This window comes from Bubalus bubalis, chromosome 3 (assembly GCF_019923935.1).
Source record: "Bubalus bubalis isolate 160015118507 breed Murrah chromosome 3, NDDB_SH_1, whole genome shotgun sequence".
NCBI lineage: Eukaryota > Metazoa > Chordata > Mammalia > Artiodactyla > Bovidae > Bubalus > Bubalus bubalis.
Genome location: NC_059159.1, coordinates 40438663 through 40558392, shown reverse-complemented (window position 1 = coordinate 40558392; position 119730 = coordinate 40438663). Strand labels below are relative to the sequence as shown.

The 119730-nt window shown below is 50.5% G+C and overlaps 4 protein-coding genes, 1 non-coding gene and 2 pseudogenes across 12 annotated transcripts; 1 reads left to right on the top strand and 6 right to left on the bottom strand.

The window, feature by feature from the left end:
• Window positions 1-7255: 7255 nt before the first annotated feature.
• CRK (CRK proto-oncogene, adaptor protein) lies at window positions 7256-27282 on the bottom strand. Of its 2 annotated transcripts, none has more exons than XM_006079777.4 (3): window positions 26873-27282; window positions 19153-19688; window positions 7256-9871 (listed from the first exon to the last, which is right to left on the bottom strand). In XM_006079777.4, exons 1-3 carry the CDS (start codon window positions 27111-27113, stop codon window positions 9734-9736), a joined length of 915 nt encoding a protein of 304 aa, XP_006079839.3. In that variant the 5' UTR covers window positions 27114-27282; the 3' UTR covers window positions 7256-9733. The 2 variants fall into 2 exon arrangements, with proteins under 2 accessions (XP_006079839.3, XP_045020864.1); XM_045164929.1 differs by having other exon boundaries at window positions 19323-19688; window positions 26873-27280.
• On the top strand, window positions 17396-17468 carry TRNAE-UUC. The gene has a single exon. It is a non-coding gene; the product is annotated as a tRNA-Glu (tRNA).
• Window positions 27283-33086: 5804 nt separating the features above from the next.
• LOC102408193 lies at window positions 33087-34471 on the bottom strand (annotated as a pseudogene).
• Window positions 34472-36558: 2087 nt separating this feature from the next.
• Window positions 36559-60759, bottom strand: MYO1C (myosin IC). 4 transcript variants are annotated; one of them, XM_045164921.1, is made up of 32 exons: window positions 60497-60759; window positions 52832-52987; window positions 52594-52709; window positions 51762-51960; window positions 51601-51681; window positions 49580-49759; window positions 49391-49489; window positions 49060-49173; window positions 48908-48979; window positions 48429-48548; window positions 48235-48317; window positions 47896-48001; window positions 47700-47780; window positions 47335-47426; window positions 45402-45496; window positions 45274-45320; window positions 45089-45169; window positions 43143-43248; window positions 42932-43049; window positions 41947-42060; window positions 41795-41871; window positions 41224-41292; window positions 41043-41127; window positions 40784-40943; window positions 40427-40510; window positions 39117-39210; window positions 38963-39018; window positions 38709-38844; window positions 38558-38628; window positions 38372-38469; window positions 38199-38298; window positions 36559-37819 (listed from the first exon to the last, which is right to left on the bottom strand). In XM_045164921.1, the coding sequence occupies exons 1-32, from the start codon at window positions 60569-60571 to the stop codon at window positions 37793-37795; spliced, it is 3192 nt and encodes a 1063-aa protein (XP_045020856.1). In that variant the 5' UTR covers window positions 60572-60759; the 3' UTR covers window positions 36559-37792. The 4 variants fall into 4 exon arrangements, with proteins under 4 accessions (XP_045020856.1, XP_045020859.1, XP_045020858.1 ...); XM_045164924.1 differs by lacking the exon at window positions 60497-60759 and adding an exon at window positions 59564-59717; XM_045164923.1 differs by lacking the exon at window positions 60497-60759 and adding an exon at window positions 59479-59503.
• Window positions 60760-63008: 2249 nt separating this feature from the next.
• INPP5K (inositol polyphosphate-5-phosphatase K) lies at window positions 63009-82135 on the bottom strand. 4 transcript variants are annotated; one of them, XM_045164925.1, is made up of 12 exons: window positions 81735-82130; window positions 79935-80042; window positions 79503-79611; window positions 76090-76206; window positions 75574-75749; window positions 74853-74964; window positions 74096-74205; window positions 66335-66518; window positions 65327-65464; window positions 65007-65090; window positions 64736-64840; window positions 63009-64309 (listed from the first exon to the last, which is right to left on the bottom strand). In XM_045164925.1, the coding sequence occupies exons 1-12, from the start codon at window positions 81779-81781 to the stop codon at window positions 64250-64252; spliced, it is 1350 nt and encodes a 449-aa protein (XP_045020860.1). In that variant the 5' UTR covers window positions 81782-82130; the 3' UTR covers window positions 63009-64249. The 4 variants fall into 4 exon arrangements, with proteins under 4 accessions (XP_045020860.1, XP_045020861.1, XP_045020862.1 ...); XM_045164926.1 differs by lacking the exon at window positions 65007-65090 and having other exon boundaries at window positions 81735-82133; XM_045164927.1 differs by lacking the exon at window positions 81735-82130 and having other exon boundaries at window positions 79503-79604.
• A 900-nt stretch (window positions 82136-83035) lies between these two features.
• PITPNA (phosphatidylinositol transfer protein alpha) lies at window positions 83036-118704 on the bottom strand. Its single transcript, XM_025280896.3, has 12 exons — window positions 118435-118704; window positions 114550-114580; window positions 110064-110209; window positions 106719-106810; window positions 101994-102001; window positions 100831-100905; window positions 99079-99162; window positions 97797-97874; window positions 97527-97637; window positions 96395-96517; window positions 86567-86635; window positions 83036-85609 (listed from the first exon to the last, which is right to left on the bottom strand). Exons 1-11 carry the CDS (start codon window positions 118452-118454, stop codon window positions 86591-86593), a joined length of 813 nt encoding a protein of 270 aa, XP_025136681.1. The 5' UTR covers window positions 118455-118704; the 3' UTR covers window positions 83036-85609; window positions 86567-86590.
• Window positions 104049-104149, bottom strand: LOC112584090 (annotated as a pseudogene).
• Window positions 118705-119730: the final 1026 nt, after the last annotated feature.

Here is a 119730-nt window from a genome sequence, read left to right as displayed (position 1 = left end):
ATGTCCTTTTCATTATAGGGGACTGGAATACAAAAGTAGGAAGTCAAGAGATAAGTGAAGTAACAGGCAAATTTAGCCTTGGAGTACAGAATGAAGGAGGGAAAAGGCTAACAGAGTTTTGCCAAGAGAACACATTGGTCATAGCAAACACCCCCTTCCAACAACACAAGAGAAGACTCTACACATGGACATCACCAGATGGTCAATACTGAAATCAGATTGATTATAATCTTTGCAGCTGAAGATGGAAAAGCTCTATACAGTCAGCAAAAACAAGACCGAGAGCTGACTGCAGCTCAGTGGAAGTGCAGAGTCTTATCCACTAGACCACCAGGGAAGTCCCTGGACCATTTGTTTTATAGAGTATCTCACATCCTGGATTTGTTTCTTCAGCTCTTTGTGGTGTTATTTAACTTGTTCCTCTATTCTTCCTATTTCCTGTAAACTAATAGCTGGATGAGAGTCAGGTTCAATTTTGGGGGGTTTGAATACCTCAGAGGTGGTGCTTGTTGGGAGCTTCCTGTTCTATCACATCAGAGACAATGTCCTGTTTGCTTTTAGTGATGCTCACACTGAAGAGACAATGTTTTTAAAATGGCTTTACTGAGATATAATTTACATACCACAGAATCCACCCACTTCACATATACTATTCAATGACTTTTATCTATTTACAGTTGTACAATCACTGCCACAATCTAATTTTAGAACATTTCCATCACATCAAAATGAAACTTTGAACCCATTTTGAGTCCGTCTCTCAGCCCCAGGCAATCATTAATCTATTTTCTGTCTCTGTAGATTTGCCTTTTATAGAAACAAATCATATTTTGTGTGCTTCAGTGTTCTGGTCTCTCTCTTAACTCTCAGTTGGTTTCTGAACTCAATTCAGACATGTGAACCTAAGTCTGTTTTTTTCTTGCTCCTGGTTCTCTCAATCCCTCATTGATTTTGACCCACTTGTAAGAACAAGTGCTTTCTTCATTTTCTTGCATATTTCTATGCAAGAAATTTCATTTCTTCGTATTTCTGTGCAATATGTCTTGTGCTTTCTTCATTTTCTTGCTTTGTGCATTTCGTGCCATCTCATGTTCCCAGTAACCATTTCTCCACTACCCTTAGGTTGAGTATCCAGGGCCCTATTAGCCCAGAGGGAACTTTTGTAAGACATAAAAAATAAGTGTCCTTTCCACATAGATGCAGCCCTAGGGGCTCACTGCTTAGCAAGCAAAATGTGCCTTTGAATTTCAAATGGTGCCTCCTGCAGGCAGACAAAGCCAAGTCAGGGACTGGGATTATTTCTTAGCTACCACAGTACAGGCTCGATTTCAACTTCACTCCTTGCCTGGCGTGTCCTTGAGAAGGGAATCACCTGCACATCTACACGCAGCTGCACTGTTGGTTAAGATGAGACATTCAGCTCTCCTTTACAACAGTAAATAAGAGGTTTACTCTTATCCATTCAACATATTTGCTGAGTGCTTTCCATGTCCTAATCAGGTGAGGTGCTACAGATAAAAGTTAATAAAGTGGACACAGTCCCTTTCCTTATGAAGCTTCCTGTCACTCTTCATTCTCAGTGACATTTTTCCAAGTGCCTTTCTTCCCAAAGTTTCCATAGCCCAGTTCCAAACACCTACTTTAGCAGTACTAAAAATCATGATTACACATGCAGTGTTCAAATTACAAAATAAAATGAGGAAAAACTATGGACATTTGGGTATTGACTCACCCAGTGATGATGCTTCCTAGTAATGTGTGCTTCTTCACGTATTTTAGTCAAATAGTTTCTTTGGGGTAGCTGTGCATATTCCAAAAATGGCTGGATTTGGTCATTCTTCCTATATCCACACCCCTTTGCAGTATGAACTTTACAGTTTCTCCCATCAAGAGAAAGAGTCTATTTTTTCACTCCTTGAATTTGAGCTGGCCCTGGGACTTGCTCTGATCAAGAGAAGGCAGTGTTATAGACATTGTGTCAGTTCTAAGGCTAAGCCTTAAGAGGCCTTGTGTGATTCCATCTGTTCTCTTGGAACCCTGTCAATAGCCATGAGAACCAGTCCAGGCTACCCTGCTGGAGGATACAAGATCACAGGAAGCAGAGATTAAACTCTGCTGGCTGAGGGCCATTCAAGACCAGCCAGCCCCCAGCCAATTAGATGCTAGCTATGTCAGTTAGGTTAGCCCAGACCAGAACTGTCCAGCAGAACCAAACGGAAACTGCTAAGCTGCAGAATTGTAAGATAAAGGATTGTTTTAATTCACTACATACCCATGCGGTTTATCCTGCAGCAAAAGCTGACACTGTAACCTTAAATCCCTAAGAATATTACTACCCGCCGTTCCCTCTTGACTTTTGATGATATCTAGCCCACCCATCCTGAGGTTCATTCTTTTATTCAAAATACACACTCTGGGTATCTTGCTGTTTGTCAAGCAGGGCTAGGTGTTGGAAATATAATGAGATATCTTGGTCTTGTGACAGATAAATGCACAGGCAATTTCACTTCAGTGTGACAACTGTAGGCATATATTGCCAAGAGAAGACATGGAACAGATAGATAAGCCAAATTAGAGTGTGATTAGTGTAACTGAAGGTGAGACCGATAAAGACTGTACAAAAGCCTTGAGGGTTGAGCAAGTGGATCAGTCAGGTAAAGAAAGGACACAAATGCAGCATGGCTAGAGCTCAGAGTAGAGAAGGGAAGTGAAGAGAGGGGAGGCTGGAGACAGGAGCAGGAACTAACATACAGAGCTCTGCATCTTCTGTAGAGGGAATTTAGGTATCTGCTGAGGGAGAATATAATCTATTATAAATTACAGAACGCTCACTAAGGCTGCAACAAACATAACAAAGGGGTTGGAGGGGCCAAAATTCAAGGCATTCTGGTGACTTCTGAGGTCATCCAGATGAGAAACATTGGCAGTCTGAACTAAGGCAGCAGCAGTTGGGAAGGAGGTAAGTGGACTGATTTTAGATGGTCGGGAGTTAGGACTTAGTAAAAGACTACAGATGGGATGAACTCTCCAGAGGAAGAATAAAAGATGGTCCTGGGTTTTTGGCTTAGCCAATTGGTGCCATTGAAACAGGGGATATGGATGAAGGGCTGATGGGGGAAGGGACAATGAATTCAGTTTGAAATATATTAAAAGAGTTTGAGGTTCCTTCAAGATATCCAAAAGGTGTTCACTAGGCAGTTGGATATATCTAAGACTGGACAATATTCTACTCATTTGTTCATCTTTGGAAAAAAAAAAAATAGCAAGTGGCTAATAGTTGAGGAGCTTAGGAACTAGAAAGTGCCTTGAAATGGAAGAACCAGGGCTTTGGGAAGACAGTGAGAGAACAGAAAGGCTAGAAGGTAGTGATCAGAGAGTAAGATGTTTTAAGATTCCAGGCATATCACAGTACAAGATTTGAGGTGGTCCAAAAAGTGAGAAGCCAAGGTGATGAAAATGGTAACCCCATATGACAGCACATCTTGGCAAAATGAAACACTGAGAACCAGATGACCAAAAATAAATGAGAAGAAATTTGACTGGGAGAGCAGACAGTAGGGAGCCTAACGGGTTGGTAAATCTTCAAAGAGGAGAGTCCAAAAATGGGGGATGCGTGATCAGAGAAGACTCAGTACAGCTTGAGGATGACAGTAATAAAATGAGGTGTCATCAAGAAGCCTTACATTTGGAACAGTTAGAAAGATGACAAGAACGGGAGCTCTGGAAGGAGCTGCTTGGCCCCAGCTGTCCTGGTATGGATTGTTTTTGCTTCAGAATTCAATTTCCCTGGAGGAAAGAGCAGCCACCCTGCAGCAATGTTTCTCTAAAGGGGAGACCAGGGATAGAGTTGCCAGGTTTAGCAAATAAAAACACAGGATGCCCAGTTAAATTTCAGTTTCAGGTATTACATAGGTCATACTTACACTAAATTACTTATCAGGTATCTGAAGCATCTTATTTCTACAAAGCTTTGGCATCATGTGGCCCTAACACTCTACCAGATGGTCAACCTCTCACCTATTCATCTCCCTTGTATTAGTTGGAGTAGGCTAGCTAATTCAACCTTAGAACACATGGTTGAATAAAAGTTTATTTTTTGCTAGCTAAGTGTGTCACCAGGCTCCCCAGGTGGCTCAGATGATAAAAAAAAATCCACCTGCAACGTGGGAGACCCAGGTTCAATTTCTAGGTCAGAAGGTCCCCTGGAGAAGGAAATAGCAACCCACTCCAGTATTCTTGCCTGGAGAATTTCACGGACAAAGGAGCCTGACAGGTTGCAGTTCATGGGGTCACAGAGTCACACACAAGTGACTAGCACTTTCACATTTTCAAGCTGGTCATCAAGCCAAGGTGCCCATCAAGCCAAGGTGCCCCTCTCATGTGGATGAAGGCTCTACCCTGGGCGTCATCTCCATTCCTGCCTGATAGAAAGGAAGAGCATGGAGGGGCTCCTAGAGGAGGGGTCTAGAGGCCAGGCCTGAAAGTGGTGCCGGCGCTTCTGTGCATAGTCCATTGGCTACACTCCATCACATGGTCATGTGCAACGCAAGGGGAGCCTGGGAAACACAGTGTGCACAGGAAGAAAAGACTATGGCTTTGAGGGAGCATCTACCACACCCCTTATATCAATTTGTCCGTGGATTCCCTAGGGATCAAGATTCTGGATCAATAATCTCTGCTTGAGAAGAACAGGTACCCACACATAAACCATATCCTAACTGCTACTGAAAATGCTGATCAGGGAGAGTTAAAGATCATTACATGTGTTCCTTTTTCCCTAGACATTAAGTTTTTTTGATAGCTAAAAGCGGTACCTGTATCTCACTAGAAAGATGAAAAAGTCAACCCTGTTGGTCCAAATTCCAGCTGCTAGCCCACCAAGTTGAGTGTTTTATCTTTGCATTACGATGAAATTTACCACAAACCATCCCAAACAACTCATGTTATCCCCTGGTTCTTCCTTATGCAAATGTTCATTGCTGTGAAAACAAAAAGACCTGCCACTGATCAAAGTGCAGAGCTTGCTAAGGAACAAGAAACGAGATGGTTCAGGCATAAACCTAACCCTTCACGCAGGTTTATTTAACAAGGGAAATAAGAAATTGGGGCAACTTCTTATTGAAAAGAAAAAGTGAAAGTAGAAGAACTTGATTCTAGTAAGAGAAAAGATGTGGCCAAAGAATTTACATGAACTGTTTCCTCTGCTTGCATTCTTTTTGGGGGATGGTACCTGGCTTTCTCTGTTGTTGTTGAATCACAAGGCTTATAAAACGATTTGGGCCTCAGACTCGGGACACTTTTGTCTACTTTCTACCTACTCTGACAATAGAGCAGGGCCGTTTACCACAATGCACAGAATTCAAGAGGGCCCTGCCTCCCTTAGGTGCTTTCTGGAGTTGCTGCCTCTAAGGTCTGTTATTGAAAAACCTAAATGACATCAGGATAAGGTACGGCTACTCTCAGTATTGTTTAGGCTGTTAAGCTGCTTCTATTACTGGTATTTTAGAACAAGATAATTCTGACATTTTTGTTAATTCACTCTTTTTGAAAATATTGCCAAAACTAGAAATTACAATACAATCAGTGAATGGTCTTCATTGTATGAATATAGCTTCCCTTTAAGTGATCCATTCACCTCTCCTATGCGGGGAAAAAGCAAAACAAAACATGGAAGCACCAGAGCTCTCAAGACTGGGCTTTGTCAAGCATTTCACATTTCAGAAGCAGAATGACCTACGGAATTGGGTTTTACTTTAACCAAAATTAAAAATGAACCTTCCGCCTTGGACCATACCCAAGACCAGGGGTGCTGGAGAGAGCAGCTGAGAGGTAACCAGTCAGGTCCCTATTCCCCAGACTCAAATCCTGCCAAGAAAAACATTATTTGCTCAACAAATATATATTTTCTGCTGTGAGTCAGGCTCTGTGCTGGGCTCTGGAGATGATGAACAAATTAGACGTGGCTCCTGTCCTGATGGAACTGATTTATAGTCTAAGGGAAGAGGTGGAATAAAATCAGAGAAAGAATAATAATCTGAGAGGAGTGCTGAGAAGGGACTTGAGATTAGGGAAGACATCTCTTGACAAAGCAGCATTTAAGCCCGAATTGAGTGGAGGCAAGTTAAGCTCGCTTTCGACCTGTATCCCAACAGAATCCTTAAGTCTTGCTCTTTGAACCTCGATTCTTAATAGCAGTTCTTCTTGGCCCCCTACCTTATCTCCCCATTTCTTTTTCTTCATATATGTAGCAGCCGAGTTCCAAATTCTTAGCTTCCTCCTGCAAAACTTTGGAAGACTATTTTCATATTTTCATCTGTGGACAGGGCCACCTCTCTCTTCACATCTGTAAGAGGAATAGACTTTAATCTGAAGATCAGGGTCACAAAATACAAGACTGTTAGGAGCACTCCAGGCTATGTAAAGAAATCCAACTCTACCTATCACAAAGATTTTATTTCTAATTGATAAGAAAGTGTAAACACATTTAAATCACCTTGCTGTTAAGTGTGTGTACAGCAAACATGGCTCCCTTGCAGTGGCTGCCTTTATTTACCTCTGGGTGGGTATTCTGCCATGTATACAGCAGTAGCTAGACTGTGCCTTTGGGTTCAAGGCAGCATACTCTATGACTGACTGACCACGCTTGTCCTTATCATCTTAAAACTTCACTGTCCACAGGAACATAAGACTATGGCGTATACAGTCAGCTTTTTAGGTATATATATCTATACATTGTGCATATGCATCTAATACACATGTGCTTCGAGAAAGGATGGGAAGAACAAAATGTTTAACTTTTTAAATTTCCTAAATTATCTACACTGAAGTAGTGTCACTTACATAAAAAAGGAGGAATTATACTGAATATCTCCCCTAACGATTCTAAAAACCTATTGTGTAACAGCCACACTTCTCACTTGCTTTATGAAGACCCCTACCACAATCATATTTTCCTTAAACCCACGTGTGATTTGGTATTCTCTGCTCACATCATTCCAGCTTTCCTATCATTATATAATCATTCTTCTTATATTCCCCTCAAATCATTATTTCTGGACTTCCGGAGACCCTTCAAAGTAACACCAATGATTGGTCCCATTTTTATGAGTACCTACAGTGTGTGTGATTGTTTATCTGATTGTTTGTAGGCTGTTGAGTACTACACACAACTCTGACTCCCTAAGCATAAAAGATTTAGCTCTTTTGTGAAAAATATTCAAAGATTGCTTTCTTCAAAAGATCACCAAGCCAAACATTTGGCCATATTTTTATTTACTACATATACTATAAACATATACAATACATGCTACAAAAAAAACATTTTTAAAATTTAACTGTCAAGAAAGTGTATAGTGTTATAATACAATGGCACATGTTTCATATTTTATTTCAAATTGGTTTGCTTATCATCCATTTCAAACCTTTAATAGTGAAATGTTACTTATGGATAATTAAAATTATCTATTTGCATTATTAACAATAAACAATTCCAACAATTAATAAGAACTAACCATGTCAAATATTAGTATCCAAAAAAATGGGTTTTTGCAGAAATTATTATATAAAATATAGCAGCCAATTGCGGTTTATTTTGCTCAGTGACAATGTACATATGCACTTGAATAGGATTCTTGCATTTGCTTTTGGAAGATACTTATAAGAAGTCCTTTGAGTTCTTAAGGTCCAACAACTGCCAAACCCAGGCAAATCCAACCCAACAACTCATGTAATGGCTTTGGACAACCGATCACTGAGAAAGTCTTCTGATTTGGGTAGAGCTGCATGTTCCACCAAAATTACATATGATGAAAAGAGACATTACAAGCCAATATCAAGGTCAGAGGCAAAAAAAAAAAAACACAAACATTCAAATCAGTTGTGACAAAGCTTTTCTACAAATATTTTAGATGTCATACTTTCAGGAAAACAAGATTCAACGTGTATTGGGTTTTACAGTATCTACGCTCTAACTGAAAATGTAAGAGTCGTCAGATGGAATTAAATCTAGTATTGCAAACCTGTCCATTCAACATTACTGAGCACCCACTATGTGCATAGCACTGTGCCAAAATTTTATGAGTATTAATGTCTTTATCAAGCACTATCTTAGTGTGAGGTAAAAATATATTAAATTAGCGTCAACTCATTAGTTTGCTTGTGGTAATGTATGTAATCCTGTGCCAGCTGGCTTCCCTGTGCCATATAATGAGCTTCTGCACACCTCGCATTCACTCTTACAAATCTGTATGCCGGCTGTGCCAGGCACGGTGCTAGTCACTGGGATATCATGATTTAGCATACGTCCAATGAATGCAAATTAATCTTCACCTAGGCTAAACAACTGGAAAAATACTTTTCTAAAATGAGGCCCAAAGCAAAGAACACGGACAGTGTTTCTATTGGTCATATCACACCACAGACCAGTAAGTGCCTCTAGACTGGGAACTAAATTTGAAAAAGTTTCATATGGTAGTCTAAATAGCCTACATCATTTTTGGTCTCAGAAGTCAATTCTTTGGAGCACCTTACCCTATATAAACCATTCCATACTTAAAAGGGTTTGTAAACTAAACTTGAACACAAAGAAAAAGAGCCCCAAGTGAAGGCAGTTTATAACATAGTGTATTTCAAGCACTATTCTGGCCATATGAAACACATACATAAGTAATTCATGATTGGTTCAAACATTTTTCAAAGCACTAAAACCCTATCCCCAAACTCATGTAATTTTAACTTGATTTTTATACAAGTTGTACATAAAGCAAAGGGCAGAATTTGGCCCCCCAACCATCCATGGAATATTCTAAGTGATTGGTCCTTCCACTCCAAGTAGAAGCTAAGAATTCCAAAAAGTCCGCTGACAGAACAATGGCACTCAGGAGAACGGCATGCTGGATCCCATTAGCCAGGAGTCCACTGAACTGTGGTAGCAATGTGAACCTACTATGACCCTTTGAGGGATGGCAGAGAGCTGGGAGTTCGGCTGTTCACGCAGTGAATCCAATACTGGCTTAAAGCTATGCACTGAATAAAGTGCTCTGCACATCCTGCTTATCATCTGGAATGAAAATAAACACTTATCTTGAGAATTAACCTATCTGCAGGTCTAGGGAAAAGGAATTACAAGGCTTGAAAGAATCCCAAGAAAAAGTATGAAGCACTGACTGGGAAGGAAGACAAATGCCTCTAGTAGTGTCCTCAGAATTCTCAGGATTTGAACTGTCAGAATGAGTCATACAATGGTCATGTTCCATAAATGAAAAAGCAATCCCACTGGGTACTATTCACACGTGCATGATTACTTCATGGGGTGGAAGGGAACAGTCTATTGCCATTTGACAGCACAGTTTCAGAATGAAAACCAAACCGTTGAATAAATCAGGGTAAGTGGTGTGCAACACTTCTCTCCCGTCCATCAGTTTTCCACAGGTTGATTTGTATTGCCTGAGAAAAGGGAGGCAAGATGCTGCTCCTTTGAGATACACTCAGGCAATGGTGCTACCACCTAAAATCACCAATTCAAAAGTTAACACACAAGCCCTCCAGTTTCGTACCCTGAATATGGTAAATAAGACCAGGGATGGAGTAGTTCAGTCTAAAAAAGATCACAGGCAACAGAATGCTTATATAAACTAGACTGCTTTGACATCTGTAAGAAAACTGTATAGATGGCAATTGGAAAAAAAAAAAAGATTGTTCCCATCTGTCAGCAAAACTGTTTGTTGAGCTATACTCAGCTGAAGTCCTCATCGGGATTCTGTTGATCCAGCAGACGGACATGTGTGAATGGGAAGTGACCTCGTTTGCCATTACACTCCCCTTCCCACTGACCACTCACATTAATCTTCGTAACCTTTACCAGCTCACCGACCTGCAGGAGGAGAATAAGGACAGCACTTTATTTCCAGTTATGAATGCAAGCTGAAAAACTCCATTCTCTGGTTAGCCATACCCTGCCCATGTGATTGCTCTAGGGCTGATATTACAGAAACGGCTATTTGCTGCCTCCCAAGCCCCAGCCACCAGACCGATTGCTTATGGTTAATGCAGGCAAGAGGAAGAAGTGATTTTAGCAGTGCAGAGAAAAACAGAGTACAGAAAATAGGAGGAATGCTAGAAAATGACACCTTTTGGAAAGGTCAAGTGTCTCTGGAGCAGCAGCCCTACCTAGGATGATCTATATGCCCTGTCTGTGTAGCCACCACTCTTAGCTTCCTGCCTGGTCCACACGGGCCCTCCCCTCTCTGGCATACAGCAGTGCAATCCCCCAGCCCTCTTAGACACACGTCCTGGCCTGGTGCTGCTTGTAGAGCAGAAGACAATCAGAGGAAGCATACTTCATTTGGTCCCAGAAAATGGAAGTGTTCCCATCACCGTCCTACCAAGGCAAGGCTTCCCCACTTGGTACAGGCCAAGACTCCAAATTCCATCAGCTCCCTGAAAGCCTCAACCTTCTTCAGCTAGTTTTACTTGGCAGGCCACTGCCTGCCAGTCCCCCCCACTACCCACCCCTAAGCAGGTACTGACAGACTTTGCTGCTCTCTCAATGCCACCTGGTACCTGTTCCTTAACAGTAGGAGGACATCCTGTTTCTGCTGTTACAGAAAGTTTTCCTGTTGCAACATCAAATATTTTTGACAATCTAGGATATACCTGTGTCTTAATATGAAACTTAAAAGATAAGGTGTTTGATGAATGGATTCACCCTGTAGCCAAGTATTTAACAATGGTGAGGTATGTTCCCAAATGCCACTAAAGAGCTTTATGACTATCCTTGAATTATCAACATCTGAGTTCTGCACACGCAAGTGGTTTCTAAACATTACTGTTCATTTGGTTTAATTAACAATGATATTTAACTCCCATAAAGTACTATAGTGCTTTATATAAAATCATTTTCTAATAATCATATAATCCTTTAAACAGGAATTCTTTTCATTTTACGTATGACATTCAGAACAACTACATGTTACACCTGAAGTCACAAAGCCAGTGACAGGGCTGAGATTTGAGCCCAGAAGTATCCAGCTCCCAAGCCCATTTATGTTCTTCCACTATATTAAGAACTTTCAAACTATGCTCCCCTAGCCCTGCAGGTTCCTTCCCTACGAAGGCCTACAGGCTGACTACCAGCCAAAGCCAACTCGTTTAGGCCAGGGCCTTCTCTTAAACCAGCCTGATCTCACTCACAGAGGAATTAGGTTACCTACTGACCTACCTACAGTTTCCTAAAGAATTATATGAAAAGCTTAGAGGTCTAAAGTGGCTGCAGGAATCATAAGATGCTGAGAAAAGGAAGAGAGAAACCATGGAATATTAGAGAGACAGGGATAAGATACAAGGGTGAGAAAAGGCAGCAGCTTGATTGGTTAATAATGAAGATGAAGGCTGATGGGGAAAGGTGAGGAGAGAGGAAAATGACACTGCGTATCTGTCTTTGCAAACAGATCCAGCTCCTACAGGCTCTAGCACCCAGGGTTCTGTTTATTCCCAGCAATCTTCCAATTCAATTCCTGATATCTGAGCAGGCCAACTATGACAAGCAAAAATTTTTAGTCTTTGTAGAGGAAGATCTGAACATCAAATGAGAATTTCCTTGGTGGTAAAAACAGTCTGGAAGATTTCTTATATCCCCAATTCTAGTTCTCAAGACTACCTCGCTTGTTCCCATTTTTTAACAATTCTTACAGCATTACAAGAAGTTAGGCTCTATATAAACTCCGTAATGTGTGACTATTAGTGAATTTTCCTCCTTCCTGACCTGTCAGCTACCTTTGACTCCCCATCCTTCTCACACACACACGCACACACACCCCACGTTACTGGAATTAATGCCCCTCTACCGCTAGCCCCTTGCTATGTTACAGTAAACTTTACCAAGTGCAACGCTCTTCCCTCTCATTTTTATTATATACTCATGTTATACTCAAGTGCTATTCAGACAGCTGGACCCAGAATAAGTTCCTGACCTTAAGAAAGAAAAAAAAAACACTTAAAGAAATAGGTATGCTCGTGTCAAAAATTTAAACTGCCACTCATGGGACTTCCCTGGTGGTGGTCCAGTAGTCAAGACTCTGCTTCTACTGCAGGGGCACGGGTTCGATCCCTGGTTGGGAAACTGAGATTCCACATATAGGAAAATAAATAAATAAATAAATAACCTTGCCACACATGTTAGATTCTCCTCCAGATGGGCAGTAAGTGGCCAGTTCCTTTAAGAAGCTGGTCTGATGCCATCCCAGCTATCTGAATCCATTATTTTACTGATATTAAAAACACAACTAAGGGACATGAGGGAACATTCTGGAATGGTGAAAACATTCTATACTTTCATCTGGGTGGTTGTCACATAGGTATATATGCATATAAATTCACTGATCTACATACTTATATACTTAGGACTGGTACATTCTACCAAATGATTTCATATCTAAATAAAAAGGTGAAAAGAATGTTATGTTTCTCCAGCTTTTCTTTGTTGCTCAGTTGTGTCTGATTCTTTGTGACCCCATAGACAGCAGCATACCAGGTTTCCCTGTCCTTCACTATCTCCCACAGCTTTTCTAGGTGTTTTGTAAAAGATGGGTCTTCAGAATAGAAATTTAAGTCCACCATTCTACTTAACACCAAAACCCAGGTTTAAACACCTCTCTTTAAGACTGTCATTCTAAGAATAAGATTGTTGTTATTCTTAAGCATTCAAAGTGCTGTCTCAAATCATGTCCCAAAGAGCTCTAAGCAACGGGTAGTTAAAATGTGGACCATCCACCCGCTCCATGGCATCAGTACCACAAAACCACACTAGCTTCTCTACAAGAGAGCAAAGCCTTCTGCTCTGCCCTCAGACCATTTTTCCTGCAGAGTTCTAAGTGAGAAATGAGTCAGGGCTCCCATACAGCAAGATGCTAGCAGGGAGAAGAATGAAGTGCAAGATAGGCCTTTGGACAGCATCAGGGTCACCTCTGATATACACTCTCTTGGTTCTAACTACACAGAAAGACTCAGGAAAAGCAACCATCTTCTGGAACCCAGAATCGTTTTTTTTACCGTTGATTAGGTTCTTGGCAGAAAAGTCCAAACATCAAGGGGTGAAAGAAAGGTTGGGTCATGACTCTGAAATGGTTCTGATTTTTAAACGTGTAAAAGAGGAAAGCCGTAAGCATTTAATAGGCTAATTAACCTGCCCAAAGTGGCCTTGAAGCACAAATACTTCGAGGTAGACCCTATTAAAATTAAATACCTATGCATAATACCCTATGGGTTCTTTCTCCTGAAATAGTCAAAGCACATAGGGAGTCCTGGGGTCAAGAAGAGACAAGTCCCAAAGGCAAAAACATGACTATCTTTGAGAAAACATAAGGGCCTCAAGTTCCAACTGTCTGGAAGACAGGGTGGCTATGGAGCCTGAGGCAGAGTGCAGGAGGGGATGGGGCAGTCTAGGAATATGGCACTCCACTAAGCGCAGTTCTTTCTCCAAGTCAGAAATGACACAGTAATTTGTGCTCCTCTCCCTGTTAGGCAACAACACTCTAAAGGAGAGTTCCCTCAGGCAAGACCAGGGAAGGTCAGGGGGTGCACACAGGTTTGAAGCTTGGTGTACTAATTCAAAGACAAAGAAAGCGAGACTGAGTGCCTGCCCTAGAAATGCTCCAATTTTAAGACACAAAGGAATGTACTTGCAGTAATAACTGTAGTTCTCACATTACTGATTTCAAAATTCACATTACAGATGGAAGAAAAAACTCATCTGCACACTAATGAAAACGAAAGAACTTCTAAAGGACCTGAAGCACAAGGCAGTTAACCTTTCTTTTCATGAGGCAGACTTCACTAACACCTTGTAAAGGAGAGACTGATGATGCTTTCACCACCAAGGTACTATTTTAGTGTCGAGTTAGTTCCTAGTCTCTCAACCCTATACCACACCCTCAGGAGTAAGTCTGCAAGTAAATCATGGCGTCATCTGTAAAGAGGACCGAATGTAGTTACTCTCTTTTCCTCACTCCCAGGGAACTTAATGAACACTCACCTTTACCGGTGAGTTCCAGGCATAATTAGAAAAAATATGAAGTCCAAATGGCATTAATTTTTGGTGTTACCTAAATAGGAGACGGATAGGGTCAGATACCACTGAGCGACTTCACTCTTACTTTTCACTTTCATGCATTGGAGAAGGAAATGGCAACCCACTCCAGTGTTCTTGCCTGGAGAATCCCAGGGACAGGGGAGCCTAGTGGGCTGCCATCTATGAGGTCGCACAGAGTCGGACACGACTGAAGCGACTTAGCAGCAAATAGGAGACACCAGAAACTGTGTGACCTCCCCTGCTGGCGCAACCCCAGGTGACTGCTTTTCTAGTTTCTATCCCTGCTATCTAGGAGGAAAGGCATCAATAGTTGCCAATGCTTCTTTGATCCAGATTTGCTGCATGATTCCTGTGAGCTCAGGGCAGGAAACACATATAACTAACTTTATGTAAATAAAGCCCGGGAAACCAAGTGCAGAGACAGATTACAAGGACCTTGTTTTCAAAGACTTTCAAACACACCAAGAACACATTTCAAGATCTGACTGAAGGAGAGAAAAAGGTAAGAAAACTACAGCAATCTAAGACAGGGCTCGGCAAACTGTGTGGCCCATGAGCCACATCCAGCTTGCTGCCTGTTTCTGTAAATAGCTTCGCTCTAACACAGCGCGCTCATCTGCTCTTTCGTCTATGGCTGCTTTCCAGCTACAGCGGCAAACTGACAGGCCGCATGGCCTGTGAGGTCCTCCACAGGGAAAGTCTGCAGGTCTACGGGATAGGTATTATTTAGGGCCCATCTAAAATCTTTACAATCAGTGGAGACAAGTGAGGCCAATTCAGTCTTAACGATTCACTTGCCTCAGAGACGGACTGAAGTGCACATGGCTCATATTCGTGGATCATTGCAGGTCTTTGCGATTTAACTCGTAGGTACATTTCCTGATGTCAAGCAAAAGCACCACACTGAAGACAGGTGTTACCCTGACTGTAGTCCAAGTCCAAAAAGATCTTTCTGTAGCTCAACAACTGATAATAACTGAAACTAAGTTCCCCACCCTCTTGATGAGAGGTACATGGAACAGGTACATTTTAGCTCAACACAAGGAATTTTCTAAGAACTAGTACAGTCAACGAGACCCGAGGTTCCCAGACTGAAGAGTCAGAGGCACTGCAGCCAATTCTGAGGGGTCCCACCAAGTATTCTGTATTTTTGACGGAAACAGCAATACCTGATGTCTATTATGCCATGTGAACTACCAACTCAGAACTGTTAACAATTTTGACATCAGATTACACTACACCCCTTTCAAAGATGTCATGTCTTTGCAAAGCTGGGCTTTGGCAGTTGCTATGATAAAAATCAAGTACCTTATGAAAATAAGTGTGGAACAGGAAATGAAGGTGGCAATGTTCCATATGATCCCAAGGTTTGAGAAACTTTGCTATTTAATGGGGGGTTAAGTAACTGAAACTATTTATTAAAATGAAAATATTATTTTCTTTCAATTATGTTTATTATTTTTTCAAGTGGGTATGAAGTTATTATACATATAGCCAAGACTTGTCACGCAGTTCTTACACTTCCTAATCTCATTTTTTCTCTCTGGAACAAAGGGGAAATTAAGATCTTCATTTCACTTTTCCATATATAGGTCAAAAGGCCTAAATAACTTAAGGTTTCAGAGCGCTACATGGGGAGATGTAGAGTTAATATAGTCACTGCTGTATAATAACCAGGGACCCATGGAACTTTACATCTTCCCTATCTGTGACCAGAAGAACAGGTTCACACCTAAGTCCACCTGAAAGGCTCCTTGATTACTCAGAAGTCTTATCTATCATAGGCAAGAGGCCAGGCTGAATCAGAAAATGAAAGTTACACGAATAGTACATTCCAAGATAATATGATTGTTCTGGACAGTCTACAGAGGCATGAAATAAACTTTAACAACTGCAATTTACAAGATAAGATTCACCACTATTCCAGCTCCCAAGGAGCCATGACTCATGAAACCAAAACCAATCAAATTGAAATCTCAGATCAAATCTAAGACCAAAAAAGTAAATGAGTAAATGGTGCCTCTGCACTGTTCTAGTGTTACTTCCAGTGTTTCTCCTTCAAAATACATTTGTTTAAAATCTGTCTTTATTAGAAGCTCCAGGATGGAACAGATGGTGTCTTCCTGGTTCGGTTACATTCCCCAGTGTTACAGTGAACTGAGGAATACCCCTACTTTGGTTGTTTGCTAGAATTAATCCCTTCTTTCCAACAACCTTCATTCCTACTAGAGAAATCTGATGGGTGGGAAAAGAGGAAGGAGTCGTTGACTTATATTCTACTGGAGGACTCTGGTCACAGCAAATATACCATGCAGGAAACATCCATCTGTAAGGAGAGGACAGGTGGATCCTGAACATAAGTACAGAAACCCTTCCTTAAAAAAAAAAACCTTAGAGAGACACCGATATATAACATAGTAAAAACAAAGTGGCTTTGATTGAAGTAAGAGAGGTGACCCAGAGCATTGCATCCTCAGCTACCTTCTGGGAAATACTAGGAGTTTGAACCCTTATTATACCTGGGGTTCTGCCCACTTCTAAAATGCAATGATTTCAACATCAATTTCAAGTTAACTGTAAAACTTCACTAAAATGTGCCTAGCTTGTCTACAGATCTAAATCTATAATGGGTCAACCACAGCAATGAATTTTTTTCTCATCAGAATGCGAAGGTCAGAAAGTCAGAGCTTCCTAATCTTATCTCCTGGCTTCATCTCCACAGGGACTAGGCATCAGCTCCTATGGAAACCAGAGATGGGAAAGGAAACTGCCTCCCTGCACGGAGAGTACACATGAGGACATGCTGCCAGTTACACCACACAAAACTGACAGGAGGGCAGCATCACCACCACAAAACAAAAAGTACCACAGATGCAATCTGGGCATGGTTGAAAAGGCCCCACTGTAGATCTGGACTCCTCATCTCTCCAACTAGTTTAAACAACCCATTCAATCCATCTCTTACTTTTTTTCAATAAATGAATAGGGGTATCTAAGGTCTTTTCTAGCTTTAGATTTCTGTGATGCTAAACTAACATGATGTTTTCTTAAGTACATGAGATGTTTTTAAAGTTATTATTTGGGGTATTTGTTCTAACGTGAAAGAGGCTATTGTCATCAGTCAACACATGTGGCTCAAAACTAATACCCAACCAAAAAAGGAAACTTACTGGCATCATAAACCACTCTTCTACTTTAGTCTTTATTTTACAAGATTTAGGTTTCACAGTAGGAGAGCAGCTCAACCATTTTGGAGCACTAAAGCCTCTAATTAAGGCAAGCATCGTTGGGGCAAACAATTCTGGGAATTCCCTGATGGTCCAGTGGTTAGGACTCGGCATTTTCACTGCCATGGGCCCAGGTTCAATCCCTGGTTAGGGAACTGCTGCTGCTGCTAAGTCACTTCAGTAGTGTCTGACCCTGTGTGACCCCATAGACGGCAGCCCACCAGGCTCTCCTGTCCTTGGGATTCTCAAGGCAAGAACACTGGAGTGGGTTGGCATTTCCTTCTCCAATGCATGAAAGTGAAGTCGCTCAGTGGTGTCCAACTCTTAGATCCTGCAAATTGTTCAGTGAGGTCAAAAACAAACCAAACCAAACCAATTCTCTTTGAGAAAGGAATTGCAAATGGAAGCAAAATTAATGTGGTAACTATTCTCTCCTGGGTGTTGGCCAGCTATTTCCACACTCCAGCCCAGCGCTAACGCGCCTGCAATAAGCGTCGAGTCACAGCTGCCATGGCACAGCACCATCTTGGCTGTTGCCATTATATGAACTTAAATGAAAACATGAAGCTAGAAACTTGTTTTCCTTATCCTCCAAATTCTAAGTGGGAAAAGTAGTATAACCTAGACAACATATAATTCCTTTCTCATCAAAAGCAGGACACAATACTTTTCAGTCATAATATGATCTCAAAATATATACATTTTAAAAGCACACATTTTTTTTCAGTCAGACCTGTAGACCTAACCCTCCTTTGCACCCCCTCTTCAGAATGCAAAAGAAAAATTTTAAATCCAGTAGTATCAGACTATTTCAAATAAATTTCAGCTCACTGTACAGCCTTTTACTTAGGCAACTCCCACTCCTCAGTGTATAAGCATGATCCAAAGGATTTTAGAGATTTCTATTTACAAAAATATATTAATACTTTAGCCCCTTCTCTGCTAACCTGCACCCCCACCTGAGTAACTTCAGCCTATGTTCATGAAATCTAGCTACTTGCTTAAAGTTATCATATCTGAAAGGCTCTGAAAGACAGGAAAGCATGCCACTTCTACACTAGCTTTTATGCTGAACCACTACCTTTGCATAACTCAGAAAGGGAGGGAGGGAGGAAGGGAAGAAGAAAGAGAAGAGGTAAGAGACAAAGCTGTGAGTGCTAAGGATAAGAATAAATACAATGCAATGGTTGGCCAGAGGAGATGGGCTACCAAGGATAACTATTCACCAGTAAAAGGTAAAAATTTATTCCTCAGGAGGAACTGGTTTCTTGAGTATAAAATGCATCAAACAACAAAGACCAAGTAAACCTGCTGCTTCTTGGAATTAATACTTTTGGGTATCTATCTCATTATATCTTTACAATTAATCAACGGTAAGAAACCCCAAGCCCCCTAAAGTAAAAACACATTTCTATAAGAAAATTCATTTAAGTATTTTGATAGAGACCACTTATACTCAAATTTGTGGAGCCCACTTATTTCAGATAATGATAAACAGAAAGAAACAGATTAGAATGTAGATTGAAAAAAATATTTTAGGTTAATTCCTGTGAATTCAGGTGGTGTTATTAAAGAAGTCAAAGTATGGTTTAGTAAATCAATCAGAACATTCAGTTATACAGTTTTAAGCTTACTCATTCCAAAATAGGTTTTCTATAAAAAAGAGAAAACCCAACATTAAGTGCCAAGATCAGTACTTAATAGTAAAAGTACCAGTCAACATCTATAACAATGTTACAACGATGCTGCTTGTATTCAGCATTCCTACAAAGCTCTAAGAGGTCTGAAAGGGAGACCCTGTAGCAGATCTCTTCTTTCTACATTTTGCACATTATGTACCTCCAAAGCCAAGGCTGTCTTGTCGTAGGCATTAGGGACTCGCTTCTGGATTACCCTGGCATAAATGGGCCCATTCTGGAGGTTAGGGAGCGGAGTGTTGACGCTGGGTTGGGCATAGGGCCCAGGCTCCGGCCCACCCAGTGGCTGTGGGTGGGAACCCTCCTGGTTACCTCCAATCAGAGCCGATACTGAGGCGGAGGCAGGTCTATACTTCTCCACGTAAGGGACTGGAATCATCCCTCTCTTGCCTTCGCTGTCCTCCGCATTCCACCACTGCTCTTCAGGCTTATCCCGGATTCTCAGGATGTCTCCTTTCTTAAAGGGAAGATCTTCTTCATCATTCCCATTAAAGTCAAAGAGGGCTCGTACATACTCTGCCTCTTCCTGCCTGAGAATCACTCCACTACCCTGCCTGGATCTGGAAACTGGTTCTATCAACGTTGTAGTGTCCAAATAGTGTATTTTGTAGAATTCCAGTAAAGCAGGCAATGAATCAAATTCTTGATCTCCTATTCGGAGTCTGGAGGGACTCACCCCTAAAAAAAAAAACAGAGCAGGGTATTATTGAAAGATATACTGGAGATGAAATGCAGATTTTTAAGCATCTCCCCGCATATATTTACTCAATATTTAACCAGAAAGAAAGAGAAGGAAAAAAATAATCTAAATAACCCCTTCTCCTAACAGTAAACTAAAATCATACTTTGTAGCTCAAATGTTCCCTGGGAATAAAGTGAGCGATCACCACCTGCAGCAGAGAAGAGACAGAGGCTGTGATAGAGCAACCACGCCTGTCAGGACAAGCTCACATATTGGACCAAAGACAGAGCACTATGGAGACTTCTTGTTCATTCTCCCGAAACGTTCCGTGGCTATTTAATTTACAGAGTACAAGGGTTCAAGGCTGTGTTAGTCTTCTTTTTCTTTTCAACCTCAGGAAATGTAGCAAGCTCTCCGTTTTCACAGGTCCCAGCAGCTAACCCAACAAAAGGTGGGATATTTTATTCTCAATTTTTCACTTCTGCAAACAATGCTCTTACGAGTGCTTTTATTAATGAACATTTTTTTTATTACCTCCTTAGGATAAACTTCTTCAAACGCAACTGCTGGATCAAAGGGTAAGAACACTAAGGTTTATGTTGCCTGTCGTCCAAAAAGTTTTGATTTTACACTCGCACCAGTGGATTATGAGTTCCCATTTCCCCCATGTCCTTGCCAGAACAGCAAGGATGTCTCTTCTTAAATATCATCTTTGATTGTTTGATATTTTTCACATTTATTGAATATCTGTACTTCTTTTGTGAAAATTACTTGTTCGAGTTCTTTGTTAAAGAGAGGGCCTAAACTACCCTCACCACTCCTATAAAAACCAGTCAGTCAAAACAAAAACCTAGCCAATCCATCTAAAAACCCTTTGCTGTTAATGCTGTGAAACAGGAAAACTGCGGTAGCCCAGCTGTCTAAATTGCTTCGCCACTCTAAAAAAATGAGACCAAATTATTTTGTTCCGTGTTAGAAAAAGCTCTGTCCGGATAGACCAGAAAAAGTACATTTAAAATTCTCTCCTGGGGACAGGTGAAGTGATAAACTTTGGAGGTTAACCAGAAGTCCTCAATACAGAACGTATATTGATGATTGACTTCTCTTTCCACCCATATGAAACAAAGGCCGAGACTCAATTTAGAGGACAGATGCACATTTCTTACATTGCAAAAGTCCATCTGTGGAATTCATGGCTATAAACTAAAACAAGTTAATAGCCCACAGTCAGTAATGTTGGCTGTCTCTCTGACTCAAGATGTTGAAATACATGCTCATACCCAGGATTGTCCATCTATGGCAAACACTCCTCAGACACCAGCAGAATGCAACCCCAATAGTTCCAAGTACAGAACTGGTGACTGGAGAGATGATTTTGGTTATGACCACACCAGAGCACAGTGGTGCTATATTCTGGAGTTTCTCGTCTCTAAAGTTGATCACTGATAGGTAATCATTCCTATTCCAGCCTGGTAAACAAGGACGACGCATGGCTACCTCATCTATCACCTCTAGGCTACAGTGATCCTTCAGGCCTGTGGAACTATGTGAAAGACAGAGTCAGTGTGAGCTCCAAGAAGACCTACTTGGTACTGCCTGGTCAAGAAAGCCTAAAGGGCAGAGTGGTAGGGAGAACCTTCACACCAGCAGAGAACCTAGCTTAGAAAATTGTCCTGGTGACACCTAGGAAGAAAAGTTCCCTTCTTAGAATTCACCCAACAATACACCAAGGTACAACTGCCAATATGGCTGTCACTAGTCACCCTTTAGGGACCGTGTCATTAACTGTTAGATAATGAACATAACCCTCAAGTGAGGAAAATCTGTCCCCAGGTTTGACAAACTCACAGCATAGCTGGGCATACAAAGGCAAACACAGTGTGGCTGGTGAGCAAGGAGCATAGCAGCATTTTTCAGGAAGACATTCTTTTTCTCCCCTGGCATTCACTTCCAATTGGGGATGTACTCTTACAAAAATCAGTGGCAACAACAAGCTACGTTTTAAGATAGAACAAAATTACGATAAAAGAATAGCTCTTTCCATTCCTGAATGGTTCTTTCTTTCCTTCTTTCATTTTGCCCCATTGGGAAGCTTGCGAGATCTCAGTTCTCTGACAAGGAACTGAACCAAGATCCCAGTAGCGAAAGCCTGGAGTCCTAACCACTGAACCACCAGAGAACTCCCTCTTTTCCTATCCTCATGACAGTATAATTATTCCATAGAGGAACACCTGTTTTGTGTACTGCTGCAGCAGTTACATGTTTTTGTGTATATATATATAAACATGTACCTGCTGCAGCAGTTATATATATAGGCAATCAAGCTTCAGGAGAGGAGGGGGAACAAAATACACATACGTAAGTTCCAGATAAGCCCAAACCTCAACACAGCTATGTGCTCCCGCTCCTTTTCCCTAGTTCATCTCTTTCCAACCACAAACAGCTAAAGCCAGGAAATAGAAGGGCGGGAAAGGAAGGAGACACAGTCAGTCAGTCTAGAGAACAGAACCAACAGCAGAGTTCTCATAGCTTGGACTTGGAAAACCTCACTGACTTGTTCTCCATCAAACCTGTGCTGGATTCTCAATGTGCAGTTATGAACATAGTCAGAAATCAAAATCAATGCAGTCTGAGCTATCTTTTAACGAAAAGAGTTGTACATGCTCATCTCATCACTTCCAAGCATGTCAGCCCTCAGGTTACAACAGTTTTTTACAATACCATTCCCTGAGGGTTTTATGAAGAACACCCAAGAGCTCTGTGGGCTAAACAGGCCAAGTCACTTCTGGCATGGGCATCGCCACAGTGGCTCCATTATCAGTCTCTTAATCTCACACTTCCTCTCCTTTCCTCTCTCCTCAATTCTCATTCCCTTTCTTCTTTCTCCACTGCCTATAGTATTTATAGAGGTTCCTTGAACGCTCTTACCATCTGTCCACTACAAAGGACTAACAAGGCCACTGACTTCATTTGAGAAAGTATCCTGAAGAAGTTCTAAAAATGGTGGCTATCAGCATGTGACTTTGCAGATTCAGACTTACAAAGTTTGAAGAATTCAGGCTGTGGTATTTCTAGCTATCTGAATTGTTATTTAACTTTTCACAGGGATCGATACTACTAATAATAAAATTTCTAAAAGTAGCTGGTGTATTATAGATGCCCAATAAAAGGCAAATGAGCTTAATATATATCCCCCAAACCTCTGAACACCTCTGTAAATTTTCAATTCTTCCCAAAGAAGATTCCACAGAATCTCAAGATGCTTCTCAAAAAGTGCTGTGGTCACTGGTTTGAAAAACCCACTATCCAATACCTGCCTGTCTAGAGTCACAAATTCACATGAACATACGGAAGGCTTAGAGAATCCGGCGAGAAGGGGGTGGTCCTAAAATCTTTAAGTAACTAAAGAACTCCTCATAGAACCACTGAATATCTTTAACTCATTAAAGAGTGAATCATGAGGACCAGGTTTGAGAACTACAAGGATGAGCCAAACAAATGAAATAAATGTTGGATGTTCAAAAAGGCAGCAGTGGATAAGAGGCAGTCCCCTAGGATCTCCAGAAGTGGCCTGGCCCAGCACCACCTTGAAGAGGCAGCACAATCATCACCCTAGCATCTGCCCCCACCCCCAAAATGAGACAAGTTTTTATGTTCCCCTCACCCACTAGGGCCAACAGGTAGGAGGTTCTGGGCTGAGCGGGTAATGGAAGCCATCATCTTATTTCCACACACTGGATCCAAAGTTCCTTCATACTTCTTGATGCACCCCCACCCAGCACTTACTCCTTCAGACACGCTGTGAGCCTCTCAAAGCTGAGAATTGTTTTCCATTTTGCTTCAATTTTTCCCTCTCCACCACATCTGTTAATATACCTAACGCTAGTTCCATTCCTAAGCATTTAATATACTAAAACTCATTTAATCCTTGAAATAACCCTGTCAGCACTATTTCCCCTCTTTCACTGATGAGGAAACTGAGGCAGAGAGAAGTTAAAGAACTTGCCTAAAGTTATATGAGCAGTAAGCAGAAGGTAAGGAAGGTTCAAACCCAGACTTCAGAACACAAGCTTTTAACTATTCTCCCAAATCATATTTACTGTTTTATTGACTGTTTATTGGACAAGGTCTAGTAAAACCTCATGTTCAAGAGGTAAAAACTAGTGGATCAATCAACGATTGCAAAGTCTTCCCAAGAGGTACACCTGACAGAGTGTGACCAGTAGATTTGACCAAGCCCTGCCCTATGGCCCTGGGGCACAGTCAGGGGACTTCCAGGCAATGGCAGCACTGGCAGCCTGTGGGAGCTAAACACAAGTTAAAAACAAGCTAACTGGAAAAGGCTGAGAATGTCTGGTCTATTTTGTTCATATACCTCTAAAATGTATATCTAAGACATTCCGTACAAATTCATCCTATGCATTATGTCCACAAAATACATTATATAATCCTAAACAAAAAGCTCATTTCCCATATTTAATCTGCCAAATAAGGTTATTAAAAACCTCTTCATCACTGACTTTAGATAGCAGATGCATACTGCCTTAGTGCTAAAGCCAGCTTCTTGTCATCCTTTCCTTTGGTCTTTACTTAGGCCATGCCATGCGGCATGCAGGATCTTAGTTCCCCAACCAGGGATCAAATCCATGCCCCCACAGTGGAAGCCTGGAGTCTTAACCACTGGACAGCCAGGGAAGTCCCTCCTTTCAGTCTATAAACAGAACCTGGGGCCCAGAACAGAGACAAAAGTGTTGAGGCTTCAAACTGCACTGCTGGGATCTCAAAAGTAAACTGGCTTTGACAGAAAGCAGTGCGGTGTAACAGTGTCAGCTCTCAGGCCACAATTCCTAGGTTCAATTCTGGCTCAGTCACTTACAAGCTGTGTGACTTTGGGGCACTTTACTGTATCTCTGACTGTCAGTTTCCTCATCTATTAAATGGAAATAGTTTAATAAGTGGAGATCATAGTACTTTCCTCACTGGACTGTTATAGACAGTAAATGAGACAAGGCATATAACGTACTCAGCAAAGTGCCTGGCACAGAATAACCAGTCAATAAATGTCAGCTATTAATATTATATATGCCTCTCTAAAATTGAAGAAATTCTTCCGTGTGGTTTCAAAAGAAAAGAGCTTGATGGGGGGAGGGGGAGAACAAAGATTAAGTAATCTTTATAAAGACAGCAACTGAATCAATTGTCCTATGCAGAAAATAGGGTACATGGCAGAAACAAAAAGGACCACAATGCCCATGAACCTTCCACACCCCAGCCACAAACTCTGGCAATCCTCACCTTCTCTCCTGGGCCAAAGATCTAAATTCATATCTGTTATGAAAAGGTGGAGCTCAACATTAAGCTAAGAGCTGAGATTAAAGTTATTAACACCAAGACGTGGGGAAAGCTCAAACAAAGCTGTGTGTTAGTCACTCAGTCGTGTCCAACTCTTCGTGACTCCATGGATTGTAGCCTGCCAGGCTCCTCAGTCCATGGGATTCTCCAGGCAAGAATACTGGACTGGGTTGCCATTTCCTTCTCCCGGGGATCTTCCCCACCCAGGGATTGAACCTGGGTTCTCCTGCACTGCAGGCAGATTCTTTACCACCTGAGCCACCAGGGAAGCCCCTGCTGCTATTTCCAAATTTTGCAACCAAGTAAACACACAAAAGGTTGAGAACTTGAGTTTCAGTGACTGTTTGCCATCACATCACTGCACAGTAATGCAAAACCCCAGACATCATGAAGGTGGTAGAAAGTAGAACATATCTGGTTTAGAGCAAACACACATTCCCACCTCATGTTACAATGCTATTAAACCAAACAGACTGAGAAAGACCTAGAATAATTTGTAAGCTTTACGATCCCTACGCTTTTTTTTTAATTGATATGTGTTAACAAGAGATTATCCCATTTCATTTCTGGTCAGAGAGAATAAACCTAAATTAGGACTCTCCTAAAAAAGTAAGTCTGCAAAGGCTGGTTCAGGAGTCTCCTAATTCAGGTGAGACTGGCCTGAATCTAGTCTCACGTGGTCAAGATTAAACTGCTTCCACCTGGAACAGCGAGGCAGCACTAAGACTCTCCGTACTGTTACACAGATAACAGTAACCTCAGAATTACTCTGTATACCACAAATTTCAAGTACCAAGTGCACAAACCCCTTTAAAAACTCCAGTGGCCTGGGTGAGTGTCATGTCTCAACCTTTAGCAAGGAAGATCCCGTGCAGATCATTTAAACTCTGAAGAGAGTCACTTCAGTGGGATCTGTTTTCAACATCTAGGAAGACTCAAGCCACAGACCTCAACTTACTGAACAAGGAGAGGCCCTGGAGGACAAGACTGATAACGTTCAAGTCCAGGGAAAAATGAACTTCCATTCACTTTCAGGGGAGGGATTGTTTCCACTGGCTTATTTCTGAATTATTTCCTGAAGTAAAAAAAAAAATCTTTCCTCCACTGATTGCTTTGAAAACTATAACCCCCTCATTTTGGAGAACAGTCTCTGGACGCTAAGATCGCTTGGACACAGTCAGCCGGGCATCAGCTTATTCAGGGCTGGTCACAGAGGCTTTTCTTCTATAACCAAGGCACTTAGCTCACCACCTTCATTCTCCGCGGGGGAAGAGGAAGGTAAAAGTATTTTGGAAAAATGCCCAAGAAAGGAAAAAGCTGACCGATTTCCTGAGGGTGTCTCCATCCCTCTCGGCCAGTATGTGGTGACTTCCTACTAAAGGCCACCAGGGGAGTATAGCCAAACCCGGCTCTCCAACACTGCAGGAAATGTTTCAAGCCTAAAAAGCCACTTGTAGGATTATCGGATTCATTCCCGGCACTGCTGCCAAGTGATGCCCCCGCAGTGCCAACATCATTCTCAGCTCTTTGTCCCCACGTTGCCCGGCTCTGCTCGGGCGCTAGCCCCACCCTGGGGCCGAGGCAGTTCCCCTTCCCCTGGGCTGTCCTCCCAAGTCACACCCAGAGGCCTGGGTCAGCGGCTCCTCCTCCCCCACACACTCGCGCTGGTCCGTGGGAGCGAGCCCCGGCAGAAGCTGCGCCCCGGCCACGCTCACTCCAGCCCTGTGCCCACGTCCCTCGTGGGGGTCAGCTCTCGAGGAGCAGCCAGGCTGGGGAGTTCCGCGGCCCTCACCCCCGCCCGGGGCCTCCCGTCCCGTCCGTCCCTCACCGGGCGGAGGCTGGGCGGGCGACGGTGGCACCGGCGGGCGCGGGCCGCTGCTGTTGATGATGTAGTGGGAGACGCGCGAGTTCTCGGAGACGCTGAGCACATAGTCCCCGGGGCTAGTGCTCGAGTCCCGCACCAGGAACACCCCGTGCCGCTGGCCCTGCAACAGCGCCACCGCCTCCTGCCGACTCAGCCGCCCCCAGTACCAGCTACTCCGCTCCTCCGAGTCGAAGTTGCCCGCCATGGCCGCCTCCGCGCCTACACGCTGGGCCGCCGCCGCCGCCGCCGCCGCGCGCGCCCCTCCAGCCCCGGCCCCGCCGCCCAGCGGACCGGCTCGGGTCTCAGCCTCACAGCAGCGCCCGAAATGGCGGCGGCGGCCGCAGGCCTTCCCCACCGGAAATGACGTGCTCCTGGCCCCCGGGAGGATGCCGGGAAGGGGACCACCGCCCGCCATTGGGAGAAGGGCAAGCGACAGATCGTGAGAGCACTGCGCATGCGGCCTCTTGGGCGTCGCCGCCTGGCTGGGACTGGGACTGCAGAGGGTGGGGGGACGTCCAGGACCGAGGGGCAGGGCTTCAGCTGCCAGTCGGCTGTTGGCGACGCGGTGCTTTGCTCCTCCAGGTTTCAAGTTACTGGAAGGCCCAGGCTTCTAGGCAGCGACTAGGGTACAGAATTAGAGCAGAAAAGGTGATGTGGCCCCAGGGGCTGTGTTTCCTGAGACTGTCTTTTTCCGATGGTTCCTCCAGCTTCTCCCCATGCCTGCTGAAGTTCTTGTTTTCATTGATTCATTCAGCAAACAGTTGACACCACATTTGCCCTGAGGGTGCAAAGGTCATCAAGGGTGAGCCCTTCCCTCACCGAATTCTCAGACCAGTGGGAGAAACCAGGAAACAGTCTATGAGGAAGGCGTGCCAAGTGATACGATGGGGAAGGGGCAAGGGGCTCTAGGAACACATAGCAGAGCCCCCTAATCCATTCTGTAGGGGAATCCAGGAGGGCTTCCCAGAGGAGGTGACTTGCACTGAATATTGAAAGGCAGTCAGGGAAGAGCATTCAAGACAAAGGGAACAGAGTGTGCCAAGCCAGGTGGAAGTATGGAGTTCTCTCTGTCTAGGCTCTTAAGACACCTGCCCAGATTCTCTAAACTCTAATTGTGGCCATGGGTATCCTCTGCTCTCCCTGCTGTCAGGACCATTTCTACCTCTACATCCCGTATCTATTTTTGTATTCCTGTGACAGCCTGCTCACTGCTTTCTATAGTCTTGCTGTCCCTAATTGTATAGCACACATCTGCCAGTTTGTACTTTCTCAATTATAGTTCTGAGTCAGCTGCGATTCTGTATAAAACTTTTAACAACCTCCAGGTGTTAGAACTCCCCGTTTACCTCGCAGCATACAACCAAGCCAGCATCTCATCTTCACCACTTCTACATGAACCTTGTGTTTCTTCTCTCTGGAATGCCCCTCCACTCCTTTTGGGATCTCAGTGTCAGAAGTCTCCCCTTTCCTGACCATCACATCACTCCCTCTCTGTATGTACAGCCCTATTTCTTTATTATCTCTATTATGGTTCTTAACCACTGTACTGTAATCTTTCATTTACAAGTCTGTATGCCATGGTAGATCTCAAAGGCCAAGCATCTACTGTAGGAGGCACTCCATAATCATTTCATAATAACAGCTAACATTTATTCAGGAAATACTACCTGCCAGGCATAGTGCTAACGGCCCTTAGATGGATCACTTCATTTAATCCTCTCAACAACCTTATGGATTGGTCCCATTTAACCAATGAAACTCAGAAGGGTTAGGTGACTTGTCCAGAGATACATAGCTGCTGTTGGGATCTGGGATTCAAATCCTGGAAGGAGACGAGAGCTATGATCACTCTGCTGTGTCCTCAGACTTCTGAGGATAGGAAAGGCAGGAGATGGGTGGGGAGAGTAGAGGAAGGATGGCAGAATAAACATTTTTAAAAAATCAGTCAGCCCTGGGTTTCATGGTTTTCTATGAATAACACACCACTTTCAGACCCATTTCACATGCCCCGGGCCTGCTCTGGGAAGGGGTGGGGAGCAAGGGCATCTTCCCTGCTGTGGGTGACTCATCACAACCCTGGCTTAGTCACAGCATGTCATCACAAGCCAGCAGAAGAAGCCAGGCCAGGGTGAAGTCTGGTCCTTTGGGGAAGAGAAGTGCCTGCTTTTCATTTCCCCAGGACGACCGGCCTTTGGGGCAGGAACTGACCATGGACTGCCATGGGGGTCTGAAGCAGTGCCTCTAAGCCCCCTTTCTAGGACACATGGACATGACAGAACAAAATACCTTAAGAGAAAAAGAAAGAGGAGAAGAAAACAAATAAAGAGGGAGGCAGGAGAGAACAAATCATAAGTAAGCTGAAAAACAGGCAAGGAGATTGGTAAGGAGGGGATGAAAAAATCAAAGTGTTAGTCGCTCTTCAGGATCACATGGATTGTAGCCCACCAGGCTTCTCTGTCCATGGAATTCTCCAGGCAAGAATACTGGAGTGGATAGCCATTTCCTTCTCCAGGGGAACTTCCCAACCCAGTAAACGAACACGGGTCTCCTGCACTGCAGGCAGATTCTTTACTGTCTGAGACACCAAGAAAGGAGGGCATACCTAGCACCAGGCAGCCATTAAGTGTATTCTGCCTCGGAGTACAGAGAACCTACAAATTCAGAGGCCAGTGAGGTGGAAACGGGAGTGGCCTTGGGACAAAAAAAGGGCAAATGCTACTGCCCTTCCCTCCTTTCTCTTCTCCTTCTCCCCCTCCTCTCCCCTTCATACAGAAAGATTTACAGCTAAGGTGGTGGCTTTTGGCCCTTGATAAGTCTGAGATCTGCCCTACAAAGAATGTAAAGAATGTGACCTTCTTGTGCAAGAAGATGCTCCTGGAGTTGCCTGAAGGAGAAGCAGAGATGAAAGGGGAAAAGAAAGAGAAGACTTCCCTAGTTCAAGAGAAAACCACATCAAAGGCATCCACTCCCTCCCCTCTAACCGAAGAAAGGCGTTCCTGGGAATTCCCTGGCTATCCAGTGGTTTGGACTCTGTATTTTCACTGCGGAGAAAGGCACTGTTTTAGCAAAGGACCAGGAGCAGGGGTTCAAGGACCTATTGGCCTGCCTGTGTCTCCTAAAGTCATGAGAGTTGCCTCATACAGCTGTGCAAGTTGTGCCCTGCACAACTCCAGGGTACTATATAAATGAAACCCTCCGGAGTTGGGTTACTCACACTCACTTTTCCTTAAAAAAAAAAAAAAAAAATCCTGTGACGATGACAAAAATTGCTATATACAGAGAAAATGAAAGTATCACCTTGAAAAATGTGTATGAGAGAAAGGGAGAAACAAAACTTGGTATATGTATAGGCACCATTTGTACTGGTGGGAAAATACATTTCTGCCTAGTTCTCATCTATGGATGGAGACAAGAAGAGAGAAAGGAGACAGAAAAACTCCCAAGTCTCTGCTGGAATTTTTGGATTATGAAGAAGAGAGATTCCCCACCCCTCACCCCCCACCAGTGGGTAGCCCTTAGTTTTGCAAAGACAAGGATCTGTTTTAAGCTATGCAAAGGTAGGATCTAGAGGCAGCTCTGGGGAGGGAAGTCAAGGGATTGCAAGGCAAGGGGAGGGGAGGAGAGCATGCTGGGAACCAAGGCAGGAGGTGGGACCTTCCTTTTGTTGTTTGGTCACTTAGTCGTGTCCCTCTCATCGCAACCCCATGGACTACAGCATGCCAGGCTACCCTATCCTTCACCATCTCCTGGAGTTTGCTCATATTCATGTCCATTGAGTCAGTGATGCCATCCAACCATCTCGTACTCTCTCGTGCCTTCTCCCACCTTCAATCTTTCCCAGCATCAGGGTCTTTTCCAATGAGTCAGCTCTTCACATCAGGTGGCCAAAGGATTGGAGTTTCAGCTTCAGCATCAGTCCTTCCAATGAATATTCAGGACTGATTTCCTTTAGGATTGACTGGTTTGATCTCCTTGCAGACCAAGGGACTCTCAAGAGTCTTCTCCAGCACCACAGTTAGGACCTTTCTAGAGAGGTCAGTGAGATGTTCCCTGGGGCGATGACATGCTTCGGGGCTTTTGAGACTCATTCATCTGCTTTGCTTCAGTGTAAGTCCCTCTGATTGTCCCATCCTTTAGAAGAGCTGCTCACACAGATACCTCTGCAGGGAGAAATCAAGGTGTCTGGAGTTCCCTGGCGGGCCAGTGGTTAGAGCTCTGTGCCTCCAGTGCAGAGGAGCTAGGATCCTGCATGCTATGTGGCATGGCCAAAAAAAAAGAGAGAGAGGGAGAGGCTGCCATCTTCCTTGTCTCCATCTTCATGGAGCTGAGAAAAATCGAGAACGTACAAAGGAGGTGAAATGCAAGTGTGCCTGTCTTCTCTTCTGCTCTTTTCCTCCTGCCCACTCCTTTCTGGCCCCACTAACCTTTCTCTTCCCCTTTGCTTTGACTTGCTGTTCCCTCAACCCACATGTCCATGGTCATTCCCTCAGAGATCTCCTTCCTCGGTCTCTGCTCCCACGTTGCTTCATCAAGGAGACCTTTTGACACTGCAGACTGCCTACCCCACTTTCCCCCTCCCCCTTCTCTGCTTTGTCTTCCTTGTACTCACCTCCTTCTAATTTTACAGATTTGTTTCATGCATTGTCCTCTCTTCCCTAATATGTGTAAGCTCCATAGGAGCAAGAATTTTGGTCTTTTTGCTCCTGTTGTATCTCAAGCACCTGGCAGAATGCCTGGCACTTATGTGAATGTTAGTTGAATGACGAAATGATTGAAAGGAGAGTCCAGCGGAGGTACTTGTTCAGAGTCAGATTTAGCTTCCTGTAATTGGCAGGTGTCTCCTGGCAAGCACTGCCCTTCCAGCAGGAGGTGAGCTGGGGGTGCACAATGTTTTTGGTTACCTCTCAAAAGGATAGGTCTGCAGCTGCATCTGGACTGGGTCGGTGACATCACTCTCCCATGTGCCTCTGCCTGCTAGAGGAAGGCATGTGGTTACAGTTGTAAAGCTGGTAATTGCACCTATCAGATTGCTTATCTTATCTGTCCCCTCCTTGGTGTCAGCTTCTCAGGGCGCGGTTCCTACTGACAAGAATGGACAAATGATTGTGGTGCTTTTATTTTTCTGTAACTTATTTGTGGGGTGGCATCTCAGATCTAGGTGTGGTCACAGGATGGTGTGAACCCTGAGACAAAATTAGCTCAGTTAGGTTCAGTCCTTCAGTTGTGTCCGACTCTTTGCTACCCCATGAACTGCAGCACGCCAGGCTTCCCTGTCCATCACCAACTCCAGGAGCTTGCTCAGACTCTTGTCCATTGAGTTGGTGATGCCATCCAACCATCTCATCCTCTGTTGTCCCCTTCTCCTCCTGCCTTCAATCTTTCCCAGCATCAGGGTCTTTTCAAATGAGTCAGTTCTTCGCATCAGGTGGCCAAAGTATTGAGCTTTCAGCTTCAACATCAGTCCTTCCAATGAATATTCAGTACTGAATATTCCTTTAGGACTGACTGGTTTGATCTCCTTGAAGTCCAAGGGACTCTCAAGAGTCTTCTCCAGCACCACAGTTCAAAAGCATCAGTTCTTTGGCACTCAACTTTCTTTATAGTCCAACTCTCACATCCACACATGACTACTGAAAAAAAACATAGCTTTGACTAGATGGACCTTTGTTGGCAAAGTAATGTCTCTGCTTTTTAATATGTTGTCTAGGTTGGTCATAGCTTTTCTTCCAAGGAGCAAGTGTCTTTTGACTTCATGGCTAAAGTCACCATCTGCAGTGATTTTGGAGCCCCAAAATATAAAGTCTCTCACTGTTTCCATTGTTTCTCCCATCTATTTGCCATGGAGTGATGGAACCAGATGCCATGATCTTAGTTTTTTATTTTTATTCCCAAATTTCAGCCATTTATTTTTGTTTCATCTTTTAATTCCTATGGGGTTCATCAACTCTTTATCAGTAATGTTCTGACAAAGACCAATTTACATTAACTATAGTTATATATAACATATATAGTTATATACAACATATCAAGGGAAATCAGAACACAAGACTTCATCAGCTAAACAGAGTTCAAGTTTGCTCTTATGAAGACATACAAGAAAAGAAATACACTGAAGCATAAGCAAACAAAAAAATCAGAGTAACACATTCCAGAAGGAAACATACAATAAAGATCTTAATTTACAATATGTATAATTATATAATTTATTAAAATTAACACAATTCATGTACATAATATTAACATGGTAGTCATTAAGTTTGTTAAGCACTTCAACTACTGAAATGTTAAAACACAATGAAAACTACATTAACCAACTTCTCCATCAAGGGATCTAACCTAGCTCACTAGTTCAGGCTGAACATTCACTCTCCAAAGTACTTCAGGCATGCAAAAAACAGGGCTAACAGGTTTAATGTGTTCTTCTCCCAAAAGTGACAATCCAGCAATTCCAAACAGTATGAAAAGGATCTACCGTATCTCCTGGCCTATCTGCAAATCCTCCTGTTTCCTCCTCTTGACATGCGAGGATGAAACTGCAGAGTTTTTCTCTATCAATCCTATGAAGCCTTTCAATTATCTTTAGAAAAGCCAACACCCACCATGAATAACATACGTCTGGTTACTTCTCTGGCCTTACATTGAGTCTGCCTGATGGAAGCTGTTGTTCACAAAACCACCAAACTCGTAAATCAGAATTTACTTGGTGCAACTGACTAGTAATAGACAAGAATCCTGCCCAGCATGGGATTCAGAACCTGGCCTGCAACCAAATCCACCATCAAAGTTCATACATGATAAAACAAATTCGATTGCCTTTTCCACATTAATAGCATCCAACTTCCCCAATAGAGCCAAAATTGCCATCGCACAAAAAGAGAATCTTGTATCAGTTTTCCCCCAAGTATCTCCAGCAAAAAAACCATCTTTCTGTAGACTCTGAACATATTCTACAACTTTATTTATGTCAGTAACATTAGTACTATCAATGGCACCCCACTCCAGTACTCTTGCCTGGAAAATCCCATGGATTGGAGGAGCCTGGTGGGCTGCAGTCCATGGGGTCACTAAGGGTCGGACACAACTGAGCAACTTCGCTTTCACTTTTCACTTTCATGTATTGGAGAAGGAAATGGCAACCCACTCCAGTGTTCTTGCCTGGAGAATCCCAGGGACAGGGGAGCCTAGTGGGCTGCCGTCTATGGGGTCGCACAGAGTCGGACATGACTGAAGCAATTTAGCAGCAGCAGCAGCAAAGAGTAAGTATTTGAACAGCACTAAGAGGTACAAAAGGTGAAGATCATGTCCAATACTAGCACTTATTCCACCACACTCGTGTTGACAAGACTTAATAAATGTCAGAATCTCTTCTCTATTCATGCAATGTAGTTGTCTGATGAGATCCATTACGGTCAGACCCCAATAGATGCCACTCATTCTCAAATACTCAGACATGCAATATTCATAATCATCTTTCTTTGAGCCATAGGATACAGTATAATTTCCCTGCTTCTCCAGTAACAGGGTGTCAGGTGCATCTGACTTAATAATAACATCCTACTGCTGTGTACCCCTATCCACTCTCCTACTGATGTATCTAGACAGCAGTACAAAACACGTCCACACTCACCATAACCCTGATCTTGGTTTTTTTAATGTTGAGTTTTAAGCTAGCTTTTTCACTCTCCTCTTTCACTTTCATCAAGAGGCTCTTTAGTTCTTCTTCACTTTCTGCCAGAAGGGTGGTGTCATCTGCGTATCTGAGGTTATTGATATTTCTCCTGGCAATCTTGATTCCAGCTTGTGCTTCATCCAGCCCAGCATTTTGCATGATGTGCAAGATAGTCATATATTATGTGATATCTTGTTCTTTGGGGACTTCTGTCCCAGGTGATGAATCTAAACCCCTCAGTAGGTACTCTGACTCCTAATTAAACCTTTCATGACCTTTAAACCCTGCACGTGCCAATTCCATTCCTCCTACCTACAAGGCGCCTCCCTTTGGGAAAAACAGCCTGCGAAGGAGCTCTGTAATTGCAGCTTTTAACACTTACTCCCTTTCTTCTGGAGGCAGCATCTGATTTTCAGGGAAATCATCTCTTCCTAGTCTCTATCCTTGAGGTCAGGTGTGGTTCGTGCTTCTGTCTTGAGGGGGAGCAGGCACGTGACCCAAGTCCAGTAGGCATGTATCACAATGAGCTCCGCTCCCAAACTACACCTGCTGGGGCAGGGGAGAGCACCTCATTCAAGCCGGTCCACTGAGAATCAGCTCTGAGACTTTCTTTTTAATTATGAATTTGTTTTTGGCTGTGCTGGGTCTTCGTTGCTGCACGGACTTTTCTATAGTTGCAGGACGTGGGCTCAGTAGTTGTGGCTCCTGGGCTCCAGGGCACAGGCTCAGTAGTTGTGGCGCATGGGCTTAGTTGCTTTGCGGCATGTGGGATCTTCCTAGATCAGGGAATGAACCCATGTCTCTTGTATTGGCAGGCGGATTCTTTACTCACTACTGAGCTACGTGGGAAGCCCCTCTGAGACTTTCAAATCACTGAGAAAGAGACACTTTCTGCTTCCGAGGCTGAATTACCAAAGCCTGGGGCTGCCTATGGCTGCTGCTGCCACCACACGCAAGGGGAGAATGGGCCTGAGAATGCAGCCACCAGACACGTTCCTGAGAGTGAGTACCTGGAAGCCACCTACCCTGAACTGTTAGGTTGCTAACGCTAATAGATGCCCTTTTCTGCTCAAGCCACTTTGCATTTGGCTTGTCATTTGCAGGGGAGTTCATAGACTGTCCTTTGAGATGGATGACCTCAAATGTCATCTCTGTGAAGTGTTTGCAAATCCTCACCCCTACCTGAGTCAGTTTCTCACCAGTGTGCCCTTGATGCCTGTACTTCCCAAACGGACTGTGTTTCCATCTGCCAGCCCTGCCTGCTGGGCTAAGGGCCACATGGCAGGCACTGTCTGATGTTTCCCCCTCCCCTGCCCCCTGGAAGGGCCAGGTTGAGTGGCCCTTCCATGGACGGTCAGTGAAAGAGCAAGGCCACGTTGCAGCTACTGACCATTCCTGCCCTTTTCCTGGGGGAGGGAGCCCAGCCTCCTTCTGGGGACAAGGCAAAAATTATAATAATACAAGACCCCTGAAAGGATAGTTAGGGACTTTAGAAAGGTCATGTACACACTGCTCTATTCAAAATGGATAACCAAGAAAGAATAAGAAAAACAAAAACAAAGATAAATAAATAAAATGGATAACCAACAAGGACCTACTCAGTGTATAGAACTCTGGAACTCTGCTCAGTGTTACGTGGCAGCCTGGATGGGAGGAAGGTTTGGGGGAGAATGGACACGTGTATATATATGGCTGAGACCCTTTGCTGTTCACCTGAAACTACCATAACATTGTTAACTGGCTATTCCCCAATACAAAATAAAAAGTTTTTGGGAAAAAAAGAGTAATACAAGACCCTTGGTTGCCTTCTAGGGGGTCGTCTCCCTTTTATTTATTATTTTTGGCCACATCAAGTGGCCTGTGGGATCTTAGTTCCCTGACCAGGGATTGAACCCATGCCCCCTGCAGTGGAAGGGAAGTCCTTACCACTGGACCATCAGGGAAGTCCTTCCCTTTACTAACATTCACAAGGAGACCAACGTTGGCAAACACATATTGCTTTATTTAGTGTTTCCTCTGGATTGCAGAAGTGTCAGCAGTGGGCTGAGACCCGCAGGAGGGCAGAGGCAGCTGGGCAGCCTCCAGGCCCTCTGGGGAGTTCAGGGTGGGGGGGGTGGGGAGAAGCAGCAGAAAGAGGTGATGCCCCTGCAGCTCCTCCCAAGGCCAGCCCCTTCCCCAGGCTCCTAGGATAGGGAGGGGAGTCAGGAGCCAGTGAAGGCCCTGAGTCTTTAACCTGGGGCCAGAGTATACGGGTAAGGTGTTTGTCATCCTAAGGCATGGACTCAGGTGGAAGCGTTTCCCCCACCTGGTGGCCCCCAAGGCTGATTGCTGGTCAGGAAGCCACATGCACCCTTAAGACATGAGCCTGTTTCACGGGGCCCCCAGTCCCTGGGAGAGGCAGTGAGGTGTGCTGAGGACAGTCTGGTTTTGCCCCAACCTGCTGGATCACCTTGGGCAAGTCCCTTCCCCTCTCTGGGCCTCTATCTCTTGCTCCGTCACACCAGAAGACTCAACTAGGTGATCTCCCAGTTGTCCAAATCCTCCGCTCTGAGAGCCCCGCCTTTACTCCAGGATGTCCTCAGGCTGGGCTGATATTAGAAGGGCATTTTTAAGGCTGGACGGAGAAGGAGGCAAGGGTGGTTTTAGCCCCCAGGGGGATGTCGGAGTGGGCTACAGGTGGACAGGCAGACAGACAGACAAGGTGCCAAGGGAACGGGGAGAAGAGGGGGGCCTGGGCAGGGAAGAGGGCACCAGGGCCCAGATCGCCCACCCTCTTGGCGACATTCCCTGCCCTGCTGAGTCAGGGAAAACACATCCAGTGTGTCTTGGCGGTGGCAGGGGGATGGGGGAGGGCACGGGTGGGAAGATGGCTTTTTTAAAAAGTAGTTTCCTATAAAGCATCAAAAAAATCTCAGAGAAAAACCTCAGCAAAAGTTCCCTTCTCTCAAATATTTGGCATTGGCAGTGGGGCTGGCACGGCTGCCTCTGGCCCCGGTTCTTCCTATTGCTGTGGCCCGGCCTGGCCCACTCCTGGGGCAGCTTCCTGCACCCCTGCTGCCCCCTCGAGAGAGGGCTGAGCAGGAGGTGGGAGTTTGTCGGTGGGCTTCGAGGTGTCCCTAGGTCCCTGTCTGGAAGCTCGAGTCTTTGGTAGCTGGGAAGGGAGGAGGGGATGAGCAAAGCACTGGGAGGCGGGAAGGGTCCGCTGGGCGCCTTCATCACCGCGAGTTCAGCCGCGGGGCCACCTGCGGGGACCAGGGGAGAAGCCCAGTGGTGAGCAGGAAGCAGAGGTGCTCCGGGCACTGGTCTTCATGAGGTAGATACTTGGTAGTACACGCTCGGGCAGGGAGGGGACAGGTCCGGAGGCCTCGGTGCTGGAGACTCGGCCCTTAGATCCTACTGCCCCGACTAGAGTGGGCCTCTCTTCCCAAGCAGCATATCCCCTGCCACCTGCCCATACTGCCCTCTTTATGACCCTCTGCACTGGTCTCTGGTGCTCAGTGGGCAATGGGTTGAAGGGTGCCCTCTGGATCGAGACCCACAGTGAGGTGCCCAGGCTCTTTCCAGGATGGCCGAGGGACGAAGGCCCAGCCCCCAGAGGCTCTGCCCCAGCCCCACACTCACCACAGCCAGGTGCCCGTTCTTGGCCTTGGTGATGAGCAGCTCCGAGCCGGGTGTGAAGTCAATGATGCCATCCCTGCCGGGCCCCCCTGCGAACGTGATGCTAGAGAGAAGCGGGTGTGTGAGGCCTGCCCCCTGTGCATGCACGGCCTGCTCAGCAGCCCTCCCTGCCTCACCTGCCCTGGTTGATGTTGATGTTGTTCACTCGGTCAGCGCTGAGGGCTGTCTTGGTCAGGGTCTCGATCACGTGGTCACTCTGCAGCACCACATCCCCCTGGGGGCCCACACGGGGAAGGGGTCAGGCCCTGCCCGGCGCTTAGAGGACCCGTCCCCTCCCCGCCTCCCCAGGCCCCGAGGGGCACCTTCTGCTTATTGTCCTCACGCTGCACGTGGAGCACAAAGAGGCTGTCGCTCAGGCTGCTGACGGAGATTCCTGGGGGGAAAGGGCAGAGGTCAGGGATCAAGGGGCAGAGCAGGGCCCCCTCTATGGACCCAACCTGGACTCGGGCTCACCCGTCAGGTTGGTGTACTCGATCCTCTGCTTGACCTTGGCGTCCTCCACAATGACCACGGCGTTGGGCGTCAGCAGCAGCTGCCGGGAGCGCGGCTTGTAGCCCTTGCGGTCATACTTCACGACGGGCACGGCGTACTGGGGACAGAGGGTGGGTGAGGGGCCTCCTCAGCCCCTGCCCAAGCCCCGCCCCCCACCCACGCAGCCCTCAGGCAGCTGAACTGTGTGGGGCTGAGGGCTGCCTGCAGGGTCTCACCTGGATGGGCTCCGAGCCCAGGGCCTGCAGCACTCTGGGGTTGATCTCATCTGCACCTGCAACCCAGATAGGGGAGCGAAGGGGGCATGAGGGGAGGAGAGAGGGGACCGGGCTGCTGATGGAGGGTTTGCGCACTGGAGGGGCGGGGGCTCACCGAGCCGCGTGCTGATGAAGAGTCTGGGGACACTCTGGGGGTAATTGTCCTTCTTGCCCTTGAAGATCTCACTCGCAACGGCCTTTTGCTGCAGCTGAGGAGACAACAGCAGGGAGGGCGGGGGATGTCAGAGAGGTGGGGCCGTCACAGCAGAGCAGGAGTCTGCTGAGACAGGAGCTGAGACCACCTCCCTCACCCTCTCTCTGGCCCCAAAAGCAGGAGGCTAAGCCCTGCCACCAACACTCCCCTTCAGCCCCTTCTCTCTCTTACCCTGTCCCCACCAACCGAGGCAGTGGCCTCTCCACAAGGGTCATGACAGTGCTGTCAGGGTCCAGGCCCCACTTCGGGGGTTATTCCCATCATCACAGGCCCTGGAGCCCCTGAGATTCAGCTCTGGCCTGAGATCTTAAAGTTGGCTGATACTAATACTCAGAACTACTGTGGGGCTTCCCTGGCGGTCCTGTGATTAAGAATCCGCCTTGTAATGCAAGGGACATCAGTTTAATCCCTGATCTGAGAAGATCCTACATGCCTTGGAGCAACTAAGCCCGTGGTGTGCCACAACTATTGAGCCTGTGCTCTAGAGCCCGGGCACCACAACTACTGAAGCCCTAGAGCCACTGAGCGACTTCACTTTCACTTTTCACTTTCATGCATTGGAGAAGGAAATGGCAACCCACTCCAGTGTTCTTGCCTGGAGAATCCCAGGGACAGGGGAGCCTGGTGGGCTACCGTCTATGGGGTCGCATAGAGTTGGACACGACTGAAGTGACTTAGCAGCAGAGCCTGTGCTCTGCAACAAGAGAAGCCACCGCAACAAGAAGCCTGTGTACCGCAACTGGAGAGTAGCCCCCACTCGGTGCAATTAGAGAAAATCCTGAGCACAGCAATGATGACCCAGCATAGCCAAAAATAAATAAAATTATGCAAAAAAAACCCCAAAAACTACCACAGGTTAACTCTGCTGGGTGGGTCCTTCATCATCATCCGATACCGAGTTGGCAAATACAAGGCCCATCGGTCACCAATGTCTCTCTCTGGAACTATTCTAACAGACCGATGCTGCAGCCTTTTCAACACAGGACTCTGGGTAGCCTCAACCAGTCCAGTGCAGCTGCTCTAGAAGATAAACTCTATTTGCCTTGCAAAATCTACTCCAGTCTCCGCTTCACACAGGAGGCCAGACAAGGGCCTGGATCAATTCAAGGTTGCATGGTAAGTCAGGGCAAAGGTCCTCCAGGCCAGCTCTCTTCCAGCACCGCCCACCCCACACCCCGCCGCCCCCTGGTACCTGCCTCCCAGCCCCATACCTGCTGCTTCCATTCAGGGCTGATGCTCCGGCAGTATTTCCACACCATGTTCTTCCGGCACAGCTCCCGCAGCAGCTCTGAGGCCTGTGGGCGAGAGGGAGGTCAGGGCACCCAGGCAGCCTGGCTCCTTCCCTCTGCAGACAACAGGCACGTGCCCACCATCGGGTCTTGGCCTAAGTGACACCCCCTCAACCTGGACACCCTTCCATTCCTGAATTGTTTCTCTGCAAAGAACTCGCTCTCCATGGCCCAGCTCCAAGTCCCTTCCCTTCCCATGGATCCTCGGGTCACATGGTTATTAGGTCCCTCCGCTGGGTGAGTTGGTAGTCCCCCAGTCAGCAGGGAGAGCCCACGGACCTCACGCAGGGCAGGCGGGGGCGTGGGCCAAGAAGTGTCCAGAATATTCCGGGGCAGCTGCCGTCGAAGGTTGAGCAGAAAAGAGGTGCGCACATGGTCCACGAAGAAGGCATTCTCGGGGCAACGGGGCGCATGGCGCAGGATGAAGCCCTGGATGAGCCTGGGGGCGGGGGTCCAACATGGGTGGAGGTGAGAAGCCTGGCAGCGGACCTGCCCCGACACTCTGCTCTGCACCCTTTGCATGGCGCCCAGTGCTCACCGCCGGATGGTCTGTGCCGCCCACTTCCTCTTGGCTGCCTTCCTCCGGCCCAGCGTTCCTCGCCACCACGACTGGATGCAGATCGCTGCAGAGACCACAAATGGCTGACCTCTATCTCTTCCCACAGTGGCCCACCCTAGCCCCAGCCCCCATCGTCCTGAAGACCCCTGGGCGCCCGAACCTGATCGCTTCACCCGGAGGAATTTCTGCCGGCAGTGAAAGCCCCTCCAGGTGGCCTGGATCTTCGTGGCTGTGGTTGGGAAAGAAAGTCACTTGGCCAGAGCGCAAGGGACCCAGCTGGGGGCCTGGCCCTGTTAAGAGCTCACTGAGTAAGGGGAGTGGCTGAACCAGCTTCGAGTGCGAGGATAAATAAGTGAAGGAGAGTACAGGAAAGGGCAAGGGCTGGTCTAGTGGTTAAGACTTCGCCTTGCAATGCAGGGAACACGGGTTCAATCCTTGGTTGGAGAACTAAGATCCCACAGACTGTGGGGCAACTAAGCTTGAGCTGTGCAACCAGATAAGCCTGCGCGTTGCAACAAAGACCCAGAACAGCCAAAAGAAAAAAAAGAAAGAGCGAGAGAGGGAGCAAAGCAATGTGGGAACATGCTGATTGTGTATCTGGGAGCAGACAAGGCGGGCAGCCCCATGTGGACGTGGCGGACGTCCCAGAGAAGCAGCCCGAATACAGCGATTTCTTTCCCACTTCCCAGAACAGACCCCACTGGACAGGATGAGTGGGGCCCCTCGCTCACCCAGGCTCTGTCGTCGGATCTCCAAGGCATCCTCTGTGGCAAACAGGGTCTTGGGGAAGCGGATGAAGATCTTGGTCCTGGGAGAGCAGCAGTGATCAGCCCTTGGTTGCCAACTCCGTACCCCTCAAACCCCAGGCATGGGCGCCACTCACCTGCCCATCTTGTACTCTTCCGGCTTGTAGCCCAGGTGCCTGACCAGCACAGTCACCCCATCTTGGGGCCGTCCTGTCCACGTGGGCCATGTCTCTGGGCACAGTGACTTGTACCTGGTGACAGGAGGAGCAGAAATGCACCCAACGCCCCCGCCCCCCACCAGCGCTCTTCTCTGGGAGCCCAGATCAGCTTTCCTGGTCCCACTGACTCTCAGGTCACAGAAAGTTGGGCAAGTAGCTCTGTTACTACCCCTAATTTAAAGATGAGAAAATCGAGGTTTCTCATCTGAGATCCAACCAGTCAATCCTAAAGGAAATCAATCCTGAATATTCATTGGAAGGACTGATGCTAAAGCTGAAACTCCAATCCTTTGGCCACCTGATGTGAAGAACTGACTCATTGGAAAAGACGCTGATGCTGGGAAAGATTGAAGGCAGGAGAAAAAGGGGCCAACAGAGGATGAGATGGTTGGATGGCATCACCAACTCGATGGACATGAATTTCAGTAAGCTCCAGGAGTTGATGATGGACAGGGGAGCCTGGCGTGCTGCAGTCCATGGGGTCGCAGAGTCGGACTGAGTGACTGAACTGAACTGAACATCTGCCTAAGGTCACAGGCCTAGAAAGATATGCCTGGTGACTCCTCAGACCCCTGACTAGGGATAACCACGAGGTTGCTTTCTGAACTGACTGCAAACTCTGTCCCCTTCACAGGCTCTTACTGTCTCCACTGGTGATAGGTATGTGAATGCGTGCCTCACTGGACCCCTGACCAGCTGCTCTGTGAGGCCAGGGCCTGCGCGTGGGGAGGGCTGGTCTTTGCCCTCTCAAGCTTAACATTAGGCCTGCAGCATGGAGGAGCCACATGGAGGGGCCCCTGGCGTGGCTCCCACCACAGCTGAGGGCTGTCCTCCCACCCAGGATCTCGGAGGCTTCCACCCTCCCATCCCTTCTCCCTGGCGCCAAGCCAGGCCCCGCCCCCACCTCTGCAGGAAAGCCTCGTATTTGCGGCGGTAGGCAAAGCCGGCTCTGCGCACACGCAGGTTCTCCATCAGCCCTAGGTACTTCACCTGGTGCCGGATCAGCACCTCATCGAAGCGGCCTGGGGGCAGAGATCACCGGCTGGTCAGCGGGCTTTGACCGGCCTCTGCAGGGGAGGCCCAGCCCCCACCGGCCTACGGGGCGGAGGGCCTACCGGGCTGCTTGGAGTCATTGGGCTTGATGCAGCGGACGTAGGCAGGCTCCTTTGACTTCAAGATCTCTACTAGCTCCAGGAGGCTCATCTTGAATTGGGTGGCCACCTGGTCAGCCAAGATGAACAACAGGAAGGTTGGTGGTAGCTGGGCTGAGGCCACTGACCCCTGCAAATGCCCCTCCCTGTGCAGAACCCCACAGACACCCCTCCCTGGGGCAAAACACCACCAGTTCCCACAGCTGACCCTGCCCTTCGTAGACTTTTTTTTTTAAATTACAACTCTTTGTTGCAGCATCTGCAAAGGTCAGATTTCTGAAGCCGATGAAGATGGTGCAGCATTTCCAAGTGAAATGTTACAAGTTTTCTGTCTGTGGGGTAGGGGGTAGCAGGAAGGGTCTTTGGGAAATAACCCTTCAGGTAAGAAGGAAAGGACAAGTAGGGGACAGCCAGAAGGGAGGCAGGAACGGCACTTGGGCAGAGCAACAGAGTGAGCGAAGGCTTGGTGTACACAGGGAACTACAAGCCATGCAAGGATCTAGGAGGGGAGTAGAAAAGAGCATCAGAGAGGCAGGGTCATGGTAGGACTCAGGAACCACATCAGGGACACTGAACTTTATCCTGAGGGAAACAAGGAGCCAAAGAGGAATCTGGAGGGAGAGAGGGACAGGAACAGATCTGCCTTTTGGAGTATCTCTACAGCACATAGGTGGAGGGTGGTTGGTAAGAGCAGGTGGGAAGACAGAAGACCAGGGAGGAGGCTGACTGGCTCAGAGGACTAGAACTGGAATAAGGATTACGGGGAAGGGCTGAAAGGAAGGGGTTTTCAGGCAGCAAAAACCGGCAAGATCCAGCAGTTGTTAGGATGAGGGCAATGGGGGAGGCTAAGGAATGAGGGATGCGGCCCAGGCTTCTGTCTTTCAGGACTGGGTGAAGGGTGGTCCCTGCCTTGAGTTAGGCAAATAGGAGATGCATGCCTGGGACACTGGACAGTCAGGGTGCATCATAGGCTAGTGGGGTCTGGAGTAGCTGCGGGTCCCTGGGAGGGGTCAATGGAATCCCTGGTTTGCTGGAGAGGCTTGGACAGGAGTGGGTGTGTCCTCACAAGGGTGGGGCTGAGAACCATCAGGGAAGGGGTGGGGTTGGGGAACTGAGGACAGGGTCCCAAGGAGTCAGACTCTGGGCAACACTGCCTCCACGGCCTCCCTGCCAGCATGTCTTGGCCTGCAGCTCCCTGGCTTCCACCTCTCCCTGACCTTGCTCATCCTGGGACTGCCCTGACCCTCCCCCTGCCAAGCCTGGCAGCCACATCTCTGTGCACAGCTCACTGGATGGAGCATTCCCCTCGTCTGGCACCACTGGCCAGATCTGCCTTCCCCCATTGCTCTCCTTGAAAATGGCACTTTGTGGTCTACTTCCTGGTCTTTTTTGGACTGTGTTCTTGTGTGGGGCTCTGCAGGGCCCTCCTATACGTCTGACAAGCATCTATACTCATTCCCAAGTTACCTCAGATGCTTTCTCCTTCAGGAAGCTTTCCCTGACTCCCCTCCCCTCTTCTACTTCCGCAGGCAATTTGCTGCTCCCTATTGTAAGTTTCCATAGCACCCATGCACATTTCTAGGACAGCATGTGTTCATTTTTGTATCCTAAGTGTCCAGTAATGTCCATTACAAGTGTCTGCTGCAGGGGAGTGAATGCATGCAAGCGCCCACACAGACACAGGTGTACATACGTGCATCCATACTTAAGAGACGTTATACACCCAGACACCCATCAAAGTAGGCACAGATGCACCCACGGGCAGCCTCCCAGACACACACAGATGTGCACCGAGGCACCAGCAAATACAGGAACTCACATACACACACTGCCAGCTCCCAGCTCAAGCAGGAACTGGGCTCGCTCACGTGTGCACACACACACCCCCTGGGGTCCCACCGCCTTCACACCGTCTCTGGCCGCTTCTTGTCGCTGAGCTCACTCCGGTCAAAGCACTGTCCCAGGATGGGGTTCTCCGAGCTGCACATGGTCTGTGAGGGCAGGGCAGGGGTCACGTAGGAAGCATAGGGACAGGCCGGTCAGCTTTCTGGGGCAGAGATCATTCAGAGCCCAGACCCCTGGAGGTCCTCCTCACCTCCTTCAGGTTCCGGAAGAGAAGGTCATTGTTTTTATCCAGAAACCCTGAGGGGAGAGAGCATACATGAGGGGAGGCAGAGCCCTTCTCCCAGCACACCCGGGGGGACACAGCCCTAGGGTCCTCACCGGTCACGTTGTAGGTCACCTCCCCGGCATAGTGCAGGAGGCGGAACTCCCCGCGGTCCAGAGATTTCCTGGTCCGCTGGTCAGCCAGCTTGTGCCTGGGGCAACAGGGAGAGGAAGCTGCCAATGGCTGGCCTGAGCCAGGCCCCTGTCTGCCGAAGAGACTTCAAGAGAGGAATCAGGCATCCTCTAGGAAACCAGCAGGGTGGGGCCTCCTCCCGCACAGAGGCCACCACAGAGGCTCAGAGAGGTAGATGGCCTTGTCCAGGGTCACACAGCGCCAGGACCGGGACCTCAGCCTCCATGCTGCCAGGGCTCACAGGGTGGAGATCTATTTGGTGTTGCCTTTGGCTGTTGCGTTGGAGAAGGCAATGGCACCCCACTCCAGTACTCTTGCCTGGAAAATCCCATGGACGGAGGAGCCTAGAAGGCTGCAGTCCATGGGATAGCTGAGGGTCGGACACGACTGAGCGACTTCACTTCTGCTTCTCACTTTCATGCATTGGAGAAGGAAATGGCAACCCACTCCAGTGTTCTTGCCTGGAGAATCCCAGGGATGGGGGAGCCTGGTGGGCTGCCATCTATGGGGTCGCACAGAGTCGGACACGACTGAAGCGACTTAGCAGCAGCAGCAGCAGCAGCAGCGGCTGTTGCGTGGCTCTGCTCAGAGCGCTGAGTGCTGCGCGCTACATTTTAAGAATGGAATCAGCCCCCAAGAGACTGCTGCTGCTGCTAAGTCGCTTCAATCGTGTCCGACTCTGTGTGACCCCATGGACTGCAGCCTACCAGGCTCCTCCGTCCATGGGATTTTCCAGGCAAGAGTACTGGAGTGGGGTGCCATTGCCTTCTTGCCTTAAGCATGTTTATACCCTTTAGCCCATTTTCTACTTTTTAAAGAAGAATGCCAAGCAACTAACCAGAGAGACCAGGCAGAGATTTAAGGCCCAGGGGTAGATATTCTGTTTTCCCAGCATAAACCCAGAGGCGGGACAGGGCCCTGCGAGGCCGGTGAGAGCAGTGGTGTGTCTATGTGTTACAGCCGCCGGAGGAAGTGTTTTGAAAGTTTTCTGTTTGATGATACAGGAAGATACTCAGGATATAACATTATCCTGAGTCATATATACAATAAGCTCTCAACCGCAAAAAATAAAAATAAATATATAGAAAAAGGCAGGAAGAAAACGTCTCAAATTATTAACAGTGGTGACCTCTGGGTGACAGGCTTACAAGTGGCTTTTGCACACGTTCCAACTTTTCTCTGAGGAGGGATGTTCTTTTTACAAACAGAAAAAAAGGTGTTTTTCTTTCTTTTTTCAGGCAAGGCTTTACTGGGACCCCTGCTACAGCCCATGGGGAATGGGAACAAACAGGTTCCTCGCTTGCTCGCCCCAGAAAAAGCTGCTCAGGAATTCCCTGGCGGTATAGTGCTTAGGACTCTGCTTTCACTGCTGGGAGTCAGGTTCGATTCCTTGTCAGGGAACTAATCTGTGGCCCTGGGCCTGAGGTCCAGCTCTGGACTTGATGTGAGATAACCTCCGGCAAAGGGCTGTACCTCTGAGAGTCTCAGTAAAACCTCCTCCGGGGGTTGCTTCTAGTTAGAGGAGGTGATATGATCAAAATATGCAAGGCAAAGCTGGGACAGAGAGGCTTGTTTCTTTTCTCCCCTCATCCCATTTTATGGGATATCTTAAATAAAAAGGAATTTCCAAGCAAGAAGGCTAAAAAAAAAACCTTAGCAAGTTTCATTCTCAAGCGGGTTAAGGAGAAAGTGGTGTTCCTCGCTTATTACTTGGGAGGTGCCAGGAGCCGCGGCTCTGTGTGCCTGGCCTTCACTGGCACCTCCCCTGGTCACCTCCTTGTGGCTGGCACTTTATGGGTGAGGGGGTTCCCAGGCTTCCACAGGCTCTGGCCCAGGACAACCCCCAGCCCCACTCACGTCAGGAAGTGTGGATGCTGCTTGATTGTGTCCTCCAGCTTCTCCAGGAAGGTCAGGTCCGTGGCCTCCCCGGGACGCAGACACTCCTCGTCCTGGGTGGGTGGTGGCAGAGGGTGAGGGGTGTGTGTGGGGGAGGGACCGGAGAGTACAGGGACTCAGGGGCCCCGGAGGGAGGCGCAGACACTCCAAGGGCTGGCCAGTGCCTCCCCTCACCCTCCGCACACAGCCCTGTTCTGTCCCTCATCAGGCTCCGAGGACTCCGGGCCTCTGCAGACAGGCCTGTCCAGCTGGGAGAACGAGGGGAAAGAGGTGACGTCATCCCGCCCAGCCCCCAGCCCGAGGCCCTGGAGGAGCAGATGGCTCACCAAAATGGAGATTATGCCCTTGAACTTCTCCTCCACCAGGTCACAGATAATCTTGTTGTTGAAATACTGGACCGGCTCCCACTGAGGGGCACAAGGGGAGGGAGGCATCACCATGGGGTCGCGGCTCCTCCTCTGGGGACACCCAGGCCTGGACCTTGGCTGCACGTGGGGCCGCCCGCGGGCCGGCTGCACTCACCGCGATGCCCTCGGCCTCGTACTCCTCCTGCTCCGACTTGAGGGTGAGCTCGATGAAGAGCTGCTGCAGCTTCTCGTTGCAGTAATTGATGCAGAACTGCTCAAAGCTGTGAGGGAGACAGAGGCGTCCTCAGTACTTTAGTCGGGGGAAGGGGGCCAGACCAGGAAAGGTGGGGAGGGGCAGAACAAGGCCCCAGCGCTAGCTGAGGGAAGAAACACAGAGCAGGACCCAAGCGGCTGAAGTCACTGGCAGGAATGAAGGAGGCCAGGCGAGAGGTGAGGGACCAGGGCAGGGGAGACGATGGGAGGAGAAACAGGCAGAGTCAGGGGAGGCGCTGACCTGTTGTGCTGGAACACTTCAAAGCCGTAAATGTCCAGTAGCCCGAGGACCGTGGTGCTCCGCCAGCTGGGGCTCTCGGCATCCTAGGGCCAGCCGACCAAGGGTGTGGGTCCCCACGTTCGCCACCTCGCAGCCCTGGCCTCCCTGAACCGCCCTCCCTGCTACCTCGGGAGTAGCAGGGGCCAAGTTCTCACCTTGGAGGCCAGCGACCTGTTGATCTTCGCAACCAGCCAGGTAAAGGTGCGACTATACACAGCCTTGGCGAGGGCGTCCCGGGCATACGCAGCCTGTTCTAGGTTCAGCGGGCTCAGGAGCTGTGGGCGGAGGGTGAGATGGGAGATGAATGCAGTCCCTTCCCACCCCTGGCCCCTTTGACTCAGGAAACTGATCACTCTGCCCTCCCTGCCCCCAGTGAGCCTGGTGCTGGCTGGGGGGTGGCGTCCAGGGGAGGACACAGTGGCCCCAACAGAGGTCTCATTCCTGGAGGTGAGTCTTCCTTCCAGCCTCACCCTCTTCCTGTGTGACCCTGGCCACCTCCCTGTGCCTCTCTGAGCCACCTGCCTTATAAGCTTCCGATATTGCTAAGAGGACCAGCTAAGCAGACCAGGGTAATGGGGGATGATGGGAGCGGGGGCTGCCTTGGAACACCTGTCCCCCCACTGCCTGACCTCACCTCTTCGCCCTTGGCGATGATCTTCCTGTGGGTCAGGGCTTCCCGCAGTGTTGAGCCTTCTACACCAAGGAGCTGCCAAGGGGATGGGGCTGGTGAGGGTGCAGTCCCCCCGTCCCAGCTGCCCCGCCCTCGCCTTCTGCTCGCCTCCTCACCCTGGTCAGGTACTTGAGCTGGTTCTCGGTGGTGACCTGGGCGTTGCTCTCCTCATCGGCAGCAAAGTGGGTGTTGCCCAGATGCAGGACGCTGGCCACGATGCTTAACAGGTCCTGGGTGGGAGTGAGGGGACAGGGAGGGGCGGCGGGGGTTACGGGAGGGTCTGAGAGCCCCAGGAGGGCACATGTGGATGGTCAGCAGGAGCTGGGAATGGAGGGAGCAAGGCGTGTAAGAGGAGACGGCGGCTGGAGTAGAAGCAGGCTGTAAAGGTAGCCTGGGATTTTCAAGGGGTGACAGGAGGAAAGGGCCGGCCCCCGACAGAGGTCTCACCTCCACCTCGTCCTCGGTGAAGTCGATGACAGTCAGGGCCTTCCTGACCACCTTCCAATCACTCTTGTCATTGATGGAGGAGACTTTGGCGCACTGGCCCTGTGGCATGGGCAGAGCGGGGTTACAGCTCTGGCTGGGTGGGTTCCCTGGGTGGCACTGGGTCCTGCCCGCCAGCCCCCCTCTACTCACCTTCACCAGGTACAAGTAGCTCTGTGGATTCCGTTCCAGGCCCAGCCTGCGCAGCGTCTCCTCCTCACCCCCCTCCAGCAGCTGGTAGAAGATGTGGAAGTTCCTCTCCCCGTGATTCTGGTGCACCACCCGGGACTTCTCCAGGAGGTAACTGAGGATGTGGCCACCCACGGGGGCACCCTGCGGGCCGGGCAGGATGTGGTGACTGCTCAGGGGGACAGGGAACACAGCCCATCTTCCCCTTCCCCCCCTGCCCTCCAGAGTATGAATTTTAGCTGTGGCTGCATGGGCTCAGGTATGTCACCCCTCCTGGCCCCCATTTCTTCCTCTATGAAATGAGGATGCTAAGCCCTTTCTTGGGCTTCCCAGGTGGCACAAGTGGTAAAGAACCCTCCTGCCAATGCAAGAGACACGGGTTTGATCTCTGGGTCAGGAAGATCCCCTGGAGAAGGGCATGGCAACTTGCTCTAGTATTCTTGACTGGAGAATTCTATGGACAGAGGAGCCTGGCAGGCTACAATCCACGGGGTTGCAAAGAGTCAGACATGACAAGCCACTTAGCACACATGCATGCATGCCCTTTCTACCTGGTGGGTCACACCTGGGGGTCCCATAAGCATCTCAAACTCAACAGGTCTGAAACTCAAGTCCTGGTCTCCGCTCCTCAAACCAGCTCCCTCTTCCCACTCTGCTCACCCTTCTAGGTGTTCAGACCAAGAAGTCTGCGGTCCTCCTGGGAGCCTCCCTGTCTCTCACACCTCACGTCCAATCAGCCAGCCAATCCTGCCACCCTCACCTTCGGAATATCCAGAATCCAGCTACAGCCACCAGACTGGGCCCAGCCACCATCATCTGTCACCCAGATCTAATAATCATCAGTTTCCTAACTCATTTTCTTGCTCGGCCTCGGTATCTACCATTTATTCTCAACAAAGCAGCCAGAGCGATCACTTTAAGAGGAAATTGAGGTCATAATACACTTCTCTTTCAAACTTTTGGGACTTCCCTGGCGCTTCAGTGTACTTCCACTGCAGGGGACACAGGTTCAATACCTTGTTGGGAGACTAAGATCCCATATGCTGTGAGGCCTGGCCAAAAAGTTAAAAAAAAAAAAAAAAATATATATATATATATGGTTCAAACTTGCAGGAATTTTCCTGGTGGTCCAGTGGTTAAGGCTCTGCACTTCCACTGCACGAGACATGGGTTCAATCCCTGGTTGGGGAACTAAAATCCTGCAGGCCGTGCAGGCATGACCACACAAACAAACAAAAATCCCCCAAAATTCTCTTGCCTCACTTCCACTCAAGAGTTTTAAAAAAATTCTTACAAAGACCCAAAAGGACCCACACCATCGCGCCTCCTCTTCCATTCCTTGGCCCCTTGGTCTCTTCTCCAGCCATCCTGGCCTCCTTGCTGTCTGTGAACACATCCAGCATCTCGTTCCTCCGCACCTCTGCACTGGTGGTACCCTCTGCCCGGACCCTCTCGGGTGTATGCACAGCTCATTCCTGTCTCCATCAAGGCTTTACCAAAGGCCACCTTCTCTATGCCTACTGTATCTGCATTATTTCAAACAGCCAATGCCCCTTCTCCTTGCCTCATTTTCTTTTTTGCTGTGACATGTGTTGGCTACTTTACATTTTTCTGTGGACTATCTCCCTGCTGGTCGCTCAGTCATGTCTGCTGTTTGTGACCCCCATGGACTACAGCCTGCCAGGCTCCTCTGTCCATTGGATTCTCCAGGCGAGAATACTGGAGTGGGTTGCCATTCCCTTTTCCAGGGCATCTTCCCAACCCAGGGATCGAAGCTGGGTCTCCTGCATTGCAGGCAAATTCTTTATCTCCCTGGAGGCAGGATTTCTGTCTGTTTTGTTTCACTTCTGTGTCACTAGCACTTGCAACAGTGCCTGGCACACAGAAGGTGCTCAATAAATGTTTGCTGGTGCCAAAGACGTGGGCCAGTGGGTGCCCACTACATGGGAATCCCTTTCCCCCTGCCCTGCCCCGCCCATGGGTACCTTGAAGTCAAACTGCACGTCCATGTACTTCCCAAACCTGCTGGAGTTATCGTTCCGGAGGGTCTTCGCGTTGCCAAAGGCCTAGGAAAGGGCCGGGGTGTGAGGGGTGCCTGGTGGCCTCTCCCTGCCCCTCCCACCCCCAGGGGCTGCTGTCCCCTCACCTCCAGCACCGGGTTGCTCTGCAGCAGCCGGTCCCGCACAGCACCACCCCGCTCAGGGGCTGGACAGGTCTCGGCATAGAACTGCAGCAGCCGCTTGGTGGCCTCGGTCTTGCCTGCCCCGCTTTCCCCAGAGATCATCACTGCCTGGTCCCGGCGCTCCGTGCGCAGTGCCCGATAGACAGTGTCAGCCACTGCGAACCTGGGGCAGAGGCCCTTCAGGAGCTTAGGGGGCAGGGGGGCCGAGTGGCTGCAGGGCCTGGGAATCCCACAGGAAGGACTGGGGGTGTACCCTTGAGGACAGGTGACCCCTCCAGGATGTGGGTCAAGGGAGATCCTTCACAGTTGAGAATGAGAGTCATATTCTGATGGAAAATTGAAGGGATCACTCATGGGTGAGGAGACTGGAAGTCATTCAGGTGAAGATTGAGGTCATTCATAGGTAGGGCTGGGAGGTCCTTCAGAGGTGCAGGTCAGAGGGTCACTAAGGTGGGAGGGCCATGTCCAGGTAGTGTGGGGAGAATAAGTCACAGGTGTGGGAATTCCCTGGTGGTTCAGTGATTAGGGCTCCACACTTCCATTGCAAGGGACACGGGTTCAATTCCCAATCAGGGAACTAAAATCCCACAAGCCACACAGCAGGGCCAAAAAAATAGTCCTGGGTGTGAGTTGGGGTGGAGGCTAGGGGGATCCTGATGGGATAGAGAGATTCACCTTGGTTGAGGACTGGGTATTCCTCAGAGATGTGAATTGTGATTCATCCCAAGTGGGAAGTTGGGTGGAATCATCTCAGGTGGTGATGCTGGGGGGCGGGGGGGGGGGGGGGGTCACTCACAGGTGAGGTGGAACCTCATAGAAGCTGACGCCTCGGTAACGCTCCATGTGCTGTCGGCTGTAGATCTGCAGGTCTCGGTAGGGGTTGACAGAGACCAGCACGGGGCCAATGTAGGTCTGGGGGTCAGAGGAGGAGGCTCAGAAGTTTCTCCCAGAGGCCCCGGCGCCGCTCCCCCGACTCCCTGCAGCCCTGCATCTGTGGCCCCCGCACCCCCTCCTCCTTCCCACTCCGGCCTCACATAGATCAGGTTCTCCCGGAAGCGCCGTCGCAGGTTCTCGATGAAGGCGGCCTCGCTGGTGAAGTTCTCCAGCAGCACAAAGTCCTGTACCCCCACCCGGTCACGGGCGGTCAGTGCGCTCTCCATGGTGACCCGCACCCCGTCACTGCCCAGGGCCTGCAGGGATGGGCCACAGGAGAGAGTCAGAGGCGGCAGGGTAAGGGAAGGGCTCTTCTCCCCTTCACCACAGCCTGGAGGACTGAGGGGGCAACCAGGGCACGCGAACACAGGGCACACCTGAGAAACGGGTGTCCCAGGCTGGGTAGAGAGGGCCCGGATGGCAGAAAGCTGGCACATGGGACACTGAGGACATGGGTCCGAGAAGCAAGGCCACCTGGGGCACATGGGCCTGAACACGGGCCACTGGAACACACAGGTCCCAGAGGACATGGGGCCAAGGCCACTGAATCCAGGGAGAGGCTGGTTTGTGTAGAGAAAGTTAGGGGTGGGGGAGTGATGTCATGAGAATAAAAGAAAGAATGCTCTGTTGACCTTGGACAAAACCCCTTCTCTCTCTGGAAGGCATCCTAAGGAGGAGGAGTTGAGGTAGACCAGGTGACTTCAAGTCCCCTAGCTCTAGACCTTGTGTGACAGGTGCTTTGTAGGACAAACCGAATGGAGTGAATTCTACAAGCAGGGTGGGGCTGTCTCTCCCTCTCTGACTCACCAAAATCTCCAGGGGGAGAGGGTCTAGGGACCCAGCAAGGGGCTGCACCAGGCACCAGGAGAGAGATTCCCCTGGGGCAGGGGCAGGGGGACCCTCACATCCCAGCTGGGCTCACCACTCACCCCAGAAGGGGGCCCTCCCTCCCAGAGCGGAACCACACCCTCCCCGCCAGCTGCCAGGCTCCCCAGACACCCTCCTCCACTGGGAGTCCTGAGAAGTCTCAAGGGAGCAGGGGTTTTACCAGGGAAAACCCAGCTGGCAGCTGGAGCCCATCAGAGGGTAGGAAGAAGCACAGGCTCAACAAGACCCTCACCCCTCACCACACTCTTCAAAAGGGTCTGAGAGCTCTAGGAAATTGACACCAAGAGTGTCAAGGGTCAGGGAAGAAAGAGCAAGCTGGCCGCAGGGGTAGGGATCCCTAAAGAGGCCACCAGGTCACCTCCAACCGCAGACCACCCAGATCTCGGGCGGGGGGGGGCACCCCTTTGGGTCTGGCCGTGGCCCTGCCTCTTCTAGGCCTGCCCCTCAGTGCCCTCCCCTCCACCTCTCTAATTCTGTCCCAAAGCTGCTGCCAAATCTGACCCAAGCCCCCGCCCCCTTGCCCTCTGGATGGCGGGTCTGGGCGCTCTCAGACTTCCCCTGGAGTTATTGGCCCGGCCCGGGTCCGAGCACCTCGCGGCCTTCCCGGCCTCGGCCTCCACTCTCCTGCAACTTTCCGGGACGTTTTTCCACCCGAAATTCCTGGGCCGCGCCCGCTTCCTGACGGGGCGGAGGCGGCGCCGCGAGGCCGGCAGGGACGCCTGGGACCCCCCCCGGCCCTGCCCCGCTCCCCTCGCTCACCGACGCCCGGTAGCGCATCCTGTCCGGTCGGCCCGGCGCCCGTCTCCGCGGCCCGCGCTCTCGGCCCGGGGCTCGGCGGCGGCGGCGGCGTCACGAGGGAGGGCCCGGCCCGTCCCCCGTTCCGCCTCCGCTAGGCTCGGAGGCGTGGGACTTCCTAGGCGCCCCCGCCTCGCTCAGGGCTCGGACTCCGGGGTCCCTCTCCAGTTGGTAGGGGTGGGGCAGGCGCTCAGTGCAGGGGACGGGGGGAAATCTAACGGCGTGGGTGGGGACAGGGCGGGGGCGGGGCTCCCGGCTGGGCAGGGGCTCCGCCTGAGTCAGGTTTTCCAGGAGGGACGTCGTCGGTTCTCCCAGGGGTGGGGCCCGGAACCCACGCGGCCGCTGCGTCTACACCGACCCGGAACTCACTTCCGGGCTCGTGTCTATACTGCGCACTAGGCCAGGCTGGGGACTCAACTCACTAGGCAGAGAGGCCCGTGGGTCCCAGAGGAAGCAGGATTTCCCTCCCCCCCTCACCCCAACCTCGAGTCCCGGGAAAGTTAAAAATAGAACGAAATGTCCAAATACGGCCGTCGTGCCCAGGCAGGCGGAGCCTCGGTGCGGGGACACTGTCCACCCCCCACCCCGTACAGTCTGGAGGGTGGGTCCCACGTCTTTAAGTCGCAAGAAACTCTCTTGGGTTCACAGAACACTCGCCCCATGGAGGGAGACGGCTACAGGACGCCTGTGCCCAGCGTCGTTCGTGTAGGGCCTCCACGGAGGGCTCAGCTTTCCATCTGGGAAATCCACGGCCCGATTTCCAGCATTCGGAGCAATACCCTTCCCCCTACCCCGGACACCCTGACTAGGCTCCCCCTACCGCGCCCAAGGGCTCCTCACCTTTCTTTTTCTTCTGTTTGGTGGGGGGAGTCCCTTTCTGGATCCTTCCATATTTTCTGCCCCGGACACCCTCCAGCTACCCAAACCAAACCAGCCTCCAGCAGCCCCATCCTCGCTGAGCTCTAGGTGCGCAGTGGGCAGCAGCCTGTGGGACAAGTCTAGCTCAGATCCCAGGGTAGGTGGGGGTGTAATGGCTGTGCTTAGTCCCTTAGTCGTGTTGGATTCTTTGCGACCCCATGGACTGTAGCCCTCCAGGCTCCTCTGTCCATGGGGATTCTCCAGACAAAACTACTGGAGTGGGTTGCCATGCCTGCCTCCAGGGGATCTTCCCAACCCAGCGATCCAACCCACATGTCTCGCACTGCAGACAGATTCTTTACTGTCTGAGCCACCAGGGAAGCCCCGTGTGATGGCTAGTGCTTCCTAAAGGCCGGGCTACTTCTCACAAGCGGTATGACTGCCAGCAGGTCATTTCACTTCTGGGAACCTCTCCTAGAGCCTTGAAATGAGACTAACCTCTGTCTCAAAGGGCTGTTGAGAAGCCTAAGATAAGGCACCCAGGCACCTCCCAGACCCTCAGTAAATATTACTTCCCTCTCTTGCCAGACACTCTCTGCACAGGCTTGGAGCAGACGTCTCTTCAAGGCAATGCTAAGTCCGCTTCAGTAATGTCTGATTCTGTGACCCTTAGGGACTGTGTAGCCCACCAGGCTCCTCTGTCCATGAGATTCTCCAGCCAAGAATACTGGAGTGGGTTGTCGTGCCGTCCTCCAGGGGATCTTCCCCACCCAGGGATCAAACCCACATTTCTAATGTCTCCTGCATTGGCAGGCGGGTCCTTTACCACTAGCGTCATCTGGGAAGCCAGTGGGAACAGACATACAGAGCCAGGTCCTGGGTCAGACAGGTCACACTTGTTATCTAGCAGGGAAAGCCTCTGAGGCGTGTCCCTCGGCCAATTAGAAAGAGCTCTCCAACTTCACCTCCACTGCACCTGACAGATAAGGAACAGAGGTGCAATAATGCAGATGCTGACTTTATCCTAGAGGGCAGAAGGCAGGGTTAGGACCCAAAGCCCTAGCCTGGCCCACACTCTTGGACTTATGCTCCCCGGGGAGGGAGTGAGGTGGCGGCAGGTGCGGGCTGCAGCCTCTTGGGGAAGGGTTATTACTTTGAAAACAACAGCCCGGCCAGAGCCCGCGGGACCCCGCGGCGGGGGGCGCCAGCTGGGAGATGGGGCCCTCTGGAGGGACAGAGGGGACCGAGCGCCACCGCGCGCAGCTGGGAGATGGGTGGGAGCGGAAGGGCGGGGCTGGGTCTTAAATGCCACCAGCTTCGGGCTTTGGTGGGGAGGAGGCCCCCTCCGCGAGGCCCCCGGGGTGAAAATGCAGAAAGAAAGAGAGCGGAGAGGACTCAGCCTCCCGCTCAGCTTGAGTGGGGAGGTACTTGGGGGACGTGAGGAAGGGGGTCAAGCCGGTGCCCACCGGGAGCACGGCTCCGAAGGCCGTGCAAGCACCGGGTTGGCGCGGCTGGCCGTGGTCTGCGGGCCCGAGGGGAGGGGCTGGCAAGGGGGCGTGACCTGGCGGGTAAGGGGGCGTGGCCTAGCCGCCGCGGCTAGTTGCTGGAATGAGGGGAATCCGCGCACCGAGGGGTTTGGCCGGCCACCCCCGCCCGAGCCGCTCTGCCGCATTCCCTGGATGCCCGCCGACGCCCCCAGAGCCGCCACTCGGTGGCGGAAGGAGGGGGCGGCTAAGCGGCTAAGCAGCTAAGCAGGCCAGGCGAGACCGCAGCCCCTGGCCAGCGCCACCGGCCTTCCCGCCCCGCTAGGCGCTAGGCGGAAGCGCCTGACCCGGGGTAAGAGGAGTTAGAAAGGCGGGGGTGGGGTGGGGGTTGGGGTGGGTGGATCGAGGGTGTGAGAGACCCCAGGGCTGCAGCGCCAGGCGCTTCCTGCGTTCGGATCGCTGTCTTCTGATACTACCTTCAATGCCCTTGAACTGAGCCTTGAAGTCTGGATTATTACCCCCATTCTACAGACAGGGAAACTGAGGCTCAGCAGACGAACGTCGTGTTCAAGATCCCAGGGCTAGTAAAAGAAAGGGTGGCATTGGAACTGGAAAGTCTACCACTGTCTATTCCTGTAGGGCTGCCTGAGGGGGAGACGCCTGCTTAGCCTTGGCAGATTTCCCAGCTTCTCTGTTCGGTTAACCTGCTACCTGCCAGGCTGTGACCTTCCTTAGTGAACCTGTGACTGCAGTGCCTAGTATCCACCTTTGGCTGTGTTGTGTGAGTATTGACGTGTAGGCCTTGGGAATAGCAGCTAGGGAGTGGGCCATGATCCTTGGGTCCCCAGCATGGCCCTGAACCTAGGGGCTGGCTGCAGACTAGGATGCAGCCATGCCTCACCTCTGAGTGACCTAGGACTTATTTTCCAAGGCTGCCTCTAGGTTTCATTCCATCTGGAGAGGGGTTTCCCCTAAAAGCGGGGATGGGCAGACCCAGCAGACCTAGATTATTCCCCCTGTTACCTAGCATGGGCCAGGTGCCCCCAAACCTGTCCTCTGGGAGGGTAGTGAGCAGCTTCAGGGGTTCCTTCAGGCCAGGGCTATGGAGGTCTGGAGAGGGTGTTCTGAGGACCCTCAGATTGCTGCTAGAAACTGGTTTCCACTGGGGGTAGCCTCCCAGCCTGTTGGGGCAGCAGAAAGTACCATAGCCTATCTTACCCCCAGCACATGCTGGGCACAGAATTGGTGCTCGACTTTTCTTTTTTTAAATCAAACGTATCTTAGGTCTGGGCCCAGGTTGCCCCACCTAGGACTGTTCCAGACTCAAGGGAACTGTTGTAAGGGGGAATGAAAAGGAAAGACGAGGACTTAGGGGTTCTACCTGATATCTCATGGACCCCAGTCAAAGGTTTACACTCACGGGCCTTTTGCCTGCCAGATGCCTCTACCTGGGGGTCCAGTAGAAGTAAACAAAGCACCTTGCTCCCTAACCTGTCCTCCTGGTTCAATATCCCATCTGTTGAGAGGAGACAGGCACCTCCAGCTAGTTGTCACTGCCAGGCATCAAAGGCCCTGCCCTCCTCCCTCCACTCCTCACACAGAGGAGTCACCACCTGCCAACAACCCCCCCCCCCCCGACTTTGTTCCTCCATCACTGTTGTGCCCCTGGATGAGGCAAGCAGCCTCCAAACTGGCATCCCTGCCTTCCTCCAATTCATTTTCCTGCAGCCTCCAGTGGTATTTACAAATGCAAATCTGATCAATTAACTTCTCATGTTAAGAGAGTGAAGGTTCCGTATGCCAAGCACACCCACTGCTTCTTGCCAGGCCCCTGTTTGTGGACTTCAGCTGCCCTCTCTGTCCTCAGTTTACCACTGCTCCGGAGTTCCTGTGTGGCCACAGGGGTACCCTCTCCAGTGCCTTCTCTCCCCACGCCTCCCTCACCACCCCACGCAGCCAAGAGGCGCTCTGCGGACGCCCCTGCCACCAGCCGCCCGGCTCTAAGCTTCTCGCCTTTGCACCTGCAGCTTCTTTGGCCCTCGCACCCAACTCCCTCCCCACCTGACTGACTCTTAGTCATCCTTGAAGACGGCTCAGGTATCACTTCCTCCAGAACCCCTTCCTGACTCCCCGAAACACACAGCCCCCTCCTTGGCGCATTCCGCTCTAATCGAAGGTTTCCTAGTCCGTCGCTCCCAGGAGATTGCCCCCGCTCCAGGCAGGCACACAGTGGGGGCTCAAAAACTGCTCGCGGACGCCTGCGTGAATGAATGAATCACAGAGCCCGGGAGTGTGAGCACAAGGCCGGAGCGTGCCCGGCGTTGAATAGGCCGTGGGCCAGCCATTCATTCTCTCATTCATCTCGGAGCCCCCCAGCCGGAGCACACACGCAGGGGCCACTCGCGCGCCAGGGCCCGGAGGCGGGGAACGGGAAGGGGCGGGGCCCGGACGGCTGCTCCGGAACCCGGAGGCAGAGCAGGCTGCCCGAGGGCCCCAAAGGGCGCGCAGGGTGCCTGAGTCCCGCGGCTCCAGCGGCTCCTCGCCGCTCTCACGTTACCCGCAAACAATCTAAGTCTCCATCAGGCCGAGTTCCGGCGCCACCGGGTCCTGGGACCCCCGCAGCGGCCGTGCCGAGCCTACCCGCAGCCCCCGCGATCCCTGGGCCGGCGACCCTCGCCTTCTGCACGGTAGCTCCGGGACTGGGTCGCCGCCCGGCCGCTTACCCTCTTATCCATCCTGCCTGCGAGCGAAGCACCCAGCTCCCCCGGGCCACGCGGCTGCGGCCCGCCTTGCGCCCTGTGTACCCACCTTCTCGGCTTCTCGGGTGCGCGGGCGAGGGCCAGGCTAGGCGGCGTGGCCGGCTCCGGAGTTGGCGGCCCTGGCACGCTCTCCCCGCCCAGGGCCCGCCCGGGGCCGAGCCGCTGCCTGTCGTCATCCCAGGCAGGGCCCAGGCCCCGGCGCGCGCGCGCACCCTGCGGCCCCGCCCCGGCCGGCCTTGGCCGGGCTCCGGCCCCGGCTCGCGTCCGTGTCCGCAGGGGGCTTGATGCAGCACCCTCCGCAGCCAGTTCCCCGGGACGAGGCGCGTCACAGTCATTCACACACACACACACACACACACCACACACATGCACGCACGCACCCTCCTCTGTCGACGACCTGGCCCACTTGCTGCAGTGCAGGGTGGCTGGGTGTCTTATACGTTTCTCCTTTCTCACCCTAGTGCGCCTTTGCAAACCCGACCCTCCCCTGCTTGCCAGGCCAAATAGTTCTTCCCCATTTGCGCCTGCCTGACTCCCTTCACCCTCCTTCCCCACCCTCACTACTGCTCTGAACTGGCCAGTGTCAGTTTTTCAAGCCAGACGGGAAAGCCGGGCGGTATTAACTGAGCCTGTACTATATGCCACCTGGAACTTTATACGCACTATTCTTTAGATCTCGGAGCGGCCCTGTCACCTTGTGTTGTTAATCCAGGTCATAGCCCGTCCCACTGAGGATCAGGGAGCTGGAGGAGAAGGGAGTCAAACCCAGATCCCCACTTTGAAACACTCGGCCCCTGGTGGGCTTAAACCCATCCCCCTTCCTTCCATTTACCCCTTCTTGTCCGGTCCCTTCACGTCCTACCAAGGACCAGAACGCTTCCCCACTGCTCACCTCTTCCCCATGGAGTTTGCTTGAGAGGGGGCTTCTGGGCACTGGGGAGACACTCCCACCGTCCTCCCAGCCCAGAGCATCCCAACTTACTAGCTTGCAGGGCCTGTGGGGGTGAACCACACGGATGATCTCCCCGGTAGGTATCAGCTCCACTTGCAGCGCCATTCCGCCTGTGGAGAGCCAGCGTGCCGAGCTCTGGGACCTCTGAGCAAAAGCCCGCCTGCCTGCCTGCCAGCCCGCCCGCTGGCTCTGGCTGTGCCCGGAACCAGGACTCTGGTCTCACGCTGGGATGGCCACTTGGTTCAGCTTCAACTCCAGCCCCAGGGGATGGGTCTGGTCCAGTGCCTCAGGACACAGCTGGAGAAGCCCAGGTCTGATTGGGAGGCCTCTTGGCCCAGCAGGGTTGGGGCAGGAAGAGGAGGGGCTGAGGGATGGAGGAAATGCCTGTTGTCCCAGGTAACCAGAGGAGCTGATGCAGCCACCCCTGGGGGACCCTGGGCTCCAGGTCAAAGGGTAGGAGGCCGTTCCCCCAGCAGCTCCATGACCGGGCCTCTCCTGATGCCCTCTCACCGATGTCAGCTTGAGAGCACAGTGACCACTCCCCAAATCAGAATGTATATCCTGCCCTGAGCCAAGGGGAGCCATCGTTAGGCACTGCGCCTTCTGCGTGTCCCCACAGCTTGCCTGCCGCCCGCAGCAGCAGGTGAGCCGCGGGGGTTTGAGAGGCCAGGGCTGCTGGGGACTGGCCATGTTGGGCAGAGGGAGTTGGCTGGAGAGTCAGAAGGGCACCTTGAGGAGGCCCCTATCCTACCCTCCTCTGGAGCCTCGAATGCTTGAGACATTGGTCCCTTGGGTTGCTTGGCCAGCCGTGGGGAAACTTAGCCTTGTTTGCGCCCTACTTTTCCATAGCACCCTCAGTGCTCCCCACCCTCAAATGTTCCTGTTTTTCTATCTTTATTGTTGCTCAATCACAGCTGACACTTTCCTGGCCTGGGACTGAGCCCTCGGGTCTCTGGCCATTCCTTATAGGAAGGGCGAAGTGGATGGGCGAAAGCGACCTTTCCAGAGGAAGATGCTGGCAGGGGAGGGGTGGAGTCCCGTGGGCCTGCGCTGGCCTTGACAGCCCCTCTCCGGCGGGCACCTTCCCCCAGGCACCCTTCCTTGCCTCCCCTCAGCTTCCCCCGCCCAGGAAAGGCCAGCAGAGCTTCCTTCCTTCCTCCGGGAAGCACATCTATCCAGGGCAGGATCATCCCAGCGGCCACACAATGGCCCTTATCAGCCGTGGAGCCAGGCGCAGAGACCCAGCGCACACGAAGTCTCACATATTTCCTGTTTCCACTCGGCGGGTCAGGGCTGGGCCCAGAGCGGCCATATCCTGACTGGGGCCAAGGGGAGGGAGAGCACCCCCCCTTCCCCTTCCCGCCTCTCAGTCACTGCTGGACTCAGCCCTCCTGGCCACAGGAGGCAGGGGTAGGAGTGTGTGAAGACAGAAGGGCAAAGGGGAGAGGTGGGCACGTACATGACACGCATGACCCAGAGACAGGAGAAACACGGGGATCCCTGGAGTCAGGAGCCCTGGGGTCCTGCCCCAGGGCTGCATTGATTAGTTTGAAGAGCTGGGTAGAATGTTTTGCAATTGTTCTTGCACAGTAATCTTGCGAATTGGAATGCTATTTGTTATTTTATAGAAACTGGGACTCCTGGAGTAGGGTAGAGGAGGGTACCCTACTCGTAGAGTAGGGGAGAATAGGGTAAAGCGGGGACTCTCATTCGAACCCAGCTCTTGACCCCATTCCTGTGTTTCTGCATGACACCACAGTTCAGGGGACCACGCTATTTCTCTGAGCTCTCGCTTCCCCCAGCTACAGAGGAAGGGTGGCAGCACCCATGATGCTTGTGCATGTGAGAAGACGTAGGGGACTTCCAGGGCTGGGCTCCTCGGGTGTGTGTGTGTGTTGTGGGCAGAGAGAGAAGTTACCCTGGGGACCTCGGGGTAGAGGGATCAGGGGAGAGGTGAGGCAGAGAGACGAGATGGTGACATTTTTGGAGAGCTTACGTGCACCACAACTACTGAGCCCGGAGTGCGGCAGCTACTGAAGGCCGCACGCGCCAGAGCCTGTGCTCCACCGCGAGGAAGGCACCGCAAAAGCCCGCACACAACGAAGAAGAGTCGCCCCTCACTGCAGCTAGAGAAAGCCCAAGCAGCAACGAAGACCCAGCACAGCCAAAAACAAATACATAGATAAAATTATTAAAAAGAAAAATACTAAGGTATGAAGGAGTGCCAGGTGAGGAGGGATTAACTGGTGAGAGCAGAGTGGACACCTTTTCTGAGTTCAGCCCCAAGAAGCCCACTCTGCCTACTTAGCAGGAGTAAGCGAAGTGTCCAACAGCAAAGGAGGCACAGCCCCCTGGGACCCAGGACCCAGAGGGCCACCATCCCAGAACCGCATTCTCCCATTCCAACACAGGCAACATCTGTCACCATCATCAGACAGACACTCTATAGTCTGGACGACAGGGCCCTCATCCTGGAGTCAAGCAGGAGCCCATGAACGTGGGCACGTTCCCACCACCATCACATAAGAGTCACACACAGGTGTAAAAGCCACTGTTTCTAATTAACCCTCAATGCAATAGCCACAGAACACAGCCGGCCATGGCCCACTAGAAGCCAGAGGGACAGTTCCAGATGGTCCCAGGGTGGAGTCAGGATACAGAGCAACTGGTGTCCCTCAGTCTCAGGTCCTAGGATGGGCCTGATGGTCACAGAGCAGGCTCCCTGAGGTGTCTTCTGGAAGAAGGTGACCGTTTCAGCCACTGTTGACTCAAGGGAGATGGTGGGCGTGGGGCCAGGCTGCATCCACACAGCACCTGGAGAATGCTCTCTGAAGACCCCCAGGCCAAATTCTCCAGAATGTCTTGATTCCGGCTCCGCCTGCCCCCACTTCTAGGTCCCAGGGCAGATCTCTGGCCAGCGACAGCAAGCGAGGACAGGGGCAGATGAGATGGACTGGGCATGGACCGCCCTGCGAAAGTCTGTGGCCAAGCTCCTCTACCAACTGCCAGCCCTTCTCAGGAGGGCACGTTGGGGGCATGGAGCCTGACTTATGAGCAGAAGCCAACTTGGGTGCAATCCTCTGCTCAGACCCTGGAACTTTCTGGGCTGGATTCCTTGAGCTGGGGGTGGAGGTGGGGGTATGTGTGTGCTGTTGGCAGGGCACACCTCAACCTGTCCGCAACAACTACAGGAGAGCGTGGGTGGAGGGCTCCTCCATCCTGCCTACGTGGCCACTGGCTTCTGCTGAAAGCAGGGATCTCAGACCCTCTGCCCACCCCTCAAGGGGACAGGCAACAAGATGTCAAGACCCCTGGGACACAGTGCTCTGTGCACCAACCAATCTCTGCAGCCTGTACAAATGGGAGCATCTCCTCCGCCCAGCCTAAGGCCCAGAGTGGCGTGACAAGAATGCAGGCCTGTGCCAGATGGGGCATGTGCCTGGCAGGCCTGCCCGGGCGGGGCTGGAAGCGTGTGGGGAAAATTCAGAAATGAGATGCAGGAGGGAGGGTCCTTCCCGCATCCAGGGGCCTGCCTCTAGATCTTCACTGTTGACAAACTAGCTGGTTTCACTCACACCTCAGCAACAAAAAAACCTGTATTTAAGGGGCCCATTCCAGAGATCTAGACTGAAGAGAGCAGAGGAGGGTGGCCAGGGCTCCCCCTCAGAGGTGGAGGATGCCGCTGCCTCCTCCGGGGGCTGGGCTGGGCCCCCAGCTCCTGGCAGTGGTGGGCAGAGCTGGCTGCCAGCTCTGGCCTCCGCCCTGGATTTACTCTAGCCCGGCTCAGATCTGTGGCTGGGCTTCATCCAGTGGGTCCTCCCCCAGGAAGGAGAAAGGCTGGATCTGCAGGGATAAAGCAGGTGGTGAGTGGAAGGGGCAAGGGCAGGTTTTTGGTCCATGCCTTCCGTCTCTCCCACCCCCCAGTGGATGCAGCTCCACGGTGGCGGGGTTTGCGGGGCTCCTTGGCCCATGGCCTCAGGGAACCAGCGACGGGCTCAAGTCTCCTGGACTAGCCTTCCTTTTGTGCTGTTGCTGTTTAGTCACTAAGCTGTGTCCAATTCTTTTGTGACCCCATGGACTGTAGCCCACCGGGCTCCTCTGTCCATGGGATTTCCCATGCAAGAATACTGGTATGGGTTGCCGTTTCCTACTCCATGGGATCTTCCCAACCCAGGGGTCAAACCCAGGTCTCCTGCATTGCAGGCGGATTCTTTGCTGCTGAACCAGCAGGGAAGCCCACCCTTCCTCTTACCCACCAGTATCTGTTACCTTGAACGGTTTGCTTATCCCCACCACAGAATGTAGGTTGTTGCTATAGTAAAAAAGGAGAAACTGATCCTCAGTCTCAGGGATGTCGCTGATGTCAATGTACACCTGGAAAGGACAGACAGATGCAGATCAGCTCTATGGCCTCAGGCCCCATCCAGCTCTCAGAGACTAGGTATCCACCTCTCTGTCTCTTCCAGAGGGCAGAGGAGAGCTCAGGCAAACCCCCCTGCTGGCGAGGTGGAACACCTGTCTCAGGTAAGGGGGAAGGTACCTGGTTCAGCCTGTCACTGAAGGAGACCTGGTTGTCCTTGACCCAGACATAGGAGACATAGTCATTAATGTGGCGCAGCCCCACCTGTAGGAGGGGGGGATCGGGCGGGCGGTCAGTGGTTTGGGAGGACACGGGACCCATGTCAAGTCCTAAGGAGAGGATGGTCTCATTTCTGAGGCTGGCCATCATAGCATTTTCTGCCTCCTCCCCTTCACAGCCAGCCCCTCGGTAGGCAAGGACTCCAGGTGGTCTCTACGCCCAGCTCCCATGAGCCCTCAGAATGGATAAACCACGGGGGTGCGGTCGATGGGCCCTGTCACCTTGTACAGGCCAATCCAGTCCCAGGGGCTGCTGAGGAAGTCTGCAGCCAGGCAGTAGCTGATCAGCAGGTCACTCTCCATGGTGCATGGGCCCTCAGGCAGCAGGGTGATCAGCGGGGCGGACACCAATGGCTTCAGCTACACACAGGGGTCAGAGGGGGTTGAAGTCCCACAGCAGCGTCCCCTTCCCTGGGATGAGAGTCCTGACTGTGCCCTTCCAACAGGTCACGGTCACCGCGGGGGTAGGGGGGCAGCCAGCGGGTGGGGTTAGCTCTCGCTAGGCTGCCTGGAGGGTATCAGACCTTGGCTGGCTGGCCGGAAAGAAGGGCCAAAGGCTGGTGGGGGATGGCTGGCCCCGCCAGGGAGGATGGGCCAGGGGCCGGGTGGGTGGGTAACCTGGCAGAGAGCCACGTACTAGGGGAGGAGTGTGGGGGTGGGGGAGACCGCGGGAGCTGCTGACAGGATGAAGAAAGCAGCCAGGGAATCACTCTCAGGATTCCACAGTTTCTGACCCAAAGGCCCAAATTCAATTTGGGGGCCTCTGGTGAGAACAGCCGGAGGCATGTGGAGGGACACAAAGATATAAAGACACACAAGATGAGGGCAGCCAGCGGCTCAAAGGGGACCGCACCGCCTCGGTCACTAGACGGCAAGATACAGGGGGAGGGGGCTCCCTCTGTAACCCGAGCCAGACAGGTTCAGGACAAATGAAAGGCAGTCCTACCTCACATGGTAGGTAATAAGCATAATGGAACTCAGGAGTCCCAGGGGACAGTTCCAAGAGGCAAGGGAAACCTACTGACAAAGGGTTCCAACATGTTTTTGACAGACAGAGCCAGCCACGGCTCCTAAGAACAGGGGGACACCTGACCTGGGAGGAAAGGCAATCGTGTCCTCCTACAGGCCTCCCCGGGGGGCCTGCTGAGCTCTGAACCCAGGGCAGGTGGGTCTGGGATGTGGCCTGGCGCAGCTGCGGCTCTGCCAAGTGCCAGGCGCCTGGAGATTTACCTCCAAGTCAAAGGTGCAGGTGACGGGCTTATGGTCACTGATGGTGTACACCATGTGGCTGACGTAGCTCCTCAGGAACAGGGCGAAGGGGGCTGAGAGCGTGGGGGTCTGGAAGTCGGTCTGGGACTGCCGCTTCAGCCTCCAAAGGATGCGATCGGTCCAGGCAGGCTTGCGCTTTTTCTCACTGGGGGTGGGGGGAGAGGAAGGAGAGAGAAGGCTCAGCAGGCCAGCAGGAAGGGACCCCCACAAGCTCCCTTGGAGCCCCTAATGCCAGGGCCTGTTAGCTGCCATGAGATGCCCCAGGACAGAGCTGGAGCCCGGCCTGGCAGCGGGCAGGAGTGTGCCCCGTGGAAGCAACAACAGTACATGGGTCTATGTCAGACTCAGCCAAGGACACTTGGTCTTGTCTACATTTTTATGAATCAAATGGTGACTCAGAAACACTCTGTCTAAAACCTTTCTTACTTCTTGAACAAAAGCAGCAGCAGATCAAAGAGGCTGAGGTTTGGAATGTAGGGTTAGAGCTGAGCTGGAACTTGGCTCCCTCTCCTCAACTACAGATTGATCGTGGGAAAGGCAAGGGAAGTATTTAGGGAATCTCCCCACATGCTTTCGACCAGGACCATTTATCCCCTCTTCACAGGTGGAGAAAATGGGTCTTAGAGGGGTTTGGACTTTCCCAAAATTGCCCAGCCATGGCGTGATGAAGCCAGGACTCTGGGCCAGCCAGCATGACCACAGGGCACATGCCCGTCGTTGCCAGGCTAACCCCTCTTAGGCCTCAGCTCTTCATCAGTAGAATGGAGATAACAGTAGTTACATCTCAGGGCTACTGAGATGGTTAAATGAGATAAAACACAAAGAGCAGATAGCGCCGTGCTTCCTACAACGCAAGCTGCCCACAGATACTGGCTCTTATGAGGCTTTGTTCTCAAGAGTCAACTGAGGACCTGCCACTCCCTTTCTGTACTCCCAGCTTCCCCAACGGGCATGAGAGACACCATACGGCCTGGTCAGATGATTCACCGCTTTAAAACTTTTAAGGACGACCTTCCCTGGTGGTCCAGTGGCTAAGATCCTGTGCTCCCAATTCCGGGGCTTGGGTTCCATCCCTGGTCAGGAAACTAGATTCCACATGCTGCAACTAAGACCCGGTGCAGTCAAATAAATAAATGTATATTTTTTAAAACAAATCCAGCAAAAACCTTTTAAGGAATCTTCACTGCCTCCAGGATAAAGTTCAGGTCTCCAAATGTGGCTTTCAAGGTGCCCAGGATTCTGACGCCCCTTTTTCTACCAGATCACCCACCTCCGCCCCAGACCCACCTGGCCCTGGTGACCTCTCAAGCCTCTGGGCCCCTGTTCTGGCAGCTTTGCTGCCTGGCACTCCCTTTGTCGCAGGGACAGGCCCGGTTCCAGTGCTGTCGTCATAAAGCCGCCCCTGACCTCTCTGCTTCCAGAGCACTTGACACGAGCACGTCTGCTGTTACACTCTATCGTAGCTTACTGCTCCCTACTCAGCCTATCAGTCAGTGTGAGCTCAGAAGGCAAGGAAGGGGCTCTTGGTGTCTCCTGTGTCCCCTTGGCACTAGCACAGAGCCTGGCATGCAGCAAGTACTCAACAGTATAGGAGTTAGTTCCTCACTCGTGTCCAGCTCTTTATGACCGCATGGACTGTAGCCCGTCAGGCTCCTCTATCCATGGACTACCTCCAGGCAAGAATACTGGAGTGGGTTGCCATTCCCTTCTCCAGGGGATCTTCCCAATCTAGGGATCGAACCCATCAACAAGTGCTCATGAAAAAGAAAAAAAAAGTGCTTGTGAAATACAAATAACTAAAAAAAAAAAAAAAAAAAAAACACCAAAGCTCACTCTCCTTCCTCAAAAATGCCCAGTCAATTTTAACATACACGACTTCACATGCTTATAGCTTGAAAGGCTATTTTTGTCTTCTGCTTTATTCACTTACTATTTTAAACAAACATTCCTGCCACACTTTCATCACTTCAATAGCAAAATGGCTCTCTAGCAATAGTGGCAGAACGGTGGTGCCCTGGTGGTGAACTTTGGCTCTAAAATCGGAGACCAGTTGGTGAAAAGTTCTGTCCTGTTAATGAAGAGTTCTGGGTTGGTGAATTTGGGGAGTGGTGTGCTTGGAGAGGGTATTGAAGCTCTGTGCCCCTTCCCACACCTTGTCTGACACATCTCTTCCATCTGCCTATTTCTGAGTTGCATACTTTTAAAACAAATCAGTAATCTAGTTTAAAAACAACAACAACAAAGTTCTGCCCTTGGCAAGTGACATCATCACTCCAAACCTCAGTTTCTTCAACTCTAAGATGAGATGATAACAGTACTTACTTCAAAAACCTTATCAAGGGAGCGTTCCAGAAGTGGTGAGTGGCATGTCACTTCCTCTCTGTGCTCCTGGCGTGTTTTGACCTTTCACGCTTCTGAAGAGTGTTTGTGGGATGTTGGAATGTGGTAATCCCATCCCAGAAACTACAGACACAAAATCTCCAATGCAACCTTGGACATTCAGTGCCTAGCAATTCTTGAGACTTGGTAGTGAACTGCATGAATGCACCACTCTCCCTTTCAAAGCATCCTCTTGCCCCCACTTCCCTATTATGGTCAGCAGCCCATACGTTGCAGTCCCGTCAGAATCCTCCCCAAGTCTTGACCGCAGCCCCACTCTCCTTCCCCCGCAGGACCTCCGCCTGTCTCCCTTTCTTCCTTTTCCATGGCCTGGCCCACACTCATCACTGGGCACCCGTACTGTTCATTCTTTTGAAGACCTTTGTTGCTGTTCAGTCGCTAAATCGTGTCCAATTCTTTTTCGATCCCCACAGACTGTAGCCCACCAGGCTCCTTCTGTCCAAGGGATTTCCCCCGCAAGAATACTGGAGTGGGTTGCCATTTCCTCCTCCAGGGGATCTTCCCAATCCAAGGATTAAATCCACGTCTCCTGCATTGTAGGCGGATTCTTTACCACTGGGCCACCAGGGAAGCCCTCAATCACCTTTACTGAGCCCTTATTATAAGACATGAGACTGGGGAGGACCTGATAAATGGGATTGGCAATCTTCTTGAGGAGCTTGTTTAACAAACAAAAGACAAAGGAACAAATAAGCAGAATAAATATGTACAAACTAAATATATTCCCCCCAGTTCTCCATTCCTGGTAACAGCTAAACACGTGGCCCCTCCATGCATCACGTGGCTGTGGCAGGCATCTCAGACTGTTCTAATCTTTCTAACCCTGGGAGGGCGCCACAGGTCACATCTCCCTTCTCCAGGACACTGACCCTGAGGGAGGTCGCCGAGTGCAGGGGAGCTGGGTGCCCTCACGGTGCTGACCAGGAGCCAGCTCTCCTCCACTGCAGTGTCCTCCCAGTCTGTCCCTCAGTGGCCGATTCCCAGCGTGTAACCAGAGTGGGGCCTCACTAATGCTTTTTTTGGCTGAATGGTCATGACTGAGAACGAGAACTTTTTTTTTTTTAATAATTTTCATTTATTTATCCATGGCTGTGCTGACTCTTGGCTGCCGCTCGGCCTTTTCTCTAGCTGTGGAGGGCAGGGGTACTCTCTAGTTGTGGTGTGAGCTTCTCACTGTGGTGGCTTTTCTCGTTGTGGAGCGTGGACTCTAGGGGGCGAGGGCTCTGGTGGCTGTGGCGCGTGGGCTCCGTGGCTGTGGCTTGCGGGCTCTAGAGCACAGGCTCAATAGCTGAGATACACGGGCTTAACTGCTCTGCGGCATGAGGGATCTTCCTGCATCAGGGTTCAAACCCATGTCTCCTGCATTGGCAGGTGGATTCTTTACTACTGAGCCACCAGGGAAGCCCCCAAGAACTGTTTCTGGAGACAACAGGCACACCCCAGGTTACTGTGCTTTCTTACATTAATACTTGGCTGAGATTGCGATTTTTACAAATTGAACGTTTGTGGCAAACCTGCATTGAGCAAGACTACTTGGAACCATTTTTCAAATAGTATTTGTTCCCTTTGTGTCTCTGAGCCACATTTCGGTAGTTCTTATACTAGTTCGAGCCCTCTTACGGTTGTAACTGCTAGGTGATCTGTGACCTCTGATGCTACTATCACAGAAAGGGACGACTTGCCAAAGGCTTCGAGACTGGTTAGCATTTTTTACTAATGAAGTATTTTAAAACTAAGGTATGTACATTATTTTAGGTATGTTATTGTACACTCAACAGACTACAAAACAGTGTAAACCTAACTCTTCTGTGCACCAGGAAACCAAAAAGTCTGAGTGACTCTATTGTGATATTTGCTTTACTGTGGTGGTCTGGAACCAATTCCACAATATCTCCCAGGCATGCCTGTGATATGTCTTTACTTTCTAAAAATTAAGACCCAGTAGCTCTGCAAGATTCTCCAGGCTTAAGAGCCTAGAAAACTTGAGCCAATTTACTGGCCCCAAAGGAGTGATGTGTTCCATTTTTGGGTCTGAGAGCATTTTCCTCTTGGCTCCCTATAGATGGTTTCTAAGTGTCCCACTGAACTCAGGACTTGAGTCTTGCCTAGATTGATCATAACATCCTCTGCTCACTGCCGAGCAGGGAGGTGGACTAGGTTCCTGTTGACTGTAACAAAACCCTACTGCAATCCCTGACTTCAATAGGATTTGCTGCCATCAGCCCCTTCACCCTCCCCTGTAACGAAGCTGACCTCGTTTCTCATTACATCTTGGCTCAGGTGCGCTGCCAAGGCTGGGCGAAGCTGTGAACCATGCCCTGCACACAGCTCAGTCCCTCTGTACAGCGGGGCAGCCCCACTCAAAGTGCCTCTCATCAGCGCTGCTGCTGAGAATGCCTGTCCTTTCTGTGAAACCTGCTGCCTCTCTGACAGTTCTCATTGACTCCTCATGGCTTCAGCTGTCCGCCTCCTTACCATTTACTTCGCTCTCTTTTACCACTTTCACACAGAGTTCTGGAACCTTCTATTGGCCAGCTCGTGGACTTGAGAGTGTTTATTTGGCTCTCTCGCTCTGGGTGGGTCCCTCTACTAGACTGGCTGCTCCTTAAATATCTTATCTTTTCCTTTTGTTCTCTCAGGCTCTCAGTTCAAACACATGGCAGGCACGCTGTGCTATATAACCAGGGACTGTCGTAAATCAGACCCAGCCTCTGTGCTCCGGGCATTCACAGCACAGCAGAAAAGGCACTCCGTGTCTTAACAGACACACTGAATGCACGATGTGCAAGGCTTGCAGGCAGCACAGCACCAGGAGAGAACTCCCAGCGAAACTGGCAAGGGTCAAGGAAGATTTTTCAGTAGAGATGATGCCTCAACCCGGTTTTCAAGGATGAATAACAGACTGATCACACAGCAACGTTTCTGTTCCCTACGTGGGGCTCCTGCCAAGCGCAGGCACTCCCAGCTGGAGATATTTCAGTTGTGATGTCCCCCTGTAATGCCGTTGTTCCTGTCCAGACATTCCTTCATTTCCTGGGCTCCAGGCAAGGGGAAGCATGAGTCTGGATTCACACAGACCTCAGTTCAAATTTTTGCTCATCACTTACTCTGTTACTACCTTACTTAGACCTTCTGAGATACAGAAGGTCTATTTGTAAGATTTGTACAAATCTTCCTTATTTGTAAGAAGTCAGTATCAACAGTGTCTACCTAATGAAGATACAGTAGGAATTAAGTGAAGTGATGCGGGCAAAGCCCTGTGCCCAATGCCTGGCCCGTGGTCAGCACTCAGCGATGTCAGTCACAGTGTGGATTTTATCTATCACGTAGAAATAACATCTGTCTTCTCCTTGGCAAGCTTTTTGCTATCCCAGCCCTGAGCTCCTTTCTGCTGCTAGCTGGCAAGACTGGCTGTGTGGGGACTTCCCTGGTGGTCCAATGGTTAGGACTCCACACTTCCAATGCAGGGGGTGTGGGCTGGATCCCTGGTCGGGAAACTAAGATCCCACATGTACTGTATGGCACAGCCAAAAAATAAATACAATTCATTAAAAAAAAAAAGAAAAAAAGACTGGCTGTGAACTTGGAGGCACTGCGGGCTAGAGGAAAGCATCGTGGGCAACACAGTCTGGAGAGGTCTAGCCCCGGCTCCACTATCACGAGCACAGTCACCTGGGGAAGGCCGTGAACATCTCTGAGCCCCTCTACACCACCTGCGTGACTTCCAGTCTCCTGCGGGCTTCCCTCCCGTACCCAGGGCTGTGAGCAGGGTGATGCTTGGCTACACGGCCTGTGAGCCATTCTCTTCCTGTGGGCAAGTGTCAACTGGTAGAGGATCCCGGCTTGTCCCACAGAGTTTGACAATCTCCATGACGATCCTTATTTCCAATGGATGGCCGGGGAGACGGACAGTTGCGGACCTGGGCCCGTGGGCCAGCGGAAGCCTGCCCTCTTCCCTACTTTCTGGCTTGTGCTGCGGCCCAGGCTGGCCCTCAGTTCCAGTGTCTGTGGCCTCTGCTTGTGTGCGCTGCCCCTGACTGTGACCCCACTCTGTCTTGCTCCATACTCCTCAAACGGCTCACGCTCTCGCCCTCGCTTGGCGGGGACATTGTGGCTCTGCCACACGGCTTCCGGCCCTGGGCCAGCAGGGCCCCCTCTCATCCTGGCCTGGCTGTGGACAGACCTACTCACCGCCTAAATCCCAGAGGCCTGGGCTGCCCTGGGGGCACCTCCTATCTCCCTCAGAAGACAATTCTGCTAGGGGAATACAAAGAGCCCCATAACATGTAGGGGGTTATTCTTCTTCCAAGAGATGAGGGTCCCTGCCCTAAATCAGGTCAGGGGCTTTGGGCTTGAGCTGCTTCTGCCCCACTGCCTAAGTCTAAGGTTTTGGTGGTTACCTATCCCTTTCTCAGTTCTTTAGAAAGGCTTTCAGTAAAACTCTGACCTGAAGATCAGAATCTAAAAACAACAGCAGCAGTTATCATGGTGCCTACTGGGTGCCAGACACTAGGCTAACATGCCAGGTCTTATTTATTTCTTTTTACATATTTATTTACTTGGCTTCCCTGGGTCTTAGTTGCAGCATGTGGGATCTAACCAGGGGTCAAAACCGGGCCCCCTGCTTTGGAGCTGGGAGTCTTAGCTACTGGACCACCATGGAAGTCCTTTGGTGGTCTCAATGAATCCTCAGTCCCATGAAACAGGCACTGTTATCATCCCCATTTTATAGATGGAAAAATTGAGGCTTAAATACCATGACCAAGGTCACGCTGCCAATAAAGCACAAACTGTGCTTCTGATTTCTAACCAGGTGCACTATCTTCGCATTGTTCCCCGTTAACTGCCCCACTGACAACTCCCCCTCATATTCCTTAACTAGTACTCAACTCACTCACAGCCAGGGCAGGATTACTTAACACCAGTGACTGGCTGAGCCAAGCTTTCTGTCCCCACCATCATCTGGGCAGGACCAGAAAGCCCTGGGGGGGCAGCAGGGCAGGCGTCTAAAGGATGCTGAAGTACAGTCCCTCCCCGATCTCCCTTGCCCTGCAGTCAGCAATTAGCCATCTTCCCTCCCCTTTGGCTCTACCTGCCCCGGCCCCAGCTTCCCTTCCTGCTCCCTCCTGGGACAGCTCCCACAGTCAGCATCTCATCAGAGGTGCAGAGGCACCGCTCCTGAGCAGTGATGGCTGGATCTAGTCCTGCTTCCCCAACACTTCTAACTGAAGGTGGCTCCCTTGATCACAAGGGCCAGCACGGTCTGACTTCCCAGGCCCAGATCTGCGACAGGCACATCCTCTCCCGGCGGGACCCCCTCACCTGGTGTCATAGTTGTTGGAGTTCTTATCAAACTTGTAGGTGGGTGGGAAGAGCAGGGAGCCTTCCTGGAATTCCCGCAGCAGTGGGTCGTGTCTCTTGGCGATGCTGAGCTGGAGGAAAAGGGATCGGCACTTGCCATCGCAGTGGGGCAAGACTCAAACCTGGCGGTGCCCTCCCAGTCAGACTGCTCCTCACTGCCCCAGCCCTGTACCCCACCCCCAGGACAGCAGCTGAATGCAAACGCAAACATCACCCCCTCACGCCCACCCCATAGTCCCAGGGGAGGGGGCCGCCTGCCACTTCCCAGTCCTTGAACCACAGGGATCAGGCTCTGAATTCTATTTCCCTAGGAGCCACTAGCAGAAGTGTGTGAGAGGGGAGGCTGGGGTAGGCAGGGTATCCCAATGGGTGGTATCTCATCCTCCAGGAGGCAAGTCAGGTTGGGAGTGGGAAAGACAACAGGGACATTGAGGGCTGGTGCAGGGCCGGCAGGCCAAAGCCCTGCTCGCTCCCTGACCTCACACACACCTGGTGCTGGAGCGCCTCTAGGTGGAGACCAGGCTGGCCAGACAAGCCTGGCTGCCCCACTCCCAGCAGCCAAGGCCTATCAGACTCTGCCCTGCCTGGGGTCAGGGACTTTTGAAGGCTTGGGAAAGGAGAACAGGGGCTAGGGAACTTCCCCACACCTCCTGCTGACCTCCCTGGCCTTGGGCTCAGAACTCTCCTCTCTTGGGCTCAGATCCCCCCTCTCAGATACCTGATCCTTCTCCCACAGGTCACTGTAGCGCTGATTTTTTATGGATTCTCGAACAAAGTGCAACCCGAAGTCCTCGATCCGAAAGTTCATGTCTCCAAACCAGAGAATGAGGCTTCAGAAAGAAAGGAAGGCAGGCGGCCTGAAGGTCTGTGATGGGGTCAGAGCAGGCAGGAGACCATAGAGGCTCTGACCACTCACTGCAGGGCTGCCAGGGAGCAGAAGGCTCGAGGGGCAGGTGAAAAGCCAGAGGCTGAGGGAGGATCAGGTGAAGACAAGGGCGGGCCCCAACGGGCCTGTTCTCCTGGCCCCACCAGCCATTCGAGCCAAAGGGACCAGCCCTGAGGGGCAAGTGGCAAACATGGAGCAGGCTCTAGCCCTCCCTCCCTGTCCCCCGGCTAGGTACCCGGCACCAGGTGCCCCACAGGGCACACCTGAGAACCAGCCCTTCCTGGGGACCTCAGGAACCACAAGGTTCTTGACCTGGGATGTTTGGAAGCGTCCAGAATTTCTAGGCAGGACAGAGGGGCCAGGGAAAGGGAAGGGGTCCCAGACCCCAGGCAGGCAGAGCTGGAGAGGAGACAGGGCATCAGGGAAGAGGCTGCGAGAGGGCGGGAGATGGGGGCAGACTGCCTCTGGCGGGGGAGCAGTGACCGGGCAGAGCAGGCTTGCCAGGGCTGGCTTGGGGGAGAGGGTCGGGCACAGTTCACAACTGCACGCTCACTCGTGGTCCAGGATGTTGGGGGTATCCTGTGTCTCAAAATTCTGCATCTCCAGGATCCGGTCAAAGTGCTCCAGCCGCTGGTCATTGTTGGCCATGTGGGGGGGCAGGTGGCAGTTGATGATGCTGACATAGTAGCCGTAAAGCTTCAGAAAGATGTTGACACCCCCTTTGTTCCCCTGGAAGGTGGGCAGGAAGCGGGGGACACACCTCTGTTTTCCCATCCGGGGCCTGAGGGCAGATGGTCTCAGTTCCTGCGGGATCTCCCAGGTCAGCAGACACTCACCTCCGCAGAACCCAGCTCACCTACCTGCCATCCCAGGGACACTAGGCCCCCCAGAGGAGGGAAGGCAGCTATGCGGGGCACTGGCCTGGACAGAGTGCCAAGATTCATTTCACCCCCTCTTTTCAATTCATTCATTCCCTTTTTCAGTTGCCCAGCCCTAAAGCCCCCAGCCCTGCCCCATCCAGTGAGAGAAGGCCCCCAGCTCTTGACTCAGAAAACAGCTCAGTCCTTACCCAGTACCCGAAGAGGCCGGTGGGGGTGGATTTAGTAGACAGGACCTGGATAAAGGGCAAATGCTGGTACTTGGCGAAGATCAGTAAGAGGAGCCCTTGCATGCGGACACTGGAGACCTGCGGGACAGAAGGGTGACAGTCATTCATGTCCCTCCAGGGCCTGTGCTGGGCGCCCTTGAGAGCCCTGAGCCACATGGATGTCCTGCCCCAGGGGTCTACGGCATCTCAGTGCCGATGGAGTCTTAGCTGCCAAATGAGGCAATCTGGGGGCTCTGCAGGGGGTGGAGACATTCCACCAACAGGAGGGCACTGACTCTTCCGCCCCAGCCCACGTATGGTGCCCTTCTCCCTAGTGCCCTCCTGAGCTCCCACGGGTACCGTCGATGGAGGGGCTCAAAGAACTTTAGAGATGCTTTATGGGAAAATGGCTAAGGGCCAGATCTAGGTTCAGAAACCAGCTCGGGCTGTTAGTATTTGATGCCGGACAAGTCTATTTTCTCATCGATAAAGCAGGAATCTATCTTAAAGATGCTGGATTAACTGGTAGCTCTTGATATTAATTTTTACTTTAAGGATTCTTGAAAGTAAATGCAGAGAACGGACATGAGCATGAGAGAGCGGGAAATACTCTGTATCTTGATTTGATGGGTGGCAGCATGGCCACATATACGTATAAAAATCCACCAGACTCTACATTTCATTTCTCCATACATTATAGCTCAGGGAAAAACAATTAAGAAAACGCTACTGAAAAATAATACACACTACGGGCAGCTGGAGTCCGTGAATGCCACGCAGAGGGGATGAGAGTGAGCACAGAGGACGCGTGTTCGCAGGTTGGGGGAAAACAGCTAATTCTGGCCAACTTTTGAAAGAAGGGTCTCTGTTCTGAAGGACTGAGGCTCAAGGAGACTAAGGAACCAGCAGGACCACTTTGAATAGCAATGTCAAAGGCCCAGGACTGCCAGAATCCCCACGCTCAGCGGCCGTGGAGGTGGGGTGGGAATGGGCCTGTGACCCTCTCACAGCTTCAGGCTGTCTACACCCACCACCCGAGTAGCTATTTCCGGAGCATGAGGTGCAGAGGCCAAGGAGGAAATCCCCGGGTGGGGAGCATGTACTGGGGCCTTCCAGGAATTATGAAACTTGATCCCACAGGCCAGGAGCTCTGGGATGGTGGAGGAGTCAAGGGAGGGGGAACCCTGAACACAAGACGGAGGGAGGGAGGCGTGAGCACCCAGAGCTGGGCACAGGTTGCTACAAATGTGTCCCCGACTTCACTTTCCACCCCTGTCTTGGTCTCTCCCCTTCGAAAGCAAATAGGACAATGGGAGTGGGGAAAGGCTGGCTCCTGGGGGTGGGGGGAGCTGACTCCCAGGGAACTGAGAAAGATTTGGGAAGAGTTTCAAGATTAATCTGATCCCAAAGAGCAGGTCTGGGCCACTGAGCCCCGCCCCACAGGCTAGAGCCCACTCTGAAAGAGGAGGGAAGTGGGGGTGGGGCAGGGAGGATGGAGGTGGGGGTGGGGCAGGAAAACTTCAGATTGGGAGAAAGGGTGGGGCTATGGGGAAAGGCAGGAGACTCCTAGGGGAAGTTCTAGTTGGAGGAAACGAAGGAGGAGGAGCTAAGGAAGGGACTAGAAGGAGGGAGGCTGGGAGCCTAGGAGCCCACAAAGGGGATCAGCCCCAGGCTTCTCAACCTGTGGCCAGCAACTTCCGGCCCCAGGAACAGGCTGCAGGCAGGGCTCGCCCTTCACCTCTACTCTCTACTCTCAGCCGTGCGAAGGAGGGGCATCTGCTGTGGGTGCCTGCCAGGCCCTCAGGCTGGTCTCCCAACCTCGGGAGGCCGCATGGAGTGAGCTGTGTCCATGCCACAGGATGAGCTAATTTCCTTGGCTCAAGTCCATCCCACCGATCCCTTGCCAGTGAGCCGAGGTACAAGGAGGCCTCCAGTCTTGGGAAGGGAGTGGGTGGTGAGAGACAAGTGATTTTGCCCTCTGAGAGGGGCCAGCTCCAAGTCTGCAGGAAGAGGCCCTAATTCAATCTGGAGGGAGCCAAGGGCTTGGGGACTGGCATCTTTTAGCCTCAGCAGCAGGATCACATCTGATGTGACCTCCTCCTGGCTCTGCCCTCCTCCAGAGGACTCACAGCTCTTGCCTCAGCACCTCTGGGCAGATTAGGGTAACGGAGTGAATTCTGAAGCAATCCAATCACCCAGGGAAAGGAAAAAAGGAATTCTGGTATTTCTGAGAAGCAATGCTTCTTGGAGGTATTTTTAGTGGGACTGTGTTTCATCTCTTAGCTGTGCAGGGCAGACAAGTAAGATTCAGCAATCTAGAGCATTCCTGCAGATTCTCCTATGGTCTAAACATTTCCCAAAGGAAAAAAAGATTTCCCAAAGAATACTGGCCTTATAGATTGAGAACCCTTCTCCTCCACATGTGTCTCTTCTAACCTCTGGGTCTCTGAGGATTTGAGGTGCATGTCTCTTAAGATCAGAGGACACCCTCTGATACCAGCAGGAGAGTCATAGGATACCTGTCAGCCTTCGAGATCACTAGTACAGTAATAAAGTACAGTAGTTAAGGACACGGGTTATGAAGTTGAAAGATCTGGATCCAAATCTGTCATGATCTCTGAGTCTTGGTTTTATCCATGTAACACCTATATTTCAGAATAGTTAAGATTTTTAAATAATGTATATAAAAAGTTTGTTTATAATGCTGATGCTTTCAAACTGTAGTTCTGGAGAAGACTCTTGAGAGTCCCTTGGACAGCAAGGAGATCAAACCAGTCGATCCTAAAGGAAATCAACTCTGAATATTTATTGAAAGGACTGATGCTGAAGCTGAAGCATCAATACTTTGGCCACCTGATGCCAAGAGCTGACTCACTGGAAAAGACCCTGATGCTGGGAAAGATTGAAAGTGGGAAGAGAAGGGGGCAAGAGAGGATGAGATGGGTTAATGGCATGACCAACTCAATGGACACAGGGATGCAAAGAGTTAAACACGACTGAGTGAACAACAAAACACCACCACCAATAAGCAAGCCATGGACAGTGGCAATTATTATTATACTCTGAGATTTCAGGCTGGGTCTTTGAGTAGAGATTGGAGGCTGGGGGTGGGGTAGGTAATCAGGTGTTAATAAGCCCTGATGCACCTCCCCAAGGAATTCTCCCAACCTGAAAAATATCGAGGTGTTAAACTAGCCCCTGGCGTCCCAGCTCAGCCCCAGCTACTTCAGAAAGACACAAAGCAGGCAGGAGCCCCAGGGAACCAGGTGCAACTGGGGTTTGGGTCTTTAAATAAAAGGGTAACAGCATGAAAGCTGGACTGGGAGACAAAGGACTAGGGATTAGTAATAAGAGGTGAGACACATTTCCCCATTGCCCACGAACTTGCAAGTTACCTTGACGAAGCTCAGAGGAGAAAGCACGTCCATGAAGTAACTGCTCCATGGGTCTTCAAAGGCAGTGTCGGAAAGGAGGCTCATGATCCCACAGTTCAGTTCCTGCAAACTGCCCATTCCAGATCAGAGGCCTGCCCCCTGGCCTGTAGGGCCCTGCCTCTGCTCCGACATCTAGCACTGTCCTCAGCCGACTGTCCAGCGCTGGGTTCTGCCTCCCCTGTGGCTATTGCTCGCCAGCCCCTTGCCACTGCTGACCCAGGACAACAGATGTGGCCTGGCTCTGATGCGGGCTGAAAGTTCTTGGCTTTCACACTCCAGGGCGAGGGCGAACAGGTTATAGTGGTTCCCTGTGGGGACAACTTGGGACTGGTCAGGCTTACCTGATCCTGATCTCAGATATAGGGATGCGTGATGGGTCCTGTGGACACCTACCCAATGACATATATGTCCAGGTTCAGGTTCAGGTTGTTCAGCTGAAGCAGATCACTGAGGTCTGGAGGGGGTGCTGCAGAGGCCACATTCCACGTCACAACATGTATGCTGAGAAGGGAAGCCATGGAGGAAGGAGGATGAGACCTCGTCCAGGTAATAGACCGGGGGCTGCTCCTGCTAAGGGCTGGACCATAATCTGTTGTAGTCAGAATGGGGAAATGTGTGTTTTTCTGCATCCACTGGAGGGAACTGGGGCACTGAACTACAAGCCCTTCATCTTCAAGCCCTCTGTCCCTTGAAGCAGGAAATGCCCACCCTGGATCGGCTCCTCCGTGCAGGTATACAGCTGCCCACGGCTGGCAGCACCTGTGCTGCTGACACCAGGAGAGCTGCCAGCGAGCGGGGCCGAAGGTTTTGGAGTCAGGCAAGGGAAGGGGTGTGAATGGGGTGGACAGTGAGGACTTTATTAATTCCAATAGTCCTTCATCTGTGGCTCGGTCAGAAACTTCCCACCCCCCACTCTTCAATCCATGGGGTCCCAGGACCACCAGAAAGATCCTAGAGGTTCAGTTTTCACCTTGTGAGAGGCCTGAGCACAGCAAAACAGAGGAATTTCAGAGAGGCTAACAAGATTCTAAATAACAGGTTTCCCAACATCTTTCTCAAGAGTCTACCCGATTTGGGGAAAAACCATCAGTTTCCCCAGGGAAACAACAGATCTAATCAGCAGCTCTCAATAACACTGGCTTCCTCAGAGGCTCAGGGCAAAGAGAGACTTGAAAATCTCTTCATTTGAACAGTTATAGCAGTGCTCCTGGGAAGCCCCCAGACTGCCGAGTACACAGCAGGCAGGGGCTAAAACCCCACAGAGACCAAGAAGAGCCAGCAAGCCCCAGGTAAGTCCTAGGCACACCATTAGGAGGAGGATCTGTAACAGCAGAAGATTTAAAATGGGGGTGAGAAGAAAAGGACAGGATTTCCCCCAAACATCTTTTCTCCACCAGATTCCCATTCTTAGACGTTCAAGTTCTAAAAAGCACAACCTGAAGAAATTCTTGGCCAGTTTAAAGCAACTTCCTGCCGCTCCCTTTGAATATCAACAAAACAATAGGAAAACCACCTTCCCAGGCACTCAGCCAGAGGTTCTGCGCTTCGTTTGTTTACGATCTCCCCCTGCTGTCCGACGGAGGATTAAAGGGTAGCTCTTTTACTCCAAGGCTCCTTGTTTTCCCAAGGACCTCCAGAGCGGGGATTTCTTGTTCCCACTGTTAGGTCCCACGATTAGCAGCAAATCCTTGCATCGTGACTGGCACTAAGTTGGTGATTAGCGTTGTTAACGAGCAAGCATGAGACCAAGCTATTATCACTTCACTGAAGGATCTTATCTAAATCTGATTGTGGACATCAGGAGGTCATAACGGGATCAGGCAGATCCCATGATGTATATGCTGATCTAAAGAACAAGGTTTCTACTCTAGATCTAAGGAGAGAATGCTTTGTTATAGCTTTAACTTCAAACAGTCTAACACTGCTGCCTCCTCCAGAATCTAACTGGGACACCTGCTAGGGGCGCCGAAGTGGGAAAGAGCTTGGAGGCCTGAGTTTGGAGGAGGCGCAGGGTTTGAGCCCAACATAGCCCTCTTAGATACTGTCCTGGGAGAATGTAAGAGGCCTCTGAACTAGAAGCAACCTATTGGTCTGGCCCCTTCTCTCCCAGTCCGGTTCTGGCCCAGACCCGCAGCACTGATTGGGTCGGAGGTAGCGATCCCGCCCCGGGCAGCCGGCAGCCGCCTTCCTCACCTGAGCGTTCTGCATCTCGGCTCGGTCCGTGGGCTCATGGCCTCCATCGTCCCCACGCAGTGGCCCGGCCGGCTTGAACCTCGCCGGTCCTGGCCCGATCGGCTCTCTGGGAAGCAGGTGCCGGTCCGCTCACACTCCCGATTGTTTTTCTTCCGGATTCCGACACTCCGACTAGGCTTCCGTAAGAGGCGGGGCCGGGGCGCACGGAGGACTCTGGGTGGCGGGTCCGCAGGAAGAGGCAGGACTCTCCAAGGAGCGGGAAACGGGGAAAGGCGGAGGGAAAGAGGCCTAGGGGACCGGGGACGTAAGAGAGGCGTGTCCCCGTATCAGCAGAACCCGACGCAACACTTCCCGGCCCGCGGGGCGCGGCGGCCTAGACTCCGCCCCCGAAGCTCCCAGGCTGCCCCGCGCGAGGCTGGCCGGGAGGGGCTGTCCTCCGGCGGAAGTCGACGCCACGCCCCCCCCTGCGCGTCCTTTTTCACTAGCGGCGAGTGGGGTGTCTGGGTCCTAGGGCACCTATTTCTACAGGTTCCCAACGCCCGGAGGGGCAGAGGGCGATCCGGATGGGACGCAGCCAGCCACTGTACGGCCTGTAATCCACTCTTACCCCCCAGCTACAGGTAACCTCCCTCCTCTAGGCCACTGAGCGCCTCCAGTTCTCCACTTCAAACGTTCAGGTGTTTTCCTCTTTCCAGACCCGTGCACACTGCTATACCTTGGACATTTAGGGGCTTCTGGACTCAGAAAATAAGCCGTTGGTGAACGAAAAATAAATCACTACCTCTATCTACGCCCAAACATGAAGATTATTTACTGTGCCAAAGATGATGATTTCTTTCAAATCACTGATTCGTTAGTCTTTTGGGGGTGCGAGGCAGGACCGTGCATGGGATTCCTTTGAAGATCTAATGAGAACCATGACTCTCCCAAGAAAAATGCACGACAATTTTACAAACAAACTTCGTAAGGTTCAGACTCAGAAGCCAGGGTAAGAACTCCCTTAAATGTTTTGCTTGGTAGGAAGGATAAAGGGAGATGTGGAGAGTAGGGGAGACAAAAGCAAGAAGCAAATACTACCAGTAGAAAATGGCCCAAATACTTTCAGGTATGTGATGTTTGTATAAGTAAAATGATGAGCGATTGTCTTAGTTTACAGAAATCCATGTGCCACAATTTCTAGAGGTATCTTGGATCTTTCTAATCCTTCCCTGGTAAAATGGGGGATGTCAGCAAGAGTTTGAGGATATCTAAGTTGTAAAATGGACATGAGAACATCACCAATAAGCTGGACTCCAGACAGCTCTGTCTAGGATTTTATTAGACTGCTTTTTTTTCCCCCAATATACCAGTATTGGAAGATTGAGACAAAAAGGCACAAACTCACATTAAATAAACAAGGTAATCTAATCAGGTCTACAAAGTGTATTTTGTAAAAGAAGTAGCACTAGGAACCAACCAAAATAAGTAAGGGAGTCCCAGCAGGGACTGTAAGAGAATTGGGGAAGATATACACGTGCCCACAATACTGACCCTGTCCCCTACGCCTCTCCGCGAGAAGGCCAGAGCCCAGCACCCCTCCTCCCCCAGAGGCACCGCTGCTTCCAACTGGGACTGCGGCCCTGGAAATCTGATTGAAGCAGCTGGTCTGAAGGGGCATGGCACATCCTCAAAGACTACCCTTGGAGCTAAGCCTTGCATCCTAAGCCCCTCTGAATGCTAGTCAGTTCGGGCAGGGTAAGTAAGAAGGGAAGGGAGGTACTTAAAAGGTATCATTGCCCAGCAGCGACACTCTCCACAGGGACAGAACAGACCAGGCTCATCCCTCCTTACGCTGATGTGGACTGGAGCCCCAGATCCAGCTGACCTCTGAATCAGCTCACATGGATGCTGAACTGGGGCAACAGGTGGAGGCGGGTGGAGCTAGAGAAAAGGCCCACAAAGAGCAAGCCCCGCTGCTCCCCAAGTTGGAGTGATATGTATGAATCTCAGAGAAGAACTGAAGGAAGGAGACCAACATCTGCTGACTCTCAAACCACGTAAACAATCGTCTGCTTCCATTATCACTGCTTGTTTCTCCCAGGCTAACGCACATCTGGACTTCACTTAGTTGATGAATGAAAGAAGGGAAAGCTTTAAGCACAAATATAATTACAGCTATTACAGAACTTGTAGGAAAACATTTACATTTTTCTCCAGTAGGAATGCCACTTCAACCTTCCCTGTCAAATGCGACCAGCAGTTGGGCTGCTAATAACCAAATGAATTGCCCCAGATCCATTACTATAGACCCCACAAGGTGCGGACACTAAAAGGAAGGTGTGTTGGGGTATCTCGTGGTCCCAGAGGGGACTTAGTGAAGGCAGGAGCTAACCACGCTGAACCTGTCCCCCCTGCCTTGCCCCAGGGGGGCCACAGGGAAGCAGCCATCAGGAAGTCCCAGGCGTGACACTCCCTTATTGCACTTAGAAATCAGTAAGGCAAAACAAACTGACAAAAACCTAAGGACAGATCATCCCATTCTGCTTCTTGCTCCCCTAACAGAGATTTGGTCTCTCGTTAGCTTGAGTCACTGCACACTCGGCCAACAAACTTCACGAGGCTTGGGAGATGTCAAGTGACACCACGGCTATCTCACAGATTCTCCCACTGGGAAGGCGTACTCCAGCGCTGCCAAGTCACAGGCGAGTAGGAAGCCCTCAGCAGCCTCTGCTCCCCCGCAGGCCTGGGCTTTCACACCAGCCAACTTTGGTAGAATTCGCCACTGCGATCACTCCTGGCTCTTGATTGTCCAGGGCAGAACTCTGCATGGGGGCAGGACAAGCTGAGCTCTTGATCCTTTCCAGCCACTGGAGAGGAGGGGGGAACGTGTTCTGGGAAAAAGCTTTTTGCATGCTTGTTTTGTGCAGCATGAAAAGATCAAGACCCCTTGTGTCCTGACCAGCCTCAGACAGAGGACAGGAATCTAAGAAAGCACAGAGAGGAGGGGGTTATTGCTGAGTGGCAGCACCAGCCCAAAAGGGAAGAAGAGTGTGGACACAGAGCTCCTGGGGATGGTGGGAGCTGGGGGGTGGGCACACTATTAGGTATATATGGGGCAGACTCAATTCTAAGGGCCACGTGGGACAGTCCCCTCCAGGAAGAGTTGACCCGGGCATATTACAGGCTCTGCAGAGATTTAGACAGAGTAGGCAACAGGAGGGCCAAGGAGCCATAGGTATTTCTAAGACGAGTGACCAGCGATGCGATGACTGGAGCAGGGGTTATCTGTTGTTTAATTTTCAAAACAGACTGGCTGGGCCTTGGGTACTTCCATGGTGCCTAGAGCACTCTTAACAGTGGGTTCCTGGGAGCAGAGATCAGAGTTACGAAGCCACACTGATGTTCTGTGCAACTGGGGGGGAAACAAATCTATTTCTGCCTCATCCCCTCTCCCCCTGTGAGCACTCAAAATTGCAAAGACCTGCCCAGGAAGCCAAACACTTCAGTTTATCCCAAGGTTGAAAACAAAGTAAATCGTTTAAATCACCACATCACAAAAGGTAGCTATTTTCAAAGACTAAAAATGTCACTTGGAAATAAAGTGGGGTGGGCAGGGCACACAGAAATGGGTCAAGAACACAATGGTTGAAGAGGGAGGCGCTGTAAATACAGCCGCCTACAACGCCACACATCTCAGAGGGGCAGGTTCCCGCTCACACGGGCTGCATAATACCAGACGGTCTATTTGTTCACAACAGTAAAGGGCATCTAGAATTAGCTACGGTAAGGGGTCAGAGTTGCCTGAAGAATGGGCACAGAAGGCTGCGTCCGGAGATGGCCTGTCACTCGGGAGCGTGGAGCTGCTGGGCCTTCCTGTTGACCACTGGCTTGCAAAACTGGAAGAGAAAGAAAACAGAAACACTAAATCATGGACGGGGGAACTTCAAAAGGAGGAAGTACGCCAGGCGGGGCGGGGGGTGAAGAGGGAGGGGACTGAGGTCCCAGTGGGGACAAGAAGCTGGCGTCGCCACCACCCATCCTGTCCTACCCTTTCATCTCCCAGAAGGTCTCCTCAAGCGTGCGGGGCAGGAAACGCAAGCAGAGGTTCGTGGCACAGCGGCTGAGTCCCGGGCCCCCCAGTGCTAGGCTGCCAGGTTTTATTGGATAACGTTATTTTTTCTCAGAGCCAGATGGGGAGCAGGGCCAGGCCTTTCGTTCCGTGCCTAAGCCCCTCTGAGCTGCTGGAGGAAGAGCAAGTCTAGAGGCTCTGGGAGCTGACGGAAGGATCCTGGGAAGGGATGACCATGTGCAACAAGGGACATCCCAACCTGGTCCTATGGCCTGGGCAGAAATACTCTCCCAGTACCTGAAAGGTGCTGTCTCCGATGGGAACAGTCTGGGATCAGAGGGTACAGAGAGGAAGGAAATGAAGCACCAGACCCAACGAGGACCACTAGGAAAAGCTGTCTGGGCAGCGAATTTTCCAAGGGTGGGGCAGGGAACGGCTCTGGTCCAGGGGGTAAAGGAGCAACCAGAAGACCAGCTTCCACTTGAAATGGCTGCCCTCACGGGAGGAAGAGTAATTAGGTGCAGATAAGCTCTGATTCTCATCCGCTGCCCCCTTCCAGCCCCACGTCCCACCCCCTGCCCCTGTCTCTAGTGGGTCTGTATCCAATCACATGGATCCCTGAAATGTCTTGAAAGCCCTCATCTCCTTCAGTGGAAGCCCGAGAGCTCTCTGTCACCACAACCATCATTACAACTAGAGGGCAGGATGAGGGAAGAGGCGAGGACCCAGACTGATGACTGATTTTGGCGTCTGTGATGCGCTCAGTGAGAAACTTGGTACATACGGTGCAGGAGGGGGAGGAGTGGCTTTAGTCATCCGCCGTCATGCCTTTCACTGGGTCCTTTTGTCTCATCTGCAACAGAAGAAAACAGGAGAAATGCAAGGTGTTTGCTGCTGCTGGAACTCCGCCACAGGCACAAATTCCTCCTCCTCAAGCCTGCCAGCGGATAGGGTAGAGCATGTATTTTGTGCACGAAGCAAATCAGAAGAACTGAATTCTGTGTACACAGGGCCAATGCCACACAATTTATAGCTCTGTCACTGGTCCCACCAGCCATGATTTCTAGTTCTTTCCCCTGCGTCTCAGTGTTGGGGTTTAGTTCTTAAGCTCCTCTCTTTCTTTCATTAATTCAACAAATATTTATGAAGCATCTTTTTTTTGGCAAGGCACAGTTCCCAGCCTGAAGATTCAGCCATGAACCAAAACAGACCAAGTTTCTCCTCAGGGAGCTTACATTCTGGGACAAAGTAAAGGGAAGACAGAGAAACTAGTCCACGTCAGATGGGGCTGCAGGTTGCTGGGATGGAGAATGGCTCAGGGGAGGTGCTGTTTTATGAGCTGCCTGGGGAAGGCCTCTCTGATAAGTGATGTCTAAGCAGAGACCTGAAGGAAGTGAGGCAGGAAATCCTGTGGGTACTCAGGGGCGGTGGTGGGGGGTAGGGGGTGGGGGTGGGGGCACAGCAGGAAACATTTCAGGCAGAGGGAACAGCAATTCCCTTTCCTGGGCTCTGCTTAGAGGCTTCACCTGGGACTTGCATGTTTCCAGGGCAGGTGTGTGTGTATGTGTGTGTGTGTGTGTGTGTGTGTGTGTGCGCGTGCGCACGCAGGTTCCATCCCTGGTTGGGGAGGACCCCACATGCTGTGTGACATGGCCAAAAAAAAAAAAAGAGGCTTTGGCCAGTCTGCCCAGTCAGCCAAGTGGGCACAGGGATGGAGAGTGCAGGTGGCAGAGCTCAGCTTGGCAGAAGTGCGAGGCTGCTGGAGAACAGGACAGGGTCTTCTCTGGGAGCACTGAGTGGTCCCTGTCCCCTGCACCTTTCAACAGCAGTGGACACAACTTCTTGCTGGGAACACCGTGCTGGCGATTGCTCTCAAATCCTTTCCAACTTGAAAATAGATTCTAATTGCAGCATGTCTATAACATGTCTATTATAACTTCCCATTAGACATGTCTTCACTGTCCATGAATTTTCTGCACCAGGTTCAATCTTTACTCATTCAACAACTTTTGAGCCCCTCAGAGCATAGGCGCTGGAATCAGACTGCCTGGATCACATTCTGGCTTCATCACTAAATTGTGACCTTGAACAAGTTACTTCACTGCTCTCTAAGCCTCAATTTCTGTAATAGTAAAAATAGAGATAATAATAGACACTACATATGTCATGGGGTTGTAATGAAGATTAAGATATTCAGGGCGAGTACTTAGCACAGAGGAGTGCTTGGAACGCTGTACATGTTATCAGTCCTGTTATGTCTTTGTTCTAAATAGCACAGCAAACATGCCATGTGTGCACGTAACACTCAAGAAGCTGCACGTTTAAGCTACAGCCTCCTCAGTTGTGCTTTATTCACTAGACTTTCAGCCACATTATTCAGAGACTCTATCTCATCAGTAGTAGCTTCCCACTGGGAAACACCTTTGAATATACTTCCTGCCACATTTCAAACCCATGACCATTGTTTACCGCCCCCTAACTATTATAAATCACTGAGCCCACGTGGAACCTGAACATGAGAAAAACATCCTCCCGGTCCTCCCCAGAGTTTCCCATAGTCACTCCCTACTGATAATGATTACTGTGATTATATCTAAACTCGTAGCTTGGTCTTTCAGGCTCGAGTTTTCTCAAAATCCTTTTCTTTCCTTGGCTGTGCTGAGCCGCTTGTGGGATCTTAGTTCCCTGAGCAGGGACTGAACCCAAAGCCACAGCAGTGACAGCTCTTAGCTCCCTCTTGGAATGCCTCTTCCCTGTAGATTTTGCTCAAAACTCACTTTCCTGAATGGTAGCTTTAAATTTGTATTGCTCCTATAACTTCGGTTATCCATAGTAATTAATAAAGTACTTTATGAGCTTAACAAACTCAAGATTTTTCTTGAGTCAAATTTTTTAAAAGACGGAAGGTTACCCTTGTGATGTGAGGTTGGAATTGGAAGTATTTGTGTGAACATAATACATCAGAGAGAGATAGAAATAGCTACAGATGTTAAAATCCCTCCACGCCATCCTACGAGGAGGTCTGGGATCAGCAGCACCCCAAGACTGATGACCACACCCAGGTAAACAAAGGTAACTTCACCCGGACTGGACAAGAAGGACAGGCAGAATACAAGGAAAAGAACACCAAGCCTGTGACCTTTTGGTCTGAAATACAGATGCTGGATCTAATCGCGCAGAAGCACTGGACTAACCCCAACTGAAACACTGTCTACAAAATGACTAGCCTATCACCTCCACGAATGTCAAGGTCATGGAACTCCCAGAAAACAGAGGCTGCGCCAGACTGAGACTAGGAGGGTGCGCTGGTGGACGCTGTCTTACCCTTTCCTTTGTATTCTTGTCATCTTCATTAAGTTTGAAACTCTTTCAGAAAACAACAACAAAAAAGAAAGTCCTTCAAAATAATTACAAAACCTCCTACCCCACCCCCCAAACCAAAAATGGGAATGTCCCTGGTGGTGCAGTGACTAGGACTCCATGCAGGGGGCCTGGTTCGATCCTTGGTCAGGAAGCTAGATCCCACATGCCACAACTAAAGATCTGGAGTGCCCACAACTTAAGACCCAGCGCAGCCAGCCAAATAAATGAATGTGAAAGAAGACAGAAATGCACTCATTACATGGCTGCTCACTAATGACCATTCATGTACATTTTCAATAATCAAAGAGGCTAAGGTTTAGTATTATGGGAGCAAAGCTCTTTGGGTCTCAAGCAGATACCTATAGACCCTGAGAGCTCACTGCCTGGCTTGCATTTACTAACGCAAAGACAGGTCCTGTTCTCCTATTGCTTGAAATAAGATGCAACTTCCTATCAGGAAACACGATAGCTTCCTTTACTCTCAAAGACAAGGTCCCCCCACAGAGGGTGCACCGAAATAAAAATGCATTATTTCATTCTTACAATGAAATGTTCTAAGAATGCTTATTTCCTGTTTCCAGGGGCCTAAAACGAGAGATTTTATCTAATGTTTATAGTGTTCCTCGGATCAAGCCATCACCGGCTATCTATGCACATACAGTCGAGGAACACAAAAACAGAAGCTCCGGTCCTGGATGATTTCTTTTTAGCAGGGCTTTGCTCTAGGCAATGAGGCCAGGGGCTGGAAGAAAGGGACTTTAATTCATCTACTTATTTTTATTTATTTATTTGGTCTTCTTCTTCTTTTTTAAAAAATTTTTCTGCATCTTTTGAAAATTGCTTTTCCTGTAAGTATGAAATACAACCTTTGACTTAAAGGAACTTGTAAAAGTATCAGTGTCAATTTCCTGGGTGTGATATCATACTATCATTTTGTAAGATGTAGTCACTGGGAGAAACAGATCTCCTCTCTGTTTTATTTCTTACCCCTGCATGTGAATCTCACAATCATCTCAAAATAAAAAATTCAGTAAAAAAATTAAGCTAGAAGGAAATCTAAAAAAGAGGGGATATATGTACATACAGCCGATTTACTCTGCTGTACAGCAGAGACTAACACAACACTGTGAAGCAATTATACTCCAACAAAAATTAAGTAAAAAATTAAGCCAGTAAAAAAAAATCATTTATGACACTGAATAGTAACCACAAACCTGTTCTGAAAGCACATAAATACAAGGCAAATGCGGGACTGGACTTCTTTAGAAACCTACTCAATAAACAGGTTCAGCCTTTTGGGGGAGAAATCTGGCAATAAGTAACAAGAATGTTAAATCCTCTAATTCTACTTGTAGGAATTTATTCTAAGTAAATAATCCTAATTACCCAAACAATGGAGTGCATAGAAATTTCTCATCATGGCATTATTTATAAACAATGAAAACCTGCAAACAACATGAAGGAAAATCCAACACGGGCCAGAGAGTACAGAGCAAGATGCAGCTACGTGAGAAACGTGCATGTGGAGGGACTTTTCTCCTGGTTTGAATGCTGTTAGAGGGTTTAGAGAAGAGTGAGAGGACCACCCAGGCTCGTGCAGCACCATCAGAACCAAGTGTCTAAGAATTCTTAAAACGTTTACAGTGGTTGTTTTTAAATAGACTACAAGTGATTTTTTTCTATTTTTTTACTTTCCTAAAAACTGTTTAATGCTTATACATTACCTTAATATCAAAAAATTTAAATATTTATAAAGAAAATAAAGCTGCTCCCCTATTTCAAGATGCTGGTCAATGTTTCAGGTGGTCTGCTCTGGGGTCAATCGCTGCTGGGCAGGGTGGAGGGAATTAAGACTCCAAGGACAGCATCAGCCTCAGAAGACAGGGATCCCTCGGCCTCAGAAGAACTCGCTCTGCCCTCTGCAGGCACTACGGGAATCTCAGATACAATCTTCCACAGCCCAGCACAAGAACCAGGCACTGAATGTTTTAATCTGAAGACCCTTGTCTATCACAATCCCAAACAGGGAACTCTGGGATGTAGTATCATGCCAGGCACTTCATTGCACAGGGATGTTTAGGTAATTGATAGGTAATAGGTCCAGTGTTTAAGACTTAAAATCTAGAAGTAATGGTGAATCATCAGTCAAAAAGCCAAAGGACGGAGCAAAGGCCCTCTTCATCCATACTAAAGTGATGAGAAAGAGACAGGCACATTCAGACTCAAGCAAATGGAAAGGGAGATTGTCTACAGAGACGCTCAGAGACAAGCCCGCCAAGTGAGCCCACAGAGCAAAGAGTGCCACGAAGCCTCTGAGCTCCATCCCAAAGTACAAAGTCCAGAAGGGATGGGCAATGGAGGGATCAGAGGAGCCAAAGAGAGAGGAAGACCCATGGGGGAAGACGAGGACGAAAATGCTGCAGGATCTTCCATCATGTGTTCTTTGCTGTTTTTCAGCAAATGTTCTACAGAGTCCTGTAAACAGGGAAACAAGTTTTTGTTTTTGTTTTTTTTTACAATTTTTAAAATGAGTCCTCTTCTCCCTATCTCATTATCTCGAGTTAATGACCAAGGTCCAGGAGGTACCTGCTCTCTGAACTAGAAGGTATCCTTAACTTCTCTGCAAAGAATACCCAGGGCACAGGTAGCCGAGAGGATGTCGTGACAGGGCGTGTCAGATGTCAGCTTACCACACGTGACAGGCACATGGAAGACCTCATAAATGTCAGCTTCTATTAATAATAAAGTATGTTACTGTGCGGGAATTCCTTGGCAGTCCAGTGGTTAGGACTTGGTACTCTCATTGCCGTGGCCCTGGGTTCAATCCCTGGACAGGGAACTAAGATCCCGTAAGCCACAGAAAAGCAACTTATTGCAAATCAACTATATACTTCAATTAAAAAATATGGATAGATACATATGTTTATGACTTCCATGTTCATAAGACACGGAGTTCCCCATTACAGGAGGTGCTCAAGCACAAGCTAAGGGGAAAGGGCAGAGAAGACTTGAGCACTGGCCACATATTTAGACTAAATGACCTTTAAGGTACTGTCTTCCACTTTTGAGGTTATGCATTTCTTAAGAACAGGACAGGAGAGGAGGGAGGGGAGAGAGGGAGAGCCACTGCTCCCTCACAGGCACACATTTCCTGACATTTTTGTTTTTAGGGCAAAGGCCTAATCTCTTGATCCCTTGTTTCTCAAATCCTTGAGCCTCATCCAAGAATGGCGGGTTCACCTCCCAGAGGACAAGAGTTATGGCAGGGGTGACTGTGGCCTTATAGTGACCTCTTGTAACTCACAAAACAACCCACTCACACCAGACTGCTATGCCTTGGTTTAAAGAATAACAGTCATAATTTCTATCACAAACTTGCAGTTAATCATGGCAGGCTGGATGCAGTACAAGCATTTACTGCTATTTCTCCTCCAAAGCTTAGCATGATGACAGTAAAGGAATTAAAAAAAAGAAAGAAAAAAAGATGGAAAGATGGAAAACTACAAAGACAACAAGAACAGAGGAGGAGACAACAGCAGGTAAGAGATGGAAACAGCATTCTGGAAGACGAGAGGAGGACGGAGGAGCAGTGACTAATCTGCAGAGCAGCAGGAGCTGCGGGTGAGGAGGGCAGCTGAGAGGGAGCGGACCCACTACTGCCGCAGGTTCTCCAGAAGCTTGGCAACCAGCAGCACCAGGCGCCTCTACGTGGAGGGAGTGCGGCTGGGGTGAGAAACGGGTGACTTCTTTGCAAGTGGAAATAAAGAAGAGTATGGCTCTGGCGTGTCCTGGTGTTCACTCCCCTGGTTCTCAGTCTGCCCCCAGGACCTTTCCCTAGATCAGCTCCCAAGATGCTGGCCTTGACCAGCCCCATGAAAAAAGGCTGGGGTGTCGTCTTGAAGCAAAATGGGCAGCCCGAGAAAAACAGACTCAGGAGCCTGAAGTGGGAAGTCCCAGTGGAACCATCTGACTACCCTTCAGTAAGCCCAGCCACTGATTCAGAACTTGGGTGAACTCTGGGAGATGGTGAGGGACAGGAAGGCCTGGCGTGCTGCAGTCCTTGGGGTCGCAAAGAGTTAGACACAACCGAGCGACTGAACAATAACAACAATTGATTCAGAGAGCTTCATCCACTTTTTGGAGCTTCACTCTTCACTGTGAATGGACAGCCCAGGACCCCGTCATTGGAGGGAAGCCCCTAAGAGGAAACACAAAGTCCAACGGGAAGAGGAGCTCAGTGGAAACAATGTTCAGGGGGAAGAGAGACCTCAAAACCAAACGCAAGAACCAAACCCCATGCTTCAGAAAAGGAAACTGATGCCAAGAACAGAACAAGAAGTGCTTAAGAATGTCTTAAATTCAATAGAGGAGACAAAAGTTAACATCAGAAAACCTCTCCTAGAAAGCATACAAAAAAGGAGACAAAAAATAAGAAAATCAGAAGGTCAATTCATGATGTCCAACTTCTAACAACAACAACAGAAAATTCCAGAAAGAGAACAAAGGGGACAGAAGGGAGAAAATCATGAAACAGGGGACACAGAAACATTTTCCAGAACTGAAGAGATCTTCAGATTAAAGTGTCTATCGAGTGGGAGCAAAATGAATGAGAATGAACCAGCCTCAGCTACTGATATTGTGGCAACCAGCCCAACCACCCACCACCGTGAGACTCAAAGACACAACTTAATGATACAGACACAAACTAAGCTAACAACGAGGGGCGCGTTTACTAACTTCCTAAGAAAACCAGCAAAGTATCCACGGAAGAGATGAAAACCAGAGGAGAGGACAGGGTTCAGATATATATGTATATGTATGGCTGAGTCCCTTCACTGTTCACCTGAAGTTATCACAGTATGTATTAACTGGCTGTACCCCAATACTAGAGAAGGAAATGGCAACCTACTCCAGTATTTTTGCCTGGAAAATTCCATAGACAGGAGAGGCTGGCGGGATACAGTCCATGTAGTCGCAGAGTTCGACATGACTGAGCTAATGTATGTATACCCCAACACAAAAAATTCAAAAAAAAAAGGATTGCAAGGGGCTACTTCTGGGGCCGCAACCTTGGGGATAGGGCAGAAGAAGCCAGTGTCTTCCTCCTAAGTGTGGGATACTACCTGAGTTCAAGCCTATGAAAATACTGGGCTGACGGTACTGACTGCGGCAACAGTTTCACGGCCGTCTGTTTATCTGCAAACTCCGCAAGATGTGCACGTTCAACAGGGGCGGCTCTCTGTATGTCAGACCTCAGTGAAGTGGCTTTTTTAAAAATGGAAAAAAAAAAACCCTCTGAAAATAAAACTGTGATAGAAGCATTTTTAGAAAGAGGAAAACTAAGAAAGGAGAGCGACACGTGAGCCGGAAGCGCAGTCAGCACCAGGCTCCACGCCGCCAACGGGGCCAGAGCACGCCCCCGTGGCTCTGCTTGCTTTCCCACCGCCAACTGTTTAAACAAGTCCAGTTCCGAGGAGGGATTTCTGCATCTGCAGTTATCTTGGACAATACAGATCATCCAAACTTTTGGCACAATTATGCACAGAATGGAGAAACAAAGACGAGGGCCGGGGACTGAAGGAGAACTCTGAGGACGAGTGCCCGCGAGCTGCGGACCTGAGGGAGGCAGCTCAGCAGATCCCCTGGACAGCCTGCCCAGAATTCAACCCCAAGAGTCTTATACTCTTTAGATCCCAAGAGTTTTTAAACGTTGGCTGTTGGCCAACGTTTCCATGACCCTGGGGTATGCTGGCCTGCTTGGCAGCAACAGGCAACTGGCGCTGCAGACTAAAACCTCAGAGGCTCTGTCCCTGTTCCTCCATTTGGTAACTTGTTTCTTTTTTTTTTGGTCAGGACTCAGGTGACCACAAGATTCAAGGCTTCTCTCTTACACTGTTAGAATCGCCAGAGCTCTGGACATTAAAACCTACCGCTTCCTGAAGATCTTTAGCAGAAGCAGGACTTGTGTCCAAAATCCTGCCACTTCCCTGGAACTGTAGCTGAATGAATAACTTAAACATCTGCCTTCAACAGGAACTCACTCAGCAAACCGCTGCAACCAGTGAGTCAGCCCGGAAGTGTCATCCTGGAGGGTAGAATCCATTCCCCACGAGGCTCCCCCTCCAAGGAAGAACACGTGGGCCCACTTTCCACCAAGACCAGCACAGCGCAGCGGGAACACCAGTGTAGTGGGGGGTACCTTGGACCTGGGCCTGCGTCTCACCTGAGGGCCCGCCAGAGAGCCAGGCACGGCTGTGCAAAGCTCTGCCTGGCAGACACCCAGGCTCCGTGCCAACCCTCCCAGGGCAAGGAGGGAGAGATGGATGGCAATTCCTATGAAACAGAGCTTCCTGCCTCATTTTTAGCCCCAAGAGGCAGGAGGGAGACCCCGATGGCATGTAGAGGGAGGAGAAGCGGCCGAGTGACTGAGTTGCTACGGCTCCTCCTCCCTTGACTGTGTCACCTGCAGGCTGTGTGACCCTGGGCCCGGCCTTGAACTCTCAGCGCCTCTACCTCCTCACCTGAGTGTGGGGAAACAGCGGCACCCCCTCACAGGGGTTTGAGAACCACAGGAGATGGGCCGAGACCTGGAGAAGCCCTCCAAATGATGCCTCACACTGGTGGGCACCTGAGTGCTATCTACTAACAGTCTCCTCAGAGGGAGTCTTGCAGGCAAGCAGCCCCAAATTCCTCAAAGGAGGCAAGAGGGGTGCTAGGTCTTCAGGCTCCCATGGAGCAGCAGATAGCTATCCTTCTGGGAACCATGCCAAGCCAGAAAGAAAAAAAAAAAAAGGCGGGGGCAAAGGCTCCAAACTCTAAAATAGCTCTAACACTGTTAAAAAGGGGTTGCGGTGTGTGTTCCGCCACTGTCCTCTGTGGGTTATGTGCATGCTATTCGTGGACCAGCCCAGCCTGCCTCCGCCTCCCGGGGCCACCTCCGCCTCTGCAGCCCAGCACGGCTCCCCACCCGGCTTTGGAGGACCGTTGCGGCAACTGCATTACTCACTTGGCATTCAGCACAGCCCGCCATATCTGTCTCTCTGGATATGCCAAGACCTCGACTAGACTGCAAGTTCAAGAGCACAGGCTGCTTTCTTCCTTGTAGTTCCCATATCGCCTGGCATTAGACCTTACCCACAGTGGACGCTGACATGTTCCTAGAACCACAGGACGGTGCCCTTAGTGAGCTGCCCCGGCACGACAGTCTCCTAGCGGACAGCCCCGGAGTCTCCTCGGGCCTCCCACGTACCTCATCCAGCTGTCTCTTCGTCTCGTCTTCCATCCTTCGAATGTCGTCCATCGTCAGGTCGACCCACTTGTCCAGCCAACAGAACAGCTGCCGGTGGAAGTTTGTAAACAGACGCCTCTCTTGCTATAAAAAGGAGGGACCCAAGTTAGAACCGGAAGGTGTGGGCCGCTGCGGCAGCCCTCTTGCCCACGCCCTCCACGCCAGCACCCACACTGTACTGAGAAGGTTGGGGGGGGAATTGTAGGTACCCTACTGGCTGATCTGGATAGGTCCTCCAATCCCTCAGGTCCATGACCCTTGCCTCCACATTTCTGATGGGTATGGCCTCAAGTCAGACAAGCCCCCGGGGAGAGGGTGGTGCCTAGCTTGCCCCAAGGCTCTGTGCCCAAGACAGGCAATCCATGAGCCAAGATCCCAAAATGACTGTGCCAAGTTTCCTCCTTGTCTCTGGAGCCTCGAGACCAGGTTAAAACTGGCCAGCAGCAGGGGGAGTCCCTGGCAACCTAGTGGTCAGGACTCTGTGCTTCAACTGCCAAGGGCTTGGGTTCGATCCCTGGTCAGGGAACTAAGATCACGTGTGCTGCGTGGCATGGCCAAAAATAAGTAAATAAAACTGGCCAGCAGCTATGAAATGTTGCTCAATTTTACCAGACTCTCACACATCAGAGAGAAGGCTACAGCAACTTCTTAGGTGCCACTGGGGCAAGTTACTCAGTTTTCCTGGGTCTCCCATTTACACGTTATTACTTTTGTCTGATATTCTGTTAAAAAAAAAAAAGCCTTAGATTTGTCTAGTTCAGTAACTCAGGGTACTGGAGAATTTGGTCCATAGTACTTTTTGCCTTTTGATGTCAAGCAAAGATCCTGAGTTTTATTTGCCATTTAATCATAACAAGCCCCCTCCTGTTTCCTTCTTTTGCCTCAGTTTCCTTCCCATTTGCATGTGGTACCCCTGGATGAACAGCATTAAACTCTAAGAGTCTGGTGCAAGGGGAAGTGGGGGTCTGGGAAATCAGACCTATATCCTGAGGCTGGTCACTCTAGGATACAAGCCACATGGGTTGTATGATCTTCTCTTGGGCAAAACACCCCCCACCAACACACTGGAAGGCCTCCCACCCTGGTCACTTACCTTATGTATAAAGTTTTCCACTTTGTTCTGCAGGCCCCACCACTTGAACTTGACAGTAACCAGTTTGTATGCACACATGTATGGGCAGTCTTTCTGATTTACAAGTTCTTGCTGTATTAGAAACACACCCACAGGCAGACACATAACTAAGAGAGCTGACCTCTGGCTCTCCCTTTGCGCCCCCCGCCCTGTCCCAGTTCCCCACCTCCAGGAGGGAGGCCCAACCACACTGGCCCCAGCACCCCCTGGTGGTAAGAGTGTGAATTGCACCTTCCAATTGGGGCCCAAGGGTCCTCGGCCTGTTTTGATAGACTTAAATTTTGCTGGGTCCTCTTCTGCCTTGTAATCCTGTCAGAAGTTGGGGGTGGGGGAGGGGGGTGGGTAGGGAAGAGAGAGGGAGAGAGAAAGAGATCAGATTTTCCACCACAGTACAGTTCAAACCATTCTTGATGCTTTTGGCGCAAAGAAACATGGGAAAGTCTGTAAACAAGATATAGAACTGTTTACATTTGCCTCTGAGGAGAGCTCTCTGTGATTTTGTCTGCCAGGGCTTGTTTTCAGTTTTACCAGACTGTGTGAGCAGGCCTGGATTTCCACTGTTTAAGATGGGGATTTGAAACCTGGAGTGAACATCCAGAGCACCAGGGAAGGTGTTTTCAAAATACAGTTGACCCTTGAGCAACGCAGGGTAATTTTAAAGAACAGGTAATTCTAAAACAGCAGCTGGAGCTGAGAACAACCAGCCAGTCATTTCTGAAATCTTCCAGTCCCACCTCTCTCTGGCTTGTTCTGTTTTGTTTTTAAACTGCCTTGTTTTAATAAAATCACTACTGGAAATGTTCGATGTATTGACTTTATCCTCTTGTGTACTGCTGTCAATCTCCCTTCACTGATTTAAAATGCAGTCAATGCTGTGTGTTAATTAACAGTAACAAAAGTTTACTCTTGGGCTGTTTCTCTGCATTAACTAATGTGGGCAAGGGAAAAACCAAACTCCTTATAGCATCTGCTTATCAAAAATAACAAAGATATCCAATCACATGCATACACATACAGTGGTGAAGCACCTTCCAAAGTGAAGGAGATTACTTATTAAACCTTCCCTACCTCTGCTTCTCTCCACTCACACAAAACAACCAGAATTGACAAAACACTCAAAGGGCCATACTCTCGGCTAGTGTTTCTGTCTGAGAACTATCGGGGGATGTTCAGTTTGAGGTATATAGATGCACACTTAGGATCTATTCACGTTGCTATATATGTTATACTTCAATGAAAAGTTTTTGTTTTTTTGTTTTTGTTTTAAATCCACTAATCTTTTGAGGATAGGAGTGGGGATATTAAGCCAAGAAGCACAAGAGTGTATATCTGGGCCACTATTTGCTTGGTGGTATCCCCAAGTCAAGATAAGGTGATTCTTAACACTCATTTAGAAAATAAAATACTCAAGAGAGAACTTCCCTTTGACTCAAGTTGGTATGATTCCTTGGTTTCTCTGACATAAGTGACTCCTGCATCTCAAAGGCCACCCATACAGCTGAATACTTCCTACCTTGCTAAGTACTTGGCTTCGATCTGCAATGTCTATATATATGACTTCCACATGTTTCCATGCCTCAGGCTCCAGTTTATGCACCTGCAGGAACAAGGGTGACCACTCATTATGTACAGTTTAATAGCTACCACACCCTTTACCCAGAATGGACATCTAACAGCAGCTGTTCCCATAGCCATAGTCATGAGATTCCTAGCAGTACATACAAAACTATCCAAAGGAGTGGGAGGGTGAATGAATTTTAAGTGGACATACATTTGAGAACTAATGCTCTGATTTTTCAAGCTAAATATGACTGCAGCAGCCCAAGACACTCTCCAGGCTCCCCTAGCACCTTCTTTATTTCCGTGTGTTCCCCCTTTGTAAAGACTGCATATTCCTCTTGTGAGGATCCTGCCTGCTTAGCCATATACTGCTTATTTTGATGCTCTTAAAAATTATTAATAACTAACTTGGAACTTCCCTGTGGGCCAGTGGTTAAGACTTTGCCTTGCAATCCGGGGAGCTAATATCCCTCATACCTTATGGCCAAAAAGCCAGAACATAAAAAACAACAGAAGCAATACTGTAACAAATTCAAGAAAGACTTTAAAAATGGTCCACATTTAAAAAAAAGTAAAAGATCTTAAAAAAAAAGATAAAAATTAACTAACTCAAAGAGATGGTATGAGTTACAAAATTCTGATACAAGTTCAAACGTACAAAAGGATATGATAAAAAGTAACTCTTTCTCTTGCATGTCTCTCAGTCAGCTCCCAGGTACCAGCACTGCAGAGATTTTCTTTTAATACAGAAGGTAGCACATATTTTACATCCTTTTTTTCCCCACTGAACAATATCTTTTAAAGACTGTTCCCTCCTGGCTCTTTCTAATGGCTGCATAATAAACGGCTACATGGTTGCACAATGCTTTCTTTAACAGGATCCCACTGGTGGGCTCTTATGTTGTTTTTAACCTTTGGCTACACCAAGAATGGCTCAGTCATAAAGAATCCCCCTGCCAGTGCAGGAGACTTCAGTTTGATCCCTGGGTTGGGAAGAGTCCCTGGAGGAGGATATGGCAACCCACTCCAGGATTCTTGCCTGGGATACCCCATGACCAGCGGAGCCTGGCAGGCTGCAGTCTGTGGACTCGCAAAGAGTCGGACGTGATGTAGTGACTAAACCAACACCGACAATGCAGCAATGACTCGCCCTGTATATTAAGTGATTCCACACACACGAAAACATAACTATAGTATCAACTCCTAGGTGTGGCTGCTGGAGTTAAGGGACATGTATATTTTAAACCTGAGGAGTTACTGGCAAACTGTGCTCTACAGAGGCTGTAATTTTGATGGGCTTTTCTCAGGGGTGTGGGGGCGCATGGCACACGTGGCTCTGGGATCTTAGTTCCCTGAGCAGGGACTGAACCCAGGCCCAGGCAGTGAAAGTGCCGAGTGCTAGCCACTGGGTGGTCAGGGGATTCGCTCATTTTGATGTTATAAAACTTCAGGTCTTCTGTGCCAGGAGTTGTATTTTAGACCAATCCCAGCACTAGCAGAAGGTCCTTGAAAGCATCTTGGAGATCATACTTCTAAGATTAGAGACAGAGCAATCTCATGCTGGTAGGACAGATCTAGGCACAGGCTGCGAGCTTCCTGGCCAAGAAAAAGGGGACCACGGTGAACAGCCCTTGGCAGGGATGGAGCCTCAGTACCCTGTCCTGAGGCCTGGAAGGCCTCGGGGGGCTTGGGAAGTGCTACTTACGTTCTCCAGGGTCCCAAGATCAGGTTTATGCCAGGTTTCAATTTTAATCAGGAAATCTTCTTTCATGTACTCATTCTGCAGGAGGGGAAAGGACACCTTGCAGTCACTCGGCTTGAAGCTGCAGAGTAACCGCCCCTCACCACCTGCTCTGGGCAGGCAGGAGCGCCCAGCCTCTGCCTGGTAGCGACAGCCCGCTGTACCAGGGGCCCACAGTACGCCAGGCGCACGGCACCTCACTCAGTCCTCACCCCAGCCTGTGAGGGCTGTGGCAACAGGACCCCCACCTCACAGTTGAGGAAAGTGAACTTCAGAGGGGACTTCCCAAGGCCACAGAGATAACCACAGGCCTGGGCCTCAAACTCAGTTTTGTCTGACTTCAAAATTCATGTACTTAATCCTTGTATCTCTGCCATTCTCCTCGTGTGCAGGGTGTACAGGCTGACTGGCAGCGTGGGAAGAGCACAGGGAGACTCCTGAGCCATCCAAGCGTGTTGCCCCCTTCCCCCGCCACTAGCCAGCCTTTAGCTGAGGCTGAAGTTCTTGGCCTTTTAAGCCTTCATACTAATTACCACCTTCTTCCCTTAGTGGTTTTAAAAACTGGAACTACTTAAAGGAGGAACATGTTAACCCCCTAACTCCTCAGTGGGAATCAGATTCCCCAAAACTTCCTGTGTTTACCTGGATGAGGATGCTGCAGGGAGGACAGAGGGGGCGCTGACAGAGGGGCCGGGCAAGGAGAAGACCAGGCTGATGCCACAATCCTGCCTAGTGCTCACTGGGGTCAACAGATGCCCAAATGGGAACGCCCTGATCGGGTCAGCGGCACTGGAGTTTTCTGTACAGCCTTGAGGAGGCCAGGCCCGGGGCGGGCAGGGGAGAGCCATGCGTCAGTCTGTACAAGTGAGACCTGGGGCTAGGACGCCAGAGGCCTGACTACTGACTACCGCAGCACCTACAAGCCACCTGCCAATGCAGCTTCAAGCAGGAGGGGACGCTGCCAATTAACAAGTTCCTCATCAGGACGGAAAGGATGAGGCCTCAAAAGCCCCAAACGACAGCCAGGGCAAAGACAGGAATATCCAGAAGGCCCCAGGGCAGCTCCATTTTTCTTTCTCCTTTCCTTATAAATCATCTACAGTCCCAACGCCCCTGAAAATACTTACTGTGATAACTGCTCCACAGCAAGGACATGGAAAGAAGAGAGAAAAAGATTAATGAAGATGAATAAAATATCCACCCCTCACCCTGGGACCGTGGAAGCAAAGACTTTTACTCCCTGGGGCTTACGCCATGGTCACCCTCCAAGTCCCAGCAAGTGCATTTGGGACCTCAAATGCACCAACCTCCGAGTTTTACTCATACACAAGTCCCCGAAGGCTGAATATGGGATTTCATTAAAGGGATGCCACCACTGGCTCCTCGGGACGATTCCCAGCTGGGCAAGGACAGGGAGCAGCCCTGATGAGCTGAAGCACTGAGCCCCACGGCTCTGCTGTCAGACCATCCCCTGGTGTCCCCCTCCTCCCGCCCGGCCCCTGCTTCCAGGGGCACAGGGCAGGGCGCCATAGGCCAGGCACTGTCTATCTGCCCTCTGCATCCTTCCTGTCACGGTAACCAAACCTCTCACCCGCCACACTCCTGCTCATTGTAATGAGACCCCCTCGGAAAGCACCGTTCAATTATTTATCAGAGAAAATGACGGCAGCTCTAATGTCACTGGGGAATGGACTAGCTCTCCTCCTGACCACAGCCCAGGTCATTCTGTACTCTCTGAATTTAGGAGTTGGTGCAATTTCGGATGGATGCCACAACTGCCCCCTCTGACGGCACGTGGGGCTAACAGTCAAGCTCCCTGACTCCAAAACTGAAACTAAGGTTACCTCTGAGACTGAGATGAGGACAAGTTGAAATATAAGGGATAAGATCCACCTCCTATGGAAACAACCCAAGAATAACTGACAAGGACCTAGTGTATAGCACAGGGAATGCTACTCAATATTCTGTAATAACACATGGGAGAAGAATCAGAAGAAAGAGTGTCCGTAGATGTGTAACAGAATCATTATGCTGTACATACACCTGAAACTAACACAACACTGTAAATCAGCTACACTCCAGTAAAATCAATAAAGGGAAAATGTTTTAAAAAGAAAGGAGAGAAAGAGAAACAACCCAAGAGATGATCTCAGTAACCTCCCTGAATCCAACAGAAGTTACTTGGAAGAAAGCAACAGATCAAGATGATAACGAAAAGGCTTATTGAAATAACTGCCCTGTTATTCGTTTAAAAAAAAGGAAATGATGGGTGTAATATCCATCAAGGGTGAGTCCAAAGAGACCAGCTTGGCAGCAGTTCTCTGGCGCTGTACGAGGCCTGTCTAGCAGCCCCACCCTGAGTGTCAGGTTGGCCTGGTCTGATGACACGCATCACCAGGGTTCTCCAACAAACCACCTGATTCTGAGTCTATGCTCCCCGAGCAGCCTTCTCCTAGTTTGGCCTCTGCCGGGATGGAATGTGCTCATCGACAGACACAAGGGTCTGATCACTTAAGCAAGTGGATGATGTTCTCCACTACACGCTAGAATTTGGTTTCCCGAGTAGATGAGCCCACAAGGGAAGAAAGTCCTACTTGGCAAACAGGAATATCTGGTTTCATTAGTCATTCTGTATTTCAGTATAACTTAATATTTTGGCATTTCGGGGAGGGCAGGGGTGGGGGATACCTTTGGATATCAGCTCTTTCTAGGATCCTGAGAAGCAGATCCACTCAGTTCTGACAAATTCTGAATGTACAAGGGTGATGACCCCCCCTTTAATGGCCTTTCATGCTAACATGGGTAAACAGACAATCCTCCCTAATCTTTTCCCGCCTCCCTGCTTCCAAACACCTCTGCACTCAGACAGTTCTCTTTTCTTCAAACTGCAACCCTAGGTAGTCTGGAAGAGCCTCGGGAAACTCTCTGCAGTTGGAAAACAGGGCTCTCCAATGAGACCAGTAAGGTCCTTCCCATGCTTCCAAGGCAAGGGGCGTAGGTTCAACCCCAAGACAGGGAACTAAGATCCCACATGCTGTGTGGTGTAGCAAACAAACAAACAAACAAAAAAACAGAAATCCTCCCCAAACTATGTCTTTATTGAGATTGATTCAGACAGGGTTAAGGTTAGAGGGAGAGGCAGGAGGAGAAACATTTATTTCCCTCTTCCTACTTTCTTTCCTTTTTTCATGGTGTGCTTCATGAATTTGTGTGTCATCCTTGCACAGGGGCCATGCTAAACTCAGACTCATTCAAGTTTTAGTCTATGTGCTGTTAAAAGCAAGTGTCTCTTCCTGCTATCATTCACAGGCCCAGGCCCATCTTACCCTCTGCTCATGTCCCAACTCATGAGCATCGGGGGATAAGAAATAGAGAGAGAGAAGGTTAAGAGGACAGAAAGAGCTGAGAACGAGTAGAATATTGCAAATCCATCTTCCTTCTACTCAGAACAAGGTCAGAACCTTCCAAAAGGCATGTGGAATTTCGCTCCACGCCCCATTATCCCTCTCACTTCAAACTCTGATCTGCTTAGGCCAGCCTAAGAGTTCTGAACTAATAATCTTTCTCCCACCAGTCCCCAGCGGGAACTGGACACAGCCTTCCTTGTTCAGAGCTCTTTTAAAAGACCCATGTCTAACTGAACAGATCTAAGATTCAAACACTCAAACTGCATGATGGTGGGTCCTGAATGTAAAGTCAGCACCCACTGAAGAAGCCAACCTCCCCTCCCTCACTCCCTGCCTCTCCTCTCCGTGGGGTATTTAGAAATTGGTTTTCTTCTTTTGGCCACGGATCAGAACAAGATGCTAATGAGCATAAGGCGTCTAGAAAAATGCCCGTCAGCTGTAGCTCACTCTCCCCAGAACTACACAGAGGGCAGCAGCGGCTCAGTGGGCACAAGCTGTGAACCCAGAACCCCGCCCCGGGCATGCAGCAGTCCACACTACCCGCTTGCCTCCTTTATGCCAAGTTGGCTAAGGTTCTTATGATGCATGCTCAGTGCAGCTCTCTGAGACGTCAGGAAAACTCACCCTTGGCCCCAGACCAGCCGCACCCAGCCACGGCGCACACTGTGTGTCTTTTAGGAAAGTGTGCGTGTGCCCCTTTTCCAAGAATTGAATAGCTTCCTGTCTGATGCTTAGGGAACAGCAATGTTTGCGTTTTCAGCTATAGCAATAAAACTCTAGGCATTACACATGCCAGGCCCCACCAATGACTGAGCATCTCCTGATACAAGGTTCTCGAGTGAACAAGGACCAGAGAGCAATGACCCTGTTTCTAGACGTCAGTCATTCCCTGAACAGGATGAGGACCACACAATTTTCCTCATCAGATACAATCTAGGGAGTGCTGGGTCCCCACAAATGAGACAGGTAAGTGCCATAGTACATGTAAGCAGAGGCTGGCAGGAGGACCCCACAGCCAGACTGTCTTCACCAACAAATGCAGACTGGCTGGAGGGAAATCCTCGTAACTCACAGTCAAGTTCCAGGGACCTGGAGGGAACCCCCACCGAGGACATGCATCAGCAACAGCCTGGGCTGTCCAAGAGGTCTGCTTCAAAACAACCCTCAAGACTTGGAAATTTTGAAAAGGGAATCCCAGAATGTCTAGAATAGAAAACCCAGAGACGAGACTAGTGAAGATTAAGAGAAGCCTTCCACTCCCACTCCCTCCTTCAACTACAGAACATGCTGGTCGAGTGGAAGGCGCTGACTCATGGCTCTTACCAGTGATCTCCCTCTTGCTGGGCCTCCCCTCCTCAAATCTGGTGTGCGGATGGCAGGTGTTACGTAACATACTTGGGGGATAGCTGTTTCTGAATCCTTTGTCATCACACATTGGGCTTATTTCAACACTTCTCCAATAATATCAGGGTTTTCCTTGCTACGTTTTCTGGTGTATAAGCCTGGTCTTTCACCCGGGCAAGAAGGTAACCCTAACAGGCTCTTTCCTATGACTGCCCCTCTCTTTTTTTAAAAAAAGAATCTTTTGGCCACATGGCATGCAGGATCTTACTTCCTACGACCAGGGATTGAGCCCATGACCCCTGCAGTGGCAGCACGCAGCGCTAACCGCCGGACGGCCAGCGACGTCCTGGACGGCCTCTCTCAAGAGTCCCTGAGCCTCACTGCTGCTTTTCAAGCCAAACGTGAATATATAGATCATTAAGACTGGAAATTTCAGCATCTAACAGTCAGGGAGGGGTGTAAAAAGACCCTAGCACGTTCAAACAATGGAATTCTGTGCAACCATTAACCAATTTTTAAAAATAGACTATAGATAGTGACAGAAAATAGGTTTTCCATCTACTGAGTAAAAACGGGCAAGTTAATAATAAGTAAAATTTGACCCAAAATTTGTCTGGAAAACACGTCTGGAGGCTTTACACGCACACGCATGCGTGTGCGCGCGCGCACACACACACACACACACATATATAAAAGCATTTTAAAAAAAGATTAGAAAGAAAGACACTAAAATGTTAACAGCAACTAGAAAATGGAAGGATCATGGGTGATTACTTTCTTCTGTTTGTATGTATTCTCCAAAACTTACCCAGAGGACATTACTTTTGTAATGAGTAAAAAAAATCAAAATTATCATACCGTCCCCAAATAGGAGGGACTGGTTCTGTCCATCCTAGGCCGGGGCTACTTGGTGGTTCCCACCCAGCTGGCTGCCAAATCGCACTAGGCAACACTGCCACTCACCACCAGCCTGAAGAATGACCCCAAGCTCATCCTTCCACTGGCCTAATCTGGAAAATGAAGGCGGGAGACAAACCCCAACTCACTGCCAGCCAGGGCCTACTTAACAACACCCTCAATCCACGGAGGGGCTGTACTCACCGGTTCTGCAGTAAGGGTAGGCATTCCATGCTTTTTCATGTATATTCAGGGCTCCCTCTGGGGCCAGCATTCGAACAAACGTGGGCACTTTGCTGTAGTGAGAAAAGGGTTATGAAGAGAAACGGGGGAGAGAGTTAAAGACAGTGGGCTTCTGTGGCACACCCTCCAGGGCACAGTTCCAGTCTCTTCACTGGGGAGTTGACACTCTAGTTCTCACGAGACCAGCAGGTTACTCTGGTTGCATACGAAGAGCCAGCAGTCAGAGACCGACACCCCAGCCGGCTACTAACATGCATCTGCAACCTGCCCCATGACCTGGCAGGAAGAGCACAGCGGATGAGGCCCTGGGCTACCTGCCGTGGCTCATCAGTCCCCACGCTATCGTTACACACCCTTCCAGAGCTCACTGGGCCCAGGGCACTGGACACTACACCCTGCGAGGATGAGACGTCTCTGAGACTGGACCAGAATGAGGCTGACCGACTTGGAATAGGGGATCCAAGATGATCTGATATGGTGGGGTCAGTTCTAGTGGCCAGGAGGGCCCCAGGGCCATCTGCCTTTCAGGACAAAATAATTTCTTATCTCAAGTTACAGAATAGCAGGTATATAAAGTATGAGCACTTTTTATTTTTTTTAAGGTATGTATATTCCTCTGCCTTAGTGTTATTAGTTTTTTAAAAATAGTTATTTATTTGGCTGCATTGAGTCTTAGTTGTGGCACGTGGGATCTAGTTTCCTGGCCAGGGACTGAACCTGGGCCCCCTGCACTGGGAGTGTGGAGTTTTAGTCACTGGTCCACCAGGGAAATCCTCCTCTACTTTAGTTTTTAACTGGTAATCTATGCAGTTTAGCAGGTGCCAATAACCTCATCGGTTTTGGTGCCTGAGGCCTAAGAAAGATGAGCTACCCCCAGGAGAGAGCAAACTTCGAACACAGAGAGCAGCCCCCTGAGACCCACTCACTCACAGCCATACTCATTCAGGCGTCTGTGTGTGCCAGGCACCGGACACACGCACACATCACACAGCCGTGGCCCCTGTCCTCAGGGAGCTTCTGTTCTAGTGCAGAGTGGAACTAATCAGGCAGAGCACTGTGAGGACACATGAATGGGGAGGTTCCCCAGGGAGAGGGAGGTTTATGTGAAAACACAGAGTCGCGAGTGGGTAGGGCTGAGCTAGACAAGAGGACGGGGGTGGGATGGGAAAAGCTGGGGGGAAGAGAGAGAAGTTCAGAGCAACTGGCATCAGGCATGAGGTGGGGAACACAGGAGAACTAGCAGAGGCTGAGTCACAGAAGATCCTGCATGTACACCACAGAGGATGGACTTTGTCCCGGGGCAAAGGGCCATCTATAGCTCTAAAGCTGGGGAGCAACAGATCTGGACAGAATACTAGGAGCTGTGCGGAGAAGTGGCAAATAATCCAGACAAGAGACTGGAAGGAAAGAGAAATGCTGGACATAACCAAGGACATGGACCCAAAAGGACGTGATGTGATATGATGAAGAAGGTAGAGGGTGTGGTGAACCCGTGGTTTTTGACTAACAGCTGACAGGAGGGCTTTGGTCCTCATGAGGAGAGGTGGCCATGGCACACAGCACTGTTGCTTTGGTTTTAGTTTTCTTTTAATAGCAGTTGGGTGTCTTGCGGTTAACAGCAGTGGTGGGGGTGGAATTCCCTGGTGGTGAAGTGGTTAGGACGTGGGCTTTCATTGCTGTGGACCCAGGGTTCAATCCCTGGTTGGGGGACTAACTCTCCACAAGCTGCATGGCCTAGCCAATAAAAAGACTAGTGGTAGGCAGGTTCAAAGCTTCTACCCTCTCCATAAGGAAGAGGGTGAGACAGGGCCTACCTTCTACATGTAGACCTTCCTTGACTGCGTCTCGAGGAACCAACTGGCCCCTGCTACCAGCCTCACTATCTCTTTTCAAAGTTCTCATTAAAAAATGTTGGGCTGGCCAAAAAGTTTGTTGGGTTTTTCTGCAGCATCTTATGGAAAATCCCAAATGAACTTTTTGGCCAACCCAATACAAACGCACTACAAGGAAGGTTTGTCCTGAGCCTGACTCTCATCAATGGCTCAGAAAGAATGGGTAGGCAGTCAGCTCAAAGGTCGAAGGCAGTCAGCTCAAAGGTCGAAGGGGAGGCGTAGAGGGAAAAGAGCACAATGGCGAGGAAGTGGGATGGTGGTGAGATTTCTTCCCCCACTTCAGCGTTGCTCTCCACGCTCTGGCACTCACAGAACCGTGGACCATCCCCCGGGCTGGCGCTTCTACATCCCTAGAGCAGACTTCAATTAGCAATTTTACCAAATGAAAATGGAACTGCTTTGTTCAGTTGAATTGACTAGAGATTAAGGTTCAGGTCTATGTTGCACAGCAATGCGAACGTACTTAATGCCACGTAACTTAAAAATGGTAAAAACAGTGAATTTTGTGTTGTGTACATCTTACCACAATTGTAAAAAGAAATTGAAGGCTTATTTTTTCCAGCAGTGGGTTGTTTCTAAAACAAGCTTGATTCAACATCCACTTGAGCTGGTCCAAGTTTACTATGACTTTCAATGTTCTTTTGGGCCAGTTTACAGTTTACTGAAATATTACTGTCTTGGTTAGGGATTCAGCAATTGTGTGATTTGCAACGGATTCTGGTACCCAAATCAGTTTGTGCAATACTTTTAAATCCTTAATAGCTTTAAGGTAAAGAGAGGTACCAAAATTTCTCCAGGACCCGATTTCATAACATCAGAATTTAAAATACTATCTGAAGCCACAATTCTACTTTTAGGCACAATTTATTATAGATTTACACACACTAAACATATCACAGGATCTGTGCAGAAGGAGTTTTAGTGGAGGACTGCCTGTGAACATGTGGAAATAACGGTAAATTTATTTCAAGACTGGCAAAACCCCTGCCAGCACGTCTGTTCATAGACTGCATGTGCCTTAAAAGAGGCCAAATATGCTACAGTGAAACAGCCATGATAAGAAAAGAAAGAAGAGATCCCATCTCTGTCAGATAACGTAACAATAAAGGAAATGAACACCCACTTACACACACACACACACACACTCTTTGTGCTCACAGACAATGAAAGGGCCCACAAGAAGATAAGCACTCTCCCTTCTGGGGACTAGGAGCCTGGTGGGGCAAGTAATACTTTAAAAACAAACAGAACAGCCCTTAAAAGAGCAAAGAAGAACCACCTCTATCCACTGTCACAGGTGAAGCAACTTGAGTAACCGGCCAACACTAGAAACACCCGCAATGGGCCGCGTCTGCGCTCTGACAGCAGGCCCCCCCCCCGCCCCCCCGGCTCTGCTGCGGGCACCTGCACCCACCTCTGTAAGTGGTAGATCTTGTGCGTGTATTGGCCTTTCTCGCCGTCCTTCTCATAGGGCTCGTTCACCAGGACCTCCACGCCTTCGCCACCACCCGTTTCATTTTTGCTGGCCTCAGCCACAGAATACAGCTGCCCTACTTGATACTGAAGGAACACAGAGAGGGGAGTTACTGCCAACCCAGAATCTTCTTGAGGGCTGCACACAGTCCTGTTGCCGGGAGCTGTCCACTGAGATGGCTCTGGGATCCCTGAATCCGGGGGCTCATCCATAGTTCCTAACGCGGCCTGGCCCAAATCTCCCCCAGAGCCACTGACAACGCTGCTCTGTGGCCCTTCTTTAGCTGTCAGAGGTGTCTAATTTCGTCCTTCCCTTTTTCACATCCTGCTTCAAGGAAGGTTTAAGGAAGCAGGTGAATATACTTTATTTTACACCACTATCCAGAAAATAGGTTATAGAATCCAAGGTAGTTTTTGCTCTGTCCCTAACTCTGATCCCAGATCCCCAAACAAGATCGGGCTGGTTGCTAGAAGTCTCTTTATCCCATCCCCCTTAACAGACGTGACTTTCTGTAAACAAACGCAGCCAATGCTCCGTGAAACCCACAACCCCCGCTATCACATGGGCTCAACTTTTTGCTTCCGCTCCAGCACTGGGCCCCTCCTCCCCTGCCAGCACCTCAGGGAGAAGTCTTGCAGGCAACCAAATCTCCTGATGCTTTCCTGATTCCTTGTGGGGCTGAAGCAAGTGCCCTGCTTCTCATATTCCACAGCACAGATTCCTATCCCATAGTGCTGGCCAGATGCACCCTCTAGGTTGGCACTTACTAGGTGGCCAAAGCCTAGTTTTCCTTTATTTGGGTCACATGCCACCCTATCAAGTCACCAGTCAAGATTGCTGGCCTCCTCTGATCCCCTCAAGACAACACGGTATACGGCCAATGACCCGGGCAGTGCCCAGGCCTGGTCCTTCTGTTTAGAGGGGAAAACAAGGTGAGAAGAGAACAAACAGCAGCTGTTAAAGCAGGAAGTTACACCTATACCAAGGGATGCCTCTTCCCTGTCATGGCCAATGCCACGAGCCACAACAGTTTAGGGAGTACGAGGAAAAGAGAAAAAGGTACTTGATTACAAAGGTCTTTCTCTCCTTGAGATTAAAGCAGAAAAGCTGTGTCTCTGGGCAGCCGCCACGGGAGCTACTGCGTGCAGCAGCGAGGAGCAGTGCGGCTTCCCCCGCTCCGCCTCAGCCTTGGAAGGCCGCTGTAGCTGGCAGCCTCCCGAGCTCCGCAGGGACGTTTCTGGGCAAAACCTGCGAGGTGAAGCAGCACGCCAGGACTCACTGTTCACCGCGAGGCTGGAAGAACCCACCTTCCAAAGCAAAGACACAGTACAAGGTACCAAGGAAAGACCCAAGCAAACCAGCAAGGCTCAGTTGATCCCGTGAAGAGGCACGTCCGGGTGAGAGCCAGTCACCTTGACCTTGCTACTCCAGAGTTAACATTGGGGCTGCCTCAATGCCCCCAGGGAGCCCCAAGCTGTCCCGGTGCCTTTCCAAGTCCAACCCCTAACAGAGGCGTCCATGAAAACCCCTAGCAAGTGGGTCAGGGTTTGGCTTAGCCAGAGATCCTAAGCAGCAGCAGTGAGTCTGTTTCAGAGTCATGAGAACATCCAACCACTGACTCAGCAATCCTGAAGGGCAGGCTGGGGAAAGGGCCGGTGGAGGGGACTGGGTTGCTGGCTGGTGGTGCTGCCTGGGGAGGGGCCCGCGCATTGACTAATCCCCTTCGTTTGGTTCCTCTTCAGCTGCAGGAATCAGAGGGCAGGCTCTAAGAGGATCAGTGTGCTGGGCTGGCATCTTTCCCTTTTAATCTCTCTTGATATTCTGATCCTTTAATCCCAATGAGACATGTGAAGGCGGTTTTGTTAATCCAAAGGGGTGAGCAAGACTGGCCTCCACAAGCCACCAGCGAGGGACACTTTTCATATCAGAGGGTTCCCTTTGGCACCGGGGCTCCGCACCCTGCAAAAACAGAAAGCAGCCAGACTCTGATGGCATAGAGGTGGGGGCTCGGGGTCAGAACATTAAATCAGATAAAGAGCCTTGGGGAGACCAGGACTGCAGCCTCCTCTGGCCCAGAACAGTGCTCCCTGCCCTGGAGAGTTGCTCCTTTGCTCCCAAGAACTAAGGAAAACAGAGGCCCCACCACACTGGCAATCTGGAAGTGGGAGCCCGGGAAGATGCGGTGGGTGGGCCTGAAACATGTCATGAAAAACAGCGCAGCTGTTGCTCCCACCCCCATGGCCCTGCCAAGCCAGGTACCAAAGGGGCCTGGTGCCGTGCATCTCTGGAAAGGAGAAGTAAAACAGCCCTATCCACAGGAGGGGGAAAAGTGGGGCGGGACTGAGTAAGAAACCGTTGGCGGACATAGCATGTTAAAGGACCAGGGCTCTCTGGCTCTGCTGCGGAGCGTCTAGAAACCCTGCCCAGTTAGGCCAAAGGCTCTGGCCAGCCACACCCAATTTCACCCCAAACATTGACTCAAGCCATCTCTTCTTTTCCCCTTCCCAAATGATAAAGCTTCAAGGGCCTCCAATTGGGAAGTGAATCCAACTGCCACGTGACACTGGGCTGTTTCCAGTCAGGACAGGTTATCGATAAAGACTCTGGGAAGGCTGGTCATTACTTATTTCTTTTAGGGCTTCCCCACCCAAGATTTTCTGATCTTCTGGAACTAAGGTTCAGCCAGCCAAAGAGCAGCTCCTGCTTCAACCCGACACAAGCCAAGCACCGCTTCCTCATTGGTGGTTTCTGGCTGGGAACGAGTTGACCATCATCAGGCTTGCAGATGAATCCCGACCTGTGCTTACTTCCTAAGCTTCTGCTTTCAGGCTTGGTTCACCCCACCTCACCACTTCCTCAAGGCTCCAAAAACAAACAAACAAGCCATTGCAAACTGAAAACCAGCAACTGCAGACGCTCTCAAGGTGTCTTCCCCTTTCCCGCCCTTCGTAGCCCCACCATGAGCAATAGGCCCAGAGCTGCCCCGGACAAGTGCCGGCCCTCCTGCATCTGCCACCTGGCTCAGACACTCCCACTTGTCATTAAAGTTGAGAAACTCCCTGTAAGAAAAGATCCGTTTCACCCCTAAATGCCACTCTGAGGTGCTCCTGAATTTCCAGGGGACATCTGCCTCACTGGGGTATGGGACCTTGCTGTACAGCAGACCCCCCAAGAGCAGAGTTTCAGGGCAAGTGACATGCTGGGCGTTCTTGCCTGGTCTCCTGGTTTGGAAAATCATCACTTGCTATTTTTCATAAAGAGAACAAGGACCCCAAAAGAGAGGGGATAGCAGGGACCTCCCCCCACCCACCAAGCCAACAGCTATCAGCCCAGGCACGTGATTCCCAGGCCCCCAGTACATCTCAGGGGTCACAGCATCCACCCAGCCACCCCCTCGCCCAGCTTCTCAAGTCTCATTTCTCGTATCCTCCTCTCCCGGAACTCCCCTGTTGTGTCCGAGGTCCACCCCTGAGCCCTCCCCCAGGGTTCCTATAGCTCTCAACGGAGGTGCAGCCCACCCTCCCTCTGATCTCAAGTGTGCTGCAGGCTCTGTTGGCCCGGTCTCATCTTGCAAAGGACCATTTCATATGTGGAACCAGGTGGAAGTGCTCAAGGGAGCTGACACTGCAGCGAAGAGCGGCTGCGGGCAGCACCGTGGCTGAGCAGCTTCACCCGAAGTTTAGCTCAGCTGGAAGCTGGGGGCTCTGGCGGTTCCGAAGGGATCAAAGAACAAGGCTGAGCTGGGAGAGGAGCGTGAAGAAGTTCAGAGGAAGGGCTGGACGAGGGAGGCTCCGGGGCAGTGCTCTGCAGTTCCGGAGGCCGACTCTGAGTCAGCTCGGCCTATGAACCTCCGTGAGGTCAGTCCTGCCAGATTGCCATTCACGGGGACGTCGGGCCCAAGAGCCATAAAAGGACAGAGGCCAAGCCAAGCCCATTTGTCATTCCCTGCCCTCCGTAAAAGGAGGGTTCTAGCCTCAGCCTTCCTCGCAGTCACCTAAGTGTGGCGAGGAAGGGCCTTGCAGATTTCAGCCCTGCTGGTCTGCTGCACAACCAGAGAGGGCCAGGCATGCCTCCCTGTCGTCACGGAGGCCTCAGCAATGCACGCCCTTAATCTCCTCAGTAGCATGTCCCCAGGCGGGCAGAGTGCCAGCAGGTGGGGGGTGGGGGCTGGTTTTGTGTCTATCCACAGTTATCTTGCTGGCCAACAGCTTGAGGCAGGTCACACACAGTTGGTCAGATACATTAAGTGCCTTCCTGCAACTGAAAAACGCACCAGGAAAATTCACACTGAGTACTGACTATCTCCATGCTAGGACAAACACGAAGACCATGCGACGATACTCGTGAGGGCTGCCTGGAGCCCAGCTGAGCTGAGGGTCACAAGCAAGCATCTCCAACTCTGGATAAAAAGAGGAAAAGGACTTACCTCCTCTACAGACACAGGTAGGATGACTCGACTGCAAGAGAAGGAAAACAGAGGGTCAGCCTGGGGCTCTGAAAGCATCGTCCTGGAACAGTACTGAATGTGTTGCTGCCCATGACACTGCACTCACTCTCAGAACCCCAGCAGAGAACGGCCTCCTGAGTGCTTCAAGGCTGGGACCCTCGGTCCCTTCTGGCACCCCATTCAGAGCCCTGCGATTCAGCACACACCCATCCCCTCACCAGGCACTTCCTAGGCCTCTGGCTCATGTTTGGAGCTGTCTTCTCCTCCCTCTCCCCGACAAATACCTTCCCCAAAAAGACTTGCTGAAGAGTCTGACTCTCTCTGTTAACACAGGAGGATCCATCCCTGTATACTCCGAAGCCAAGATGGGGATTCAGGCCCAAACAAGCAGGCCCTGGAGACTGACATCTCTGGGGATCCCACCTCCCAACAGCAGCCCTCAACATGAAAAGTCAGGAAGGGGCCAAGTTCCTTGGAGCATTAATCACCCTAAGAGCATGCACCAACCATCTCAGGGCCAGATATTACAAGCCACTACCACAAAGCCACCGAGAGAGGACACCTAACTCGTGTTCTGACCTTCAGAAGCTGTCCAAAGGCACCCCAACCCAACTTTCTTTTCCTTCTTCTCCATTTCCATGGCGACCAATTTTGCTGGGGGAACCGCCAGTCAGTCACCTGATGGAGAAGCCATGACCAGCAAAGCCCCAGACCGGTCAGAACTCCACACACACAGAGAAGTGCAAAGGCCAGGGCCCTGCTCAGGGTGGCTTGCATTTGTAACGCAGAGCAGTGGCCAACCCCCAGCTCAGAGCCCTGGGGTCTGAGAGTTGAGACAAAAAAGCTTGGCTGTATTCCTACCAATCAAGCCAGCTCCCAAGCTCAGATTCTCCATTCCCAGACCCTAGCTGGGAGCCCCGGGAGCCTCCTGCATTTTGCGTGCTCTGCTCTCCTTCCTGGACCACGGTTCTGCCAATCAGGACCCTTGCTCTAGGCTGGTAAATAACCCGCTCACTATTCTCTAGTCCTGCAAAGGTCCCCAGACAGCAAGAGGCACCCAGAGGGGTCTGAGAAAAACATCTCAGTCAAGGCAAGGCATGAAGCAGGAAAGTAGCAGGAAAAACAACATGGGTTCCAAGTCTCTACTGCCGGCTAACTCTCCTCCTCTAGGATGACTCAAATAACGTAAAGCCTGCAGGTTTTTGGAAGCTGCCCCTAGTGCTCTCCTCCCATCAGAGAGAGCTGACAGCGCAGAGAAATACTTCCAACGTGGAGGCCACAATTTCTGCACCCTCAGAAGAAACTTCCTAGAAAACAATACACCTTTTATCTTCAAGAACAATGGTAAAAAAAAAAACCACATCCAAGAATTTGCAGAAATCAAGGAGAATTCTGCAAGAGGAAGTGTTGGACAACCTTCAGACTCTGGGTGGGCACTGAGTCTCCACCTGAAAGAGACCTGCATCAGTCAGTTCCTGACAGGATGCTCTGACGCTGTGACAGACAGCGGCACACCCAGATGCTTCTCCCTGGCTCCCTGGGAGCAAAACCACTTCAGCAGCAATAGGGTGCAACCGCAAAGGATGGGGCCACAGAGGCTGTGCGGGGCTGGGACCGGAGCCTCGCTCACTTCAGCATGACCTTCACTCGCAGTCTCTCTAGAGCTGCAGCGCTGCAGCCACAGCCAAGCGTCTCCGATGCCCCCCTCTGGGACCCCCCCACCCAGGGATGCACACACACACACATGCCCGAACACACTCAGGGCACAAGTTGAGCAGGAAGGAAATGCAGATGCCAAGCGGGCTCTGCATCCCTGGCACCTTGGACCTTTCCCTGGCGGGCTTCAAGAGGAGGAGAACAAAGACTGGGAGGGGGAGGCTCTCTCTTCAAAACTCGCTCAGATCTCTTCTGAAGGTCCCTTCCCTTCCCTGCCTGACCGTTTGCACAAAAACTACAGGTTTCTACAGATGCTAGGATTCGACTGGGAATAGACAAAAGAACCAGGACAGTGGGAAAAGTCTGTCATCTGGACAGTCAGGATTAAAATTCAAAGTGCACCCGACCCTCCTCTTGCTGGCTTCCCAAGAAAGATTCTTCTTCCTCAGCACACAAAACTCTGCGCTCTGGCTGAATCAGCATCAGATTGGATGTCAAGTAACAGAGTGGAGGGACTTCGAAATAAAGCTCTTCAGATGAGGTGTCAAGCTGCGATGACACCCAGGTCTCTTCCCTTTGCTATCCAACACTCCACACTATGTCCTAAACACTTCCAAGGAGCAGGCCAGATAGAACGGGGCAAAGTCCTTTCACTGACAAAATGGAAACAGCTCTCCAGAACACCTGCCTGGCTACCAAGTGAGGTCCACCAGTTGCTCTCTACCCCGACATCTCCCACTTCCAGACACCTCCCACTTCCTGACTTCCTGGGCTTCTGCCTCAATGCTGTCCACTTGTCCTCCCCTCTAGGAAGTATGGTTTCCCTGAAAGTTCTGCACATATACATCCAATCTCCCCTCTTCCCCCATCCCCCTGTCCCCAGTCTCTCCTCTTGGAAGAAGGGAAAAAGAAAAGTCCTAAGATGTTTACTTGGAACCATGAGCTTCTGGAATGGATCGTCTCATATTTGAAAGATGTAGCAATCCAGACACCCCCACCTGTCATCCAGTCCCCTGGATTTCACGAGCAAGCCCATCTCCCTGACACTCCTACCAGAAGTCACTCATGCCCCCCACCCCACCCACCCTCACTACTCAGAAACTCCCTCACTCTTCACGGGTTTTCCTCAGTCAATGGCTTGATGACAAACATCAATTCATCACAGCAATTTCCCCATCTCTTTGTACCAAGACTGAGAATCCTCCAGAGGCAGGCTGGCCCTGCTCGCCCCACCTCCCCAACTCTAACAACATGTATATTTACTCACAATCATACTTTTTCCAAACTGTCTTCCTCCCTAACACCCTGACCCTCTCCATCATCATAATCCTCTCACTTTAGCCCCTGCCCAATATTTTCTGAATTCCTCACCCTAGTGTCCCTAAGTCCCAAGCAATCATCCTTTTTCCTTGAATACTTCCTCCTCTGTGTCCAGCACTGAAGACAGGTGTCACAGGGCCAGTCCCCTGCTATCTCCTCATACCCTTCCCCTGTCACTCAGCCTGGCCCGGACTCCCTAGTCCATTTCCTGTGTCTGCTTAACGCAGTCCTTGCCCTGATGCCTCAGGCAACACTCCTCACACCCCAGGTGGCCCTCCACACTCCACCCATCATCTCAACTCCATTACAGAAGCTGTCTTACCTGATCTCCCAGGGCCCCTTGGCAGTATTCTGGCCCAAACCCCCCTCCCCACCCCTGGCCCTGTCTGCCCTTGTCTAACTGTTCCTGGGCCACTCGGACAACTCCTCCCTCTCCCGGGGGTCCTCTCTGCCACTCCTGCAGCTCTGGCTGGCCCCTTTCTCCCTCAGCCTCCACTCCAGGACCACCCCACGTCTCATCCAGTGCTCTCGATTCCTCCTCATGCCCTGTCCCGCTCTCACTGTCCCCTTGACCTCATCCCAGGCCTGCCTGGTCCTCTTTGTCCCCTCAGCCTCTCTTCAGGCCTACTCGGTCCTCGCTGCCCCTTGGGCCCCACCTCAGGTGCTGTATCCCTTCCTCTCTACCCTCGTTCGGCCCACCTCCGGCCCTGTCCGGCCCTGGCTGTCCCCTCAGCTCCTGCTGGGCCGCCCAATAACCCATCCAGCGCTCTCCATGCCGTCGGGCCCCGTCCGGCCGCAGCATCCCCTCCGCCAGGCCATCAGCCTCCCTGGTCGTCATCCTCGACTCCCCCTCCCTCCTCGCTTCCGCACGGCCGGCTGGACACTCACTACTCCTTGAGCAGCACCATGTCGCTTCGCGACTCGGCGGCTGCCTGCTGCCCGTCCAGCCTCCCGCCCGCTTCCTGACGGCCGCTCTCCCCGTGGCCCGGCCTGGCCCGGCTGCCTGTGCGCCTTCGTCGTGGTCTGCTCTGTCCCCGCCGCTCTCGCTGCGGTCGCCGCGCCGGCTCCTGCCGCCCCGGCCTCGCAGCCTCCCGCGCCGCTGCCGACGCCGCCCGGAGCTCCGGTTCCGCAGCACCGCGCGGGGGCGGGGCGTCTCTGCGGCAACCAGAGCGTCACGCGCCGCGCTGCGCGCTGACCTCAGCGCGGAGGCGGAGCCTTCTCGGGCCCGCCCCCTCCCGTCCTTAAGTGGACCGCCGAGGCGGCCTGCGCGTCCCGGGTGGGTCCGCGCGTAAGCAAGACCCGAGCAGCAGGCGGCGCCGACACCCAGGTGTCCCGCAGGGTCCTAGGGTGACTGTTCATCTGCAGGCGGAACAGATGCCACTGTGCGTTTGGGCCTGACCTGTGGTGTGCTTTGAGATCTAGGAAAGGTTGTATTAAAAAATGTTAATAATGGCCAAGTTTATGTGCACGTAAGGGCTTGACTCCTCACGACAGCTGTATATCAGAAATGTATTATTACTGTCCCCATTGACAGGTGAAGGGGAGGCAGAGGTCAAGAGACTAGCTCAAGAAAAAAAGAAGAGAAATAGAGAGACACTTGCTCAAGTCCAAAGCTAGCATGTGATGGGGCCAAGGTTTTTACCCTGCAGTCAGTAGTCTAATATCTTTTATCCAAAAAGTTATTTGCTGAGGGTCTGCTGTGCATCAAAATCTGTGCTTTTGTTGACTGAGCAAGTGAAATGAAAGTGTTAGTTTCGTTTCAGTCGTGTCCGACTCTGCAATCCTATGGCTGTAGCCCACCAGGCTCCTCTGTCCATGGTATTCTCCAGTCAAGAATACTGGAAAGTGGGTTGCCATTCCATTTTCCGGGGGATCTTCCCTGCCCAGGGATTAAACCCAGATCTCCTGCATTGCAGGGCAAATTCTTTACCATCTGAACCAACAGGGAAGCTTGAGTGAGCAAGGCAGATATCTTGCCCTTAGCGAACTCAAGATCACCTGGGGGTGGTAGGTAGGTGGATGGAGGGGCAGCCAGGCAGTTAGGATGAAAAGGACTGTGAGAGGTGAAATACAGGTTTGGTGGGGTCACACTGGGGAGGTGTAGTCAGCAAAGGCATTCTAGAGGAAGAAGTTCTAAGCTAAACTCTGCAGGGGACTGAGATGGGAAGAGGTATGGGGCAGAGT

What these genes read in the sequence shown, in the direction of transcription:
- CRK (XM_006079777.4), bottom strand. Translation starts at nt 27,113, where the DNA reads ATGGCGGGCAACTTCGACTCGGAGGAGCGGAGTAGCTGGTACTGGGGG. An exon ending in GCCCGCCCAGCCTCCGCCCG is followed by an intron (nt 19,689 to 26,872) that starts GTGAGGGACGGA and finishes TTTTTTTTTTAG; the next exon opens with GGGTGAGTCCCTCCAGACTC. An exon ending in AGACAGCCTTGGCTTTGGAG is followed by an intron (nt 9,872 to 19,152) that starts GTACATAATGTG and finishes CTCCTCCTGCAG; the next exon opens with GTCGGTGAGCTGGTAAAGGT.
- MYO1C (XM_045164921.1), bottom strand. Translation starts at nt 60,571, where the DNA reads ATGGCGCTGCAAGTGGAGCTGATACCTACCGGGGAGATCATCCGTGTG. An exon ending in GCGGCACAGACCATCCGGCG is followed by an intron (nt 40,944 to 41,042) that starts GTGAGCACTGGG and finishes CCCCGCCCCCAG; the next exon opens with GCTCATCCAGGGCTTCATCC. An exon ending in AGAACGGGCACCTGGCTGTG is followed by an intron (nt 37,820 to 38,198) that starts GTGAGTGTGGGG and finishes TGGTCCCCGCAG; the next exon opens with GTGGCCCCGCGGCTGAACTC.
- INPP5K (XM_045164925.1), bottom strand. Translation starts at nt 81,781, where the DNA reads ATGGAGGCCATGAGCCCACGGACCGAGCCGAGATGCAGAACGCTCAG. An exon ending in ACCTGTGGGAGAAGGATCAG is followed by an intron (nt 74,206 to 74,852) that starts GTATCTGAGAGG and finishes CTTTTCCTCCAG; the next exon opens with CTCAGCATCGCCAAGAGACA. An exon ending in TCCAACAACTATGACACCAG is followed by an intron (nt 66,519 to 74,095) that starts GTGAGGGGGTCC and finishes CCCCACCCCCAG; the next exon opens with TGAGAAAAAGCGCAAGCCTG.
- PITPNA (XM_025280896.3), bottom strand. Translation starts at nt 118,454, where the DNA reads ATGGTGCTGCTCAAGGAGTA. An exon ending in ATCTTGGGACCCTGGAGAAC is followed by an intron (nt 99,163 to 100,830) that starts GTAAGTAGCACT and finishes TTGTTCCTGCAG; the next exon opens with GTGCATAAACTGGAGCCTGA. An exon ending in CCTTGGGCCCCAATTGGAAG is followed by an intron (nt 97,638 to 97,796) that starts GTGCAATTCACA and finishes TTTCTAATACAG; the next exon opens with CAAGAACTTGTAAATCAGAA.